The sequence below is a fragment of the Saimiri boliviensis genome, chromosome 2, assembly GCF_048565385.1.
Source record: "Saimiri boliviensis isolate mSaiBol1 chromosome 2, mSaiBol1.pri, whole genome shotgun sequence".
In the NCBI taxonomy this organism is placed as follows: Eukaryota; Metazoa; Chordata; class Mammalia; order Primates; family Cebidae; genus Saimiri; species Saimiri boliviensis.
This window is the reverse complement of record NC_133450.1, coordinates 185,415,026-185,548,690: the sequence shown is the minus strand read 5'-3', so window position 1 is coordinate 185,548,690 and position 133,665 is coordinate 185,415,026. Positions and strand designations below refer to the sequence as shown.

At 42.6% G+C, this 133,665-nt stretch overlaps 3 protein-coding genes across 10 annotated transcripts; 2 read left to right on the top strand and 1 right to left on the bottom strand.

Annotated features, from left to right (window-relative positions):
- The first annotated feature begins 23,342 nt into the window (after nt 1–23,342).
- On the top strand, nt 23,343–60,914 carry SMU1 (SMU1 DNA replication regulator and spliceosomal factor). The gene is made up of 12 exons (XM_003939739.4): nt 23,343–23,455; nt 27,060–27,270; nt 28,955–29,107; nt 33,495–33,605; nt 43,504–43,632; nt 45,044–45,163; nt 48,212–48,328; nt 49,288–49,415; nt 49,990–50,116; nt 53,928–54,095; nt 59,038–59,190; nt 60,203–60,914. The coding sequence occupies exons 1-12, from the start codon at nt 23,430–23,432 to the stop codon at nt 60,299–60,301; spliced, it is 1,542 nt and encodes a 513-aa protein (XP_003939788.1). The 5' UTR covers nt 23,343–23,429; the 3' UTR covers nt 60,302–60,914.
- Nucleotides 60,915–68,949: 8,035 nt separating this feature from the next.
- Nucleotides 68,950–83,527, bottom strand: DNAJA1 (DnaJ heat shock protein family (Hsp40) member A1). Its single transcript, XM_039474701.2, has 9 exons — nt 83,370–83,527; nt 82,139–82,280; nt 81,751–81,928; nt 78,844–78,948; nt 77,893–78,120; nt 74,023–74,137; nt 71,556–71,671; nt 71,134–71,234; nt 68,950–69,575 (listed from the first exon to the last, which is right to left on the bottom strand). Exons 2-9 carry the CDS (start codon nt 82,268–82,270, stop codon nt 69,357–69,359), a joined length of 1,194 nt encoding a protein of 397 aa, XP_039330635.1. The 5' UTR covers nt 82,271–82,280; nt 83,370–83,527; the 3' UTR covers nt 68,950–69,356.
- A 97-nt stretch (nt 83,528–83,624) lies between these two features.
- On the top strand, nt 83,625–122,623 carry APTX (aprataxin). Of its 8 annotated transcripts, none has more exons than XM_074394963.1 (9): nt 83,626–83,952; nt 103,693–103,783; nt 111,223–111,359; nt 112,939–112,989; nt 113,535–113,833; nt 115,010–115,069; nt 115,893–116,119; nt 121,460–121,563; nt 122,347–122,623. In XM_074394963.1, the coding sequence occupies exons 3-9, from the start codon at nt 111,224–111,226 to the stop codon at nt 122,499–122,501; spliced, it is 1,032 nt and encodes a 343-aa protein (XP_074251064.1). In that variant the 5' UTR covers nt 83,626–83,952; nt 103,693–103,783; nt 111,223; the 3' UTR covers nt 122,502–122,623. The 8 variants fall into 8 exon arrangements, with proteins under 8 accessions (XP_074251069.1, XP_074251064.1, XP_074251066.1 ...); XM_074394964.1 differs by lacking the exon at nt 83,626–83,952 and adding an exon at nt 92,990–93,114; XM_074394962.1 differs by lacking the exon at nt 83,626–83,952 and adding an exon at nt 99,071–100,728.
- Nucleotides 122,624–133,665: the final 11,042 nt, after the last annotated feature.

Sequence of the window (133,665 nt, the reverse complement as noted above, 5' to 3'; positions counted from 1 at the left end):
CAAAGTAGAATTTTTTTCCCCTAGCAGTTCTCTGGCCACATTCTGCTGTTTTCAACAGATACCAAGATCGTTCAGATGTAGATCTCAGGAACATTTGCACCAGGTGCTCACAGTGTAACTTGAATGGAATTATCCAAAAGGAGGTTTCTTGTCAGTCTCAGGAAATATAACCAGAAGCTCTAAAGGGTCTTAGTTATTACCCAGGTGCTTGAGACAGTAAATGCCTCAGACGCCTCCCCCTTGGTAACCCTGGGTCGGGTTGGTTGGATTGAATCAGCACTCGTGAAGAAGGGGGCCACAGGAAACTAGTGTGCAAGAGAGCCACCCCTGCCCTCCACGGTGAGGGAGGTGCAGGCTCTGCCAGGATAAAGCTGTGAAGGTGGGGCATCAGCTGGGCAACAGGAGCAGGAAGGGCAGCCTCTTCTAGCCACTCCAGGGCTATCTGGCTGTCTCCATCTATCCATGTCACTGCTGGAGGGATCCCTGGTGACCTCATTGCTGTGCAAAGGTGGCCTGGAGTTCAGATCTGGCCTTCAAACATGATGACTCTGGTCCTTTGGACAAAATGCTGCCTTAAAGGATCTGACAAGGGCCAGGCGTGGTGGCTCAAGCTTGTAATCCCAGCACTTTGGGAGGCCGAGGCGGGTGGATCATGAGGTCAAGAGATCGAGACCATCCTGGTCAACATGGTGAAACCCCGTCTCTACTAAAAATACAAAAAATTAGCTGGGCATGGTGGCGCGTGCCTGTAATCCCAGCTACTCAGGAGGCTGAAGCAGGAGAATTGCCTGAACCCAGGAGGCGGAGGTTGCAGTGAGCCGAGATCGCACCATTGCACTCCAGCCTGGGTAACAAGAGCAAAAACTCCGTCTCAAAAAAAAAAAAAAAACTGACAAAATTAAAAAACAAAAAACTTATTCCCTTCTCACTCACACACTCAACACTTCACTTCTGACCCCAGATATGTAGGGATTTCTCCCCACCAACAAGCAGTTTTCCAGTGGACACTAGCTGGGTGTCCTACAATTTGACTCAATTCTGACACTGTCTGCCTGGAGATAGCATCAGATACCACAGGTGGAGGGCTCAGTCTCGCAAGACTGCCTCCACTGCAGATGCCAGTCATAAGTAGTTGGTTGTGGCCTGTACTTAAATTTCTTTGGCTGGGGGATACAGGGCCTTCTTGTGTCTCCCAGGCTGGCCTCAAACTCCTGGGCTTGAGCAATCCTCCCGCCACAGCTTCCCGAGTAGAAGTAACTGGGCTGCAGGCTTATACCACTCACCCAGCTATAGTTGTGACATATAGTTCTGACCAACCAACTATAAGTTGGGGTTCCCATGAGCCCCTTCTTGGGTTTGATTAATTTGCTAGGACAGCTTACAGAACTCAAATGTTAAGTGTGACACTTAACATTTACTGGTCTTATTATAAGTGATACTAGGATACAGATGAAGAACCGGATGGAGAGATGCATAGGGCAAGGCATGGGGGAGGGGAGAGAAGCTTCCATGCCCTCTCCAGGGGCTCCACCCTCCAGACACCTCCACATGTTCAGCTATCTGGAAACTCATCTGGACTCTGTCCTTTAGGTTTTTATGGAAGCTTCATCACATAGGCCTGATGGATTACATCATTGGTCATTGCCAGTCAGCTCAACCTTCAGCCCCTCTCCCCTTCCTGGAGGATGGGAGTGAGGCTGAAAGTGCCAAGCTGCTCATCATGGCTTGGTCCTACTGGTGACCAATCCCCATCCAGGAGCTCACCAAGCGTCATTTCATTAGAACAAAAGATGTTTCTGTCACCCAGGAAATTCCAAGGGAATATATATATTTGGCCTCTGCCTATTCCAGGGCCTATTTCACTGGTGTGCTCCACTTCACCGAGACACATATCCACACAGACACATACAGACAGGTCCACAGAGACACACACATCTACCCAGACATACACATCCACCCGGACACACACCTCCACACATGCATATACACTAACATGGATAACATACCTGACATGCTTATGAGAGGTCAAAATTCAAATCCTGCCACTACCTCTTACTAATTCTATGACCTTGAGCAAATGACCCTGCCTCTCTGTGCCTCAGTTTCTTTGTTTGTCACAAAATGCCTTTCAGAAATTTTTCTTTGTTTAGAGACAAGAGTTTCATTATGTTGACCAGGCTGGTATTGAACTCCCGGCCTCAAGCAATCCTCTTGCTTCAGTTTCCCTAAGTCCTGAGACTGCAGGTGTGAGCCACTGCACCTGGCCCCTAGTTTTTCTATTATTTGTTTTTTAGAGACAGGGGTCTCACTATGTTGCCCAGGCCTGATTCAAACTCCTAAGCTTTAAACGATCATCTTGCCTCAGTTTCTTGATCTGTGTAATGGAAGTTATAACAGAACCTATTTCATAGGGCTGTTAGGAAGATTAAGTGAGTTAATACCATACTTATGAAGCATTTAGAACATGCCTGGCTCATAATAAGCATCAAAAGTGTGAATGCTTGTTTCATTGTTTAAAATGCACATGGGCACATGTGTTGACATATACATACAGAATGCCACGTACATGTTGCACAGATACATGTATGCACACTCTTAAGTGCTGGGGATCTTCTCTTTTCCTCTTCTAGGACACACACCGTGAACTTTGCTATGTGGCAGCTGGGTGGGTAAACCTCAGGGCGAGTGACTGCTCCTATTTTGGAGACACCCAGACACCTCACCAACAGTGTTTCCCCCATCCTTCCACACCACACCTGAGTGAAGGTGTTTAGGATGGCAGCCTTGGGGAGGGAAAGAGGTTGACCCCCCTCCCCATGGGCTCCAAGGGACCAGGGAGGGAGGGAGGAGGAGGAAGGAAACCAAGGACAGGCTTCTGAGCTTGGCCATTTCCTTGAGAAGTGCTGTTCCTAGTCTCACACAGGACCTGGAAGAACCAAATCTAAGCAAAGCAGAGCCCCGTAGTCATGAGAGTCATCACCAGATCCCCCACATACCACCTCTTTTCCATGGGAGAATATGGCCCGGGTGCCAAATCACCGCCTACAGCTGTTCTTTAGAGGCAGGGCCGAGGGACCCAAAGAGGTGCCTGCCCTTGGGGGTGAATGAGTGGAGCTTCCACAGGCTGGACGTGTTTGCTTCTCTCAGCAGAGGCCAGCTGTGTGGAGACGTTGGGGAAGAGGGGAGGGATAAGGATGACCACATTGACCACATCATGGGGGTTACCGAGTTTCTGTCACATATCCAGACTCCTCCCTTCTTGTTTCTTCCAGGTGGTGGGATTTCAGGCATTCCTAGGGGCTGATTTCTTCTTAGAACTGGAACTTCTTACCATGTCAGAAAGGAAATGAGGTTTGTCTGGCTGAGCCAGTCATGGCAGGCAAGCCTCATTTCCGTCTTTGGCAATGTCCCCGGGCAGGGAATGTGGCTATTGCCTTTGTCTGGGCTTCGTGATCTGTACCCAGGGTGTGAGACAGAGGAACCCCAGGTGCAGGGGATGGTTGTTATGAGTGTTAGGGTCAATAGACTGGAAACTACAGGAATGTGGCACTCCAAGGACATTTGCACTGCAGTGAGATGTGTGCCATGGTCACCAAGAGTAGAGACGGTGCAGTGAGGTCACGGTATATTTGGAGAGAGTGAGTGCCTGGTCACCAGGCAGGGATCCTGGAAAGACAAGCCAGGAGGAAGCCATACAATGACCATTCTGTCTGGCTGTCTCTTGACTCCCCACTTGCTGCGTGACTCTAGGCAAATTGGTTCCCTTCTCTGGGTCTCTGTTTGCTCTTTGTTTTATGACTTGCTCTCAGAATCCACCCTTGGTCTCCCCATAGTTCTGCTCCTCCTCCAGTTGGAAGTGCCCTGGTCTTGGCTTTTTCTCTTGCCCTGAGACTAACCTTCTCTGACTTCTTGAGGGAAGTCCATTTATTTATTTCTAGGTATCATTTGTAAAAACAGCAGGTTCACCCCTCCCTGCTCTTCTCCCTCTTTTCCTCCCTCCCTCCCCCCCAGGGCTTCCTGGAGCATCCCATGGTAAGCTGTTAAAGTTCTACCTGGTGAGGGAGAGCTGGCATAGTGTTGGAGACGTCTCCCTCTTCTGCCCGATGTCCTCCACGCTCCATTACTGTCCCTCAGAAGTGCTTCTTTGCCTCCATCCTTCCTCTCACCTGCTCTTCCTTAAGTTTCCAAAACTCAGGATTCTTGATCATCCCCTACCAAGCTCAGCAGGCTCAAGAGTACCCAAGAACCTGAGGGAGAAGCGCAGGGATGTGGATGGGGCGGCAGAGTGTCTGCTCAGCTCCCGGGAGTAAGGGATAGGGTTAAGAGGAGTGTTGGAGCCACCTCCCTACCCAGGCTCCTTTCAGCTAGGCCATCTGTCCTTTGACAAAGAGATCTAGGATTTCCTGACCGTAAAAAGGCTCCCTAGTGGAAATGCTAATAAAAACCACAAAGAGATACACCCATTTGGATGGTTATTATTTTAAAAACCACAAACACAAAATAAGTGTTGGCAAAGATATGCAGAAATTGGAATGTTAGCCATTGTTGATTCAGGGTAAAAGGGAAAATAAAAAGAAATTGAAATACTTGTGCGTTGCTGGTAGGAATGTAAAATGGTGCAACCCCTATGGAAAATGGTGTGGCAATTTGTCCAAAAATTAAACCTAGAATTACCATAGAATCCAACAAGTCCATTTTTTTTTTTTTTTTTTTTTTTTTTGAGATGGAGTTTCGCTCTTGTTACCCAGGCTGGAGTGCAATGGTGCAATCTCGGCTCACCGCAACCTCCGCCTCCTGGGTTCAGGCAATTCTCCTGCCTCAGCCTCCTGAGTAGCTGGGATTACAGGCACACGCCACCATGCCCAGCTAATGTTTTGTATTTTTTTAGTAGAGACGAGGTTTCACCATGTTGACCAGGATGATCTTGATCTCTTGACCTCGTGATCCACCCGCCTTGGCCTCCCAAAGTGCTGGGATTACAGGCTTGAGCCACTGTGCCCGGCCAACAAGTCCATTTTTAGTTATATACCCAAAAGAAATGAAAACAGGAACCTGAGCAGATACTAGTTCCTATCCCTGATATTCACAGTAGCCACAAGTAAACAACCCACGGCTGGGCGTGGTGGCTCACGCCTATAATCCCAGCACTTTAGGAGGCTGAGGCAGGTGGATCATGACGTCAAGAGATCGAGACCATCCTGGTCAATCAACATGGTGAAACCCCGTCTCTACTAAAAATACAAAAAATTAGCTGGGCATGGTGGCGCATGCCTGTAATCCCAGCTACTCAGGAGGCTGAGGCAGGAGAATTGCTTGAACCCAGGAGGCGAAGGTTGCGGTGAGCCGAGATTGCTCCTTTGCACTCCAGCCTGGGTAACAAGAGCAAAACTCTGTCTCAAAAAAAAAAAAAAAAAAAAAAAGTAAACAACCCACGTATCCAATGATGGATGAATGGATAAACAAAAGGCGGTACATACAGACAATGGAATATTGTTCAGCCTTCAAAGGGAAGGAAATTCTGACATATACTACAACTGAGATGAACCTTGAAAATATGCTAACTGGAATAAGTCACAAAAGGACAAATATCCTATGATTGCACTTAGATGTGTTAGCTAGAATAGTCAAATTCACAGAGACAGAGGCAGAAGGGAGGGAGAATGGGAGTTATTGTTTAATGAGTATAGTTTTAGTTGGGGAAGATTAAAAAGTTCTGGAAATGGATGGTGGTAGTGCAACAATATGAATGAACTTAATGCCACAGAACTTTACACTGGCACTCTGCCCCCGATGACTGGCTTTTCAGTTGCTACCTGTTTCCATTTAAAAATGGTTAAAATGAGGCCGGGCGCGGTGGCTCAAGCCTGTAATCCCAGCACTTTGGGAGGCCAAGGCAGGTGGATCACGAGGTCAAGAGATCGAGACCATCCTGGTCAACATGGTGAAACCCCGTCTCTACTAAAAATACAAAAAATTAGCTGGGCATGGTGGTGCGTGCCTGTAATCTCAGCTACTCAGGAGGCTGAGGCAGGAGAATTGCCTGAACTCAGGAGGCGGAGGTTGCGGTGAGCCAAGGTCGTGCCATTGCACTCCAGCCTGGGTAACAAGAGCGAAACTCCGTCACCAAAAAAAAAATCGTTAAAATGAAAAGCCAGGTGCAGTGGCTCATGCCTGTAATCCCAGCACTTCGGGGGCTGAGGCAGACAGATCACCTGAGATCGGGAGTTCAAGATCAGCCTGACCAACATGGAGAAACCCTGTCTCTACTAAAAATATAAAACTAACTGGGTGTGGAGAAACCCTGTCTCTACTAAAAATATAAAATTACAGGCTCATGCCTGTAATCCCAGGTACTCAGGAGGCTGAAGTAGGAAAATTGCTTGAACCCGGGAGTCAGAGGCTATGGTGAGCTGAGATCACGCCATTGCACTCCAGCCTGGGCAACAAGAGTGAAACTCCATCTCCAAAAAAAATTGGTTAAAATATAGAGAGGCTGGGCGCAGTGGCTCACACCTGTAATGCCAACACTGGGAGGCCAAGGCAGGCAGATCACCTGAGGGCAGGAGTCTGAGACCAGCCTGCTGTCAACATGGTAAAACCCCATCTCTATTAAAAATACAAAAACTAGCTGGGCGTGGTGGCACATACCTTCAATCCCAGCCACTTGGCAGGAAGGAGAATCGCTTGAACCCGAGAGGTGGAAGTTGCAGTGAGTAAACTGAGATCACGCCACTGTACTCCAGCCTGGGCAACAGAGTGAGACTGTGTCTCAAAAACAAACAAACAAAACAAAACAAAACAAAACAAAACAAAACAAAAAACGGTTAAAATGATGGATTTTATGTTATGTGTAGTTTATCACAGTTTGAAAAAATAAGAAGGCTCCCTGTAGTGAAGGCTTCAGCTGGTCTTTTGTACTCTTTGTACTCTGGAGATGGCAGAGCATGGTGGTTAGTCCCAGCATCCTCCTGGAGATTTGAGTGTGTGACATGCTGGCCGTGCCACCTGAGGAGGATTGGCCAGTCATGGGGACTCAGGCTGTTTGCTGAATCCAGCTGGGGACACTTCCCCCAGTGACTGGCTTTTCAGTGGCTATCTGCTCCCAGGACAAATGGTGTCCTCCCCCAGGGAGTCTAGGCTGCAGCAAAGCTATGACATACATACAACCATCCCTTTGTCAGGTGGGGCTTAGGTGGAGAAGCTGAAGCTGGACTCAGTCAAGATCTCAGGACTGAGAGCAAGGAGCCCCTTACTCCCACGGTGCCCACTTGGTTCCCACTGACTCTTGGTGGAAACTAGGGGCTGATACGAAGGCTTTTTAAAGGAAGAAATGACAAGCTGGGGGCTGGATTATCCCTGGAGATGGAAACGAGTCAGCTAGATAGGTTATGTCTAGAGGGAGAGGAGGGTCCTCTGGTGTCAGGAAGGAGGGCCTGAGCTCCATGTTAGACCCTGGATTGGAGGGTGGGCAAGACACTCGGGAGAGACAGGACTTGGTACTGGTGAGGTACTACCACACCCTTTCTGGGAGGGGACTATAGAGAAATAAATCTTAAAAGTGGACCTATCTTTTCACCTCACAAGTCAGCTTCTAGGAATTTATCCTAAGAAAACAAAGTTGCACCCCAAGATGTATGCATATGCAGCAGTGTTTGCCCTAGTGCTGCTTGTAGCCCTGGAAAAGGAGAAGCCACCATCAACAGAGGACTGTGCTAAGTTCAGTGAAGTACATCCAAACAAGCAAGTACTGTGCCACCATTGAGAATGGTGAAGTGGATCTATATTTATCGATTTAAAAGAGGTCCAAGGAAAAAAAGGAAACTACAGAATGGCCTTTCCATAAGAGCCAGGGAAATGTATGAATAATTTAGTGTAGAAATTACTCTGTAATTGTTTGTGGGAGCAGATGCACGAGCAAAAAATTAAAGATGATTTTCCTTTTTTACACAGCCTGGGGCCAGGCCTCTGTTCCTAGCATCCCCACCCCACCCTGGGCTGAGGTCTTTGTTCAGAGTGTTGGCCCTGTTGAGAGGACATGCTGGGTTGTCCTCTGGGAGGAGTTGCATCTCCCACAAGTCCTCCAGCCTTGGAAGGGAGGTGATGGGTTCCTCCCTTGGGGGAATGGTGGAGGCCTGAACCCCGTTCATAGGTGGTGGGATATGGCATGGCTGCAGGAAGGTCTGAGAAGGCAGAACAGGAGCTCAACACAGGCTGAGGGAGTGGGACTTCTGACAATTCTCTCAGGTTTAGAAAAATAGTTACGACATTTCTTGCCACTCTTTTGTGAGTGCAATGGAACTGTCATGCCTCTTACACTTACATACTAAAGACACTACAGAACAGGAAGAATGAGGTAGGAGAAGAACACTGTGCCCTGGCTCTGGAGGGGTAAGATTGGCCTCAGGCACCTAATCAGGGCCCTGTGGGAAGCCCAGGAAGACATGAGGGGGACCCCTTTTCTAGTAGATCTTTGACTCCAGAATCCAAGAACCCTGTTGCAGAGGGAGGCCCTGACATCTGGATTTTGACACAGACCTGAGCCTGGAGCTGTTGGAGACTCATATCCGGGACAGATGTGGAATGCTGGACAATCAAGCACTGCTGGGGCCTTTGGAGTGCTCCCTTCCTGTGAAGGTGTCCTGTTGTGATGGCTGCAGTGACTTTGGTCTCCCCTGATGACAGAAGCACAGCAGACAGGCCAGCTCCACGACCCAGCTCTTAGTTCCTACCTTCCCCCAAGGTGGGCCTGTGTGGCAGGGAAGGTGCAGGTGGACTCGTGAACCCCTCACCCGCATTCACCCGCCATGAGTACACTCAGCGCTTTCCCACGTGCTGTGTGTTGCTCCTTATAATAATCCCAGCATGCGAAACTTAGGCTCAGGGAGCTCACATGACTTGCACAAGGTCACACAGAGTAGTCCCAGGCCAGGGCTCTGGCCACTGGACCATGACCCAGCTCCTCATCTATGCAGTGTGAGAGCCGGGGGATGGAGGCTGAGAGGTGCTTCTGCGTTGAGAAGTACAGCCTGGATCCAGGGCTGGACCCAAGAACACCTCTGGGATGAGATTGTTTGTGTTTTGTTTTGTTTTCCCTTTATTGTTTTAGAGAACTTAGGAACCTAGTAAACTTGACAGCGACAGTTCTGTATACCAGGGACATCAGTGTTGCCACCATCTGGGAGACATATGGGAATGGTTAACACTGAAATGATCCATGGGGGTGCAAGGAGGCCTGAGGCATGGGGAAGAGGAAGGAAGGGAAGCACCCCCTGGGGGCTGGGGATGCAAGTGGACCTGAAGGCATGGGCCTTTCTGCCTCTGAAGCATCACTCGGGCAGCAACAACCAGTTCCTGGTTCATAGACAACACAGCTTCTTAATCCTCCTGGGCCTGCCCTGCCTGGGCAACACCTGGTGCTCAGGAAGGCTCAGCACAGTATCTGTCTCAAGATTGCAGGGACCCAGAAGTGAGAGATAGAATTCCCTGATAAGGCCTAGATACCTGCTCAGTTCTCCCTTTCCCTTTGGGGCAACTTTCCTCCCTGACTGTACACCCTCTTGCCAAAGGAGGGCAATTGCCACATCATTCCAAGACCCCCTGTAAGTTCTCAGCCAAAGGCATTTTCCTAAGCAAAGCCAGGGGCTATGGTTTGTTTGGATGACTCGTGATTTTTAGACAAGCTGAATCAAGAGTGCTAAAAAGCAGGCTATTGGGTTTTAACTTCATCAACTCCAAACATCAGTGATTTGTTTCATGTGGTTTGCTCTGGATAGATGCTGACCTAGCGACAATGAGACTATGGACTAGGGAGAGAATTGCATGCTGAGGACAGGAGAAATCTCCCCCATGACCAATTTGTCTGTTGAGCAAGACATCTCAGATGCCAGCTTGAGCCAGTCCTACCAACTCGGAATGCTCTGTGTCTGACTTGGATGCTGTGTGTCTCTTAAGGGCACTGGGCTTGGCGGCCTCTGTGAGTTTGACTGGTGGAGCTTGGCCCTGCTGGCTCCCGGGGTCCAAGGGCACTCTTCCTGTCTTGGGTCTACCCTATCGTGCAGGTTCACTGCCCACAACCTCCAGAAGACTGTTCCAAGGCTTTTCTTCATGGGAGACAAGGCATGCCAGGCCTTTCCCTGGCCCCTTTCCAACCCTGAGGTCAGTACACATCCTAGCATACTGCTGGGAAAGCCTCAATGTGGGGGAATGCAATTAGCTGAGGGAACTGAGGAAGTGCTGGACTGGGAGACTAGAGTTGACTCCTGGGTGATCAAGGCCAGAATGTCAGAGGTGTTTGAACCAGAGTGACTCCATCTTGAATTGGGCCTGAGTAAAATAAAGCTGAAACCTGCTGGGATGCATTCCCAGGAGGTTAGGCATTCTTAGTCACAGGATGAGATTGAAGGTTGGCAGAAGATACAGGTCACAGGCCAGGCGTGATGGCTCACATCTGTAATCCCAGCACTTTGGGGGACTGAGGAGGGCAGATCGTCTGAGATCAGGAATTTGAGACCAGCCTGGCCAACATGGTGAAACCCTGTCTCTACCAAAAATACAAAAATTAGCTGGGTGTGGTGGCGGGTGCCTGTAATCCCAGCTACTCAGGAGGCTGAGACAGGAGAATCACTTGAACCTGGAAGGCGGAGGTTGCAGTGAGCCGAGATTACACCATTGCACTCCAGCCTGGGCAACAAGAGTGAAACTGTCTCAAAAAAAAAAAAAGATACAGGTCACAAAGACCCTGCTGATAAAACAGAATGCTGTAAAAAAGCCAGCCAAAACCCAAACCCACCAAAACCAAGACGGCAATGAAAGTGACCTCTGGTGTCCTCATTGCTCACTAGATACTAATTAGAATACATTAGCATGCTAAAAGACACTCCCATCAGTGCCATGACAGTTTTAAAATGCTGCCATTTTATATTTCTAAGAAAACTCTTCAGCCTAATTAAGGTTGCTGCTAGAGTGCCAATGACAGGACTCTCATCCTCCCCAATGGTGGCAAAGCCAGAAGCAAAAAAAGGTCTACTTTGTCAATCCAGGAAACCAGTGAAGGGAGGGAGGAAGAAGAGCAGCCCCTGGCAGTTCCCAGGGACCCCCCCAGAGCTTGGCCCAGAGGCTAAAGGGAACTAGGCCTGGGACACAAGTTTTCCTGGAAGGCTCAACTGCTTTTCCTTTTTCAGCTGGCCTCAACCGCTGGACCTAAGCCATGAAAACAAAGTTCAGCTTAAAACGTGAAACACAAAACTTATCCCAAGGGTCTCTGGTGACCTACTTCTGGCTTCCTCTCAAACATGGCCTGAGGCAGACCCCGAAGGAACCTCAGAGGATCAGCCTTTCACAGCACCCTGAGGGTGTTCAGTCCTGAGCACCATGGCTATAAGGCCATTCCCCTGCTCAAGTCCCCCTGCCCAGAGTCAACCAGAGGGCCACTCTTTTTCAAGGGGACTTGATGCTCAGGCATCAAGTCCTCCTTTACCAGAGAGGAGGGGGACCCAGCAGGAGCTTTAGGGCTATGGGCCAAGGCAACCCTACTTACCTGGAAGGCAGTAATTATCTTCTCCGCAGATATTCACAGCATTTTCTGGGTCACAAAACACCTCCATAACTTGGTAGGCCTGTTGCTCACGACAGCTTTGGGAGGTGACAAGGTGGTTGGCAGAATGTAGAGAGTATGGATTTTAGAGCCAGTTACATTTGGGTTTTAAGACTTGGCTTCAGGCTGGGCATGATGGCTCATGATTGTAATCCTAGCAATTTGGGAGGATGAGGCAGGCAGATCACTTGAGGTCAGAAGTTCAAGACCAGCCTTGACAACATGATAAAACCCTGTCTCTACTAAAAATACAAAAATTAGCTGAGCGTGAAGGCTTCTGCCTGTAATCCCAGCTACTCAGGAGGCTGAGGCAAGAGTATCATTTCAACTCAGGAAGTGGAGCTTGCAGTGAGCCAAGATAGCGCTGCAGCACTACGTCCTGGGCGACAGAGCAAGACTCTGTCTCAAGACAGATAAAAAAATAGAAAAAAAAATAAAGACTTGGCTTTATCACATAGCCATTGGGGAACTGGAGGCAAATTGTTTTTTTGTGGACAGTTATCCAATTATCCCAGTGCTGTTTATTGAAAAGCTGTTGTCCTTTCCCCACTGTACTACAATGCCACCTTGGTCATAAAGCAAGTGTCCATTCCTGTGAGGGTCTGTCCCTGGACTCTATTCTAGTTCATTGCTGCCTTTATCTGTCCTTGTGCCACTACCATACTGTATTAATTAGTATACCTTTTTCATGAATCTTCTTCATTTTCTAAGTGTCTTAGCTCTTGCATTTTCATATGAACTTTCTAATCATCCTGTCAAGAGCCACCAAAAAAACCCACCATAATCACCCCACTTTTTGAGATATTGATTGAAATGCTGGTGAGTCTATGGATCACTCTGAGAGACCTGATCTCTTTAAAACATTGAGCATTCACTCTATAAACAAGATAGAATCCTTTTTTGTTTTAGGTCTTCTTTCATTTTTTCACAGGGATCTTACACATTTTTATTATTTTTTTCCTAGATAATATATTTTTACTATTTTTTATTTTTTGAGACAGAGTCTTGCTCTGTCGTCCAGCGGGGAGTGCGGTGGCACCATCTCGGCTCACTGCAACCTCCACCTCCCAGGCGCAAGTGACTCTCCCACCTCAGCCTCCTGAGTAGCTGGGACTGCAGGCACATGCAGCCATACTATATTCTTCTATTTTCTGTGGAGACAGGGTTTTACCATGTTGCCCAGGCTGGTCTCGAACTCCTGGGCTTAAGTGATCCACCTGCCTTAGCCTCCCAAAGTGCTGGAATTATAGGTGTGAGTGATTGTGCCCAGCACATTTTTACTATTTTCTTTCTTTCTTTTGCCCCCTACCCCCTACTATTTTAAAATAAATAATAGCTTCTTGAAATATATTTTTCTGGCCAAGCTCGGTGGCTCACGCCTGTAATCCCAGCACTTTGGGAGGCCAAGGCGGGTGGATCATGAGGTCTGGAGTTCAAGACCAGCCTGGCCAACATGGTAAAACCTTGTCTCTACTAAAAATATAAAAAAATTAGCCAGGCTTGGTGGTGGGCTCCTGTAATCTCAGCTACTCTGGAGGCTGATGGAGGAGAATTACTTGAACCCGGTAGGTGGAGGTTGCAGTGAGCTGAGATAGTGCCACTGCACTCCAGCCTGCATGACAGTCAGAAAAAAAAAAAAAATATATATATATAATATATGATATATGTATTTATATTTGTATATATAAAAAATATATTTTTTTCTTTTGTTGCTTGTATATGTAAACAAAATTTTCTTATATTGATGTATTCCATAATCTTTATAATTAATCCTAATAATTTTCTCCACATTCATTTGGATTTTCTTTTTTTTTTTTTGAGACGGAGTTTTGCTCTTGTCACCCAGGCTGGAGTGCAATGGTGCGATCTTGGCTCACCGCAACCTCCGCCTCCTGGGTTCAGGCAATTCTCCTGCCTCAGCCTCCTGAGTAGCTGGGATTACAGGCATGCGCCACCATGCCCAGCTAATTTTTTTTTGTATTTTTAGTAGACACGGGGTTTCACCACGTTGACCATGATGGTCTCGATCTCTTGACCTCGTGATCCACCAGCCTCGGCCTCCCAAAGTGCTGGGATTACAGGCTTGAGCCACCACGCCCGGCCTTCATTTGGATTTTCTAAGTATCTTCTATGAAGATTTTCTCTCATTTAAAAATGATGTTTCTTCCTTTCCAGTCTCAAAGCTTTTATTTCTTACCTTCCTGTGCTGTATGGGACTTCCATTACAATGTTGAATAGTAGTACTAGAGAGAGGTATTTTCATTTATTCTAAATCTAGATCTCTAAAGGAAAACTAAAGTTTCTCCATTAAGAAAGATATTTGGGGCCTGGTGCGGTGGCTCACGCCTATAATCCCAGCACTTTGAGAGGCCGAGGCAGGTGGATCACGAGGTCAAGAGATCAAGATCATCCTGGTCAACATGGTGAAACCCAGTCTCTACTAAAAATACAAAAATTAGCTGGGCATGGTGGTGTGCACCTGTAGTCCCAGCTACTCGGGAGGCTGAGGCAGGAGAATTGCTTGAACCCAGGAGGCAGAGGTTGCAGTGAGCTGAGATCGTGCCATTGCACTCCAGTCTGGGTAACAACAGCGAAACTCCGTCTCAAAAAAAAAAAAAAAAAAAAAAAAAAAAAAAAAAAAAAGAATGATATCTGGGCCAGGCACAGTGGTTCATGACTGTAATCCCAGCACTTTGAGAGGCAGAGGCAGGTGGATCAGGAGGTCAGGAGTTCAAGACCAGCCTAGTAAAGATGGTGAACCCTGGCCCCCAACTCCTGCCCCCCACCCCGTGTCTCTACTAAAAATATAAAAATTAGCAAGGTGTGGTGGCAGGCGCCTGTAATCCCAGCTACTCCAGAGGCTAAGGCAGGAGAAATGCTTGAACCCAGGTGGCAGAGGTTGCAGTGAACCAAGATTGTACCACTGCACTCCAGCCTGGGTGACAGAGTGAAACTCTGTCAAAAAAAAAAGATAAGAAAATGATATTTGATGTAGTTTTATGTAGATCTTCTTACTATACTATTCCTTGTTTGCTAATAATTGAGTTTTTTGTTTTGCATTATTTTGTTGTAATCATGAATGGATGTTGATTTTATTAAATGCTTTTTGGCATCTATTAAAATGATCGTATGATTTTTCTCCCTTATTCTTTTAATAGGGTAAATTTCTTGGATTGGTTTTCAAGTGTTAAGCCAAACTTGCATTCCTAGAATAGAAACAATTTACTCATTATGTATAGCAAGATTTGACTGGTTAATCTGCTATTTAGGATTTTTTTTTTTGAGACGAAGTTTTGCTCTTGTTACCCAGGCTGGAGTGCAATGGCGCGATCTCAGCTCACCACAACCTCCGCCTCCTGGGTTCAAGCAATTCTCCTGCCTCGGTCTCCTGAGTAGTGGGGACTACAGGCGCACGCCACCATGCCCAGCTAATTTTTGTATTTTTAGTAGAGACGGGGTTTCACCTTGTTGATCAGGATGGTCTCAATCTCTTGATCTCGTGATCCACCCGCTTCGGCCTCCCAAAAGTGCTGGGATTATAGGCGTGAGCCACTGTGCCCGGCCTTATTTAGGATTTTTAAAATTTTTATTTTTGAGACAGAGTCTCACTCTGTGGCCTAGGCTGGTGTGCAGTGGTGCGAACTCAGCTCACCACAACCTCTGGCTCCTGGGTTCAAGTAATTCTCCTGCCTTAGCCTCCTGAGTAGCTGGGACTACAGGCATGTACCACCACACTCGGCTAATTTTTTGTATTTTTAGTAGAGACAGCATTTCACCATTTTAGCCAGGATGGTCTCAATCTCCTGACCTCGTGATCTGCCCACCTCGCCCTCCCAAAGTGCTGGATTACAGGCGTGAGCCACTATGCCCGGCCAAGGATTTTTACATCTATGTGCGTGAATGAAATTAGTAGGTAATTTTCCTTACTCATAATATCCTTCTTAGATTTTTATATCTCTGAAGGAGCCTTCTTCCTTTTTATTTCAATCTCATAAGTCTGTTCAAAGAAAAAAATTTTGTTGCCAAGCACACTGGCTCATGTCTATAATCCCAGCATTTTGGAAGGCTGAGGCAGGAGGATTATTTGAGCCCAGGAATTTGAGGCTATAATGAGCCATGATCACATCACTGCATTCCAGCCCAGGTGACAGAATGAGAAGACCCTGTCTAAAAACAACAACAAAAAGGCCTGGCATGGGCTGGGCGCGGTGGCTCAAGCCTGTAATCCCAGCACTTTGGGAGGCCGAGGCGGGTGGATCACAAGGTCAAGAGATCGAGACTATCCTGGTCAACATGGTGAAACCCTGTCTCTACTAAAAATACAAAAAATTAGCTGGGCATGGTGGCACGTGCCTGTAATCCCAGCTACTCAGGAGGCTGAGGCAGGAGAATTGCCTGAACCCAGGAGGTGGAGGTTGAGGTGAGCCGAGATTGCGCCATTGCACTCCAGCCTGGGTAACAAGAGCGAAACTCCGTCTCAAAAAAAAAAAAAAAAAAAAAACCCAAAAAGGCCTGGCATGGTGGCTCAGGCCTGTAATTCCAGCACTTCGGGAGGTCAAGGTGAGCATATCACTTGTGGTCAGGAGTTCAGACGAGCCTGGCCAACATGGTGAAACTCCATCTCTACTAAAAATACCTCTGTCAAATACTATGCTCATTCATGCTGTATTATCTTTTCATGGGCCAGAAACTGTATGTGCAAAATGCAATGCAAAAAATTGCTCATAGCAATAACTTGAGGTCTGTGATGTCTTCCTCCAGAAAGGCGTTAAATCTGCTTCTGCCAGGTTCTTTGGAGTCACTGGCATTTCCCCAGTTGTAGGGATTAAGATGATTTGAAGCTGATTCCAATTTGTCTACTTCTAATTCACCCTTACTTCCAAGGTTCAGCTGTTCCACATCTCAACTTGAGAAGGTTCATTAGGGCCTCTTTTTTAATTTTTTGAGATGGAGTTTTGTTCTTGTAGCCCAGGCTGGAGTGCAATGGTGTGATCTTGGCTCACTGCAACCTCTGCCTCCTGGGTTCAAGTGATTCTCCTGCCTCAGCCTCCTGAGTAGCTGAATTACAGGCACTTGCCATGATGCCTGGCTAATTTTGTATTTTTTTTTTTTTTTTTTTTTTGAGACGGAGTTTCTCTCTTGTTGCCCAGGCTGGAGTGCAATGGCGCGATCTCGGCTCACCGCAACCTCCGCCTCCTGGGTTCAGGCAATTCTCCTGCCTCAGCCTCCTGAGTAGCTGGGATTACAGGCACACGCCACCATGCCCAGCTAATTTTTAGTATTTTTAGTAGAGACGGGGTTTCACCATGTTGACCAGGATGGTCTCGATCTCTTGACCTCGTGATCCACCCGCCTCGGCCTCCCAAAGTGCTGGTATTACAGGCTTGAGCCACCGCGCCCGGCCCTCATAATTTTGTATTTTTTTTAGTAGAGACTGGGTTTCTTCATGTTGTCCAGGCTGGTCTCAAACTCCAGACCTCAGGTGATCCACCCACCTTGGCCTCCCAAAGTGCTGGGATTATAGTCATGAGGCACCACCCCTGGCCAGGGCTTCTTATTTTGCCTATCCCTAAACTTCAATCACTGCCCTCCTCTTTAAAAAAACCCAGGGAAAAAGTAGTCCCAAACACCAATTTATTATCTCTTCTATGGCTATAAGCAAATTTCTTTTATTTCCAGTTGTCCTCATGAGGGGGCTGGACCAAATCGCAAGAATGAAACTCTACTTAACCTTCTGAGCCTCAATTTTCTCTAGATGAAGACCTAGGTATGCCTGTTGGATTTGGCAACAGGAAAATCATCAGTGACTTTGACATGAGAAGACTTTGTGGAATGGTAGAGATGAAAGTCATATTGGAATAGGGTGGTGGGAATGAACAGAGTGAGGGAGTGAAAATAGCATTTTTGGGGCAACTCTTTCAAAAAGTTTGGCTATGGAGGAAAGCAGAGAAATGAAGTGGAGTAAGAAGAGAAATGTTATAGGTCAAGGAAGGATTTTAAGAGGAAGAGATAGCAGAGCATATCTGTTTGCTGATGGGAACGCCTATGCTGATGTATACATTTCCCATCCCCACGACAGGTATATTTCTCACAGTAAATTAGCAAGATGGCTTCTCTGTCTGTGTTAGTACTGTTTTAATTAGCATGAGTCAGAGCCCAGGGGCTCAGCTCTAACCAGCATTTTTTTTTTTTTTTTTTTTTTTTTGCGATGGAGTCCCACCGTCACCTAGGCTGGAGTGTAGTGGCATGATCTCAGCTTGCTGCATCCTCTGCCTCCTGGGTTCAAGCAATTCTCCTGCCTCAGCCTCCTGAGTATCTGGGATTACAAGCATCTACCACCACACTGGGCTGATTTTTGTATTTTTAGTAGAGATGGGGTTTCATTATGTTGGCCAGGCTGGTCTCAAACTCCTGATCTCAGGTGATCCACCCACCTCGGCCTCCCAAAGTGCTGGGATTACAGACGTGAACCACTACGCCTGGTCTGACCAGCCTTTCTTATCACATCCACAGTCACTGCCATTTCTTTCTCTTTTCACTCCTATATCATCCTTAAACATGTCACCCTCCACTTAGTAACACCTCTTCTCCCCCAAGCTCCATTTACTAACCTATCTCTCCAACCTCACCCTCCTCACCCTTGGTTTCACCCCCTACAGCAGGCTGCTACATGAGGTAAGGCTGGCCTGTCTGGGAAAGAGATGCTTTGGTTGCAGGCGGTGGGGGCTCTAAGCATCAGAGCTTGAATGTTTGGTCTGGGCCAGCTGTCCCAGTGGGATTCGGTGCCTGGGAAGGCTCTGTTTTCCTTGGCTGAGATCCCCTGGGGCAGCATTTTAGCCAGAACTACAGTTCCAGGGAGACGAAGGTAGGACAGACATCCTGGACTGGTGAGCCAGGGCTGGGCTGTGCCAGGGCCTTTGTTTCTAACTTGGGAAAGGCTTCATGTTTCTGCCCTTTTTCTAAGAACTGTGGATGTGCCACGTGGGCACCACAGTGACCGTCAACAAGAAAAACAATACCTGGGGGAAAAGCTTACTCCTTAAGTCACAGAACTGTGTGTGTGTGTGTCTTTGTGTGTGTGTGTGTCAAAGTTTCCATGTCTATCACATTATTTTACGTGTTTCTGTATATGCATTTGTTACCTGTGTATGTACCTATATGTGTATTTCTTACCTGTTTCTGTATGTGTATCTCTGGTGACCCCAAGATGGTGTCACCAACAGCCACATCTTATCGAAGTACTTCTCCCACTATACATGATAGGAAGGAAGAAAGGGGAATTGTGAGCTTGCCAGACACCCCAAAAACTGTCCATTGCAATTAGAGAATAGGGAATCCCAGGCTGCTCCAAGGGTAGGAATAATATGGGGAATGAGGCTAGAACCCTCCACTCTGTCTAATGAAAGAAAGACCAAGCATCCCAGGCATACAAGTTTAGGATTTATTCTGTGCCCTAGCGTCCCTGGAAAGTAGAAAAGCGGTCGGGGTAAGGAGGTGAGAGATGCCATTTTAAAAAAAGGACAACAGTGGGAAAGTACTTTCCCTGGAAGCTGCTGGGGCTCTTGTGGCCTGGCCCTGTGGATTCTGTCTGTACAGATCCCAGATCAAAGGTGTGCTAAGGGAAGCCTCTAGAACCACAAGTGCTAACAAGTCATGATGTGGGAAACAGGCCTCCCATTTGAGCTCCAGCCTTGAGGGAAGATCCCTTTCTGTGTAAATAAAGGAGGTGCTGGCTACACACTCCATCGTGGCTTTGTGTAACAGAGGCTGAACTGGCCAGTGAGACACAAACAGGGATTTCAGAGGTCAAGACAAAGTGGACTGCTGGAGACCAGCCAGCTTCCAGCTGGTGGAGCATGAGCAGGGTACAAGCCCATCTGTGAGAGCAGTATCACACTAAAGAGAAGAGTTCCTCATTCCAAAACGGACCAATTTTAGACTTTATTTTGACTTAGAGTATTTCTTTTCTTTCTTTTTTTTTTTTTTGAGACGGAGTTTCGCTCTTGTTACCCAGGCTGGAGTGCAATGGCACGATCTCGGCTCACCGCAACCTCCGCCTCCTGGGTTCAGGCAATTCTCCTGCCTCAGCCTCCTGAGTAGCTGGGATTACAGGCACGCGCCACCATGCCCAGCTAATTTTTTTGTATTTTAGTAGAGACGGGGTTTCACCATGTTGACCAGGATGGTCTCGATCTCTTGACCTCATGATCCACCCGCCTCGGCCTCCCAAAGTGCTGGGATTACAGGTTTGAGCCACCGCGCCCTGCCAGAGTATTTATTTTCTTATTGTGGTAAGAAAGAGAAATAATAGAAGGGCTCTGAAATCTTAATATATAATAATAGGCCAGGCACAATGGCTCACACTTGGAATCCCAGCACTTTGGGAAGCCCAGGAGGGAGGATAGCTTGAGGCCAGAAGTTCCAGACCAGCCTGGGCAACATAGCAAGAAAACATCTCTACAATAACAACAACAACAACAACCACCACCACCACAACCATCTCTTACTCAGTGCTCACCACATGCCAGGCACTGTTGTGTTTTGTACGTATTAACTCATTTAACCCTCGTAACTTTCAACTCATATTCTGCAAAGAGCAGACAGAATTATGTGATTTTTTTCTCAACTTTGCCTTATTATATCATGTTAGATAAAACTGGTCTAGTTTAATAGGAAATAAAGCCAACCTTTTGTCCCATTTTGGCACTCAAATATTGACTTTCCCTTCTACAATACAGGATCAAGAATCTCTCTCCCTCCCACCTCGTTTCCGTAATCACCAGTTAGATGTTCGGAGGCCAGGTTTACAATGGTAGTTTTTCCTGTGGCTGTCCTGCCCTCTGCTGGATTCAAGAGATAGATTGCAGATACGTGGGCTTACAGGAGTGTGTCTATTTACCGGAAAGTGGGGCAGATCATGAAACTGGATTTCCCTCTGGGTTACTTTTGTTCACTAGAAATCTGGTCTGGGAGGTTGTGATCCAGCCTCTGACTATGCAGTAAAGCTTCTTGGTGAATACAATTGCCTGGTTTACAGTTTAGAAGTTGTCTCTGTGTGTGCCTGCTTGTTTATTTATATATGGATGGAGAGATGTGAGAGACCTCATTTATCTAGGGTTAAAAACAAAATTTCCTATGCGAATTGATCTTTAGGAATTGGCAACATTTATCAACTTATGAACAAAAGATCAGCAAGGTGAAGAAAGCTATACTTTTGGGTATGGAAAAAGCATGGAAATGGATGGATTATTGGAATACTTACATGAGTAGCCAGTTCAGGGAAGGGAAACTTGGTATAGATTGTAATTTCATGATACATAGTAACAAAAATGTCATATTCCACTTTGTTATTATAGAATAAACATTAATGAGGAGGGTTTGTGATGCCAGGAGCATTGACTGTCAATCAGGGGTTAAAAATCCAATATATCGCCGGGCGTGGTGGCTCAAACCTGTAATCCCAGCACTTTGGGAGGCCGAGGCGGGTGGATCACGAGGTCGAGAGATCGAGACCATCCTGGTCAACATGGTGAAACTCCGTCTCTACTAAAAATACAAAAAATTAGCTGGGCATAGCGGTGCGTGCCTGTAATCCCAGCTCCTCAGGAGGCTGAGGCAGGAGAATTGCCTGAACCCAGGAGGTGGAGGTTGCGCCATTGCACTCCAGCCTGGGTAACGAGAGCGAAAACTCCGTCTCAAAAAAACAAAAACAAAAACAAAAACAAAAACAAATCCAATATATCGAAGAAGCAAAGGATAGATATACATCTGTGGCTGCTTGCTAGTCATAATAAAGTTTCATTTCTCAAGAATGGTGCCCATAATCACATTGACATGCATGCATAAACTACAGGCAAAGCAGCAAATAAGTTCTGACTTGAAACAGGCCACTTGGCGCCAGGGATTATCTCAAGCAGCATGTGATGCAGATAGAGTATAATTCACACTCCCTACCCTCCGCTGCCCCACCTTTTCTTTTTTAGTTAGTTTTTTTTTTTTTTAATTAAATTTCCTTTTATTCTTCTTTTTTTTTTCTTTTTCTTTCTTTCTTTCTTTCTTTTTTTTTGAGATGGAATCTCACTCTGTCGCCCAGGCTAGAGTGCAGTGGTGTGATCTCGGCTGACAGGTTCAAGCTATTCTCCTGCCTCAGCCCCCTGAGTAGCTGGGATTACATATGCATGCCATCATGCCCAGCACATTTTTGTATTTTTAGTAGAGACAGGGTTTCACCATGTTGGCCAGGCTGGTGTTGAACTCCTGACCTCAGGTAATCCACCCACCTCAGACTCTCAGAGTGCTGGGATTACAGGCGCGAGCCACGGTGCCCAGCCAGATTTATTATTATTCTGCTATAAATAATTTTTAAAATTTATATACATTGGCAATGAAACATTTAAAAATAGGTTTTATGTATGAACTTCACTGATATCTCTACATTTCATTTGTCACTACAAATGTACAGTAATAATGTGTGTGATCTAAGGTCCGGTGAGGGGCGCGGTGGCTCACGCCTGTAATCCCATTATTATTTTTTTTTTTTTTTTGAGACGGAGTTTCGCTCTTGTTACCCAGGCTGGAGTGCAATGGCGCGATCTCGGCTCACCGCAACCTCCGCCTCCTGGGTTCAGGCAATTCTCCTGCCTCAGCGTCCCGAATAGCTGGGATTACAGGCATGCACCACCGTGCCCAGCTAATTTTTTGTATTTTTAGTAGAGACGGGGTTTCACCATGTTGACCAGGATGGTCTCGATCTCTCGACCTTGTGATCCACCCGCCTCGGCCTCCCAAAGTGCTGGGATTACAGGCTTGAGCCACCGCGCCCGGCCCTAATCCCATTATTTTGAATGGCTGAGGTGGGAAGATGGCTTGAGTCCGAGGCGTCGAGGCTGCAGTGTGCCATGATCGCGCCACCGCACTCCAGCCTGGGCACCAAAGCAAGTCCCTGATTCAAAAAAATCCAAAACTAACCAATCAACCAACCAACCCCCACAAAACCTTCAATTAACTCTAAAAATTTTGTTACCTTGCTTTCGGATATATTAATATCCCAATCAAGCAGTGCATATTCAGCCTTATCTTAAATCTAATCAACTAATTACATCAAATGACAACAAACCCTCCTCTTCCTCTTCTTCCCTCCCCTTTCCTCCCCTGCCCTCCCCTGCCCTCCCCTCCCTTCCCCTGCCCTGCCCTGCCCTCCTTTCCTAGTCCAGCCTAAATCTTTTTTTGTTTTGTTTTATTTTTTTTTGAGACGGAGTCTCACTCTGTCGCCCAGGCTGGAAGTGCAGTGGGGCGATCTCGGCTCACTGCAATCTCCGCCTCCTGGGTTCAAGCGATTCTCCTGTTTCAGCCTCCCGAGTAGCTGGAATTACAAGCGTGTGCCACGATGCCCGGCTAATTTTTGTATTTTTAGTAGAGAAGGGGTTTCACCATGTTGGCCAGGCTGGTCTCCAACTCCTGACCTCAGGTGATCCCCCCGCCTCGACCTCCCAAAGCGCTGGAAGTACAGTTGTGAGCCACCGCGCCCAGCCCCAGTGCTTTTGTTTTTCACTGCATTTGTGAGCTGTATGGCGCCCAGTGCTTTTAAACAGTCCTTCTCCTGGAGCTTATTTCTCTAGGGCAGGGGCATAAGCTCCACCCTCTGACAGTCCCTCAAGGCCCCGCCCTTGCGCGCACAGCGCCCCTCTTTTTGTTCACTCCGTCTGAAGGGCAGGCGCCGGACTCCGAACGCCAGCCCAAGCGGAAGTGACGTAAGGCGGCCGCCGGAGGTGTCGTTGCTGTGCTGCGCGACTGGCCTTGAGGGAGAACCGGGGCCTGCTCGCTGAGAGATACAGCTATGTCGATCGAAATCGAATCCTCGGAGTGAGTCCTGCGGTGGGGATGTTCCTGCCGTGCCGGGCACCCGGAGGTTAAGGGTGTGGGGTGGAGGGTACTCGGGAGAAGGCATCGGAGAGGCCAGGGAGTGGATGCTTCTTTGGGCCCATTTCCTTGGGCCCAAAGAAGCATCTTGGATCTGGCTACCTCAGAGGTGGGCCGGCAAGAAAGTAGCCACTCTCAGACGTGAAGCCCAAAGTCTCGAGGGAGGTGGCACGGGGTGGGGAAAACACCCTGCAGACCTGAGTTCTGTCCTTGGCCGACGGTGCTGTGATTGACCAAATTAAGGATCCACTCTGGACTCCAGTCTAATGATCGCACAGGGGGCTTGGTCTCTTTAAACCTTGCTTCTCTCCCTGCCCAACTTATGGGAAGTGATTCGTTTCTTCCTCTGTGCTATACAGTCTCTTTGCTTTCCTCTGCCTAGCGTTTATCACTCAATATTGTCACTGTTTGATAACCTCACCCCAAACTAGCTTTGACGGTGCCTAGGGGCTCCTTTTCCTTGTGGTTTCAGTGTCTAGCATACCTTAGAGGAAGAGTTAATTGCTTTTGGAATGAATGAACAACTAGCTATTTTATCAGGCCCTGAATTTTGGTTTGTCTGTAAGCTCTCTGTAGCCGTAAAGGAGAGACAGTCTCTGGAGACTGGGCTAGAAAGAAGAATTTTCAGGGAATAGAGGAGAGAAGTAGTGACTAACGAATACCTCTAGTGTGCTTTTCCAGAATTCCATCCTCCACCTGTCCTTACCAACACTTAATAATGATTAAATTAACAGATATAATTGTGAGAGAGGACCTTTTTTGGAGACTTTGTTTGTGTGTGTGTGTGTGAGACGGAGTCTCACTCTGTCACCCAGGCTGGAGTGCAGTGGCGTGATCTCGGCTCACTGCAACCTCCACCTTCCGGGTTCACGCATTCTCCTGCCTCAGTCTCCCAAGTGGCTAAAACTACAGGTGCCCGCCACCATGCCTGGCTACTTTTTTGGTGTATTTTTAGTAGAGACGGGGTTTCACTATGTTGGCCAGGCTGGTCTCGAACTCCTGACCTCTTGATCCACCCACTTCAGCCTCCCAAAGTGCTGGGATTACAGGTGTGAGCCACTGCACCTGGCCCATTTTTGGAGACTCTTCATAGGAGGAAGGGAAGTTTATGCATTCTGCAAATACTGAAATCTATGTGTTGTTATAGACGCTGGAAATAAGTAGTGAACAAAACAGACAAAAATCCTTCCTCTCATAGAACATACATTGTGACTGGGGAAGGCAAGCAATAGATAAAAACGATAAATAAAATATGAAATGTAACAGAGGGAGGTAAATGCTTTGGACAAAAATGAAACAAAGGAGAATGATAGGGAGTGCTGGAGATTACGACAACTAGGTCAAGAAGGAGTTGGAAAGGATTCCATGCTTTGGGGCCTGAGTGGTGCCTGTGATGACCATTCTCCCAGTCTTGACCTCGGCTGTAGCAGTAATGGCTATTGCATGTTTTGTTTTGTTTTTAATTAATAAAAGTTACTATCAGGCCGGGCATGGAAGCTCACACCTGTAATCTCAGCATTTTGGGAGGCCGTGGCGGACAGATCACGAAATCAGGAGTTTGAAAACAGCCTCGCCAACATGGTGAAACCCTGTCTCTACTAAAAATTCAAAAATTAGCCTGGCATGGTGGCAGTCACCTGTAATCCCATCTACTCCAGAGGCTGAGGCAGAGTTGCTTGAACCCGGGAGGCAGAGGTTGCAGTTAGCCGAGATCACCCCGTTGCTCTCCAACCTGGGCAACAGAATGAGACTCAAAATAATAATAATAGTAGTTACTATATACTAAGTACTTTCTATGCTAACTATGCTGTAAGTAGTATAATCAACCTTTTTTATCAACCCTACAGGATAGGTATTTTTCTTAACAGATAAGGAAGCAGGCACAGAGATATTAACTGGCTTGTCCCAGGTCACATAATTTTGATTCAAATCCCAGATTGTCTTCAAAGCTTTTAGTTCTTTATGTATTCATTTGTGTTTGAAGGTAGAGAATTTGATTTTGGCTATGTCAAATGTGAGGTGTTTGAGGAGAGAGATGTCTTATTTTGGGAGTGCAAAATGAAAGTCACTGGAAATGTGCTAAGGAGGATAGTACTATACCAGAATAGTAGGGGGTCTAAGCTTGGATACCTGCATACCTCAGAAAGGGGCCATGAGAGAAAAAGGCTACTGCAAGTAGCAGCAATCAGTTCTCTTTTATAGTTGTTTTAAAGAAGAGGGGCCAGGCATGGTGGCTCACACCTATAATCCCAGTGCTTTGGGAAGCTGAGGTGGATGGATCACTTGAGCTCAGGATATTGAGACCAGTCTGGTCAACATGGCAAAACACCGTCTCTACAAAAAACACAAAAATTAGCTGGTGTGATGGTGCATACTTGTGGTCTCAGCTACTCAGGAGGCTGAGGTGAGAGGATTGCCTGATCCAAGGAAGTTGAGGCTGCAAAGAGCTGTGAGCACAACACTATTCTCCAGCCTGCGTGATGGGAGTGAGAACCTGTCTTTAAAAAAAAAAAAAGAAAAAAAGAAAAAAAGAAGAGAGTGTTTGCTTTCTCCTCAGGAATATATGTTCAAGAGCCGCACTGCCAGTTTGAGTCCTGATTTTTCTACTTATTATCTCTATTAGTTGGTTACATCTGCTGTAATTTGGGGATAATAGTAAACTTTTTTTTTTTTTTAATTTTTTTAACAGGACCACCACTGTCAGATAGTAGTAAACTTACCTCATAGATTTTATTTTATTTATTATTTTGAGACAGGCTCTTGCTGTCTTACCCAGGCTGAAGTGCAGTGGTGTGATCATGGCTCACTGCAGCCTCAACCTTAAGGGGCACGAGCAATCCTTCCACCCCAGCTTCCCAAGTAGCTGGGACCACAAGCACACACTACCATGCCTAGCTAATTTTTTTTTTTTTTTTTTTTTTGGTAGAGAAGGGGTCTCCTTATGTTGCCCATGCTGGTCTTGAACTCTTGGGCTCAAAGGATCCTCCTAAATCAGCATAGGAAGTAGCTGGGACTACAGACAAGTGCCACCATGTTTGGCTAATTTTTAAAAGTTTTTGTAGAGATGGAGTCTCATAGCTGCCTGGTCTGGTCTCAAACTCCTGGTTTCCAGCAGTCCTCCTGCCTCAGCCTCCCAAAGTGCTGAGATTACAGTTAGGAGCCAACGTGCCCAGCCTCACTGAGATTATTTTGTATCAATGGCTAGACTAGTCTAATTTAAAGTATTTCAGTGAAGTGTGCTATAATATAATCATAAGAATGAACAAGAAACTAGGCTCTAGATTAGGAAATAAGATAGCCACCTCGATACCAACTCCCTTTCTAGCTGGCTGAGACATTAGGCAAATGATTTCCCTTCTCTGAACCCCAGTTCTGACTCTAGGGTGGGGAGGTCACCTTGTAATTTAGATTCTGTGACTTTGGAAAGTTTTACTCACATGATAAAGAAATGGTGGTGAAAGGAAATGATGAGTAGGAGCTGGGTAGGCTTTATTTTTGGCCTTTGGCGAGTGGGAATCCCTGAACTGAATGATTTGTTTTCTTTCAGTGTGATCCGCCTTATCATGCAGTACTTGAAGGAGAACAGTTTACATCGGGCATTAGCCACCTTGCAGGAGGAGACTACTGTGTCTCTGAATACTGTGGACAGCATTGAGAGTTTTGTGGCTGACATTAACAGTGGCCATTGGGATACTGTGTTGCAGGCTATACAGTCTCTGAAATTGCCAGACAAAACCCTCATTGACCTCTATGAACAGGTAAGAGTGGTGGTGATGCCGATCCCCATGGGTTGGTTTGTTGTGGGGCCAGCTCCCTGACTGGAAAGCATCAGTGAGCATTCCTTTAAGCACTGTAGGGCTGCATCAGCCCATAAAACTTACACTGGTTTGCTTTTGATTTAAAAAAGAAAAAAAAATTAAAATAAAAAACAAAAACTTACACTGGTAAGGTTTGACATTGTTACTTTTTCTCTCTTCTTGCAAATCCAAGATTTCCCAAGTTAAAATTCTTCCTTTTTTTTTTTTCTTTTTTAGACCGAGTCTTGTTCTGTTACCCACTGTGGAGTGCAGTGGCGAGATCACAGCTTGCTGCATCCTCCATTTCTAGGATCAATCCTTCCTCCTGCCTCACCCTCCTGAGTAGCTAGGACCACAGGCATGTGCCACCGTGCCTGCCTAATTTTTGCATTTTTTTTTTGTAGAGACAGGGTCTCATCGTAATACCCAGGGCGATCTCAAACTCCTGGGCTCAAGCAGTTTGCCAGCCTTGACCTCACAAAGTGCTGGCATTATTTAGGCATGAGAGAGCCTCAACTTTCTAATCACATAGTTAGTCTTTCTGTAACTAGCTCCTATCCTTTGCACAAGTCCAGGTGTGCTTCAAGGGACCCAGGAGTAACAAAGATACTTGTATCACTGGTCAAATTCCAAGGGTTTTAGAAGCTCCAAGTCAAAAACCTAGGACAAAGATCAGACAAATTACTGATTATAAGACAACACAGTAGGCTTTCTGGAAATAAGATTGTAATTTGAAGTAAAAGTGGTGCGATCTCTGCTTACTGCAACCTCCGCCACCCGGGTTCAAGTGATTCTTCTGCCTTAGCCTCCTCGGTAGCTGGGATTACAGATGTGCACCACCATGCCTGGCTAATTTTTATATTTTTAGTAGAGATGGGGTTTCATCACATTGGACAGGCTAGTCTCAAACTCCTGACCTCAAGTGATCCACCTACTTTGGCCTCCCAAAGTGCTGGGATTACAGGTGTGGACTGCTGCGCCCGGGCAGTTTGTTTCTTTACATCCGTATGAGTTCAATAATTCCCAAATTTTGGTAATTGGAGAAAGGTTTCTCTGGAGCCCATGGGGATGTTCCCATCTTTAGCTTTCTTTAACATCTATGTTCTGAGCAAGAAACCTGAGAGGAGGGGAGATTGGTAGTTAAAAATGAAGGATGGAGTTTGAAGGATTGAAGTTATTATTTGTTTATTTTTTGAGAAAGAGTCTCTCTGTTGCCCAGGTTTGAGTGCAGTGGTGTAATCTTGGCTCACTGCAACCTCTGCCTCCTGGGTTCAAGCAATTCTCCTGCCTCAGCCTCTTTAGTAGCTGGAATTACAGATGTGCCACCACGCCCAGCTAATTTTTTTGTATTTTTAGTAAAGAGTGAGTTTCACCACATTGGCCAGGCTGGTTTCGAACTCCTGACCTCAATTAGTCCGCCCATCTTGGCCTCTTGAAGTGCTAGGATTACAGGCATGAGCCACTGTGGCTGGCTGAAGTTATTATGATTACTTCAGTTGTCCACCTGAAATTGCTAGTGAAAAGGGAAAGGGGCACTTCCTGGTATTGGAAATCACTTTGACAGGACATATCTGTGTTAGATATTTTACTGAAAAATATTAACAAGAGAATGTATTGAAACATCTAATTTTTTTTAATTGTCCAGGTTGTTCTGGAATTGATAGAGCTCCGTGAATTGGGTGCTGCCAGGTCACTTTTGAGACAGACTGATCCCATGATAATGTTAAAACAAACACAGCCAGAGCGATATATTCATCTGGAGAACCTCTTGGCCAGGTCTTATTTTGATCCTCGTGAGGTATGACTGTGGTAATGAAAAGAAACTTTTTGTTAACTTTGGAAATGAAATAACATGATTTTTTTTTTTAACCATTTTATTGGATACTTTTTGTGATTTTGATTTAATTTTTGAGAATGATGCTTCTCTGTTTATATATGTTGGCTGAAATTTGCATATGATAAGGACAATAATTTTGTTCAGTTTTCTGATTATTTGAGTCTTCTACATACCTCATTTTAGAGGATTGTGTGTTGATTAGTAAAAAAAGAAAATTTTATTCTGATGTCATTTCCACATTAGCCCTCCCTGAGATGCTGCCTGACTGCTGGTATGTTCACTGCTCATTCCTGTCTCTTGCTCCTAACAATTGCAGTTTCCTTCCAGCCTTTTCCGTCCCTGGAAGCTTGTGCTTTTGTTTCTTAGCTGATTATGCTTACTAGTAGAGCATGATGATGGATGGTCTTTTATTCTTCCAAAACTTTATTATCTATATAGTTTCATTTTTCCTGCCCACCGCCCCCCAGCTTTTCACTAGAGGTTTGTCAAAATAGGAGGAAAAAGAATTTAAAAAAATTTTTTTATGGGTATATAGTAAGTACATATATTTATGGGGTACATGAGATTTTTTTTTTTTTTTTTTTTTGAGACAGAGTTTTGCTCTTGTTACCCAGGCTGGAGTGCAATGGCGCGATCTCAGCTCACCGCAACCTCTGCCTCCTGGGTTCAGGCAATTCTCCTGCCTCAGCCTCCTGGGTACATGAGATATTTTGATATAGGCATGCAATGCATAATGAGGGTAAGTGGGGTAGGTATCCATCATCCCAAGCATTTATCCTTTGTGTTATAAACAATTCAGTTCTTTTTTTTTTTGAGACGGAGTCTGACTCTGTTGCCCAGGCTGGAGTGCAGTGGCATGATCTTGGCTCACTGCAACCTCTGCCTCCTGGCCATTCTCTTGCTTCAGCCTCCTGAGTAGCTGGGATTACAGGCACATGCCATCACTCCAGCTCATTTTTGTATTTGCAGTAGAGATGGGGTTTCACTATGTTGGTCAGGCTGGTCTCAAACTCCTGACCTCGTGATCTGCCCGCCTTGGCCTCCCAAAGTGCTGGGATTACAGGTGTGAGCCACTGTGCCCGGCACAAACAATTCAGTTCTTTGAGTTATTTTTAAATGTATAATTAAATTATTATTATTATTTTTTCTTTTTCTTTTTTTTTTTTTTTTTGAGACTGAGGTTCACTCTTGTTACCCAGGCTGGAGTGCAATGGCGTGATCTCAGCTCACCGCAACCTCCGCCTCCTGGGTTCAGGCAATTCTCCTGCCTCAGCCTCCTGAGTAGCTGGGATTACAGGCACACGCCACCATGCCCAGCTAATTTTTTGTATTTTTAGTAGAGACGGGGTTTCACTATGTTGACCGGGATGGTCTCGATCTCTTGACCTTGTGATCCACCCGCCTCGGCCTCCCAAAGTGCTGGGATTACAGGCTTGAGCCACCGCGCCCGGCCCTATTTTTTCTTTTTTTTTTGGTCAGCATTTTCACAATTATTATTATGTTTTGAGATGGAGTCTTGCTTTGTCGCCAGGCTGGATTGCAGTGGCACGATCTTGGCTCACTGCAACTTCTACTTCCTGGCTTCAAGTGATTTCTACTGCCCCAGCCTCCCGAGTAGCTGGGACTACAGGCGCATGCCACCATGCCCAGCTGATTTTTATATTTTTAGTAGAGGCAGAGTTTCATCCTGTTGGCCAGGATGGTCTTGATCTCTTAATCTCGTGATCCACCCGCCTTGGCCTCCCAAAGTGGGATTACAGGTGTGAGCCACTGGCCAATTAAATTATTATTGACTATAGTCACCCTGTTGTGCAATCAAATACTATTAAAAAAAATTTTTTTTAATTAATTTTTTTAAAGGCTAGTCAAGTGAAGCAGTGGGAGTGGAGAAGGAACAAAGAAATCTGTAACTGGTTGTGATCAATTAGTTGTAAACACCACTGCACTCAGACCAGCCTAAATTCTATTTCTTATTCATTCATTTTTTATGTCTTTTATATTCATTAACTATCACCACTTTCCTTCTTACCCCTCCACCTCTACCCTTCCCAGCCTCTGGTAACCATCCTTCTACTTTTCTATCTCCATGTTTTAGTTTTTAGCTCCCGCAAATAAATGCAAAGTTTGTGTTTCTGTGCCTGGCTTATTTCACTTACCATAATGACTCCACTTCCATCCGTGTTGTTGCAAATGACTGGATCACATTCCTTTTTATGGCTAAATGGTACTCCATTGTGTGTATGTACCACATTTTCTTTATCCATTTATCTGTTTTTATTTTATTTTATTTTTTTATTTTTTTGAGATGGAGTTTTGCTCTTTGTTACCCAGGCTGGAGTGCAATGGCGCGATCTCGGCTCACCGCAACCTCTGCCTCCTGGGTTCAGGCAATTCTCCTGCCTCAGCCTCCTGAGTAGCTGGGATTACAGGCATGAGCCACCATGCCCAGCTAATTTTTTGTATTTTTAGTAGAGACGGGGTTTCACCATGTTGACTAGGATGGTCTCGATCTCTTGACCTCGTGATCCACCCGCCTCGGCCTCCCAAAGTTGCTGGGATTACAGGCTTGAGCCACCGTGCCCGGCCCCATTTATCTGTTAATGGTCACTTACGTTGCTTCCCAATCTTGGTTATTGTGAACACTGCTGTAATAAACATGGGAGTGCAGACGTCTCTTTGATATACTGATTTCCTTTTGGGTGAATACCTGGCAGTGGGATTGCTGGATCATATAGTACCTCCATTTTTAGTGTTTTGAGCAACCTCCAAACTGTTCTCCATAGTGGTTATACTTATTTACCTTCCCACCAATAGTGTACAAGGGTTCTTTTTTCTCCATTTACTTACCAGCATTTGTTATTTGTTATTTCCTGTCTTTTTGTATAAAAGCCATTTTAACTGGAGTGAGATGATATCTCATTATAGTTTGATTTGGATTTCTCTAATGATCAGTTATGCTGCACACCTTTAAATAAACCTGTTTGCCTTGTGTATGTCTTTTTTTGAGAAATGTCTATTCAGATCCTTTGCCCATTTTAAAAACTGGATTATCAGATTTTTTTCCTATAGAGTTGTTTGAGCTCCTTATATATTGTTCTTTGTCGTTGTTATTTGTTTGTTTGTTTTGAGACAAGAGTCTCTCACTCTGTTACCCAGGCTGGAGTGCAGTGATGTGATCTTGGCTTACTGCAACTTCCGCCTCCTGGGTTCAAGTGATTCTCATGCCTCAGCCACCGAGTAGCAGGGATTACAGGTGTGTGCCACCACACTCAGCTAATTTTTGTATTTTCAGTAGAGATGAGGTTTCACCATGTTGGCCAAGTTGGTCTTGAACTACTGGCTTCAAGTGATCCACCTGCCTCGGCCTCCCCGGCTGAGATTACAAGTGTGAGCCACCACACCTGGCTCTGTATTCTAGTTATTTATTTATTTATTCGAGACGGAGTTTTGCTGTTTATGCCCAGGCTGGAGTGTAATGGTGTGATCTTGGCTCACTGCAACCTCCGCCTACTGGTTTCCAAGAATTCTCCTGCCTCAGTCTCCTGAGTAGCTGAGATTACAGGCACCCACCACCATCCCCGGCAATTTTTGTATTTTTATTAGAGACGGGGTTTCACCATGTTGGCCAGGCTGGTCACAAACTCCTGACCTTAGGTGATCCATCCGGCTTGGCCTCCCAAAGTGCTGGGGTTACAGACATGAGCCACTGTGCCCAGTCATACTGTGGTTATTAATCCGTTGTCAGATGGGTAGTTTGCAAATATTTTCTCAGGAGGAAGAACTTAGTAGGCACTGGATAGTAGAATGTTAAAGTAAATCTACAAAAACTATGAGGATAAAGGAAAGGAGTTTAGATTACCAGAACAGGATTTAAGTTAGAGGTGGTGAAACACTTCAGTGCTGGGAGTCATTTAAGAAATTACTAAAGAATATACTTCTCCACTCCCACTGCTTCACTTGACTAGCCTTTAAAAAAAAAAGGAATATAAAATAATTCTTGGTTCTGCAAATTTTTCGAAAACTGGAAAAACAACTCTGGCTTTAATATGGTTTACTTGGACTCTTTTCAGAAAAAATAGCAGTGTGTCCTTTGGCCAGGAACTCACTGAAAAAAATAATATTAATGTGGCTTGGCTGACCTCAGTTTTCTCCCAAGTCATGCTTTTGCAATGCAAGTGGTCAGAATTGGGAAGTCATTTTCAAAAACTAAATTGTTTTAACTAATCCCCTCTTTAAATGGATAATTTCTTTTCACATTTTCCTCTGTGTATGCTTCTGCTTGTTTTAAATAAGCACATTCATATCTTACTGCTTCTTGAAAATGATGCTACATCTTCTCGTTTTTCAGGCATACCCAGATGGAAGTAGCAAAGAAAAGAGAAGAGCAGCAATTGCCCAGGCCTTAGCTGGTGAAGTCAGTGTGGTGCCTCCATCTCGTCTCATGGCATTGCTGGGACAGGTAATTACATTCCTCTAGAGGCCAAGTGTGGTGGTTCACACCTGTCATCCTTACACTTTGATAGGCTGAGTCAGGAGGATCACTTGAGCCTAGAAGTTTGAGACCAGTCTGGATGACACTGTGAGACCCTGTCTCTTCAAAAAGTAAAAAAGTTAGTGGGATATGATGGTGTGTGCCTGTGGTCTCAGTTACTTGGGAGGCTGAGGTGGGAGGATCACTGGAGCCCAGAAGGTTGAGATTGACAGTGAGCTATGATCATGCCGTTGTACTCCAGCTTGGGCAACAGAGTGAGACCCTGCCTCCAAAAAGAAAAAGAAACTTAACAGTGAACTCCTGGTAAAATTTCCTAATTTCCCATACATAAACTGTGTCTTAGCTGAGGAAATTGTATACCCTAAGAATTGGGGACTACCTAGAGAGTTGCTTATACCAATAACTGCTGTTCCACTCTCCCTCTTTTCTGGGAGAGGCAACATAGATTAGTGGTTAAGAGCATAAGCTCTGGGGTCAGTTAGAATTAGGGTTTCCATAGAATTTATCATTCTGTCTGGGATATCATTGAGAGTACGTTGATCACTATGCCAGGACACCAAGTACAAATATTAACTGTCCTGGAAAGGTTGAAACAAATACCCACCCTAGTTAGAATCCAGGCTCTCTCATTTACCAGCTATATAGTCTTGGCAAATTGCTTTTCTGGTCCCATTTACTCATCATGGTATTGATGAGTAAGGATTAAGAGAAATAATGTCCATAAGCACTTTATGCATTTCTTGGTACCTTGTAAATAGTAAATGGTAGCTGCTGTTAATGATTTTTTAAAAATTACTAATAGTGGCCGGGTGTGGTGGCTCATGCCTGTAATCCAAGCACTTTGGAGGCCAAGGCGGGCGGATCACCTGAGGTTGGGAGTTCATGATCAGCCTGACCAACATGGTGAAACCCCTTCTTTAAAAAAAAAAAAAATACCAATATTGTTGCTACCATTGTTGTTGTTATTATAAAGCTACCTAGAGTAACAGATATTTTATAAACAACAAAGGACATAAGTAACTAATAGGGATGTTAATAGCCTTTTTGCACTAAATCTGCATTTAGAAAAGGACCAAAAAGCTATTTGTTGCAGACCTGCAGTGATTCTGAGATTCAAAACTAAGCTGCTTTTTAATTTTTTTTTTTTTTTTTTGACATGGAGTCTTGCTTTGTCACCAGGCTGGAGTGCAATGGCGCAATCTCGGCTCACTGCAACCTCCACCTCCTGGGTCAAGCGATTCTTCTGCCTCAGCCTCCTGAGTAGCTGGGACCTCAGGTGCGTGCCACCACCCAGCTAATTTTTGTATTTTTAGTAGAGACGGGGTTTCACCCTGTTGGCCAGAATGCTCTCATCTCTTGACCTCATGATCTGCCCGCCTCGGCCTCCCAAAGTGCTGGGATTACAAGTGTGAGCCGCCACGGCCGGCCTGCTTTTTAATTTTTTAATCAAACAGATAGATGATAGGAATAGTTTAAGTAGTACTTCAGGGCTTACAGTGAAAGATAATCCCAGGTTCCCTTCTCCACCTCTGATTCTTAACTTTCCTGACCTATCACCCCCATAGCCGAATACCATGTTTATATTGTTATTAACTGACTTTTTTTTTTTTTTTTTTTTTTAGTCTTTAGCAACTAACTTTCTTCACTGAAAAATGATTTATCTCATACCCACTCTCCACAACACAAACTTATTCTTTCAGATTTTCAGTAGAGTTACATTATAACTTTTGGTTCAGTCTTATTCAATGTTTATGTAATTATTTTTACATAGATATTGTTCACAGCTAAAAAATAATTACGTGTGATGTCTTACATAAATTTTTATGATTTTTTTTTTTTTTTTGCTTTATTTTTTCTTTTGCCTAGTTTTCTATGTACTTCTACTAGTCCAGCCTGAATCTTTCTGGTAGAATTGTCAAAAGTCCTTTTTTCCCCCTTGCTGATATGTTTTCTGAGGCCCTCTCTTTTTGTTCTCATCAGGACTAGTTCTCTTATACTGCTGTACAATTAGGACTTCTCTCATCTTCATAACAGGAATTTTTGGCCTCTTAGGTTTTTTGTAGGTCTTATTTATAGATTCCTTATTATTTTTCTTTCTTTCATAGTTAGACCTCTTTTTTTTTTTTTTTTTTTTTTTTTGGAGACGGAGTTTCACTCTTGTTACACAGGCTGGAGTGCAATGGCGCGATCTCGGCTCACCGCAACCTCCGCCTCCTGGGTTCAGGCAATTCTCCTGCCTCAACCTCCTGAGTAGCTGGGATTACAGGCACGCACCACCATGCCCAGCTAATTTTTTGTATTTTTTTTAGTAGAGACGGGGTTTCACCATGTTGACCAGGATGGTCTCAATCTTTTGACCTCGTGATCCACCCGCCTCGGCCTCCCAAAGTGCTGGGATTATAGGCGTGAGCCACCGCGCCCGGCCTAGACCTCATTTTTTAAAAAAAATAGAGAACAGAGTCTTGCTGTGTTGCCCGGGCTGGTCTTGAATTCCTTTTCTCAGGCTATCCTGCCTCTGCCTCCCTAAGTGCTGAGATTACAGGTATGAGCCACTGAGCCCAGCCTAAACCCTCATTTTGTGGGAGTACTAAGCCCAGTAACTTCCTGAGAAAGGGTGCATAGGAATGCATTTTTGAGATGTTACTTGTGTTTGTAATGTCTTGTGTCTATCTTTCTCTCTAAATTCTTTTTTTTTTTTTTTTTTTTTTTGAGACGGAGTTTTGCTCTTGTTACCCAGGCTGGAGTGCAATGGTGCGATCTCAGCTCACCGCAACCTCCGCCTCCTGGGTTCAGGCAATTCTCCTGCCTCAGCCTCCTGAGTAGCTGGGATTACAGGCCACCATGCCCAGCTAATTTTTTGTATTTTTAGTAGAGACGGGGTTTCACCATGTTGACCAGGATGGTCTCGATCTCTTGACCTTGTGATCCACCTGCCTCAGCCTCCCAAAGTGCTGGGATTTACTGACTTGAGCCACTGCGCCTGGCCTCTCTAAATTCTTAGTTTTATTTTCCTCCCTGCATTGTCCCTGTAATTGTTCCTATTTTTTTTTCTCTGAGTTCTCACCTTCCCTGTTTGTTTTGCTGACCATATGTGGGAGTTTTCCTCAGATATTTAGAGATCACTGGCTACTTTTTATATTTAAAAATACTAAACATTAGAGTGAAACACTAAATAACTGGGAAATATATGCTAGGTTGGTTAGTTGGAAGAAGGAGTTTGAGAACTGATAGAATTCATCCTGGGATGACAGGGTCAGGATCTTCATTTGTCATTCTCTGCAGAAATATTCTCTTCGAGTGGTCAGTTTTTCCAGAGAGTAGTTTCTGCCTGGAGAGTAGTTCCTGCCTAAACCATCTCTTGGAGCCAGAGCTGAGAGGATGCTGGTTGGAATAGAAGATAGAGAAATCTCTCTCTTCAGCATACCAGTGTAAACTGAACCCTCCAGTTTTCATTACGGCTTTTCACCTCACCCTGTCCTCAGCTCTACCGAGATTTCCACAAGCACAGGTCTTCAACCTTTCCAGAGTATACATCACCTGACTTCTCTTGAGGCTGGGGTGAGCTAGTTGCACAGGGTTGGGAGAAATTGTGGTAGCTAAATGCTCCTTATACAGACTTTAATATTGCCCCTGTTTTCAGCCCGCGTCATGCCTTATCCTTCAAGGGCATATGATTCCTCCAGTTCCTAAGCCTTTTTGTAGTTTTTCAAGGTAGTTTGGCTTGCTTCTTGTGGCTTCCCCTTTTTTACCTCGTTTCAGTTTTTCTTTTTTCTTTTTTTTTTTTTTTTTGAGACGGAGTTTTGCTCTTGTTACCCAGGCTGGAGTGCAATGGCGCGATCTCGGCTCACCGCAACCTCCGCCTCCTGGGTTCAGGCAATTCTCCCGCCTCAGCCTCCTGAGTAGCTGGGATTATAGGCACGCGCCACCATGCCCAGCTAATTTTTTGTATTTTTTTAGTAGAGACGGGGTTTCACCATGTTGACCAGGTTGGTCTCGATCTCTCGACCTTGTGATCCACCCGCCTCGGCCTCCCAAAGTGCTAGGATTACAGGCTTGAGCCACCGCGCCCGGCTCGTTTCAGTTTTTCTGTTCTTCTTGGTTCCCACTAGTCCATTCACTTTTCACCTGATGAAATTTAACTAACATTTTTTCTTGCTGTTCTCTTCTGTCATTCTGTTTGTCTTTTGGGGCATGTACCTTTTTTATTCCTTAATTACCATCACTTTAGTGGATTTTCTAGAGAGAGTGAAAATAAACTCATGTGTTCTACATTTAATTGGGTTAGATGTGAAGAGCAAGTGAGGTTTTAGTTCTAGGTTTCCCTTTAGTTTCTGGCTTGAGTGACTTGGTGGAAAATATAAGAAGGACAGATTTGTTGGGGGCTGAGGCTGGAAACTAGGAATAGGGCAAATGATCCATTTTTAGACGTGCTAATTTTGAAGTTCCTGTGGGACATACAACTGGAAACTTGCAGTATAGGCACTTGGATCTGTGAATCTGGACCTTAACCTAGAGGTTTTAGCTAAAATTATAGATTTGGGAATTGTAGTAGTATTTGAAGCTGTAAATGTAATTACCCAGGGAAAGCATGTAGACTAAGAAAAGTACAAATTTGGCTGGGTGTGGTGATTCACGCCTGTAATCCCAGCACTTTGGGATGTCGAGGCAGGTGGATCACCTGAAGTCAGGGGTTTGAGACCAATCTGGCCAACGTGTTAAAATCCTGTTTCTACTAAAAATACAAAAAAAAAAGAAAAAAAGAAAAAAAAAATTAGCAGAGTCAGTGGCTTGCTCTTATAATCCTAACTACTCAGGAGGCTGAGGCAGGAGAATTGCTTGAACCTGGGAGGTGGAGGTTGCAGTGAGTTGAGATTGTGCCATTGCACTCCAGCCTAACAAGAACAAAACTCTGTCTCCAAAAAAAAAAAAAAAATAAATAAATAAATAAATAAATAAAGTAAAAATTTGAGAAGGAAATCATAAGAAACACTTAAAGTCAACAGAGCAAACAGAGAAAAGAGCCTCCAGAGCAGGTGTGGGCCCGTGGGCCACATGCGGCCCCCTGAGGCCATTTATTCCCCCCCCCCACACACTTCAGGAAGGGGCACCTCTTTCATTGGTGGTCAGTGAGAGAAGCACAGTATGTGGCGGCCCTCCAACGGTCTGAGGGACAGTGAACTGACCCCCTGTGTAAAAAGTTTGGGGACACCTGCTCCAGGGAGATAAAAAGGAAACTCAAGAGAATGGATTTAGAGAAGCCAAGAGAGAATTGGAAGTAGAAGAGTGGTCATTAAGGTCAAGAGCAACAGAGAACATGATGAAGGTCAGAAAGGAGTCTAGTTTGGCTGCTGGGATATTTGAGATGCACTGCCAGTGGAAATGTGGGGACAGAGTGATACTGCAGTGAGTTAAGGAATGAATTTAACTGAGAAGTGAAGGTAGTGAATGTAGATGGCTCATGAACCTTGGTGGTTAAGGCAAGGAGATGAAGGTGGTAAGGAGGACAATAGCAGCTGAAAAAGAACACAGAGCAAGACCAGGTTTTTTTGTTTTTTTTAATATGGAAATGGTTAGAAACTGTTAGAGGCCAGTAGAGAGTACAAATTGATTGGAGAGAGGTCCAAGGAGACACAGTTCCCTCCGGTCATTGCAGGAAAACATGAAAAGTAAGATTTTGGAAAAAAATAAATTAATATATTTAGAAACATAAATATTTCAACTATAGTAATCTTAGAATTAATTTAAAAGTTTGGAAAGTTGCCAGATACAAAATATGTAAGTTGATTGCACTCCTGTTTATCAGCAGCAGCCAGTTAGAAAACTCAGTGGAAAAGTGTTCTGTTTATAGCATAAATATGCAATATAAAACTTAGCACTACATGGGAAATAGATGATTTCCATATTTTAAAAGGCAAAAAAAAAAATCCTTCAAAACTTACAAGAGAAGACTTGAGTAAATGGTGAAACTGATTTTCTTGGATAATACTTACATTTGATGTCAATTCTCAGGCTTAAAGCAATTATAATAAAGATGACAATAGGATTAGAACTACTTTATAAAGGAATTTAGCATTCATTTGGAATAATAAACTTGAAAATATCAGGCCAGGTGTGGTGGTTCACGCCTGTAATCCCAGCACTTTGGGAGGCCAAGGTAGTGGATCATTTGAGGTCAGGAGTTTGAGACCAGCTTGGCCAACATGGCAAAACCTCGTCTCTACTAAAAATACGAAAATTAGCTGGCCGTCATGGTGTGCACCTGTAATCTCAGCTACTCAGGAGGTTGGGGCAGGAGAATTGCTTGAACCCGGGAGGTGGAGGTTGCAGTAAGCTGAGATTGCACCACTGCACTCCAGTCTGAGTAACAGAGTGAGGCTCTGTCTCAATTCCAAAAAAAAAGAAAAAGAAAAAATATATTTAGCAAGGAAACTTTGGAAAGGAAGAATGTTGAAAGCATACTAGGCTTAGAAATACTGCATTTACCGGGCGCGGTGGCTCAAGCCTGTAATCCCAGCACTTTGGGAGGCTGAGGCGGGTGGATCACAAGGTCAAGAGATCAAGACCATCCTGGTCAACATGGTGAAACCCCGTCTCTACTAAAAATACAAAAAATTAGCTGGGCATGGTGGCGCGTGCCTGTAATCCCAGCTACTCAGGAGGTTGAGGCAGGAGAATTGCCTGAACCCAGGAGGCGGAGGTAGCGGTGAGCTGACATTGTGCCATGGCACTCTAGCCTGGGTAACGAGCGAAACTCCATTTCAAAAAAAAAAGAAAGAAAAAAGAAATATTGCATTAATAAGGACTCATAATTTGCATCATTTTGGTAGTGGGCACAAGAATATCTATTGCAACCAGTGCAACAACAGTGCAGAAACCCAATCATGTTATTTATAATAATTCAGTAGATGACTATGAAGAATATCATAAAACCTAGAAATAACAGAAAAATATATTTAGTATATGATATTGGGACACTGAGTTTAGAATTGGTGGGGAGAAGTCAGATCAGAGCCTGCTCTCATTTTATGCAGCATAATTTAAGATAGAAAGTTAGATATTTTGGGCCAGGCACGGTGGCTCACGCTTGTAATCCCAGCACTTTGGGAGGATGAGGCAGGCAGATCACAAGTTCAGGAGTTCGAGACCAGCCTTTCCAACATGGTGAAACCACGTCTCTACTAAAAACTATAAAAATTAGCCGGGCATGGTGGCAGGTGCCTGTAATCCCAGCTACTCAGTAGGCCGAGGCAGGAGAATCCCTTGAACCTGGGAGGCAGAGGTTGCAGTGAGCCGAGACTGTGCCATTGCATGCCAGCCTGGGTAACAGAGTGAGACTTCATCTCAAAAAAAGTTAAGTATTTTAAGAAAATAGAAAAACACTGGGAGATAATATAATCTATCAAACCTATAGTCTTCCCAAACTTAGAGATTAAACACCAAGGAAAAGATCAATAGATTTTTTCACTTGAGAATGGAACTTAAGAGAAAAGAAACCTATAAAGCTATAATCAAGAATAGACATAGTCCCAGCTACTTGGAAGGCTGAAGTAGAAGAATTGCTTGAGCCCAGGAGTGTGAGGCTGCAGTGGGTCATCATCATGCCACTGGACTTCCAACCTGACAGAGTGAGAAGAACCCTTCTTTTTTTAAAAAAAAAAAAAAAAAGGCCGGGCGCGGTGGCTCATGCCTGTAATCCCAGCACTTTGGGAGGCCGAGGCGGGTGGATCACGAGGTCGAGAGATCGAGACCATCCTCATCAACATGGTGAAACCCCGTCTCTACCAAAAATACAAAGAATTAGCTGGGCATGGTGGTGCGTGCCTGTAATCCCAGCTACTCAGGAGGCTGAGGCAGGAGAATTGCCTGAACCTGGGAGGTGGAGGTTGCGGTGAGCCGAGATCACGCCATTACACTCCAGCCTGGGTAACAAGAGCGAAACTCCGTCTCAAAAAAAAAAAAAAAAAAAAAATTGGTAAAAGAATTCTTTGCAGCAAACATAGACAACAAATACCTTTAATACATTAAATAAAGCTCACTAATTGGTAAGAATGGTAAGAGTATGATAGATAAGTGAGCAAATAACATGAGTAAACAGTTAACAAAAGAGGAAATATATCTAGTTAATACAGAGAAAAGTTTAAACTTATTAGAGAACTGACTAAAGTAGGGTATTATATTTCTACTTATTTTTAAATCAGTAGTCCCCAACCTTTTTGGCACCAGAAACTGGTTTCGTGGAAGACAGTTTTTCCACACATGGTGATGGGGGTGTCAGGGTCATGGGTTTCAGTATGAAACTCTTCCACCTCAGATCATCAGGCATTAGATTCTCATAATAAGTATGCATCCTAGGTCCCTTGCATGCGCAGTTCACAATAAGGTTCATGCTCCTATAAGACTCTGATGCTGCACAGATCTGACAGGAGGTGGCGCTCAGACCATAATACTCTGGCTCCCTGGCTGCTTACCTCCTGCTGTACAGCTGGGTTCCTAACAGGCCATGGATTTGTATTGGTCCACAATTCGGAGGTTGGGGACCTGTTTTAAATGATATCCAAAAATTATTGAGTTTTCTTGTTATAACAAAAGGAAAAGGGAATAAACATTGATTGTGGGTTATTATGTGAACATGTGCCTATTATATAGGCTTTACATATATTATTTTGTTTTATCCTCTAGGAATTAGGCTTTTTTTCCTGACTTTTTCAGTTGGCAAAACTGGGAGTCAAAATGACATAGCTGATGAATAATTTAGCCTAGAACCACCTGTCTCCAAAGTTAGTTGTGAACATTGTTGCAACTGTAACATTTTTTGGAAAGCAGCCCTTTTGGAAAGGAGTTTGGCAGTATATATCAAATATATCAAGAACCTTAACCATTCATGTTCTTTTTTGGATTTAGTAATTTCTCTTCCAGGAATATACCCTAACAGGGGAATATCCCCAAAATAGAAAAAGCCTTATATCCAGAGATGTTTATTGAAGCATTATTTAGGTGATTGAAAAATTGGAAGCAGTGTAAATGTCCACTAATATATTGATTAAGTTAACTGTGAGACATCTAATCAATGGGATATATTTTACAGCCATTAAAATGATAGCTGTGGCCGGGCGCGGTGGCTCAAGCCTGTAATCCCAGCACTTTGGGAGGCCGAGGCGGGTGGATCACGAGGTCAAGAGATCGAGACCATCCTGGTCAACATGGTGAAACCCCGTCTCTACTAAAAATACTAAAAATTAGCTGGGCATGGTGGCGTGTGCCTGTAATCCCAGCTACTCAGGAGGCTGAGGCAGGAGAATTGCCTGAACCCAGGAGGCGGAGGTTGCGGTGAGCCGAGATCGCGCCATTGCACTCCAGCCTGGGCAACAAGAGCGAAACTCCGTCTCAAAAAAAAAAAAAAAAAAATGATAGCTGTGACTAGTATGATCTATTGATAGTGAAGAGAGGAGAAAATAAAATTTTACATATAATATAATTACAGCTAGGTTAATGAAACATATGTAGTGGGGGAAAGGATTGGAAGGTAGCATATAAAATGTTAACAGTGGGTGTGTTTGAGTGTTAGAACTATAGGAGATTTCTGTTTTCCAAATTTTGTTTATAACAAAAGAGCCACACCTCTAAGAAAATAGGTGAATGATAGACTTGTTGGCTCTCAGAGTCCCCGTCCACCCTGAGTTCTTGGACACGCAGAGGAGCACAGATTATGTTGTGTTTGTTGTGTTTGGATGGCCAAAAATTGTTGGGGTCCTGATGGCTCACAGCTTTTCCTGAACCTCATCTTTTCGGGCTTGGTTTCTGAGCATTTATAACCAGATCTTAAAAGCACCTGAACAGATTGCTCTCCTTTATTTTTTCCTCATAGGCACTGAAGTGGCAGCAGCATCAGGGATTACTTCCTCCTGGTATGACCATAGATTTGTTTAGAGGCAAAGCAGCTGTCAAAGATGTGGAAGAAGAAAAGTTTCCTACACAACTGAGCAGGCATATTAAGGTAGGAACCTAAGACAGTCAACCAGTCAGTAATCATTTGTTGAGGACTTGTCATGGGCTCAGCTAGGCCCTATGCCTGGAGATTGGATACTAGATGGGGAGAACTCCTTCTCTAGCTCTGACAGTATTCAGGGTTGCTTCAGGTGTCCACTGGGATACTGCTGTGGCCTGGCAGTGGTACAACTCAGATTTGTAATCTAATGGATGAACATCTAGCTTGACATCTAGCCCATCATCTGCCCTTGCATTTCCTCCCAAGAAACCTGCATTTGGAAGAATGGTTAGTTCTTTGGTTAAGTCGGGGACTAACTATGAACTTTCTGTGTACTTCTCCTCTTCAACATTTTTGCTTTGCCTGCTATGTGTCCGGCAGAGTGCCAGTCAGGGATTACAAAGTAGACTTACGTGATGTTTGAGGAAAATGATTTTATTATCTTATATTTTTTTAAAATCTGAGTTTCCTAGGAAAAAGTTTTCTAGGTAATTCTCAGAACTACAAGTATATTTGCTACTTTAGCATCTCTATATTATAGTTTCTCTGGATTTGTGCTCTAAATTCCTGGATTTTAGACTATTTCATATTCCTCAAATCTTGGACTTTGGCTTAACATTTTGAATTTGCCTTTTCTGGGTTATATGTTCTAACTTGCAGATAAAGATATTTTTGAGCAGCACCTTCATTTACTCTGCCTGAAACCTTGAGACAAATAGAAATCCATCATTATTATGCTGCTGGGCTAAAATTTTCTGTTATAAACACTTTCCTTTGTTGGCATTTAAAGTGAAAGCCACATTTGAACTTTTCTCTCTTCTTTTTCCACCTAATTTTCTATAGTTTTCAACTGTTACTGAGATTGCCGTCACTAGCAAATGCTCAGGATGCATATACCAGACAGTATATTAGCTTTAATTAGTTCTAAGTTTGGTCAATTATACATTATCACTTGATTATATGAAGGTTGTGAAACACTGATAGAAAGTTTATTTACAAAATAGTATAGGGAAGCATATATTTACTTTGAAAAAATCAGTTTTTCCCCCTGAGATATACAACAAGAACATATTAGGACATATTGAGTATGAAAGTCATGCTAACAGTGTCTATTTCTAGCAAAACATTATACTCTGAGCTAACGGGATTATTTATTCTAAGTCTCATGTGCTTTTCTTTGGAAATATCAATCTCACATCCAAAAAACTAGGTTCGACTTAGTGCCCAGATGTAAAACTAGTCAGAGAAAATACATCCACCAGGTCCCTGTGTCTATGTACAGAAATATTCCTCTAATACTCTATAATATGGGCCAGCTATGACTTTAAGCTAGGGCAGGGATTCTCAAAAGGTTAAAACAGAAATTGTTTTAAATATACTAGATAAAAATGCATCTGTTTCATTATTTCATTTGAAACAGTTTGGTCAGAAATCACATGTGGAGTGTGCTCGATTTTCTCCAGATGGTCAGTATTTGGTCACGGGGTCTGTTGATGGATTCATTGAAGTATGGAACTTTACTACTGGAAAAATCAGAAAGGTAAAGTATTTTAAATATATTAACCTTCCTAGTGTGAAAATTACTGACTTTGAATTACTTATCTGTGCCCTCACTCTAAGTCAGATTAGTTGAAAAAGGATCTATATGTAATGAACATATATTACTTTTAAAAAACTCATTTAAGGGCAGGCACAGTGGTGCACACCCATAGTCCTAACTACTCAGGAGGCTGAGGCAGGAGGATCACTTAGTTGAAAACCCAGTAGTTCAACCTAGCCTGGACAGCATAGTGAGACCATGTCTCTACAAAAAAAATTTTTTTTTAAATTAACCATGCATGCTTGTGTGCACCTATAGTTTTAGCTGCCTGGGAGGCTGAAGTGGGAGGATCCCTGAAGCCCAGGAGTTTGAGGTTGCAGTCAGCCATGATTGTGCTACTGCACTCCAACCTGGGCAATGACGCTGTCTCCAAAAAAAAAAAAAAAAAAGCTAATTTAAAATTCTTTTTAATTAAATTCTAATTTTATTATTAATCAAGGGAGGACCTTTATCATCTATAATTGTTTTATTATCTATTGTTTTTACAAGTAAAAAAAATTTTTTCAGCCCAGGCGTGGTGGCTCACACCTATAATCCCAGTACTTTACGAGACTGAGGCAGGTAGATCACCTGAGGTCAGGAGTTCAAGACCAGCCTGGCCAACATGGTGAAACCCCGTCTCTACTAAAAATACCCCCCCCAAAAAAAATGTAGCTAGGTGTTGGTGGTAGGCATCTGTAATCCCAGCTACTCAGGAGGCTGAGGCAGGAGAATTGTTTGAACCTGGGAGGCGGAGGTTGCAGTGAGCGGAGATCCTGCCACTGCAGTCCAGCCTGGGCTACAGAGCAAGACAACTCCTCAGAGAAAGCAAAAAAATTTTTTTTAGGCAGTTTCACTCTTGTTGCCCAGGTTGGAGTGCAGTAGCAGGATCTCAGCTCACTGCAACCTCTGCCTCCTGGGTTCAAACAACTCTCCTGCCTCAGCCTTTGGAGTAGCTGGGATTACAGGCATGCAAAAAATTTTTTTTTCTTTGAGTGGGTTATATGTACAACTGATACAACATTCAAAAAACAAAAAGTTACTCAAGTAGCATTTTGCTCCTACACTTGTACCTCAGCTAGTCAGTTGCCTTCCTTGGGCCAGCCAAGATTACTAGTTTCTTATGGAACTTTCCTGGAATATCCTGTGTGTGTTACTTATATATCTTATTCAAAAAATTTTAATACAGATGATAGCATACTGTATACCCTGTTACATTCTTGCTTTTCTCTTTATAGCATATTTTGGGGATTATTGCTGTATTATATTACATTGGATGGATTGAACCATGATGTATTTAACCAGCCATTTTATTTAAGATCATTTCCAGTCTAACCTAATTGTAGTACTAGTTACATTTTTCTTATGAATGAAGTTAAAACATCTTTTTATATGTGAAAAGCCACCAATATTTTTTTTATTTTAATGAAGCCACTAATATTTCTTATTATGAGGTCTGTTAATATCGTTTGCCCATTTTTCTGTTCAATTGTTCTTTATTGATTTGTAGGAGCTCTTTATATTTTAAGGAAATGAAGTTTTATAATATACATTACAAATATTTTTAAAGTTTGACTTTTAACTTTCGATTTTGCTTGTTTTGTTTTACAGACTTAAATTTTTCTATATCATCAAATTTATTCATCTTTTATTCTACAATTTCTTTTAGTATTTTAATCTTTTATGTTTAATTTTTTTTTTTTTTTTTTGAGACGGAGTTTTGCTCTTGTTACCCAGGCTGGAGTGCAATGGCGCGATCTCAGCTCACCGCAACCTCCTCCTCCTGGGTTCAAGCAATTCTCCTGCCTCAGCCTCCTGAGTAGCTGGGATTACAGGCATGCACCACCGTGCCCAGCTAATTTTTTTGTATTTTTTAGTAGAGATGGGGTTTCACCATATTGACCAGGATGGTCTCGATCTCTTGACCTTGTGATCTGCCCGCCTCGGCCTCCCAAGTGCTGGGATTACAGGCTTGAGCCACCGCGCCCGGCTTATGTTTAATTTTTGACCCTTTTAGAATTTGTTTAGGAGAATAAAGTTGGTATAGATCCAACTTAGTTTTTTCCCCAAATGGCTATTTACTAACTTGTATCCACTGATTTAAAATGTTATTTTTGGGTGGGCGCATGGCTCATGCCTGTAATCCCAGCACTTTGAGAGGCTGAAGTGGGTAGATCACTTGAGGTCAGGAGTTCAAAGCCAGATGTGGTGAAACCCTGTCTTTACTAAAAATAAAAAAAATTAGCTGGGTGTGGTGGTGTGCACCTGTAATCCCAGCTACTTGGGAAAATGATGCAGGAGAATTTCTTGAACCTGGGAGGCAGAGGTTGCAGTAAGCCAAGATCATGTTATTGCACTGCAGCCTGGGCAACAGAGCAATACTGTGTCTTAAAACAAATAAGTAAATAAAATAAATAAAATGTAATTTTTATTGTAGATTATCAAATTCCGCTCTGTGGGTAGTGGATTTATGAGTGATTTTCATTTCCTACTGTATATATTTCAGTATAGTTTGCTTTTATTTTTTAGACCAGGAAGTAGTCTTACTTTGTAATTAGAAAAAAATAAGAAAGACACTCTATTTGAACAATAATGGATGATAAAAGAAGCATCACAAATAAATAGTAAACTGTTTCAGGAAAGGTAGCTGATGATTTGGAAAAAATTATTAGTTTCTCACATCATACAAAAATAGGTAAATTCAGAGTTATTAAAGATGTAAAATATGACACTAGAGAAATTTTGCCTAGAAAAAATCAGTAAGAAAAAGATCTAGAATAGTATGTTGGTATTTTTTATAATACTAATTTGAATTGTATAAAATTATTTATCTCCAGCAATATCACTAGGAACTAGTTATTTACTAGGAACATGTATGCATGGCACTTCTGTTTACTTTGTGGGTTTAGAGTAGGTATGATCTATTGCCCTGCTTTTTTTGAGTTTCTAGAGACCTGGGGCCTTGGCTTTTGCATTATTTTGATAAACTGCTAACCATTGTTTCTTTAGGATCTTAAGTACCAGGCCCAGGATAACTTTATGATGATGGATGATGCTGTCCTCTGCATGTGTTTCAGCAGAGATACAGAAATGTTAGCAACTGGGGCTCAAGATGGAAAAATCAAGGTATGGATTAGTGCCACAACCTCTCATATGTAGACACTTTGAATGTTCTGCTATGGGGTAGTGTCCTACATATAATATTCAGCATAATAATGGCTACTGTTTATTGAGCATTAGCTTTATTGTAATCACTTTACTTTTTCTTGTGTAATTCTAATAATAACTCTGCCTGGGTGGTCCAGTAACATGTTTATGGTCACATACTTGGTAAGTGATGGATCTGGGACTTTAGTTCACATGTGTTTATTCCCTTTCTATTGTACCACCCTGGCTGGCTGTATAAAAAATTAGAATCACTTTGACTTTTTTTTTTTTTTGGAAGATGGTCTAATAGCCAGTTTGCTGTGGTTCATATTTAATGCTAGAAGTACATCCTGGCCTACAGAAAATATGGAAATGGTTTCTGCTGAGTGAACTTAAAATCTCTATTTTTGTTTTAATAATTTACAAGGAAACAGTTTTAAGTTTCAAAGGATTTAGTTACCATTGTACTACATGAACCAGACACATCATATTCAGCTGTTAGCATGCATTTTTTTTTTTTTTTTTTTTTTTTTGAGACGGAGTTTCGCTCTTGTTACCCAGGCTGGAGTGCAATGGCGCGATCTTGGCTAACCGCAACCTCCGCCTCCTGGGTTCAAGCAATTCTCCTGCCTCAGCCTCCTGAGTAGCTGGGATTACAGGCAAGCGCCACCATGCCCAGCTACTTTTTTGTGTGTTTTTAGTAGAGACGGGGTTTCACCATGTTGACCAGGATGGTCTCGATCTCTCTACCTCGTGATCCACCCACCTCGGCCTCCCAAAATGCTGGGATTACAGGCTTGAGCCACCGTGCCCGGCCCAAGCATGCATTTTTAATGCTGTTTCAGTACATTAGTGAGCATTTCATCTTGCTTGGCTCTGTGGGCTGTAGTAGGACACTTTATGAGTTTTTTTTTAATTCTTTTTTTTTTTCCCAAAAGGTATGGAAGATTCAGAGTGGACAATGTTTAAGGAGATTTGAGAGGGCACACAGTAAGGGTGTCACCTGTCTAAGCTTTTCTAAGGATAGCAGTCAGATCCTTAGTGCTTCTTTTGACCAGACAATTAGGTAAGTAAAAATCCCACAACTGCCCTCACTTGTTTGATATAATGAGGGCATGGAGGGAGGTACTAGTGATTCCTTATGCTTTTACCATGATGGTATGATATAGAGTGAAGGTATGTGAGACCGTATGTCCCCAGAGTACAATTGACACAATGCTGTTGTTTTGTACATTTATCCAGAAGAGAGATTTTAGAGGGGATAGCAGTGATTCATGGTTCTCAGAGCATCATCTTATGGACCCATCTGCATCATAATCACCTTAGAGAGTCTGTTATCCTGGGACCCAGCTGAGAGCCATTGATCTCAACCTCTTGTTAATCTGTTTTTTAGAGGTCCATCCTGAACAGAAGCTTGTGGTATTAATGGCATATTTTCTTCCAGTCTCTTTCTTTGCAAAGCTTTTTTTTTTCATTGTTTGATATAATGGAAATTATACGTATACACAATCACATAGCCCTCTTCACTTAATATTATAACATGAACTTCTGTAATTTATCTAAAATGCATTCAATCATTGGTCACAACCATAAGATATTAAATATTTATTGTTCTTTTCATTTGCTTTCATTTGTGGTAGAATTCATGGTTTGAAATCTGGGAAAACCCTGAAGGAATTTCGTGGCCATTCCTCCTTTGTTAATGAAGCAACATTTACACAAGATGGACATTATATTATTAGTGCATCCTCTGATGGCACTGTTAAGGTTAAGTATTTGCTACTGGTTTATTTTGGGATGTCTACTTCATCCTTTTCCTTTGAGGAGTTTTCAGTGGTGATAATGGGGATGATTGTGGTGGAATAAACCTCTTTAATGACTATTTTAGCAATAACTGAGGTGACAGTGTTCTGTGGACAACAGTAACAGTGTTCTGTGGGTAATTCCCATTGGCTTTGGGACCCCAATCTCAAAACTTTTCAATTCAAACAAACTTTATCATGTGTAGAAAAAGAGGAAGGGTTAGGAGTTCTAAACTTAAGCCATCCCCCATTCACAGATACACATGGTGGTTAAATCTGTTTTTCATAGGTATGGTCCACCTGCTAACAGTCAAATTCATGAAAGGCTCAGTGGCCTATAAACAGATCTCTTTTTTGTTGCACAGTCTCACTGCACTCCTGGCCCCCAAATTTAGGGCCTTTATAGTAGCATTTATAGAGGAATAGGAGAGGTGAGTAAAACTAAGCCGCCTCCTGGATACTTATTTAATAAGTTATTTGCTGAAAGTAATGGATCTTTATTACCTTTAAAGATTTAGTTATTTGAAGAGAGGGTCTCATTTCCTAGAAAAGATAGGAGACACCCAAATAGAAAATTATTAGAGATCTTTGAGACACTCTAACTTATGTTCTGGACCTAATCTTTTTAAGTTGCCTTATATGAGTGAGTACTTTGTGGCAGAGGATCTAGACATTTTAACAAAACATTTTAACACAAATACTTAGACATTTTAGATACATACTTAAGTATCTAAAATTCAGACAGCCAGGTGTGGTGGCGTACAGGTGTAGTCCTAGCTACTTGGGAGGCTGAAGTGAAAGGATCACTTGAACCCAGGAGTTCGAGGCTGCATTGAGTAATTATCGCACTACTATATGTCAGCCTGGGCAACAGAGCAAGAACCTGTCTCAGTCAGTCAATAAATGTATGTATATATGTATGTATGCATATATGCATGTCAGACCAATCTCTGACATTGCTTGTTCATAATTGGAAATTGAAGTGGAAACCTGAAGGCAGGAGCTGTAATGCTCCCTTGGGATGGATAGGGAACCACATAGAGCTCTTAGTACTTTAGTCGTGGGTTTTGCTCTCATGCTATGTCTATAGGCCTCACAACTTGTAAATGCCATTTGGAGATGGCTTGTTGAGGCTTCTTTATTTGTGGTCTTTCCCCCTTAGTTCTGCAGTGAGTGGGGCAAAAGATGTCACAGACCTTTTGAATGGAAAACACTGGAAGCCTTAGCATTCTTAATTCCTGAAATGTTCATTTTTTTCTTCTAATTAACGGGGCTTCAGAGGAGATTAGGTAGGCAATAACAGTGTTGACTCTACGGCAACTGTTTTCTTCTATTTATGGGTCTTTATTAAACATCTGCTTTGAGGCCGGGCACGGTGGCTCAAGCCTGTAATCCCAGCACTTTGGGAGGCCGAGGCGGGTGGATCACGAGGTCGAGAGATCGAGACCATCCTGGTCAACCTGGTGAAAACCCGTCTCTACTAAAAATACAAAAAATTAGCTGGGCATGGTGGCACGTGCCTGTAATCCCAGCTACTCAGGAGGCTGAGGCAGGAGAATTGCCTGAACCCAGGAGGCGGAGGTTGCGGTGAGCCAAGATCGCGCCATTGCACTCCAGCCTGGGTAACAAGAGCGAAACTCCGTCTCAAAAAAAAAAAAAAAAAAAAAAAAAAACATCTGCTTTGTGCCAAGCTCTGTGGAAGGCACAGAGGAAACACAGCAGAGTCCATGCCTTAGAGACTTTGTACCTGATGAATTGAGTGGTATCTGGACAATGCTATTTCATGTTTGGTTCATCCCTTCTCTAAGCACATCTCAATATTTCTGTGCTACCTGATTTAACCCCTTCAGTTCATAAGAGCTCAGAAGGGCAAGGTGAAAAGATAGACTGGGAAAGTAATACAAGTGGCCAAGAGTAGCTTCCACTTCATAGATCCTTATGTGTGTATGTGCTAACATTGTGACTTCCATTCAGTTATTGTCAGTATAAATGGTGCATTGGAATCATTTGTAGCTTTTTAAAAAATGCCTGTGCCTCACCCTAGACCTACGAAATCAAAATCTCAGGATAGAGTCTCAAGCTAAAAAGCCTCTATTTGAACCAGGCTCAGTGGCACCTGCCTGTAGTCCCAGCTACTCAGGAGGCTGAAGTGAGAGGATCATTTGAATCCAGGAATTTAATGCCAGTGGGGGCAATAGGGTAATATAGTGAGACCCCCATCTCTTTTTTTTTTTTTTTTTTTGAGACGGAGTTTCGCTCTTGTTACCCAGGCTGGAGTGCAATGGCGCGATCTCGGCTCACCGCAACCTCCGCCTCCTGGGTTCAGGCAATTCTCCTGCCTCAGCCTCCTGAGTAGCTGGGATTACAGGCACGCACCACCATGCCCAGCTGATTTTTTTGTATTTTTAGTAGAGACGGGGTTTCACCATGTTGACCAGGATGGTCTCGATCTCTTGACCTTGTGATCCACCCACCTCGGCCTCCCAAAGTGCTGGGATTACAGGCTTGAGCCACCGTGCCCGGCCCCCCATCTCTTAAAAAGAAAAAAAGCCCTGTTTTTGTTTTGTTCTATTTGTATTTTAAGTATTGTAAATAGCAACAAGGTCTCACTATATTGCGCAGGCTGGTCTTGAACTCCTGACCTCAAGTGATCCACCTGCCTTGGCTTCCCAAAGTGCTGAAATTACAAGTGTGAGCCACTGTGCCTGACCCCCTGTTTGGTTTTGATGTCCAGACAAGGGTAGCTTTCTGGTTGTTTCTGACAGTAGCAGTGTTGGCACGCAACTAAGTTTAAAGAGAGAGCTCTATTGGCTAAGGGAATATATATGAGCAAAGATCATAGATTTTTTTTTTTTTTTTTGAGACGGAGTTTCGCTCTTGTTACCCAGGCTGGAGTGCAATGGCGTGATCTCGGCTCACCGCAACCTCTGCCTCCCGGGTTTAGGCAATTCTCCTGCCTCAGCCTCCTGAGTAGCTGGGATTACAGGCACGCGCCACCATGCCCAGCTAATTTTTTGTATTTTTAATAGAGACTGGGTTTCACCATGTTGACCAGGATGGTCTCGATCTCTTGACCTCGTGATCCACCCGCCTCGGCCTCCCAAAGTGCTGGGATTACAGGCTTGAGCCACTGCGCCCGGCCACGTCATAGATTTTTTAAAGTTTTTAAAATTTAGTTTGTGACTTGTTTTTCCCAGTTAATCAACAAATATATGATGAATGCTTACTCTATACAGTTGGTCCTCTGTATCTGGAACATGTATTCAACCAACCACAAATTGAAAATATTTGGGGAAAAGAAAATTCCGCAAAGTTCCAAAAAGCAAAACTTGAATCTGCCCCATGCCAAGTACTACATTAAATCCATGCAAAGGAAGTGGTGTGTAGGGATAGTATTGGTATTATAAGTAATCTAGAGATGATTTAAAGCATACAGGAGGATGTCCATAGGTTATATGCAAATACTACATCATTTTATATATGGGACTTGAGTATCCTTGGATTTTGGTATCTAAAGGGGATCCTAGAGCCAATTCCCACAGATACCGAGGGACCACTGTATATGACAGTGCTGGATATTTGATTGGACCTAAAATCAAGTAAGAAACTGTTTTCCCCTGAGTCATTTCTATTCTTTTTTAGTAACCTATTAATGTTTTAAACCCTAAAACTTTAGAAATATTTAAAAAAAAATTTCTTGCAGGTGATTGGACTGAAAACTTTAGAAATTTTAATACCTTAAAAAGGTTTATAACTTAAAATTTTTTTTGTGGTAGATCTGGAATATGAAGACCACAGAATGTTCAAATACCTTTAAATCCCTGGGCAGCACTGCAGGGACAGACATTACCGTCAACAGTGTGATCCTACTTCCTAAAAACCCTGAGCACTTTGTGGTGTGCAACAGATCAAACACGGTGGTCATCATGAACATGCAGGGGCAGGTGAGTGCTCAGAAAGTACATTTGCACAGGACCTGTGGGACATTCCCAAATCAGGACATCCTGGTCCAGGTCCGCCCTCCCAATAACCAAATTTGGGTTCACTTCTCTGTAAACCTATAAACCATATTTGTTTTTCAGATTCATTTATAGCTCTGTAAAACATCTCTTTGCTGTTTCAAAAGTGATATCCTTTCCCCTGGTATATATTATGCTTTTTCATCCTTTGGATTAATGAAGCTCCTGTCCATCTTTAAGCCTCCTTCAGAAGCTCACTGAAGATTTTAAGATTAAAAACCTTAGTCTGACTTAGGGAGATGTAGTGTAGTATGGATTACCAAAAAACTCAGGACATCTAGCTACCACGGTCTAAAGTGGAACACTAATAGGAGAAAGGAAGCAGTGTCCTCATTGTATTTTTAATCAGAACACCTGCAGGGTTCCCAAGGAATCTCACTTTTGTGGACTGTGAGGTAGCACTGGGGGTGTCCGAAGCCTCAAGTTTGAGGACTGAAACCCTGGATATGTATGCTAGTGCTACTGGATTATTGGCCTGGACACTTGGGGATCTTGCTGAGCATAGTGAAGAACCAGGGGCTGGTGTGTAGTACTCTCTTTCCATTCTTTGTGTTCTATAACTGATGGAGTAGTAGTTCAGAACCCATAGCTGAGATGGCTCATCTGCAGTATCTTTTGGGCCACTGCATATGGCCACTGCATAATAGCTACAGCTGCCCAGTACATCTGCTAAGCACACTACTTCATAGTTCTGTGCTTGACTTTTTTTTTTTTTGAGACAGAGTTTCGCTCCTGTTACCCAGGCTGGAGTGCAATGGCACGATCTCGGCTCACCGCAACCTCCGCCTCCTGGGTTCAGGCAATTCTCCTGCCTCAGCCTCCTGAGTAGCTGGGATTACAGGCACGTGCCACCATGCCCAGCTAATTTTTTGCACTTTTAGTAGAGACGGGGTTTCACCACGTTGACCAGGATGGTCTCGATCTCTCGACCTCGTGATCCACCCGCCTCGGCCTCCCAAAGTGCTGGGATTACAGGCTTGAGCCACCGCGCCTGGCTGTGCTTGACTTTTTAAAAGACTTTATTTTGAAAAAATAATTTTAGATTCACATAGAAATTGCAAAAATAGCATGGAAGAGTTCCAAATTCTTCTAGTGACAACATCTTATATAGCCATAGTACAATGATCAGAACTAGGAAATTGACATTGGTACAGTTATTAACTCTATTACAGATCTTATTTAGATTTCACCAGCTTTTACATGGTTCTTCTATCAGTTCTTATATGCATTTTTTAAAAATTTTAAGGCAGGGGTATAATCGTTCTGTAAAGTTTCATTACATGTATAGAGTCATATAACCATCATTACAGTCAAGATACAGAACTGTTTTATCATTCCCAAAGAAACTCTCATGCTACATCTTTATAGTCACATCCTCTCCATACCCTTAGCCCCTGGCAACTACTGATCAGTTTCAATTGTTATAATTTGTTGTTTTTTAAAAAAATAGACTAGAGTGCTTTTAGGTTCACAGCAAAATTGAACAGAAAATATGAAGGGTTCTCATATTTCCTTTGTCCCTTCCACCGGCACAGCCCTCCCCACTATTAGTATCTTGTACCAGAGTGGTATGTTTGTTACAACTGATGAACCTGCATTTGCTACATCATTAACACACAAAGGCCATAGTTTACATTAGGGTTCACTCTTGGTGTTGTATGTTCTGTAGGTTTGGACAAATGTATAATGGCAGGTGCCTACCATTAGAGAATTGTACAGAGTAGTTTCACTTCCCGGAAATTCCCTTGCTATTCTTCCAGAAATAGCCCTTGCTATTCTTCCCTCCCTCCCTACTAACTCTGGCAACCACTAATCTTTTTACTGTCTCCATAGTTTTGCCTTTTCTAGGAAGTTATGTAGTTGGAAACATAAAGTATATAACTTTTTCATTTTGGCTTCTTAATAATATGCATTTTTCTCCTTGTTTTTTCATGGTTTGATAGCTTTTTTTTTTAAAGTGCTAAATAACATTTATTTATCCACTCATCTACTGAAGGACATCTTGGTTGCTTCCAAGTTTTGGCAATTATGAGTAAAGCTGCTATAAACATCCATGTGCAGATTTTTGTGTGAAGATGTTTTCTATTCCTTTCAATAAATGCTGGGTAGTGTGATTGTTGGATTGTATGGTAAAGTATGTTTAGTTGTAAGAAACTATCAAACTGTTGCGAAGTGGCTGTATCATTTTGGATTCCCACCCTTCGTGAATGAGAGTTCCAGTTACTCCACATCCTCACTAGCATTGGGTGTGGTCAGTGTTGTGGATTTCAGCCATTCTAATAGGTATAGTGGTATCTCATTTAATTTGCATTTCCCTAATGAAATGTGGAACATCTTTTCATACGCTCATTTGTCATCTCTGTACTTCTGGTGAGGTGTCTGTTTATGATATTTGACCCATTTTTCAATTGGGTTGTTTTCTTACTGTTGAGTTTTAAGAGTTCTTTGTACATTTTGGATAATAGTTCTTTATTTTCTCCCAGTCTATGGCTTGTCCTCTCTCTCTCTCTCTCTCTCTTTTTTTTTTTTTTTTTTTTTTTGAGGCAGGGTCTTGCTTCATTGCCTAGGCTGGAGTGGCATGATCATAGCTCACTGTATCTTTGAGCTCCTGGGATCAAGAAATCTTCCTGCCTCAGCCTTCTAAGTGGCTGGGATTACAGGCATGTGCCACCATGCCCGACTATTTTTTTCTATTTTTTAATTTTTTAAATTTTTTGTAGAAATGGGGTCTTGCTGTATTGCTGAGGCTGGTCTCAAACTCCTGGCCTCAGGGGATCCTCTTGCTTTAGCCTCCCAAAGTGCTGGGATTATAGGCATGAGCCACTGCATCTGGCCTCATTTTCTTTTTTCTTTTTCTTTTTTTGGAAACGGAGTCCATTCTGTTGTCCAGGCTAGAGTGCAATGGTGAGATCTTGGCTCACTGCAACCTCTGCCTCCCAAGTTCAAGTGATTCTCCTGCCTCAGCCTCCTGAGTAGCTGGGATTACAGGTACGCGCCACCATGCCTGGCTAATTTTTGTATTTTTATTAGAGACGGGGTTTCACCAGGTTAGTCAGACTGGTCTTGAACTCCTGACCTCGTGATCTACCTGCCTCGGCCTCCCAAAGTGCTGGGATTATAGGTGGGAGCCACCATGCCTGGCCCAGCCTCAGTTTCTTGACAGTGGCTTTTACAGAGCAGAAAATTTTGATTTTAATGAAATCTAGCTTATCAGTTCTTTCATGGATCATGTCTTTGGAGTTGTATCTAAAAAGTCATCATCAAACTCAAGTTCATCTAGATTTTCTTTTTTGTTACCCTCTAAGAGTTTTATATATAGTTTTGAGTTTTACATTTAGGTCTGTGATCCATTTCGAGTTAATTTTTATGAAGAATATAAGGTCTTTATTGTGTCTAGATTCATTATCTTGCATATAAGTGTCCAGTTATGGCATCCCTTGTTGAAAAGACTATCTTCATTATATTGCTTTTACTTCTTTGTCAAAAATCAGTTGAGTGTATTTCTGGGCTTTCTATTCTGTTCCATGGATCTATTTCTTTGTTCTTTTGCCAGTACCACACTGTCTTGATCACTGTAGCTTTATAGTAAATTTTGAAGGTGGGTATTGTGAGCCCTCCAACTTTGCCCTTCTCTTTCAATATTGAGTTTGCTATTCTGGGTCTTTTGCCTTTTTGTGTAAGCTTTAGAATTGGGTTGTCAATATCCACAAAATAATTTGTTGGGATTTTGATTGGGATTGTATGAAATCCATAGAGTAAGTTGGGAAGAACTGACATCTTTACCATATTGAGTCTTCCTGTTCATGAACATAGACTATCTCTGTTTAGTTCTTTGATATCCTTCATCAGAGTTTTGTAGTTTTTCTCATTTAAATCTTGTATGTAGTTTGTTAGATTTATACCTAAGTATTTTCATTTGGGGGTATGCTAGTGTAAATGATATGTTTTAAATTTCAAGTTAATTAATTCCAAGACTTAACCCTTGGCAACCACTGATCTGTTTTCCAGTATTATAATTTTGTCATTTTGAAAATGGTATAGAAATGGAAGCATATGGTATGTAAACTTCTAACCTTTTCAGATTGGTTTCTCGCCAGCTTGATTTATGATGATTTTAATGTTGTGTCAATAGAGCAAGAAAAGTCTTAGAGACAGTGTCATCTTGCGTGGGGAAAGCTGCTCATTCTGTTAGAGGAAGCTGGGGAGCAGACTTCCAGAAAGCTTTGAGAGCTACTGGTGTATTGATTTAGAAATTGTTGTATGGGCTGGGAGCGGTGGCTTCAAGCCTGTAATCCCAGCACTTTGGGATATTCAGATGGGTGGATCATGAAGTCAGGAGTTTGAGACTAGCCTGACCAACATGGTGAAACCCTGTCTCTACTAAAAATAGAAAAATTAGCCACGCATGGTAGCAGGCGCCTGTGATCCCAGCTACTTGGGAGGCCGAGGTAGGAGAACTGCGTGAACCCGGGAGGTGGAGGTTGCAGTGAGGCGAGACCATGCCATTGCACTCTAGCCTGGGCGACAGAGCGAGACTCCATCTCAAAAAAAAAAAAAAAGAAAAGAAATTGTTGTATATATGGCAATAAAATTTGCTTACGGGTATTATATCTCTTTAGGGCATGATTGGTGACTTGGGATGTATGAATTATAGGTTTTTGTCTGCCACTTAGTTTAGATTGCTTATCTATTGAATATTTTCCAGGCGAGGGAGTTAGTACGTGATGAACAGGATTGGAGATTTAATTACAAATGATAGTAAACCAAAGTGCAAAATAACAGTGTAAAAATGTCAGTTGAAAATGCTTCACATGGTTGAGCTGCTACTAATCCTGATGTTTTTGTCTTGGGGTGTGGTGTGATCTAGATTGTCAGAAGCTTCAGTTCTGGTAAAAGAGAAGGTGGGGACTTTGTTTGCTGTGCCCTCTCTCCCCGTGGCGAATGGATCTACTGTGTAGGGGAGGACTTTGTGCTCTACTGTTTCAGTACAGTCACTGGCAAACTGGAGAGAACTTTGACAGTGAGTATTACTTACTAAGTTCATCTAAAGAAATATGGTAAGACGGCTGGGCACAGTGGCTCAAGCCTGTAATCCCAGCACTTTGGGAGGCTGAGGCGGGTGGATCACGAGGTCGAGAGATCGAGACCATCCTGGTCAACATGGTGAAACCCCGTCTCTACTAAAAATACAAAAAATTAGCTGGGCATGGTGGTGCATGCCTGTAATCCCAGCTACTCAGGAGGCTGAGACAGGAGAATTGCCTGAACCCAGGAGGCGGAGGTTGCGGTGAGCCGAGATCGCGCCATTGCACTCCAGCCTGGGTAACTAGAGTGAAACTCCGTCTCAAAAAAAAAAAAAAAGAAATATGGTAAGACTTCTGTCTTTCTGAACTCTAAAGTATGTACCTTTTCCAGACTGCTATCATTGTGACCCTCCGCATAAAAAAAATGTTATCTTTTAAAACATTTAGTTCCATGTTAAATTCAAGAAATAAAATTAATGCCAGCTGCTGTGATGATCCCCAAATTTCAGTGGCTTAACACTATACAAGTTTTTATTTATTTATTTTTTTGAGATGGATTCTTACTGTCACCCAGGCTGGAGTGCAGTGGTGTGATCTTGGCTCACTACAACCTCCGCCTCCTGGGTTCAAGTGATTCTCCTGCCTCAGCCTTCCAAGTAACTGGGATTACAGGCATGTGCCACCACTCCTGGCTAATTTTTTGTATCTTTAGTGGAGATGGGGTTTCACCATGTTGGCCAGGCTGGTCTTGAACCCTTGACCTCAAGTGATCCACCCACTTCGGCCTCCCAAAGTATAGACATGAGCCACTGCCCAGTCTAAAAGTTTATTTCTTACTGTGTCACAGTGTGATGTGAGTTGGAAAACCCTCTTCCATCTTTCTTCTATGTCATTTGGAGTATGTGGCCTTCCATGATCTCTTCTTCCCTCCCACCCAGCTCTAGAAGCCTCGTCAGAGTGATTTGTTGCAGATCTGTATAGCCTAACCCTGTGCTTTACGTGTTCCAGGTGCATGAGAAGGATGTGATTGGTATTGCACATCACCCTCATCAGAACCTGATTGCTACCTACAGTGAAGATGGACTCCTAAAGCTCTGGAAACCATAATTCAGCTTTTCTTTTTAAATCAGCTTGAAAGCACGTACTTAAATGTGCTCTTTTTTTGTTTTGTTTTGTTTTTAAAGGCCAGCTTTTCTAAGCAAATAGATTGTCTGAATTAGTCACAAGAGTAATTTTGTGAAACTTCATGTTTAACTAGCAGGTACCGTTCCCTTTTTTATATATTTTTAAGGTATTAGAATTGGTGCAGTCACTTAATGTTTTCATTAATCTTCTACCTGAAGAGTGAAATACTGATATTTCTGGAAAAAAATTCTACTCCTTTGATTATTTGAAATGCTGATTAAAATGTGCCTATCATAGTAAAACTTGTAAATAAGGAACTAAACCGTATTCAGTAGTTGTGTTCTGTTCCATCTTTTTTTTTTTTTTTTTTTTTTTGGTTGGAGTTTTGCTCATCGCCTGGCTTATATTTTTGTGTTTTTAGTAGAGATGGGGTTTCACCATGTTGACCAGGCTGGTCTTGAACTCCTGACCTCAAGTGATTTGCCCGCCTTGGCCTCCTAAAGTGCTGGGTTTATAGGCAGGAGCCACTGTGCCCGGCCCATCTTATTATTTTTTTTTCTTTTTAAGATGTTAATAAACTTTATACCTTTCTGGAGACTTTGTTCTAAAATGTAAATCAGTGCTCATCTAGTTAACATATTTACTTAGAATGTGGGGGTGGGGTGGGGGGAGGAGGAGTAACATTATTATCCCTGAATCTCAAGTACAGCAGAAGTGAATTCCTGGGATAGTAGGATAGACTAACATGTAAAAAGGCCAGGTGATGATTAGGCTCTCATTTCACTACCCTGAACCCTTCCTCTCCTTCTGAGCTGTGCCTTCTCACATGTTCAGTCAACTCCAAGGAATATGTCTCCATCTTCTGGACAGATCTAGTTGCAGGATCTGTTACAAGAATTCAGAGTTTTGGCATCTCCTGCTTTGTATGTTGTAGGGTACAGTTTGACATTGAAAATGTGCTGTTGTTCCAAAGAAAAATTAGCAAAGGACTTGAGATTTTAAAAACTCTCCTTTGTAATGTGCATCATTACCAGTTATTTAAAGAAAAACATGTCAAAGCCAACAAAACCCTTGGAAATATTTTCCTCATGGATGTCTGTTTCATGTTTCAGCTGAAGATGTATAGCACACCTCTGATGATGAGGGAGGTACTGTGCTAAGCACTACTTTCAAGAATGTGAGTTCTTGTTTCTACAGGCCTTTTGTGCTCCCTTTTAAATGTTAGCATTTATTAGATACAAATTAGTGGGGAAGGTTTTTTTTTTTTTTTTTTTTTTGAGACAGAGTTTCGCTCTTGTTACCCAGGCTGGAGTGCAATGGCGTGATCTCGGCTCACCGCAACCTCCGCCTCCTGGGTTCAGGCAATTCTCCTGCCTCAGCCTCCCGAGTAGCTGGGATTACAGGCACGTGCCACCATGTCCAGCTAATGTTCTTTATTTTTAGTAGAGACGGGGTTTCACTATGTTGACCGGGATGGTCTCGATCTCTTGACCTCGTGATCCACCCACCTCGGCCTCCCAAAGTGCTGGGATTACAGGCTTGAGCCACCGCGCCCGGCCAGTGGGGAAGGTTTTTTAAAGAAGTTTTAGCAGTCTTGTAATTCACCTTTTTTAAAAATTTATTTTATTTTACTGAGACGGAGTCTTGCTCTGTTGCCCAGGCTGGAGTGCAGTGGTGCCATCTCAGCTCACTGAAACCTTCACCTCCTTGGTTCAAGTGATTCTCCTGCCTCAAGCCTCCCGAGTAGCTGGGAGTACAGGCACATGCTACCACGGCTGGCTAAATTTTGTATTTTTAGTAGAGATGGGGTTTTGCCATGTTGGCCAGGCTGGTCTTGAGCTCCTGACCTCAGGTGATCTGCCTGCCTCGGCCTCCCAAAGTACTGGGATTACAGGTGTGAGCCACCGTGCCCAGCCTTGTAATTTACCTTTGATTGTGACCTGAAGTACAGTATGAGCCTGTGCCTGGGACGTAGTAATGCTCAGTGTTGGCTGAATTAATTCTGAGCAGCGCTAAGAAATCCCTCTTTCCCAGTCATATTCTATAACATATTTCCCATTTGCCACAAAACCTGCAGCTTTTTGGCCCAGGTAATGTCATTTGCTGCCATTTTGATGATTTTAAAATGGTTGTGGGAGTTGAACATAGTCGTTAAGTTCAGGATTCCTGAGAATGTAGACAGCCATCCCAGTGGAAAGAAAGACATTTTCACTTAAGTAAGATAAGTTTGTTAGAAAGAGGAAACAGTTTTTGCGAAAAATTTTTAGAAAAATCTTTAAGAAGAATTTTTGATTTAGCCTTGACCTTATGAAACTGGTAGTTTTAATATGCATAATTTGCACCACAGCTTATAAAGATGGAGAATGTACTCAGCATGTGTTGGTTTATTAGGAATTTTTGTGGAATACTTCTGTTGTGGCATCAAGTGCTGAGTATGGTTAAAAAAGACTATTTTCTTTCTGCCTTAACATAGGGAAGAAGAGCAAATTAAAAGGAGTAACTGAAACTCATGAAAACTCAAGTCACTTTTGTTTTTTTGGTAGGGACGGGGTTTCACCACGTTGACCAGGATGGTCTCGATCTTTTGACTTAGTGATCAACCCCCCCCACCCCACCCTCCCAAAGTGCTGGGATTATAGGCCTGAGCCACCGTGCTTTGCCCAAGTCACCTTTCTGTGATGGGAGGAGGGGCACCGAGAAAGGGTTAGGAAAGGCTTCCTGGAGGGACTAGGGGGCAAGCTAAGCAGAGGGAACCTTCCCGGGGACTGCAGTGTGGCATAACGGCAAGGTATGTGCTGGGCAAATGATAGGTGTCTTGGGAGACCAGGCAAAGAGAGCTGGATTAGGAGCCGTTAAGTATGTATTTTTCGTCTTTTTAAATAATGCACTGGGTGAACATGTAAACACTAAGTTGAAAGTCTGCCTTTCCCAGGTTGTTAATCTTTCTATAACTTCATTTCGTACAAACCTGAAAAACAGTGTTTCTGTCTTTAAATGGGGGCACGTTCCTCACACTGCTCGGCGCCTAGCCTTTCTGAAGCCCCACGCGGCAGTCCCTCCAGCACTGTAGGCGGGGTCGGCCCAGTTCCCCTCCAGTGCGGGCACAGCCAGACTGCGGCGGGGATGGGCCGCGCACGCGTGGGGCCGATGGCCGGCTCTGCGGCGCCGCTGCCTGAGATCTCGTGGGCACGAGGCAGTAGTCCCATCTTGGGTCCGGGGCCGGAAGAGCCCCTAAGGAGACTGCGCACCCGCCGAAGCCAACCGTCAGGGGCTGCAGACATCAGGTGACGCTATTGTTATAAAATTGGCTATCACATTGTGTTAAGCGCCGGTGGCAGTGCCTACGCGAACGGGAGTTGGCTGCAGGGAATCAGTGCGCACTTCCTTCTGAAATTGGGCGTGTGCTCTCTGCTGCAGCCACCAGATTTAACGGATACTGCTCTCTAGCACTTAAAATAGAAGCTAAACTAACTGTTGTTAAAATTAATTCCACGAGAATAAGGACGTTTGTCCTATCCCCCGTTCAGCTGTTGAATTAGTGACTGGAAAACATTGTGCGGAGGTATTTCAGAGTAATCTGGTGTATTTATTTTTTACACAATCTGTTGAGTGTCTTCTAATCGGATTTATTTTTAAATAAATTTCAGGTACAATTCAGTATCTTCACCAGTTGGGGTTCCCCCCCCCCCCCAGCTTTATTATTACTAACACTGACAAGTCTCTGTTGAGCCCTTTACTGCTGTGTAAGCAGCCGTATTTCTCAGAACAACCTAATGAGGGAGCGCCTGGGATTCCCACAAATTTACATGAAGAAACAGGTTTCCAGACCTAAGACACCTAACTCAGACCAACTTGCAAGAAGCGCGCATTGAAAATCAAATGTGACTCCAAAGCTAGGTTTCTTTTCTCTCTTGCCTCTCTCAATATTGCTGTCAGTTTCTCCTCAATCTTTATGTTTGGACAGAAGCAAAGAATCCATTCTGTCAAAAACATTTACTTAAGCAGAGGACAGGTAGTGAGATGAGTAGAAAGAGAACTGAATTACAGGATTCTGGATGTCAGTCTTTGCTGTCACTTCTTTTGGCTTGGGCTGGAACAAAAGTCACCTGGCAAATTGAAAGACACATTCTAAGGTCCTATCCCAGACCTACAGAATCAGAGATTGGTGGTGGGGCCCAGCAAGCATGCTCAAATTTGAGAACAGGTAGACTACGGGATAGTTTCTGCATATAGAAAAGGTGTTTTAATTCTTGCTGTCAGTCTCAGAAGGTTCATGCTGAGATAACCAAATTTAAATGATAAAAGTGCAAGACTGACTCTTGAAATAAAATCACATTTTTTCAAATTGCAGTAGCTTGGTAGTATTTCTCATTCACTGTGCTTTTAGAGCTTCATTTTCCACTATTTTAAGAGAAGAAATTGCTATGAAGTCTATGTCCAAGTTAGGAAGTTCCCTGGTCTGAGCTTGTTTAAAACTTGCAATAGTGGCCAGGCGCGGTGGCTCGCGCCTATAATCCCAGCACTTTGGGAGGCCGAGGCGGGTGAATCACGAGGTCAAGAGATCGAGACCATCTTGGTTAACATGGTGAAACCCCGTCTCTACTAAAAATACAAAAATTAGCTGGGCATGGTGGTGAGAGCCTGTAGTCCCAACTACATGGGAGGCTGAGGCAGGAGAATTGCTTGAACCCAGGGGGCGTAGGTTGCAGTGAGCCGAGATCCCGCCATTGCACTCCAGCCTGGGTAACAACAGCGAAACTCCGTCTCAAAAAAACCAAAAATCCAAAAAACCTCAAAAAACCTTGCAATAGCAAGGGCTACCCATTATTTAACCTTCCACAGCAATTTTAACGGTGGTATCATTCTGTCCTAGGTGGTTAATGTTAAATCTATGTGTCAGTGTTGGTAGTTTTCAATCTTGGCCGCACACAATCATTTGGATGCTTAGACTATACCCAGCCTAATTAATCAGAATCCCTGGAGCGTGGGACCTGATCAATGTTTTATGTTTCCCAGGTAATTCCAATGGTAGCCAAAGAACCAGTACCGTATGTACAAAAAAGTTGAGAAGCTAATTTCACATACAGAAAATTTGCCACTGTTCTAAGAACACTCTCAAGGGACATAATTGACCTCTACTATTCCCTACAAGTATGAATGGGTAGAAGCATCACAGAAAAAGCTGGAACTCGTATTTTTGTGGATGATGCCCTTGGTTAATGTTTTAAAGGCTTTGTTTTTTCACAGGCTCCCCCTCATTACATTGTTCTGAGAATTAAATCTGGCTGCTTACATAATGAAGTGCTCAACAGAGGCTGTTAATGGTAGCAATAATACAAGCTAAAAAAACTACATAGACAAACCTATCAGTTTCTGCCTCTTCAGGATATAACTATGAGGTGCAAAAGTAATGTGCCATTACTTTTAATGGTAAAAACCGCAATTACTTTTGCACCAACCAACCTAGTATGATTTTCTTTTAGTGTTCTTAGGATTTATTGTAAAACATATATAACAAAATTTCCTACTTAAACCATTGTGCAATTCAGTGGCATTAATTATTTATAATGTCATGCAACCAGTTATATTTCCAAAACATCACCCCCCAAAGAGAAGCCCTGTAACATTGTCAATTAACTCCCCTTTCCACCTCCCGCAGCTTTTGGTATTGTTTCTGCCTCAATGCATTTGCTTAGTTTAGTTCATGTAAGTGAAATTATACAATATCTGTCCTTTTGTTTATTTCATTTAGCATGTTTTAAAGGTTCATCCATGTTATCAGAACAGTAATGTGCTTCATATTTTGGGGAAGTGTAAAAAGTATTCCTTTTAATGGCTGTATATTTCACAGTATGTGTACACATGTATATTGAAAATTGAGATTTATATGTACACATTAACTATTTGTTGGTGGACACTCAGGTTTCCACTACACTGACATACTTTTTTTTTTTTTGAGACAGTGTCTTGTTCTTGTCACCCAGGTTGTAGTGCAATAATGTAATCTTGGCTCACTGCAGCCTCCACCTCCTGGGTTCATGTGATTCTTCTGCCTTAGCCTCCTGAGTAGCTGAGATTACAGGCGTACGCCACCATGCTCAGCTAATTTTTGTGTTTTTAGTAGAGACAGGGCTTTACCATATTGGCCAGGCTGGTCTTCAACACTTGACCTTAGGTGATCTGCCCTCAGCCGTCTAAAGTGCTGGGATTACAAATGCGAGTCACTGCATCCTCCCTGAGTTCCTGCTTTTTGTTGTGTAGTCATCCCTCAGTATCTATGGGGGACTGGTTCCAGGATTTTCCATGGATACCAGAATCTGAAGATACTCAAGTCCCCAATGTAAAACGGCATGGTATTTGCATATAACCTACATGTCCTGCATAATTTAGCCATCTATCTCTATGTTACTTGTAATACCTAATACAATACAAATACAATGTAAATAGCTGTTATATTGTGTGCTTTAGGGAATAAGTCTGTACATGGTCAGGAAACAATTTTTTCCCAGTTGTTTTTGACCCAAAGTTGATTAAATCCGTGTATGTGAAACCCAAAAAGGAGGGTCAGCTCTGGTAATTCCATTTAGTCTTTTTGAGTAACTGCCAGACTTTTTTTTTTTTTTTTTTTTGAGACGGAGTTTCGCCCTTGTTACCCAGGCTGGAGTGCAATGGCGCGATCTTGGCTCACCGCAACCTCCGCCTCCTGGGCTCAGGCAATTCTCCTGCCTCAGCCTCCTGAGTAGCTGGGATTACAGGCACGTGCCACCATGCCCAGCTAATTTTTTGCACTTTTAGTAGAGACGGGGTTTCACCATGTTGACCAGGATGGTCTCGATCTCTCGACCTCGTGATCCACCCGCCTCGGCCTCCCAAAGTGCTGGGATTACAGGCTTGAGCCACCGCGCCCGGCTACTGCCAGACTTTTTTAGACAGTTTCGTTCTTGTTGCTCAGGCTACCACCTCCCAGGTTCAAGCAATTTTCCTGCCTCAGGCTCCAGAGTGACTGGGATCACAGGCACGCACCACCATGCCAGGGCAATTTTTTTTTCTATTTTTAGCAGACGGGGTTTTTCCATGTTCGTCAGGCTGATCAAACTCCTGCCCAAGTGATACATCTGCCTTGGCCTCCCAAAGTGTTGGGGATTTATAGGTGTGAGCCACCATGCCCAGCCTCCATATTATTTCCCATCTTTTGGATTAGAGCTATCCTAGTAGGTGTGAAGTAGTATCTGGTTTTTATGTGTGTTTCCCTTAAGACTGACAAATAATGCTTTTTCAGACAGTCTTGCTGTCGCCGAGGCTAGAGTGCAATGGCATGATCCTGGCTCACTGCAATCTCTGCCCCCTGGGTTTGAGCAATTCTCCTGCCTCACCCTCCAGAGTAGCTGGGACTGCAGGCACGCACCACCACACCCAGCTAATTTTTGTACTTTTAGTAGACAGGGGTTTCACCGTGTTGGCCAGGCTGGTAACTCCTGATCTCAGGTGATCTACCTGCCTTAGCCTCCCAAAATGCTGGGATTACAGGCGTGAGCCACCGTGCCTGGCCCTAACAGTGCTCTTAAATATATTAATATAGAGGTTACAGTTTAGAAATTTTTATAATTTGTATGTAAGCTCAGCGAAAGGGTCACAAGTGCTTTTTTCAACACTGATCAAATTATACTTTCCTGAACATCTGCTTCACAACATCTCTCAAACTTTAGGGTAGCTGTGGCTGTCTGGCACAGACGAAAAGGAAATTGACAAACACTGATGGCTTGGGAAACATTTTTTAAAGTTTTTCTCCTTTTTAAACTTGTGTTCTTTATAAGAACTTATTTTCTCATACTCCAATGTTTGCAAAGTTTTCTAAGCCCCCTTCTTCTTGGCTCATTACTCAGTCCTCCACTTTAATCTCCATCCTATTTAATATTATAGTTCAATAGTATTTTTGTATTACTCATTTAGACTAGCTAAAATCAAGTTATGTATCTTAGTTAAAAGCCAAAACTCTGATGATCTGGGGAAAAAAAAGCCTGTAGTGACACACATTGGAGATGCTTTGTAATTAGTATATTAAGGAGACAATACATTTCAAGAATTAGCTTAAATTCTGATACCCAGATTTAAGCATGTGAACATATGAGACTTTTAAACATACAATTAAAGCTGTTCATCATAATTTGCTATACTACCAACATTAGTTACTTTGGAGCGTAAGTCAAATGGTTTAAAGTAATCCTGTAACATACCTAAAGAACACCTTCCTATATTACGCATGCAAATTACTTCTCCATGTAAAGGTCTTTTCACTTTAATTTCTACGTTATCCAGCTCTGAAGTCACTACTCCGGCTTATCATGGTCCACAGACAAGGAGGGGGGCAAATAACCAGGACTGGTCAAGATATATATGGATTTATATATATATGGATGGCATAGCAGAAGGAAACAATTTTGGAAGTGCAAGCCTTCAAGAAGCAGCATATTATGATAAACCCCTCCTACAGAAAGGTATCATTTTTATCACTGATACCAGAGTATAAATTATGTATTACGCCATCTTCAAGTAACAGTTCAGGCAACAGAATAAATGCAGAGGCATTATAATGAACCCCACTTAATACAAAGAACTATACAGACCAACACTTCTCTACAATTTTTTTTTCTTATTGCCAGTTAAATACAGTTTTACTTTCATAGCTTAACAATGAAGGGTCATACACTGAAGCCAATACATATACCTAGCATTTCAGTCTAAGCTTGTCCATGTACATAGCTGAAGTCAATTACAAGGTTTGGCCTAGCAATGCTAGGGGAACTGCTTTGTAGTTTTTACAGGTATTAAACTTCATTTTGCACACTTAAGTCATCATACATACAGGGCAAAGTCAGAGCTTTTATATTTGCCTTTATTCTTCATTTAACTTTTTAAAACACTACTATAGATGATTAAAACAAAAACAAGAGCAAGTAGTGAGCATATTATGATTACAGTCCTTACTCATTCACTACTGCACATAAAATGCCAGCAGTGAGTGTTATGCACTGGCCCATTAAGAGGTCTGACACTGAACACCACCTCTGGGATGATGTTCATCATCCTCATATGCTTCTCCATTGTAATGGCGCCGTCTTTCCTGGTTTGGATCAAAGTCCACCAGTTCTACTTGATCCATCTCATCAGTCTCTTCCACTTCCTTCCTCTCCGGTAGGAGTTTTTCCAGCAAAGACAGTTTATCAGGAGAAAGAAAGCCATTCTCAGGAAAGTTTACCTTCAAAAGAAATTTTTACTTTTAAGTTCAATCTGTTTTCATCATTAGCTCCTTAGAATATCATGGATTCACTTTCCACAGAAAAACACATGTAAACACATGACATTTAGGTGAATCTGCCAATCTCAGGTTAAGGTTCTAAAAAGGCACAGTGCATAGTGCACTCTCAACTAGAGTTCAAGGATTACGACCAAAAGTCAGGCTTCATTAAAAAAAGATTGTATTAAATAAAACTGTACTTTAACCACTGTTATTCTATCTAGCACTGACTTTTAATACCAAAACCCATCCTGAAACAGTCTAATTCTTCTCATGAGGTATTTAAACAAAGCTACTCTTACTCTCAAAAGGGTAGTTCTTTCTTATCCAAAGATGTTTTTAGGCCAGGTGCAATAGCTCATGTGTGTAATCCCAACACTTTGGGAGGCCGAGTGGGCAGGTCACCTGAGGCCATGAGTTCGAGATCAGCCTGGCTAACATGGTGAGACCCGTCTCTACTAAAAACACAAAAATGAGCCAGGTGTGGTGGCAGGTGCCTCTCCTACTCAGGAGGCTGAGGCAGGACAATTGCTTGAACCCAGCAGACTAGATTGCGGTGATCCAGGATCTTACCACTGCACTCCAGCCTGGGCAACAGAGCAAAGCTCCCTCTCAATAATGGGGGAGAAAAAGATGTTTTAATTAATACCTTTTGTGATATTAATTAAAGAGAGGCCAATTTAAGACTGAGGGAAATGACTAGATTGCTTTATACGTATTAACAATCAAGCATTACACTGTTTTGCCAAGATTATAAAGGGCTTCTGAACTTTAAGATGACAGTTACAACCTATAATTAGTAAAACAGCCACTTGTCTGGCATACCCTTCCCACAGTCTATCTTTAAGTATCTGATTAATGATGCAAAAACCCCATCCTCAACCTGGTTAACAAAGAATGCTCACTCAACATGACAAGAATTAGTAGTATTAGATACAATTGTTTTGAGATAGGGTCTTATTTTGCCACCCAGGTTGAAGTACAGTGATACAATCTTGGTTCACTGCAGCCTTGACCTCCTAGGCTCAAGGAATCCTCCCACCTCAGCCTTCCAAGTAGCTGGGACTACAGGTGCATGCCACCATGCCGGGCTAAGTTTTGTACTTTTTGTAGAGATGGAGTTTTGCCATGTTGCCCAGGCTGCTCTTGAACTCTTGAGCTCAAGTGAACCAACTCTCTAGGCCTCCCAAAGCACTGGGATCATAGGCGTGTGCTAGAGACACGCAGCCAGATCAGTGTATTAATTGCCGGGTAAGGAAAAATATAAACTTCAGGTTGCTTGGCATTCAGAAATTTTAATTCTCTTTTTTTAAAAAAAAGACAGGGTTTCACTATGTTGCCCAGGCTATTCTCAAACTCCCGGGCTCAAGGGATCTTCCTGCCTCAGCCTCCCAAAATGCAGGGATTACAGGCATGAGCTACCACACCTGGCTGAAATTTTACATTTTTTATTTTAAAAATCAGAGTTTAGTAAGCCAATTGTTCTTCTCAAATATACTTAAAGTACTTTACAGCTTACCTTAAATTCGATGATTAGGCGACCCTTTTCATATGGTCTACGATAAATTGGCATGCCTTCATTTAGCACACACTTGATATCTCCATGCTTGACAATCTGACCTAAAAACATTGAAGCCAAGTTCTTCCTTAAGTATGGTCACATTTTTATGAGGCAGAGAAAATAAAGAACAGAGAGCATCGTCCTAGCTCACTGGCAGAAGTAAAACTTATGTGGCAATACAATCCTGTTACCTTTCATGTATGGGTTTTTCAAGGGCAGACAAGAGAGCCAAAACCTTGTAACTTCATCTCAGCCAAGGGAATGGTATGTAACCAAGGAAGAAAAACAATGTGTTTCCTTCTGCCTATAATACTGTTATCAGGATACAAGGAAAATACTAGAATACAAAAGAGAAACTTAAGCTTGCCTAGTTACCATACCTGGATGAGAGGTGATGACTATGGTTCGGTTGTCAAGAGTAGATATCGGCTTTTGGAAGCCACACAGTGCTTCAACCAGCTGTATGTCCATACACATGAAAAGGTCTTCTCCTCGTCTGCATAAAATATGACACATATTTACATTTTTCAAATCACCAATCAGATGTACCAAAGCAGGCTATTGTTTATTGGTTTAATAAAAGCAAGGGTGTCTTTTCTAAAGACTCTCTTTTCTTCCCCCATTGTAAAAAACAGAGCAGAGATACAGGAATAACACACATGTAGAACCTGCCAGCCCCGTTTCCTAGATAAGGATTGAAAGTCATTCCACACACTCTAGGCAGCCTTTACCATTTACCATCCCTGAACTGTTTCATTACCTAATTTTTAATCTGGTTTCTCAGAGGGGAAAAAACAATAACAAAACTCACAAGAGTGAGGCTTAGGTTGGGCGGTGTAGTTCACACCTGTCATCTCAGCACTTTGGGAGGCTGAGGCTAGTGAATCACCTAAGGTTGGGAGTTCAAGACCAGCCTAGATGACATGCTGAAACCCCGTTTCTACTAAAAATACAAAAAAAATTAGCCATGTGTGGTGGCACACAAATGTGATCTCAGCTACTCGGGAGGCTGAGGCAGGAGAATCACTTCAACCTGGAGGCAGAGCTTGCAGTGAGCTGAGATTGTGCCACTGCACTCCAGCCTGGGCAGGGCCCTAGATAATTTAGGCTCCATGAAATTAAACAAGGGGGATATATGACCAATTTATTTTATTTTATTTTATTTTTGAGACGGAGTTTCACTCTTATTACCCAGGCTGGAGCGCAATGGCGCGATCTCGGCTCCCTGCAACCTCCGCCTCCTGGGTTCAGGCAATTCTCCTGCCTCAGCCTCCTGAGTAGCTGGGATTACAGGCACGTGCCGCCATGCCCAGCTAATTTTTTGTATTTTTTTTTTAGTAGAGACGGGGTTTCACCATGTTGACCAGGATGGTCTCGATCTCTTGACCTCGTGATCCACCCGCCTCGGCCTCCCAAAATGCTGAGATTACAGACTTTAGCCACCGCGCCTGGCCTGACCAATTTATTTTTAATTGACTATAAGAATTTCCTCATTGATGTACCTAAAATACAGTTCCTGGCACATTGTGAGTGAATACAGCCTTTCGTATTTAACAGCCCACTTCCTCCTCATGCTTAGACTTTCTTTTCCAGCCCACATTAATAAAACATCTTTAATCTTTAATACATTCTCTTCTCAAATGACAACATAAAAATCCTGAGCCTGACAACCCTTCCCATTATCTTCAGACATGTGTGAAATACTTTGTTTTTTGAGACCAAGTTTCGCTCTTGTTGCCCAGGCTGGAGATGGCAGTGGTGCAATCTGGACTCACTGCAACCTCTGCCTTCCTGGTTTGAGTGATTCTCCTGCCTCAACCTCCCAAGTAGCTGGGCTTATAGGTGCCCACCATCACGCCTGGCTAATTTCTGTATTTTTAATAGAGATGGCATTTCACAATGTTGGCCAGGCTGGTCTCGAACTCCCAACCTCAGGTGATCCACCTGCCTTGGCCTCCCAAAGTGTTGAGATTACAGGTGTGAGCCACCAGCAGCCAAAACAGTAATAATTCTAAACCAGTTTCTTTAAGATGTTCCCAATTTCATGTCCAGTCCACTTAAAAAAGATGGGCTCTGTAACCCAAGCTATAATGCAGTGGCATGATCATAACCTTCAACTCCTGAGTTCAAGCCACTCTCCTGCCCTGGCCTCCCAATAGCTAGAACTCCTGGCCTCAAGTGATCTTCCCACCTCGGCCTCCCAAATTGCTGGGAATATAGCATACACAGAGGGTCTGTTATGTTTTGATAATAGCCATGGATATATTTAACACAAACATTTGCTATTAACCATCAATCTTTCTTGTGCTTCAGTGTTAAGTTCATCATAAACTTGGTATTATTTAGTTCACAATGATAGACCTGAATTTATACTTAATATTGAGTTCTAATGTAAGTTTCTTACAGAGATGCTTTTGGGTATTTACAATTAAAAGCAATTCAGTTTATCTTAAACTTAGGATTGAAAATTGGTGAAAGCTTTAAGGCATTTACTTTAAATTGTTTTTACAAAAACTGGGGCAAACTTTTGTCCAAGGATGTTTCCCCCAGCCACCTGGTGTTTAGGTTCACACAAAACATCTAACTGAAACACATTTTCAATGTTCCATACTCAAGAAACAAAAAGCTAAAAATCTGATCCTATGTATTTAACCTCTCATGATTCAAACAATGGTTAACAATCTATTACAAGATACAGTATACACAGTATAACTGTCTTGCTATATTTTCCCAGCATATCTCCAGGAAATATGTTGTAAGAGTAATGGAAAACACATTATAAAAAACCAAAACCAACAACCCAAATATGTAAAGATGTCAATTTGAATGGTTTATAAGATTCTTTACCGAGTAAAAACAGCATGGTCCTTCTGATCTAACACAATGATTATATCTCCTGGCTCCAGTCCTGGTTCTTGGTCTCCTTCACCATGGAATGTTATCTTCTGGCCATCTTTCATGCCTTAAAACATTAATTTTATACTCTTAAGGTCAGAATCATAAAATCTATACATAGATGTTTGTTTATGCATAAAAATCACAGAAATGACTAAGAAAGCCCACTTTCTTAGTAGTTCAGTCCAATTTGTGCCTAAAGAAAGGCATCACAGTGGGGAACAAACTCGAGAAGCAAGGACCAGCCTTCAAATCTCAGGGCTGCTATTCACTGGCTGGAATACTCTGGGAAAGTAAGCTGCATATCCTACCCAAGTTTCAACTTTCCCACACCTATACCTCATTATGATTGTCAAGTGTATTAACTATCAAGTTATAAGATGGTACTAAACCAGTGACTGGCAAACACTGGTTATAACCAAAAAATGTTAATTAACTATTTCATTACTTATAAGAACGTATCAAATTACTTAAGTCTAACAGCAATGTAAATCAAGACCCTTCTCACTACTGTAGTATTTATATATATGAAACAAGAAATACTTAAAATCTATAATCTTAATTCTTGAGATAGGCTATTGCTCTGTTGCCTAGGCTGGAGTGTAGTGGCACAAACATGGCTCACTGCAGCCCTGATCTCCTGGGCTCAAGTGATCCTCCCACTTCAGCCTCCTGAATAGATAGCTAATTTTTTATTTTTATTTTTGAGACGGAGTTTTGCTCGTTACCCAGGCTGGAGTGCAATGGTGCAATCTCGGCTCACTACAACCTCCGCCACCTGGGTTCAGGCAATTCTCCTGCCTCAACCTCCTGAGTAGCCGGAACTACAGGCATGTGCCACCATGCCCAGCTAATTTTTTGTATTTTTAGTAGAGACGGAGTTTCACCATGTTGACCAGAATGGTCTCGATCTCTTGACCTCGTGATCCACCCGTCTCAGCCTCCGAAAGTGCTGGGATTACAGGCTTGAGCCACCGCGCCCGGCTTGATTTTTTTTTTTTTTTTTTTAAATAGAGATGGAGATTCTCATTATGTTGCTCAGGCTGGTGTTGAACTCCTGGGCTCAAGGGATCCTCCTGCATTGGCCTCCTATAGAGTTAGGATTATAGGTGTGAGCCACTGTGCCTGCCAAAAGTTCGTATTTGTGTGTAAGAACTATTCAGTTTGGCCAAGCACAGTGACCCACGCCTGTAATCCAAGCACTTTGGGAGGCAGAGGTGGGCGGACTGCCTGAGCTCCAGAGTTTAAGACCAGCCTGGGCAATACGGTGAAACCCCGTCTCTACTAAAAAAAAAAATTAGATGGGCGTGGCAGCATGCGCCTGTAGTCCCACCTACTTGGGAGGCCAAGGCAGGAGAATTGCAGAACCTGGGAGGCAGAGGTTGCAGTGAGCTGAGACTGTGCCACTGCACTCCAGCCTGGGCAACAGAGCAAGACTGCATCTCAAAAAAACCAAAAAAAACAAAAAAAGAAACAAAAAACTTCAGTTTGTTTCCCTTAAAATTACACTTTCAGGAGGCCAAGTCAGGAGGCTAGCCTGAGAATAATAGCACACTGGAGCACAGGAGTTCGAGAACCTGTCTCATTTAAACTAAAAACAATAAAATAAAATAAAAGTAAAAAAAAAAGAAATCAGCACTAGACACTCCCTTAGCTCATGTGGTCCATAAAATACAAGGAGAGTACTTTCTAACAGGGCAGGAAATTTTTAAACAGGTTTTTTAAAACTAAGATTTCCCCAGCCCTCACCTCTGACCCACATATTTTAGTTCAGTAAGGGTTTGGACAACATTTCTTAAAACATAACTGGTGTAAGAAAACCTGTGTTTGTACAGTATTACACCGAAGCAGTTATCTCCTGATTATTTCCTGAGATCACTCTGGTTACCTAACAGAGCAATCTTGTTTCACCTTTTAGTATGGAAACTATTAATCCTGTAGAAACAGAGCCAACAGCACAATGAATTCCTACATATCCATTCTATCTGGCTTCAGCAGTTATTAACTCGTGTTTAATATTTCATGTATTATACCCCTACCCATGCCCCCTACATATACTTTCAAGTAAACCCCAACCATATCCATTAACCCAAATACTTCACTGTGTACCTCTTATAAAGACTTAAAGCAGTATCAGTATCATACACTGACAAAATAAAACAATCTGTCTTTAATCATCTATCCATGCAAAATAACTTGTTATGCTAGTGAAGCAATTAAACTCAGCTAGGTTTTCCTGAATAAAGAGGAAGGATAGGCATAGCACAAATGTCTTCACTTGCTACATAGTTAGGGTATTAATTTCAAGTCCTCGCTTAGTGTCCATCATTGATAGGTTCTCGGAAATTGCTTCGAATGAAACGACACATAACAAGACCATTTTTTCCCCCTCAGCTGTGTTATAGGGACATGACATTGAGATCATTTTGCTAAGTCCCAGTTTCCAAGAACCTATCAACAACATTAAGTGAAGATTTACTCTACATGCTGTTGGTATCAAGAACACCTCAAAATATAAACCCTAGGCATGGGCCCATTAAGGGGAAAACAGATTAAGTTCAACAACTGGCCAAGGAAACTTATTTTTACCTTTCAATGTACTACATTCTTAGGTGGAAAACCCTGGGGGATCAGAGGGGCCAGTATCATGAGTCGCATGATAGAATCCTATTGCAGCCACTTAATGTAGATTTGTATATTAATATGGAAATATGTTCAAATATTAACAGTTCCAGATTGGTATCATACCATAGTACATTATAACAGAAGTTCCATTTAAAAATAGCAAAATCTGAAAAGAGATTACTATGATGTTAAGTTTCCTCTGGGGTTACAGACATTTCTAAGACCAGAATGTGCACGTATTGCTGTAATACATTTTAAAGTATTTTCTTAGGTTGACAAAAGTAAAATTTAAAAACTGACAAATCAATCAACTCCCAAGAATACAAAAAGAAAAAGATTATATAGTTACTTCTAAATTTGGAGCCCAATAGGTAGGGAAGTGTCAAGTCTAAAAAAAGGAAAAGTAATTTAAATTCTTTCAAATCAAGTAATTGAACATTTAAATACGACAGATGGGCAAGTAAGCCAATTACGTGGGCCAAAACGCTTATACAACTCCAGGCCCCACATGGTGGCTCACATCTGTAATCCCCACGTTTTGGGAGGTCGAGGCAGGCAGATCATTTGCGGTAAGGAGTTCAAGATCACCTGACCAATATGGTGAAACCCAATCTCTACTAAAAATACAAAAATTAGCCAGGCGTGGTGGAACGCTCCTGTAGTCCCAGCTACTCAGGAGGCGGAGGCAGGAGAATCCCTTGAACGTAAGAGATGGAGGCTGCATGAGCCAAGATCGCACCAGTGCACTCAGCCTGGGCAACAGAGAAAGACTCTGTCTCAAAAACAAAAAGAACATGTTCATTAGTTTAAAAAAATCAACGTGAAGCTAGGTGCTGTGGCTCACACCTGTAATCCCAGCACTTAGGGAGGCTGAGGCAGGTTGATCACCTGAAGTCAGGCACTGGAGACCAGCCTAGCCAATATGGTGAGACCTGGTCTGTACTACATTTATGGCACCAGTGATGTCAAAAGATGACCCTGTTATATTAAATAAGGACTTCCTAATATATTCTCTATTACTAATATACCAATGTGCAAAATTATGTCTGAATGGAAGAACATTATTTACCTAATGTTGCCAAGAGCTATTCCTGATAGGGTATGTAACCTAATTAAGAATGGTTTTTAAACAATTATAATATGTTAATAAACCTGCTACAGCATTCAACGCTTCAGAATGAGTAGCCCAGAACTCACCTTTGTCAATATGAACTTCTAGAATCTTCTTCTCTCGAACTATCTTCCTTCCATTGCAGCTTTTACATCTATCTTTAGGACTGATCCGCTCCCCATGGCCCTGGCACTCCATGCACACAGACTGAATTTGCTGAACCATTCCAGGTCCTATCTGGTGAATTCTTATTTGCATTCCAGTACCTCGGCAATTGGGACAGCACTCTACTGCTCCTTTCTTACCTCCTCTACCTAAATTTAAAAGAAAATGAAATAACATATGAATTAGTAGTGTATATAGTAATAAGTGTTTTAGGAAGACAATGCCTAAATGCTATACTTTTAATATTTTCAAGGTCTGATGGAATGCTACCCTCTGAATCTACAACTGATAAGATCATTTTAATGAGATCTGTTCTCCAGTAAGTAACTTTTACTTATTAGAAAAAAGACACCAGGCCGGGCGCGGTGGCTCAAGCCTGTAATCCCAGCACTTTGGGAGGCCGAGGCGGGTGGATCACGAGGTCAAGAGATCGAGACCATACTGGTCAACATGGTGAAACCCCATCTCTACTAAAAATACAAAAAATTAGCTGGGCATGATGGCACGTGCCTGTAATCCCAGCTACTCAGGAGGCTGAGGCAGGAGAATTGCCTGAACCCAGGAGGCGGAGGTTGTAGTGAGCCGAGATCGCGCCACTGCACTCCAGCCTGGGTAACGAGCGAAACTCCGTCTCAAAAAAAAAAAAGAAAAAGACACCAAACTAGCTTGATCCCAGCTGTATTTAAAATATACACAGAAAAAAGTGCTGATATTTCTTTAGGTAGCAGGCTCAGTTCAGGTAGTTTTCTTCATATCTGCACTGCCCGAAAATCTAGACAGTGTATACGTGTCAATTTTACATATCCAGGAAGTCTTAGCTCCTCTTTGAGGTGTCACATTAAAGATGTTAAAAAAAAAAGAACACATCATACCTTCACATTTGTCACAAATCACATTCTTTTGCAGAGCCAGTTTTCTTGTTGCACCATTATATAAGTCTTCTAGGGTTACTGAGAGCTGATGTACAACATTTTTACCTAAAACAAAATATTTCTCATTATAAATCTGTTTAAGATGCTGGATATTATTTATTTGTGCTAAAGGCACTATAAAGAATGGGTCAAAGGATAATAAAAGATGAGCCTCACAGGGTACATCTGTTGACTACCAACTACATACACAGAATGTTCACATTATCACAGATGATCCTCAAACGTGATGCAATCATAGATGAGGAAAATCAGGTCAGAGATTAAGTATCTGCCTAAGGGCATAGACATGGCCATCTTGGAAATATGGTAAGCAAAACATTACCTTCAAAATCACTTGAGAAAAACCAATGTTATTTAAAAGGGCACATTTCACAATAATCCAAACATTCATTTCTGTCACTATATATTCTTTGAAGCTTTCACTTAGTACTGTATTAAGCAACATGGCCAATTACTTCATCCAAAAATTCTTTAGCACAGTAAGTTCTCATTAATCAAGAGTGGTCAGGGAAGCTGATGTATTTATTGAGCCACCACAGAAGAGTATCAATTTCTACTTCTTCCTCATTTAGTAGAAAACAGTCCATTTACTGCTAGGCCAGCACTGGTTGTTCTAAAGGCCAAATTTCTCATGCCTTTTTATAATAGCATTGTCGAACAGAACTTTCTGCAGTGATAAAAATGTTTTATATCTGTTCTGTCCAACATAGCAGCCACCAATCACATGTGCTTATTGAGCATGTAAATGTGGCTGTTTAAGAGACTGTATTTTTGTTTTTGTCTTAATGAAGTCACACATGGCCAATGGCTACTAAGGAGTACCTTACTTCACTTAAATCAGAATGGGAAGTGGAAGGATGAGATCACATAAGGACACTGAGGCTACAATTGCTAGTAGGTTACAAGTTCCTAGCTAGTGATTCTTCCCCACAGGGACTTATTTGCAACAATATCACTGCTTTTCCATCTACTGAAAAAAATTCTCAAACTCCTTTCTGTACAACATGCCTAATGAACATTTTAACTTTCTAATCAAGCATGAAATACCATTTATTATGTCCTCCTGCTTATAGCTCCACCTTTAGTTCTGGCATGCTAAAATTTTGCTGCCCTTATTTTGTATAGTGTTTAGAGTATATGGAAGGAAAAATAAAGCTTCTAGAGCTTGATGAAGCACATTCCCCCCAAAATAACCTCTCAGTATGATCTAAAGCCACATAAAAGAGCTTGCCAATGTTAACTTGCAGGCCAGTTCCTTGTAAGGTAAGTGGAAAACCACCACTACTTTTTTGTGGACAAATTCTAATGATTTATTAACCAAGTGATTTAGATTGTGGACTTTTTAAGGAATTTAAATATCTTAAAAATAATAACAGAGGCTGGGCGCGGTGGTTCAAGCCTGTAATCACAGCACTTTGGGAGGCCGAGGTGGGTATATCACGGAGTCAAGAGATTGAGACCACCCTAGCCAACAAGGTGAAACCCCATCTCTAACAACAAACAACGAAACAAAAACAGAATCCTTTCTCGAAGATCTTTAAAGAAGAACTGAATAAACAGTTTCCCAAATCTTTCCAAACCTTAAGCTCAAAGTGAAACTTAATGGCTTGCCCATTCATTCTAAAACTGGGTCTGCTCATCAGCCCTTGTTTGTATACGCTATACTGGGAATAAAGTGAGACCAATTTCTCTTGAACACTTTATTCCTACCTATGAGCAGTATTTCTAGAGCCCATAGACCCCTTTCCTGATAAATATATTAAATACATTTATTTTGACACAATAAAGCTGAAGCAAGATTAGATAGGGTGGCAGGCAATGAATCAGTTTTTAGCCCTGTTCTGTTGGCTTGCCATATGAGCTTGAAGTTGTTTTAGGTTTCTGAACTTTAACTCACTTTCATTTGAAAAAGATCACTGTATCTACCATCAGATTCCTTTGGGGCATGATGGAACATCAAATAAGATCTGTAAAAAGGGCTCTGAAAATTATATTGCTATACTCTTGTTCTCATAATTCGCTTTTTTTTGAGATGGACTCTGTGCTGCCCAGGCTGGAGTGCAATGATACAATCCCAGCTCACTGCAACCTCTGCCTCACAGGTTCAAGTGATTCTCCTGCCTCAGCCTCCCAAGTAACTGGGATCACAGGCCTGTGCCATGACGCTCGGCTAATTTTAGCAATTTTTTTCTGAGACAGAGTTTCACTCTTGTTGTGCAGGCTAGAGTGCAGTGGCACAATCTTGGCTCACTTCAACCTCCACCTCCTGGATTCAAGAGATTCTCCTGTCTCAGCCTCCCAAGTAGCTGGGATTACAGGTGCCTGCTTAATTTTGTATTTTTAGTAGAGATGGGGTTTCACCATGTTGGTCAGGCTGGTCTCGAACCCCTGAACTCATGTGATCCACCCACCTCAGCCTCCCAAAGTTCTGAGATTACAGGCATGAGCCACAGCACCCGGCCATTAATTATTGTATTTTCAGTAGAGACAGGTTTTCATCACCTTGGCCAGGCTGCTCTCAAACTCCTGACCTCAGGTGATTTACCTGCCTCGGCCCCCCAAAGTGCTAGGATTACAGGTGTGAGCCACCGTACCCGGCCTGTTCTAATAATTTATGTTTGATAATATCTAAGATTTTTGGAAGCAGTCATTTGCTACCACTCGATTGGCTTTTTTTATATCCGTTAAATCTCATTTTTAAAAGACACCATAAATCAGAGGCAGCTTATGGTCAGTTTGCAACACTATACCATGTAAACAAGCATTTAAAATGGGTGATTTCTCAAAAGACCTGCTGTGACCAACAGCTACTTTTAATTAGCTGCATAAGGACTAGATTCTTCTTACCTCTCCTTTCTCTCTGCATCCTTCCTCCTCCTCCAAAAAACATATCAAAGATGTCCATGGGGGAGCCAAAACCGCCACCTGCTCCACCCTCTTTAATTGCCTGCTCTCCTCCTTTGTCATATAATTCCCTTTTCTTTGCATCAGAGAGAACTTCGTAAGCTTGAGAAATCTGTTTAAACTGTTTGAGAAAAGAGGAGTGAATTTCATTTTTTTTTTTTTTTTTTTTAAAAACAAGTGTTACCTAGCCACTATATTATACTTGATCTTAGCTAAAAAGGCAGAGAAACGATCATCGTTACTATTAGACACTCAATTTCAGGCTGTAATAGAAATACTACACATCTGACAAGGAACTATTCAGGTATGTTTAAGAGTATGTACTACTTGCCTTCTCTCCTTCATTTGGATTCTTATCAGGATGGTACTTCAAGGCCAGTTTCCTATAAGCCTTTTTCAATTCTTCCTGAGTAGCATTGGGTTTTACTCCCAAAACATCGTAGTAAGTGGTTTCTTTCACCATCTTCTACTGCCTGAAATAAGAAAATGCAACTTTAACTGGCAGTTTTAATTAGTAAAAATGAGAGCTAAGGCCGAGCAATCTGCTCTTTGCCAAATCCGATTATAAGAACACCCCCTTCCCTAAATTTCACCAATTTTTAACAATTCCTGCGATTCAGCTATAAATTTGAACAGACAAAACAAACTAATAATCATTATCAGAAAATAATTCAGAGCCGTGTTCTAGCAGCTGGTTCCCACTCTCCCACACCAAAGCTTCCATACTAATTTCCATACAACTATTATCTGGATTCTTCCCGTTTGCCCTACAGTTGGTGACAGCTGTAACCAAAAGGAGCACTAATAGGTCCAGTCTACTGGTCATTACAGTGTCATTACACCATCACCGACTTCGGTAAATCTGATAAACTCCATATACTCCCCAGAAAAAGACAACTATCTGGGCACACAGGGGTCGGGGGAGTGGTTCATAAAACCGGTTACCTGCTCCACACAGCAAGCCCTCTACCGCCCACGGCTTACAGCTTCTCCATGTTCACGGCCGAACCCCTCTCGCCTCTCAGGCCGACAGCAGTTTACCTACCAGCTTTCCCCCTGCACTTGGCGCCGACCGTTAAGGTTTCCTTCCTTTCTCCCTCCCACTGGAGATCCAAGTGGCGGAGGGGAAAGCCCAGCCCTCAACAAAGAAAGGGAGGGGAAACAGGAAAAGCGAAAGCCGCAGCCTCCGCCCGGCTCCCCCCGCAGCCCCTCGCCCCTGCCTCCCAGTGCGCGTGCGCAGGGTCGTCAACACCTCCCCCCGCCCCGCGCCGGGAGTGCGGACCCGGAGGGGGGCCGCGGGAGCGCGCACGGAGGGGCAGCCGAAGGCAACAGCTTCTTCGAGATCCCACGCTGGGTAGGGAGGGAGGTCTAGGAAAGGTCTTGAACCCATTAACTGTGGGTGCCGGGGAACACTAGCCCTCCAAAAGGGAAATCATGGGACCAGGAACCGATAACGCTCCTGCCCACGCGGCCAACGGCCTCTCGACCGCGGCTCCATCCGGTTTCCTGGCGCCAATGGCGCCAGCCAAGGGACTGGGGGAAGCACGAGGGCTCAAACTCACCGGTGAGCGGGCTGAGGTCAGTGTGTGAGGGAGCGGGAAGGAGCGCGGAGCTGTACACAGCTCGGGCAGCTACCGCTCCTCCGCCTCTCACCGAGCGTTCTGGAAAGTTCCTGCCGACGCGCCGCAGCCGTCGTCTTTTGTAGCCGAACCCTGGCGCGTCACCCGCCGGAAGTCCCTCCCTTCTCGGCCGCTGCCACCGCCCCGCGGTTACCTGGGCAACGGCGCGGGGGCGCACGGGTCGGGAGGAGCTGCGCCGAAAGGCCTTGTGGGGGGTGGGTGGTAGCCCGGCTTCCCGACGCTCGTGGAATTTTCTGGAGCCCTTTCTTCCACTCAGCGAGCTCGAGAGTGCGGAAGCCTCCAGCTTTTGGGCCGTGGCTCAGAAGCAGTGCAAGTCCTAGGGTTCTCAAATCAGTGGGGCGGCCGCCTCCGCCCGTGAGGGCGGGAAGGGCTCGAATACAGTGAGCCATCGGGAGTTTTATGTGATTGGGGAAGCTCTTGGAACAAAGCCTTGCCCGGCTCCCACCCTTCTACTGGCGCCTTTTCCTCTTTCAGGAAACCCGCTGAGCAACAAATGCTGAGCCAGGTGGGTCTATTCCCCAGGCCAATAGCATAGGCCTTGGGTCTTGATGTTTTTCACGCGCGGTCCAAGACGGCGTAATTCACCAAAGTGCTAACTTATTAGGGCTTTTTGTACAAGTCCAGACCCCTGGACACACGTTATCTGCCCTGGACCTCTCTGACTCCTGCAGATTGAGCGCAGAGAGTCTGGGACTGAGCTGAGCAGTGAAACCTTTGGACCACCTTTGATGCACGGAGGGCCGTGGACTCCACTGGTCAGGCTTTCACTCTCACTCAGGCTACAGAGTAGCAGCAAGATGGCTAAAACAATTTAATTATTTGACCTAACTTTCACAATCCAGGGGTCAGTGAACCTGAATGTACAATCTGCAACGTGAGCCCTTGGACTTTAAAGTGCTACCACGGGTGCTTAATGGGAATTGGGATCCGCCTTTTTATCTAGGAACACAACAGATACATCAGTATCTAGCACCAAAAATGGTGGCGTTTGCCAGGCGCGGTGGCTCACGCGTGTAAGCCCAGCACTTTGGGAGGTGGAAGCGGGCTGATTGCTTGGATTCAAGTTTGAGAAGGCCGGAGCAGCAAAACACCCTTTCTATTTAAAACAAAAACAAAACTGGAGATGGCAGAGTTGAAAAGCTGCAGTTAGATTTTAGTGAGAAGCCAAACAAGTCAACAAGCTACCAGGGAAGCCGTAAGTTAGAAGTCAGCAGGGGATGGGCTCCTATATTAATCTGATCAGGGAGAGTTTCAGTGGGAAAATAGCAATTGAGCTGAGTTTTGAAAATTGGAGAAGAGCCATGGACAAAGCACGGGGGAAGGCTAGATTATGGTGTGGAATATGTTGTTTTTAGGAAATTGTAACTAACTGGTTGTAGCCAGAGCCAAGGGAGCTAGAATGGCCGAGGTGAGGCTTCAAAGGTAGTTAGGGCATGCCTTTCTTGGTATATATGCTACGCCAAGGATTTTGAACTTCATTCTTGGAAGCATCCTCGTGCTACCTCTTCAGCCTTTTCTCTTTCATTAATTTTAACTGCATTCCAGTCACAGAACTGTCTGCAGTTTCCCGTATGCACCTTTTCACTTTTGTGTGCTTTTGCCTTGGCTAACAGATGACTGATTTTTTTCAGTCTTAGGTGTTGCCTTCTTTTTTTTTTTTTTTTGAGACGGAGTTTCGCTCTTGTTACCCAGGCTGGAGTGCAATGGCGCGATCTCGGCTCACCACAACCTCCGCCTCCTGGGCTCAGGCAATTCTCCTGCCTCAGCCTCCTAAGTAGCTGGGATTACAGGCACACGCCACCATGCCCAGCTAATTTTTTGCACCTTTAGTAGAGACGGGGTTTCACCATGTTGACCAGGATGGTCTCGATCTCTCGACCTCGTGATCCACCCGCCTCGGCCTCCCAAAGTGCTGGGATTACAGGCTTGAGCCACCGCGCCCGGCCTGTTGCCTTCTTAAGTATCACCTCTGGTGTAACTTTTTTCGTTTAAACCAACACTTAGTAAACGTCTAATATTGCCAGGTAGTGTACTAGGGCTTTGTAATATAAAAATCACTTAAGTCAGGCTGGGCTCAGTGGCTCACGCTTGTAATCCCAATACTTTGGGAGGCCGAGGTGGGTGGATCATCTGAGGTCAGGAGTTCTAGACCAGCCTAACCAACATGGTGAAACACCATTTCTATTAAAAATACAAAAAATTAGCCAGGTGTGGTGGCACATCCTTGTAGTCCCAGCTACTCGGGAGGCTGTGGCAGGAGAATTGCTTGAACCTGGGAGGCAGAGGTTGTCAGGAGCCAAGATCGCAGCACTGCCCTCCAGCGTGGGTGACAACCAAACCAGACTCTGTCGAGTCTCAAAAAAAAAAAAAAAAAAAAAAAAAAAAATCAAGTGAGCCGTAGCCCTGCCTTCAAGGAGCTCACAACATAAGGAACCAGAAACATAACCATTTGAGTGATAAATGCTAATAAAGGAAGAGTAGGGGGTGCTGAGTATCGGAACCTTGCACCAATCAGATGAGTATCCCAGGCAGAGAGATTGATAAGTGTGAAAGCATGAACTGTTAATGGAGAACAATAAACAATAACTACATAAATATCATTCATGGGTCATAGTCCTGAAATTCCTATTTTACTGTAACGTAGACTGTGCCTTTGTGAATCTAATGTTGGTTAAGCATGGTATCAAATCACTTTAACCAAGAGTTTCAACAGTTAATGTTATCCTGTCTACCATGTTTAGTGTTTCTGCACCAGGAACCCAATTGAAATTCCCACAACTTTGAGAAAGCTGCAAATGTGTTACAAGCAAAAAATACCTCCTTGAGACCACCAACTTGATTATGAAATCTGATATTGAACATACTTTTAAAGTCTATAAGCTCATGTATTAAGTGAGCTAAATTCTTTTTGTTGTTGTTTTAGACGGAGTTTTCCTCTTGTTGCCCAGGCTGGAGTGCAATGGCGCGATCTTGGCTCACCGCAACCTCTGCCTCCTGGGTTCAAGTGATCTTCCCGAGTAGCTGGGATTACAGACATGCGCCACCAGTCCTGGCTAATTTTGTATTTTCAGTAGAAACGGGGTTTCCCCATGTTGGTCAGGCTAGTCTCAAACTTGTGACCTCAGGTGATCCTCTCACCTCAGCTTCCAAAAGTGCTGGGATTACAGGTGTGAGCTACTGCGCCTGACCCTAAATTATTTCAAAAAATTTTTTTGTAATTAGGTGGGGAGTAGTGGCTCACATCTGTAATCCCAGCACTTTGGGAGGCTGAGGAGGACAGTTCGCTTGAGCTGAGGATTTCGAGACCAGCCTGGGCAACATTGTGAAACCCCTGTCTCTATAAAAAATACAAAAACTAGCCTCTTGAGTGTGGCAGTGCACAGTAGTAGCCTGTAATGTTAGCTACTCCGGAACCTGAGGTGGGGGAATGGCTTGAGCTGGGGAGGTGGAGGTTGCAGTCAGCTGAAATTGCACCACTGTACTCCAGCCTGGGCAACAGACCTTGTCTGCAAAAACAAAAAACAAGAAACAAAAAAAATTTTTTTTTAAGTAGAGATGAGGTCTTCCTATGTTGCCTGATGGGACTGGTCTCAAACTCCTGTGCTCAGGTGGTCCTCCAGTCTTGGCCTCCCAAAGTGCTGTAATTACAGTCGTGAGCCATGCCCAGCTGAAATTCTTTTTTTTTTTCTTTTTGCATTTTAGTTTTGGAGAAATTATTAATAAAACAAGGGCCATAAAAGTTGGTTTTAAAAAAAGAAAAAGTATATATTTGCTTGTATATGCATAGAATATTTCTGAAGGACACATAGAAATGTGTAATATGGTTGGGTTGCCTGTGGGAAGAGGGAAGTGCTGGGTAGAAGTGGATGGGAGGAAGAATTTCATAATACACCCTTCTGTAACTTTTAAAATTTTAACTTCTGAATGTAGTGTTTAACTGAAAGGATTAAACTTAAGATACAGAATTCTCTCCTCTCTATTAAAGCTTTGAACTAGGAACTTGTCATTCCTAACAGCAAAGTTAGGTGATTCTTAGTTGCCTTAAAAATGATCATTACAGGCCCAGGCCTGGTGGGTCATGCCTCTAATCTCAGGACTTTGGAGGCTGAGGCAGGTGGATCCCTTGAGCCCAGGAGTTTGAGACCAGCCTGGGTAACAAGGCGAAACCCTGTCTCTACAAAAAAATACAAAAATTAGCTGGATGTGGTGGCACAAGCCTGTAGTCCCAGCTACTCGGGAGGCTGATGTAGGAGGCTTGCTTGAGCTGGGGAGGTGGAGGTTGCAGTGAGATCATGCCACTGCACTCCAGTCTGGCAACAGAGCCAGTGAGAATCCGTCCAAAAACAAAAACAAACCAAAAAAACAGGAAACATAATTACTTTAAGGATCTTGCAATAAAAAAGAAAAATCATCATTACATATCTTCTGTTTCACACTTTTCTCTTTGTAGAAACCTATTTCAGTGATGTTAAAAATATGTCCTGGGCCAGGTGCGGTGGCTCAAGCCTGTAATCCCAGCACTTTGGGAGGCCGAGGCGGATCACGAGGTCAAGAGATCGAGACCATCCTGGTCAACATGGTGAAACCCCGTCTCTACTAAAAATACAAAAAATTAGCTGGGCATGGTGGCACGTGCCTGTAATCCCAGCTACTCAGGAGGCTGAGGCAGGAGAATTGCCTGAACTCAGGAGGCGGAGGTTGCGGTGAGCCGAGATCGCGCCATTGCACTCCAGCCTGGGTAGCAAGAGCGATACTCCGTCTCAAAAAAAAAAAAAAAAAAAAAAAAAAAGTCCTGATGAATATTCTGGCTGGAAAGTAATTGAAGTTAACAGTTTTGGCAGGACATGATGGCTCAAGCCTGTAATCCCAGCACTTTGGAAGGCCTAGGTAGGTGGATCACTTGAGTCCCGGAGGTTGAGACCAGCCAGGGCAGCATAGTGAGGCCTCGACTCTGCAAAAAATTAAAGAGTTAGTGCGCCGGGCGCGGTGGCTCAAGCCTGTAATCCCAGCACTTTGGGAGGCCGAGGCGGGTGGATCACGAGGTCGAGAGATCGAGACCATCCTGGTCAACATGGTGAAACCCCGTCTCTACTAAAAGTGCAAAAAATTAGCTGGGCATGGTGGCACGTGCCTGTAATCCCAGCTACTCAGGAGGCTGAGGCAGGAGAATTCCCTGAGCCCAGGAGGCGGAGGTTGCGGTGAGCCGAGATCGCGCCATTGCACTCCAGCCTGGGTAACAAGGGCGAAACTCCATCTCAAAAAAAAAAAAAAAAAAAAAAAGAGTTAGTGTGGTGGTGTGGGCCTGCAGTCATAGCTACTTGAGAGGCTGAGGCAAGAGGTGGACCTGGGAGGTCAAGGCTGCAGTGAGTGGTGATTGCACCACTACACCTCAGCCTAGGCGATGGTTCATGACCCTGACTAAAAAGAATTTAAGTTTTTTTTTTTTTTTTTTGAGACGGAGTTTCACTCTTGTTGCCCAGGCTGGAGTGCAATGGCGCGATCTTGGCTCACCGCAACCTCCGCCTCCTGGGTTCAGGCAATTCTCCTGCCTCAGCCTCCTAAGTAGCTGGGATTATAGGCACGCGCCACCACACCCAGCTAGTTTTTTGTATTTTTAGTAGAGACGGGGTTTCACCATGTTGACTAGGATGGTCTCGATCTCTCGACCTCGTGATCCACCCGCCTCGGCCTCCCAAAGTGCTGGGATTACAGGCTTGAGCCACTGTGCCCGGCCCAAGAATTTAACAGTTTTAAGAAGCATTCTTAAATAAAAAAACAAAAACAAAAACAAAAAAACTAGCAATAATTTTGTATGTGATCTTCATTTGTATAGAAATGGGATCATTATACAAACTGTTTACAACTTGCCCTTTTCACTTTGTCATCTTACTGTGTCAGGATAAATATTAACCTACTTAGCAGGCACCATAATTTATTCCCGTATTGAACATTTCAGTAATTTCCAATGTTTTACAAACTGCTGAAGAGAAATTAGCAGATAAAGCTTTGAGTACTCATGCAAGTATTTCTGCTGGATATACAGCTAGAATTGAAATTGCTGAGTCAACATGAATGCAGATTTAGAATTGTTATGAATAAGTTTCCATATTGGTTTGTAACTGCTTCCAGCAGCGTGCGAGTGGGCCTTGCCAATATGAGGGATTCTGTCTTTTGTTGTTAAATCTTTGCTAAGCTTGGAGATAAAAAGTGATACCTTATTGTTTCAAGTTTCTTAGTAAGTTTAACCATGTTTTAAATGTTTGGTGACTCTCCTGTCACCTATTCATATTATTTTACTATTTTTCTATGGTATAATTCCACTATTTTAATAATAGGACTTTTAGGGATAGATATTCGTCTGTCATGTGTTACTATTATTGTCTTTAGTATATTGTTAGCTTTTTACTTAGTACCTATATGTATATTTTTGGCCATATAGAGATTTTAATTTTTATGTAGCTAAATTTTGACTCTTCCTTTGTGGCTTTTTTCTTCTCTCCATCTTCCCCCTCCTCCTTCTCCTTCACCAGTTCAGCTTTATCAATATAAATCTGTTGTCCCAGGTTTACAGGTTTATGTCTAGTTCTTTCATTGTTTCTCTTTTTCTTTTTAAACAGTCTTGGCCAGGTGTGGTGGCTTACGCCTGTAATCCTAGCACTTTGGGAGGCTGAGGCAGGTGGATCACGAGGTCAGGAGTTGAAGACCAGCCTGACCAATATGGTGAAACCTCATCTCTACTAAAAATACAACAATTAGCTGGGTGTGGTGGTACATGCCTGTAATCCCAGCTACTCAGGAGGCTGAGCCAGGAGAATCACTTGAGCCCAGGAGGTAGAGGTTGCAGTGAGCCAAGATCACACCACTGCACTTTCAGACTGGGCGACAGAGCAAAAACAAAAACAAATGTAACAGCCTTGATATGTTGCCCAGGCTGGCCTCGAACTCCTAGGCTCAAGTGATTCTCCTGCCTCAAGCTCTTCAGTAGCTGGGACTACAGACACCTGCCACTGCATCTGGAATCATTGTTCCATTTTAAACTTAAATTTTTTATTCAATCTAGAAGTTATTTTGGTGTAAGGACTGAGGATTATTTGTAAGTAACTGATCTTTATTTTTCTCCAAGTGGCAAGCTAGTTTATCTAACACTAATCTTATTTATCCTGAGTAATGCAAAATGCGCCGCCCAAGCTTTTTTTTTTTTTTTTTTTTTAGTAGAGAAAGGGTCTTCCTATGTTGCCCGGGTTGGTCTCAAATTCCTGGGCTCATGCAATCCTCCTGCCTTGGCCTCCCAAAGTGTTGGTATTACAGGCGTGAGCCATGACACCTGGCCACCACTTTTTTTTTTGAGAAGTCTCACTCAGTCACCCAGGCTGGAGTACAGTGGCATGATCTTGGCTCACTGCGACCTCTGCTTCCTGGGTCCAAGAGATTCTCCTGCCTCAGCCTCTAGAGTAGCTGGGACCACAGGCGTGTGCTACCACGCCTAGCTAATTTTTTGTATTTTCAGTAGAGGCAGGGTTTCACAGTGTTAGCCAGGATGGTCTTGATCTCCTGACCTCGTGATCCACCTGCCTCTGCTTCCCAAAGTGCTGAGATTACAGGCGTGAGCCACCGTGTCTGGCCTGCCACTTTTAATGTGTACTAAAGTTCCACTGAAATACATGGTACTACTTCCCTTCATTGTTCTTCCTTTTTACAATTTTCCTTGCATTTTTTAGTATGTTTATTCTTCTAGAAGAACTTAAGAATATTTCTGGCAGATTCCCTCAGAATCCCATTATGAGTTTTATTGTGATTACAGTGATTTTATATATCAGTTTGCAGAGAATTAGCATGTTTAAAATGTTGAATCTTCCTACTCATGAATATGTAACTCTATATTTACTTTCTTCATTGTGTTTTATGATTTTGTTTTTAAACTGGGTCCTGATCATTTCTGCTTAAATGTGTTACCCAGGCATTTTTTGTTGTTGCTGTCATGGATGGCCTCTTAACATTATATTTTATTTTAGTGGGATACTTCATAACTTTTAGTAACCGCATGGCCAGATTATAAGTGTTCATAGAGGTAGCTGGAGATGGCTGGAGGCCTAGCAGGAGCCAAGTAATAAGGGCTTGGGCATTATGCTAAAAAGTTTGAATTTTATTTTGAAGCCTCCTGAGAGACACTGGAGGATTTTAGGGATGGAGTGATATTACCTGTAACAGCTGACTTTTTCCTTCTTTTCTCTTTCCTCCATCTTTTCTTTCTTTTTTGAGGACCTGTCAGGCGCTGTGCTAAAGTCTCTACAAATGTTGCATTGTTGTAATCTTCATAGTTACCCTTGTTTTACAGCTGATTTGATTACATTTCCATTTTACAATAATCACTTGGATGCTAATGTGAAGGTTGGATTCTTAGCAGGTTTTTATGGTGAGCGATCAGATTGGAAGTGATGAGGCCTAAATAGAAGAAATGGAGAGGAAAATAAATATAATTATAAAAACGTAAAGATGGAGTCTTCAGATGGAGTCTTTGTGACTTGATGCAGAGGTGGGGAGGAGGAGGAATGACTTCCAGCTTTCTGGCTTGAGCAACAGGGTGGTTGGAGATGTCCTTCCTGTGGTGGGGAGCCCAGAAAAGAGGAAGAGGCCAGGGTAGGAGCAAAATTGGGTGAAGGAAAAGGTGAGTCCAGGTTTGAATGAGTAGAACTACAGCTATGCTTTTTTCTTTAGTTTAAAAAGAAAAGAATAATTTTATCCATACAAAGTGAAAAATAAATCCTAACTAAAATGCTATTCTTTGTGTTTATATAAATTAATTTAAATTTATTAGAATATTTAATTTTTAATTAACTGGGCCCAGACTATATTTTTTTGAGTAGCACCAATTCGTTCTGGTTTTTCTCTTAAACCTCTCTGACTACATACAATTTCATTCTTTTTTTATGAACTCCCTCCTCTATTCCTACCCCCACCTACTACCCTTCATTTTTTTTTTAAGTAAACTTTTTATTTTAGAATAGTTTTAAATTTACAGAAAAGTTGTCAGGATAGTATAGCGTTCCTGTTATTCCTCACTCAGTCTTCCCTATTGTTAAATTTACTCTAAAATGGTACAGTTCCCACAACTAATGAACCTACGCCGATACATTATTATTAATTAAAGTTTGTTCTTTATTTGGGTTTCCTTAGATTTTCCCTTTTCTGTTCCAGGATCCCACCCAGGACACCACATTACTTTGAGGTGTCATGTCTCCGTCTCATCTTGACTGGCAGTTTCTTAGACTTTCCTTATTTTTAAGGACCTTGACAGTTTTGAGGAGTAAATTTCTTTCAGTTTTGGATTTATCTAATGTTTTCCTCATGGTTAAACTGGATTTAGGAGTAAGGACCACAGAGGTAAAGTGCCATTTTCCTCATATCACATCCAGGGCATACTGTCAACGTGGCTTATGACTGTTGATGTTCACTTTGATCACCTGGTTGTGGTATTGTTTGTCAAGTTTCTCCACTTTGAAGTTACTCTTTTCCCTCTCTTTTCATACTGTCTCCTGTACAAGGAAGTCTTAAACATTTTGATAACATTGGCGTGGAGACAGGATCTGACACAGAAGACATTCTGTAAATGTTTGTTGAACTGAACTGAGTTGCTGTTATCTTGTGAGTCCTCACAAAAGCCTTGCAGGTAATTTTCTCCATTTTAGCCATGGGAAAAGAAAACAATTTGAATAACTTCAAGTGGATCACTTGAGGTCAGGAGTTTGGAGACAGCCTGGCCAACATGGTGAAACCTCATGTCTACTAAAAATACAAAAATTAGCCAGGCGTGATGGCGTGTGCCTGTAGTCCCGGCTACTCAGGAGACTGAGGCAGGAGAATCACTTAAACCTGGGAGGCGGAAGTTGCAGTGAGCCGAGATTGTGCCGCTGTACTCCATGCTGGGTGACAGAGTGAGATTTGGTCTCAAAAAAAAAAAAGAAAAAATCTTAATTAGAAGCTGTGTATGGTAGTCACACCTGTAATTCTAGCACTTTGGGAGGCTGAGGCTGGAGAACTGCTTGAGGTCAAGAGTTTGAGACCAGCCTGGGTAACATAGTGAGACCCTGTCTCCAAATTAAATTTTTTTTCCCCCACGTGGGTGCAGGTGGGCTAAGGCCAAAAAGGGCGTTAGCCTAAAAAAAATCTTAGTCAGAAATTGCATAGCTATTTTATCATGAAACCTTAATGTCATAAAGGTTATATTTACAGAAATATACTCAATTTCCTCATGAAAAAAAATCTAAAAATATTTTACTCAGATTTGTAGCCCAAATCAATATTTTCCCCAATACTTTGTTTTTTATTTTTATTATTATATATAATTATAAAGAAAACATAAGGAAGTTTTTTTCACCAAGCTCTTCATAGGTCTCCTCAAGTCCCCTCAAATTTCCCCCTGTATGTTCTGCAAATATTAGAATTTTACCTTTGTGGGCCGGGCGCGGTGGCTCAAACCTATAATCCCAGCACTTTGGGAGGCCGAGGTGGGGTGGATCACAAGGTCAAGAGATCGAGACCATCCTGGTCAACATGGTGAAACCCCGTCTCTACTAAAAATACAAAAAATTAGCTGGGCATGGTGGCGCATGCCTGTAATCCCAGCTACTCAGGAGGTTGAGGCAGGAGAATTGCCTGAACCCAGGAGGTGGAGGTTGTGGTGAGCCGAGATTGTGCCGTTGCACTCCAGCCTGGGTAACAGGAGCGAAACTCGGTCTCAAAAAAAAAAAAAAAAAAAAAAAGAGCGAAACTCCATCTCAAAAAAAAAAAAAAAAGAATTTTACCTTTGTGCCATGACATAAAGAAGCTGGAAAGCAGTAGAGGTTAACTTCCCTAAAAAGTAAATAAGCTGATATCATTAGAAAATAGAAGGAGTGCATTAGGTGGATTCCCCCAGAGCAGACACTGTCACAAGAATTTGGAATGCTAGTACTTTGTTTGGAGATGATCCCAAGAATTAGCAGTAGGGAGTGAAGAAGTGAGACAGGGATGGGAAGGAAGCCAGCAGAGTACGGGTGGATATGCTGGGTAACCCTCTGGGTAGCCTGGGCTTTCTCTTGCTGGGGAGACAGTGTAGTATACACATTAGTTGTTTCATTCCAGGGGTGAGAAAACGTGTTTACCTACTTTTTTTTTTTTTTTTTTAAACATCATTTTCATTACTCTCAGTGGCATAAATCTCACATTAGACCTATATATGGTCAGAGAAGGCAATGTTGCAGTTCTTGCGGTAAGAAGTTTTTGGATATATGAAACATGCAGCTAAATTTATGTTTCACTAGATTTTGATCCTGTCACCACTAAATAATGTTTACGATTTGGCATTGGACCTAGGATTGCCTACAGAGAAGAATATGTCTTGTCTTGTGCAGTTGATGCTGCCCCCAAATATCCCTTGAGTCAGTGCACTTCTGTCCCTTTGTTCAGGCTGCCAGCATCCTTTGCACTGCATCAGTAAAGTTCTAACTGCTTTCCACTTTTCTGCACTTGGCCCTCCCCACTAGTCCATTTTTGCTCACCACAGCCACAGTGACCTTCATAAAATGAACATCAAATATGTCACTCTCTAGCTAACTCTTCAGGGGTTTTTCATTGAATAATGAATCCACATATAGTTCTTGAATGGTTTACTATCATCCTTGCTCAGGCCTTTTTATCTTCCTTTCACTGACTCCATTGGCTTTTCACTTCCATTGGACTTCCAGCAACCCTGAAAACATAATCTAAAAGCCCTGCTATTGAGCCTTTGTATGTGCTCTTTCCTCAGTTTGGATCACAGACCTAGAATTTTCTTCAATCAAGTCTTCATGTGGTTGTTTCCTTTCTATCTTTTTTGACTCTATTTAATGTCCTTTCCTCATATAAGCCTTTCTTGACACCCTCCCAACTCTCTCCCACCCTACTGTTTCTCTGGAGAACCCTGACTAATATAACTCTCTCCAAATGCCAAAACAAAATGAGGTATCCCAGCTATACTCTCTCTCAGAACTTCCTATTTTTCCTTCTGAGGAAGTCTCTGGACCAGGCAACCACAGCCTCTGTCTTCATCTGCTTTTCCCTTATACCAGGTAGATAGTCTGCCTCCAACTGCTTTTCCCTTCCAGCAGGAGTCTCAAAGTCTTAAAGAAAGAAGGGCTTTCAGGGGGCCAGACAGGTTATAAAAGTGAGTGGCACACTGGAGAGCACATAACATCTATTCACAATTCTAGCTATTTGTTGTTTTCCCAAGAGACCAGGAATCCTGATTTTCTTTTTTTTAAAATTCTGTTTATTAATTATTATTATTTTTTTCATAAGAGACAGAGTCCTTGCTATGTTGGCCGGGCTGATCTTGAACTGCTGGCCTCAAGCAATCCTCCTGACTCATCTTCCCAAATGCTGGAATTATAGACATGAACCACTGAACCCAGCCAGAATCCGGATTTTCATGTGAGATCTCATTTCTAACTGTTGGAATTAAACAACAAAACCTTGAACAGAGTAGCCAAAAACAATGTTGAAAAAAAAAAAAGAATGAAATTCTCATCCTTCCTGATTTCAAAAAATATTACAGACCTATAGTAACCTAAACAGTGTAGTACTAGCATAAAGACAGACATACAGACTGATGGAATACAATAGAAATCCCAGAAATAAATCCTTGTATAAATGATTGATATTCAATAAGTATGTCACTACCATTCAGTGAGTAAAGGGCAGTCTTTTCAACAATGGTATTACTAAAATCTGGGTATCCACATGCAAAAAATTGAAGTTGGAGCCTTACCTTACATAGTACAGAAAATGAACTCAAGGCCAGGCACAGTGGCTTACACCTGTAATGCCAGCACTTTGAGAGGCTGAGGCAGGAGGATTGCTTGAGCCCAGGAGTTCAAGATCAGCCTGGGCTACATAGCAAGACCCCCATCTCTATTAAAAAAAATTATCCAGGCATGGTGGTGCATGCCTGTAGTCCCAGCTACTTGGGAGGCTGAGGTGGGAGTATTGTTTGAGTCTGGGTGGTCAAGGCTGCAGTAAGCTGAGATTGTACCGCTGCACTCCAGCCTGGGTGACAGAGCAAGACTCTTACCTCACAAAAAACCCACCACACCTCAAAATGGATCAAAGATCTAAGCATAACACCTAAAACTATAAAACTCTCAGAAGAAAACATAGAGAAAAAGCCTTCATGACAGATTTGGCAATGATTTCTTGGATATAACACCAAAAGACAGGCAGCAAATATAAAAAATAGGTAAATTGGACTACTTCAAAATTAAAAACTTCCGTGTACCCAGGAATACAGCCAGCAAGCAGAGTGAAAAGGCACCCTTGGAAATAGGAATTTATATTTGATCAAATATCAATATCTAGAATATATAAAGAACTACAACAACAAAACAAACAAACAAAAAAAACCTGATTAAAAAATGGTTGAAGTACCTGAATAGACATTTCTCCAAATACATACACATAGATAGGAAGCTTATGAAAAAGATCAACATCGGCTGGGCGCGGTGGCTCAAGCCTGTAATCCCAGCACTTTGGGAGGCCGAGGCGGGTGGATCACGAGGTCGAGAGATCGAGACCATCCTGGTCAACATGGTGAAACCCCGTCTCTACTAAAAATACAAAAAATTAGCTGGGCATGGTGGCTCGTGCCTGTAATCCCAGCTACTCAGGAGGCTGAGGCAGGAGAATTGCCTGAACCCAGGAGGCGGAGGTTGTGGTGAGCCGAGATCGTGCCATTGCACTCCAACCTGGGTAACAAGAGCAAAACTCCATCTCAAAAAAAAAAAAGATCAACATCGCTAATCATTAGGGAAATACAAAGCAAAACCACAATGAGATACCATCTCACACCCATTAGGATGGCTGCTACCAAAAAGTAACAAGCATTAGCAAGAATATGGAGAAATTGGAACTCTTGTGCACTGTTGGGAGAAGTGTAAAATCATCCAGCTGCTATGAAAAACAGTATGATAGTTCCTCAAAATATTAAAAATGGAATTATCATATAAGCCAGCAATTTTACTTCTGTGTATATATTACAAATAGTTGAAGAATTTAAAAAATATTGTTCCATGTTAAAAAAATTTCAGTGGCTTTAGAGAAGTACAAGTGGTTTTTGGTTTCATGGATGAATTCTATAGTGGTCAAGTCTGAAATTTTAGTGTACTCATCACCCGAGTAGTGTATATTGTACACAATACATAGTTTTAAAAAATCTCTTGCCTTCTTCCCCCCTCCCCACTTCTGAATCTCTGATGTTCATTATACCAGTCTGTATGCCTTTACATACCCAAAACTTAGTTATGAATGAGAACATGGGGTATTTGGTTTTCCTCTCCTGAGTTACTTCACTTAGAAAAATGGCCTCTGGTTCCATTCAAGTTGCTGCAAAAGACACTGTTTCATTCTTTTTTACGGCTGAGTAGTATACCATGGTATGTATGTACCACATTTTCTTTATCCACTCATCAGTTGATGGGCACATCAGTTGGTTCCATGTCTTTGCAAATGTGAATTGTGAGATCAGGATCTTGAAGAGTTATTTATACACTCATGTTCATAGCAGCATTATTCACAATAGCCCAAAGGTGGAATATCCACAGATGGATGACTGTATAATGTGTGGTATGTACTTGCAATGTAGTGTTATTCGGCTTTAAAAAGGAACTTTTTACACATGATACAACATGGATGAACCTTGAGGACGTTAAGTGAAATAAGCCAATCACAAAACGGCAAATACTGTCTTATTTTACTTATAGGAGGTATCTACAGTGATCAGACTCATGAAAACTGAAAGTAGAACGGTGGTTGCCAGGTATTAGAGGAGGGAAAATAGGGAACTATTTAATCAATACCGAGTTTTTTTGTTTTGTTTTTTGAGACAGAGTCATGCTCTGTCACCCAGGCTGGAGTGCAGTGGCATAATTTCAGCTCACTGCAGCCTCTGCCTCCCAGGTTCAAGCAATTCTCCTGCCTCAGTCTCCCGGGTAGCTGGGACTACAGGCAAGTGCTGCCACACCAGTCTGGTCTCGAACCCCTGACCTCAGGTGATCCACCTGCCTCGGCCTCCCAAAGTGCTGGGATTACAGGCGTGAGCCACTGCAGCCAGCCAAGTTTCAGTTTTTCAAGGTGAAAAAGTTCTAATGATTAGTTGCATGGCAATATGAAGTTCCTGAAAGTCTTCAGTGCCTTCCATACCTTTAGCTATGCATTGTGCCATGTGATCTTGCTTTTCTGGATGCTAATACACTGTAGACATGGACTAGGCCTAACAAGCAGGACATGGAAACTCAGCCCAATTTTGCACATTATATGGTGAATGTTGTAATTAGAATGATCCAATTCAACTTTTGGATGCAAGACACACAAAGGCAGGTCGAAGAAGTACCCTTAACCCAGAGGCTAAGGGATGCTTAATTCTGAGGGAATAAACAAAACTGGTCAGGTCACCAGAGTTGCTTCTTTTTTTTTTTTTTTTTTTTTGGAGACAGAGTTTCGCTCGTTACCCAGGCTGGAGTGCAATGGCGCGATCTCAGCTCACCGCAACCTCCACCTCCTGGGTTCAAGCAATTCTCCTGCCTCAGCCTCCTGAGTAGCTGGGATTACAGGCACACGCCACCATGTCCAGCTGATTTTTTGTATTTTTAGTAGAGACGGGGTTTCACCATGTTGACCAGGATGGTCTCGATCTCTCAACCTCGTGATCCACCCGCCTCGGCCTCCCAAAGTGCTGGGTTTATAGGCTTGAGCCACCGCGCCCGGCCGAGTTGCTTCTTTTTATCTTGAGCAGTTGGGAACAACATTCCTTAGCCATGAGGCCCGTGTGGCTGCTGAGATGCTGCTTGTATTTTCTCACTTCCTCATATGACTCTAATATAAACCTGCATCTTCTCTGCTAACAAAAGCAAGCCTGTCTTCTGTGTTTCTTGGAAGATCCTCCCACCTTCTGTCTTGAAAACTCGGATAGCTCCATCATACTCTTAAGTCTCTGCTTTTCCATGGAAGGAAACAGTGCTCCACCTTGATGAAGAATGTGACTCCTTAAGTCTCAATGTTGTTAAAGAAAAAATTATTCAATGATACTTGCTAAAGCATGGTAAGGAAGGCTTTATTCAGGAACTTCATGATAGGTATTTAGAGCTCATTGCAACAGAATTTTCTAGTGGAGGAGAGATTGGGCTCAACTCCGAATAACAGCATGGGCAAGTGGGAATTTATGGCTAAGGAGCTGTGTAGGGGTCAGTGGATGGAAAATGACTAAGAGGAAACATCAAGGATAAAGGAGATTCTGGCTAAATAGACCCAACAGGATTCTTGCTGGAGACAGGCCAAGGTGATCAGATATCACCTGGGATATAGTGGAGAATAATGAACCTGATCAGATATTGAGGATAATCACCTAAGAGGCAGGGGTGGTGATGGTTTTTGCTAAACTGACTTAGCAAGGGTCTGTGCTAAAACTGGATTTTATAGGGAAGTGCACAGATGAGCCTAGCAGCAAATTCAGAAACCTAATTCAACCAAAGAATCTTTGCCAGTGTTGTATTTGAGAAAAATGATAAACTGTACTTTCACCCCCGAGATAGGGATTGTTCCTTCTGCCAAAATGCCTTTGAATAATTGCAATATGATTCTTAAGGAACATCCTGGAATTGCTATTAAAAAATCAGTACACGCATCTATCCCTGCATCCTGCTTTTCTTCTCCCAGATTGCTTCACAGTTCATTTAGTGTAGACAGCACTACAAAAATCTTAAGTTTCTCCACTCCTTACCCCTCCATTCTTTCCTCCCCGCACAAGGGAGAAAGCGGATTGTAGTTTAAAAAGCAGGTGGCAGTGCTACAGCAGGTTGCCTGAAGCAAGAAAGATGGTCTTAAAGGTTGTGAATGTCTCCTTGTGGAGTATCGAGAAGCTGCACAGCCACCTAGAAACGTCCACAGAGGGATTGAGTCCGAAGTGTCACTAAATTCAGACCCTGTGAGGCAGTGATAGGCGAGTGGCCCTGAGGTAGAGAGATTCTGAGACAGCCGGTCCCCACTGGGATAACTGCCAGGAACCTCACTTGGACCACGGCCCCAGGAGAACCCAACTGGGGCGGACGCTATTTGATTTGGGAACTGGGAGGGGCTCTTTCAGCCAATCCGTGGAGGAGAGAGCTGGTGACGTCACCGGCCGTCCTCCAGTCGGTCTTATACGTCATCCCTCAGCGCCGGAAGCGATGAATTACCCCTAGAGTAACGTGATCTTGTACATCTCCGACGTTTGGAGGTAAGGCGGTCGTCAGCTTATTTACTCTGTTGGTTGGATTCAATGCCGAGGGTGTGAGCGTTAGGCCGAGGCTGCTCCTACCCTTGAGTGATGTGCCTTGTTCTCAACGGCTGCGTTCTCTGTCCTCCCCTCCTACTCTTTTGGGCTGAGCGAGCGCTCCCGTTGGTCTTCGACTCAATTTGCGATTGTTCACGTGTGCTCCCGACACCTGTACGTACCTTGGTAGCAACACATGCAGAAAAAGATTAGAGAGTGGGCCTTGTCCTACCAAGGAAGCGGCCTAGCTTGTTGGAAAGGACAGCGTTTCCGCCAGAAATGCTTCCTGAAAGGCAATTGAGGGACCTTCGCAGCATCCTCAATAGGCCTTGTAGGAATGCCAGAAGAAGCAGGCCTTTGTCCATACATACCAGTGATAGTGACTCAACAAAGCAGGGATGAAATTTCTTTTTGGGATTACTGTGGTCTATGTTTAGAACTTTTTGGGATTGTTCATATGCAGATTTGTGCTCGTTCTTAGTTACACAGTTGTTGCTTTCGAATGATCTTTTTCTATGTCCACAGCCCCTGCTTGCCCTACCTTCACTATGAACAAAAGTGATAATAGTGTTGAATACTTTTTATCAGACACTGAGCTTTACATACTTTGTCCTTTAGCTCTTGTGACAACCCCATGGTGTCTGCTTTACACTTGAGGGAATGAGGGCTTGGTGAGGTTAAACAATTTGCCTCAAGTCACACATCGAGTAGGTGGTAGAACCAATATTTGAATTCAAGCATTCTAACTTCGGAGGCCTTGATCTTCGCCACTATTCTATATATTTTTTGTCAACTGTCCATTAAGCTCCCAGACACCTACTCTTTGTTACCTATTATTTTATGGAGAAAATTAAGGTCATGAGATGTGCTTTCCCACACATTTCTGCCTCTGTTTTCCCTTTTAAAATCATGAAAATTTATACCCTTTACTTTTCCTTTTGTCTCAGAAGATGCATTGTCTCTGATGAATGCAAATTCCTTTATCTATGCTTTTGATATTTTATGCTGTCACTTATGAGACTTTGTTTTCGTTTGTCATTTCTGTCTCTTTCTGTCTGTGTTCCAATCATGTATAAACAAGGTCAGGTTTCTCAGATCTCTGACGCTTTCCCCTACCAACGAAAGAAAAAATCTTTGATGATCCATCTTAGTGGGTAGTCGTTTTCCTCCTACCCTAAAATGTTGGGTGTTTCTATTGCTTGTGACTTTGGCATAATGAACAATGAAAAACTGTTCTTTTCATTCTGTACACATTGCCTGAGCAAAGCCATTAGCTGGCTTGGTTTTAACTACCTCCTACGTGCTCCCAAATTGAAGTTGTCAGCTTAGACCTCTCTGAGTTTTACCATCACCTCTGACTATCCTGCTGGACAGCTCTGCCTGCAAGTCCAACAGACACTTCAAATTCAAATGAATGAAACTGAACTCATCGTCTTGCCTGAACTTAACTCTTATCACATTCATCACTAAGTTCTTATAGTTTTACCTGCTAAACATCTCTCAAATCTGTGCAGTCTTCTCCGTCTCTGTTGTCCTTTTACCTGCAATATCATGGCCTTCTAACTGATTTCTCTGCTTCTAGGCCTGTTCCCCCCCAAACCTCTTCTCCACATTACTCTCCTCCACCCCCAGATGGTCTTTGGAAACAAGTCTGTATCAAATTCCTGCTTAATCTTTAAAGATCTATCTGTGCATTCATCTTTTCTTTTCTCTAATTCATTCAGCAAACATTTGTTGTCTACTGGCTTGCAAAATCGATTGAAAACTCTAAAGTTAGAGCTTCTCAGCCAAGGCTCTGCTTTATCTGAACCCTGCCTGTATCTCCAGCCTCCTCTCTGCCTCATTCGTTAGGTTGCAGCAACACTGAATGGCATCTTCAGGGGTACTGTGCTATTTCTTTTTTGTATATTTGCCCTTGCTGTTCTCTTTGCTTGGAATCTTCTCCCTGATTCCTTTCTCCACCTCCTGCTCCTCACCTAATTAGGCTGCTCCTTTTCACCTAATTAACCCAGTTTACAAATGGGACTCATTTACAAAGTTTATGTCCACCTCCTCAAGGAAATTTTTTCCTGACACCTCTTTCCCCCTAGTCTCAGTTAGGTACTCCAGCATTGTGCTTTCATCATACCCTTTGCACAGAGCAGTCATCATACTTACCATACCCACTATTAATAAAATTGTTTCTGTGTTTCTCTCCTCTGCAAGATTTTTTTTTTTTTTTTTTTTTTTTTTGAGACGGAGTTTCACTCTAGTTACCCAGGCTGGAGTGCAATGGCGCGATCTCGGCTCACCGCAACCTCCGCCTCCTGGGTTCAGGCAATTCTCCTGCCTCAGCCTCCTGAGTAGCTGGGATTACAGGCACACACCACCATGCCCAGCTAATTTTTTGTATTTTTAGTAGAGACGGGGTTTCACCATGTTGACCAGGATGGTCTCGATCTCTTGACCTTGTGATCCACCCGCCTTGGCCTCCCAAAGTGCTGGGATTACAGGCTTGGGCCACCGCACCTGGCCGATTTTTTTTTTTTTTTTAACGGGTTTCTTGCTCTGTTGCTCAGGTTGGAGTACAGTGGTGAAATCTTGGCTCATTGCAACCTCTGCTCCCCGGGTTCAAGTGATTCTCCTGCCTCAGCCTCCCGAGGAGCTGGGATTACAGGTGCAGTTTTGGCTCACTGCAGCCTCCACTCCTGGGTTTAAGCAATTCTCCTGCCTCAGCCTCCTGAGTAGCTGGGACTACAGGCATGCACCACAATGCCTGGCTAATTTTTGTATTTTTAGTAAAGATGGGGTTTCATTGTGTTGGCCATGCTGGTCTCGAACTCCTGACCTCATGATTCGCCCGACTTGGCCTCCCAAAGTGCTAGGATTACAGGCGTGAGCCACCATGCCAAGCTAAGATTCGGGTTTATTTATTTTATTTTTTTGTAGATGAGGTCTTGTTGTGTTGCCCAAGCTGGACTTGAACCCCGAGGCTCAAGCGGTCCTTCCACCTCGGCCTCCCAAGAAGCAGGGACTACAGGTACGTGTCACTGTGCTTGGCTAAGACTGAATTTTTTGAAGGCTAGGCTCATATATTATCTCTTTATTCCCAGCTCTAGAATGGCACAAGGTATACAGAAGTGTATTAATTTTGATTGGATGATCAAATGAGTGAAGCCAAAAGTTATATGGTGTAGTGCTTAAGAACCCATTCTGTGGAATTAATTCAAATCGTATCTCTGGCACAAATTGGCTATGTGACTTGAACATGTTACTTATCTTCTTATCCTTAATTTTCTCTTGTTAGAATGGGGTTCTGAGTTTTAAAATGAGACCATGTAAGAAAGACATTTAGCATAGTACCTAGCACATAGTATGCACTTGATAAAGGTATGCTGAAAACCAGGGGATCCTGGAGTAAAGACAAGGCCTAGGACAGTGATCTCCAGAAACCTTCCTCAGTGTTTTTTGAATGGGTAGGCAGTGATGCAGTCTGTTACCAGGGAGATTATAATCTTGTTTTGAGAGTAGAATTATATCCACATTAAACGTTCAGAGAACTGTGAAGGTAGTTTGACCATATCCAATAATAAGATGTAGAGAAGAGAAGACAGCTCAGTGAAGGCCTTAGGGAGGAGGTGAGGCTTGAAAGTTAAATAGGACTTGGGTTTTAGATGAAAGGAAAGAATATAAACTAATGCCAGGAGACCATATTAAGAATGACTTTGGCTGAGCATGGCTCACACCTGTAATCCCTGCACTTTGGAAGGTCAAGTTAGGAGGATTGCTTGCGACCGGGAGTTTTAGACCAGCCTAGGCAACATAGTGAGACCCCATCTCTATAAAAAATAAATTAGGAAGTCATGGTGGTGTGTGTCTGTAGTTCCAGCTAAGGAAGTTGAGGCTGCAGTGAGCTGTGAGGATGCCCTGCACCCAGCCTGAGCAACAAAATGAGCCCATGTCTCAGAAAAAAAAAAAAAAAAAAAAAAAAAAAGAATGGTTTATTTGGGAGACATTGTTCATTATGTTATACCTGAAGGGTATACAGGCATACCTCGGACACATTATGGGTTTGGTTCTAGACAACTGCAATAAAGTGAGTCACATGAATGTTTTGTTTTTTTAGTGCATATAAAAGTTATGTTTAGACTATAGTGTGTTAAGTGTGTAGTAGCATTATGTTTGAACAATGTACATACCTTAATTAACAATACTTTGCTAAAAATGCTAACAATCACCTGAACCTTCAGTGAGTTGCGATCTTGCTGATTGAAGGTGGGTCTTGCCTTGTTGTTGGTGGCTCCTGGCTCATCAGGGTCATCATTGCTGAAGGTTTAGATATCTGTGGTAATTTCTTAAAATAAGACAATAAAGTTTGCTGCATTGATTGGTTTTCACAAAATATTTTTCTGTAGCAAGTAAGTGATGCTGTTTAATAGCATTTATTTTGTTTTCTTTTTATTTCATGTATTTTTTGAGTCCAGTTTATGGATGTTTTATAGCATTTTACCCACAGTATAACTTCTTTCAAAATTGGAATCAGTCCTTTCAAACCCTGCTGCTACTTTATCAGCTAAATTTATGTCCTTTGTTGACTTTTTTTTTTTTTTTTTAGGGGCAGAGTTGCTCTCTGTCATTCAGGCTGGAGTACAGTGGCACAATCTCGGCTCATGGCAACCTCTGCCTCCTGGGTTCAAGTGATTCTTGTGCCTCAGACTCCTGAGTAGCTGGGATTACAGGTGCATGCCACCATGCCTGGCTAATTTTTGTATTTTTAGTAGAGACAGAGTTTCATCATGTTGGCCATGCTGGTCTTGAACTCCTGACCTGAAGTGATCTGCCCACCTTGGCCTCCCAGAGTGTTGGGATTAGAGGCATGAGCCACCACACCTAGCCCTTTATTGGCATTTCAGTAATGTTTACTACATCTTCACCAGGAAATTTCATCTCAAGAAACTATTTTCTTTGCACATCCATAAGAAGCAACTCCTCATCCATTAAAGTTTGATCATGAGATTGCAGCCTTTCAGTCACATTTACAGGCTCTACTTCTAATTCTAGTTCTTTTATTTCTGCTACACTGGCAGTGACTTCCTTCACTGAAGTCTTGAACCCCTAAAAGTCATCCATAAGGGTTGGAATCAACTTCTTCCAGACTCCTGTTTATGTTAATATTTTGACCTCCCATAAGTCACAGATGTTCTTAAGGGCATCTAGAATGGTTGAATCCTTTTCAGAAGGTTTTCAATTAACTTTGCCCAGGTCCATCAGGGGAATCATGGTCTATAGTAGCTATAGCCTTATGAAATGTATTTTTATTTTATTTTTTTAAGATGGGGTTTCACCATGATGGCCAGGCTGGTCTTGAACTCCTGATCTCAGGTGATCCACCCACCTTAGCCTCCCAAAGTGCTAGGATTACAGGTGTGAGCCACTGCACCTGGCTGAAATGTATTTCTTAATTATTAAGACTTGAAAGTCAAAATTACTTCTTGATCCATGGGCTGCAGAATGGATGTTGTTTTATCAGGCATGAAGACAATATTTATCTCCTTGTATAATACATCTCCATCAGAGATCTTGGGTGCGTTGTCAGTGAGCAGTAATACTTTGAAAGGAATCTTTATGAGCAGTAGTTCTTTTTTTTTTTGAGACGGAGTTTCGCTCTTGTTATCCAGGCTGGAGTGCAATGGAGTGATCTCGGCTCACCGCAACCTCCGCCTTCTGGGTTCAGGCAATTCTCCTGCCTCAGCCTCCCGAGTAGCTGGGATTACAGGCATGTGCCACCATGCCCAGCTAATTTTTTGTATTTTTAGTAGAGACGGGGTTTCACCATGTTGACCAGGATGGTCTCGATCTCTTGACCTCGTGATCCACCTGCCTCGGCCTCCCAAAGTGCTGGGATTACAGGCTTGAGCCACCGCACCCGGCCAGATGAGCAGTAGTTCTTAACAGAGATCTTAAAATATTCAGTCAGTCATGCTGTAAACAAATGTGCTGTCATCTAGGCTTTGTTGTTCCATTTATAGAGGACAGGAAGAATGGACTGAGTATAATTCTTAAGGGCCTTAGGATTTCCAAAATGGCAAATGAGCATTGGCTTCAATTTAAAGTCTCCAGCTGCATCACTCCCTAGTAAGACAGTCATCCTGTCCTTTGAAGCTTTGAAGTCAGGCATTGACTTCTCTCTACCCGTGAAAGTCCTAGAAAGCATTTTCTTCCAGTAGCATCAAAGATCAAAGATCACTGATTACAGATGATAACAGATAATAATGAAAACATTTGAAATGTTGTGAGAATTACTAAAATTTGACACAGAGACATGAAGTGAGCACTTGCTATTGGAAAAATGGCACCAATAGACTTGCTTGACACAGATTTGCCACAAACTGTCAATTTGTAAAAAAAAAAAAGAAAAAAAAATGCAGTATCTGCAAAATGTAATCGAGTAGAGCACAAAGCAGGTATGCCAGTAGGTATGTGTTTCTAGAGGAAAAGAGGAGAGACAGGGATGGGCAAGTGGGACTAGTTCTGTGAAGAGGAATGGGAGGTAAAATTCGTACCACTGTGGGATTATGGTATGGTGAGTTTAACTTCAGGCCTGAGGGACTTGAGATGGAACAGGGTTGGGCAAGTTTCCAGGACTGGTGGATATTGTGGTACCCCCTAGCCACATGGAGTTATTTAACTTCAAGTTACATTTTTAAAATTTAAGTAAAAAATGTAGTTCCTCTGTTGTACTAGGTACGTTTTAGATGCTTGATTGTCATGTGGTGGGTAGTTTATTGGACAGCTCAGGTTTAGAACATTTCCATCATTGCAGAAAATTCTACTGGACAGTACTATTTGAGATTAACTGATTTCTGGCCTTGTGTGGTCTATCAGATCACTTGAGTTCTTTAAGGAATAGTCAGAATTTCTTTCTAACTAATCCCCTCAACTCTAGAATGAAAGATAGAGAGCTGGACCAGGTGTGGTGTCTCATGCCTGTAATCCCAGTACTTTGGGAGGCTGAGGCGGGTGGATTACCTGAGATCAGGAGTTCCAGAACAGCCTGGCCAACATGGTGAAACACCATCTCTACTAAAAATACAAAAAGTAGCCAGGCATAGTAGTGCATGCCTGTAACCCCAGCTGCTGGGGAGTCTGAGGCAGGAGAATCACTTGAACCTGTGAGGTGGAGTTTGCAGTGAGTTGAGATTGCGCTACTGCACTCCCAGCCTGGACAACAGAGCAAAACTCCATCTCAAAAAAAAAAAAAAAAAAAAGGTTTTGGGCTGAAAAATAGAGAATTGGGATCCATCTAGATGTGAGAATGGATGGGATTGCCCAAAGGGAGGAACAGAGCATTCCATCCTAAGAAGAGCCATAGAAGGAAGGGAGAGAGAAGGAAGGAAAGAAAACTGGGATAACTCTTATTATTACTCTCATGTAGAGAGTAAATACCATTTGATCATTCACTTAAATATTTATTGCATGCTTGCTGTATGCCAAGTATTAGATTAGGTGCTAGGGATATATTGATAAGCAAAAATGGGCATGACCTCTACTGTCATAGAGTTTTCAGTTTATGGAGTTTTACTGGAGGGACTGGATTGAAGATTCAGGAAGTCTCAGCCTTCTGGCACTTGGCATATTCTAAAACACTCCATTCCTCGAAGTTGGAATTGGAGGCTGAAATGGGCAAAGATATGATTTAAGGTTAGTTACATAACTGTTGTGCAGCCACTGCTTCTGCTTCTCAGGAATTAGTAAATAGGAACACCGTAACTTGAGAACTTTGGGGAATAAAGTATGTGTATTGGTGGAGGGCAGGAAGGGTAGTTCCTATTATCCTGCATCTGTCAGCCATGCTCTCTATTGCCTATTGGATTCCTCCCTGTCCCTTCTCAAAATCTGTTCTCTTCCTGCTTCTCTATTGTCAGTGTGAGTAGTCATTCACCACATGACATATTTCCCAATGCCTAGTGAAGACATACTTTACTTCTCAGCCTATTACCTACTCATTTATCAGTTTCCAGCAAGTGCAAACAGATGCCCCTTGGATGCATAGCATTTAAAAGTGGGACCTGCCCGTAGCACCATCAACATTTGAGGCTCCAGGTTTAGGATTTTAGATTTATAGCTGACTCTTGATGCACTTGTATCACCTCCTTCACAGAGACTTGCTGAACTGCCTTTTTGACCTCTCTGGCCCACATTATATTAACAGCCTCCTCACTAATCTCTGACTCTAGATTTCTCCATGCTAGACTGCCTACACACAGCTGTTAAGTGTTCTTTGGATTCTGTTGTTTTATCTCAGTGTGAAGCTCAAAACTTAGCAGTTGTCTCCTCTTGATTATGTTAAATCTAGACTTTTCAGCCTGGTATTCTTTCAACACCTCTTTCGTTTTCTTGTGACTCTCTGAGGCAGCTCCTCTGGTTAAGCCAACTAAGTCTGCTTTTTACCCTAACGTATGGCTTGCCATTGCTGAAATCTGTGCTGTCACTTGTGCTTTTTAAAATGGAATGGCCCCTCCCACTGTATGTCTTTTTTATCAGTCCCCTTGGCTCCTAGCCACCTCTAAACCAGGAGGTTTCTGGAAGCCTGTACTGGCTAATACAGGACTTTTAACCTCTTTATACTCACACTAATCTAATTTGAATTTGCATCTCCTCACCTGTCATTTGCTCACTTTGCCTTGCATTGTCTTGTCTTTGCAGATGGTTAATAAAACTGATTTTTAAAAATTGGGTTTCTTTTTTCATTGCTTATGGACACAAAACTTGTGCAGAGGGCGTAAGTACTGCCTTGACTGTAGGCAGCGTTTCCAGGAGAGGGGTGTTAGAGGCTTAAGCACTGATAAAGTCTGGAGTCTAGAGAGGCATCCGAAAGAGCTAGTTCTTTCTCTGCCCATAATTCCCTATTTCACCGCATTGGGTGATCTCATCCTGTCTTTTGCCTCAGCCTTTATGACATGTTGATGCCTCTCAAGTATATGCATTTAATCCATTCCCCTCTCCTGAGCTTCATACCCATATATCACAGCTTGACTCTTGGATCTTCCACAGGCAACTTAAACTTAAGTTCCACAGGCAACTTAATTACATTTCGATATGACATTGGTCCTTCTTCACCTTCCTTTTCATCCTCAAATTATGTCTCCTTGTGTATTTTTCATCTTGGTTAATGGGCATCTTCCAAATTAGAAGTCTTTGGTCAGTGTCTTCTTTTATTCCTTTGTCATTCCCCAAATGCCATCAGTGATTAAGTATATCTTCCAGATTACTCCTGGCTTTTCTTGCTCTCCATCCCCTTTGCTTTGGCCATTGTTGAGGCTTCATATCTCTTCTGAATTTCTTGTCTCTTTCTCTTTTACTGATAGTCTACATGGCCATAGGGTTGTTTTTCAAAAGAACATTAGTACTTCTGTTATTTTGCAGGTTGTGTATTGCACAAAATTGCCATGTTCACACTTTAGAAATTGTAGATTTGCATATTTATTATGACTGTCTCCTGGCAGATGGGAGTAAAATATGTTCTGACATCAGTATGTTATGACAATTAAGGAAGGAAAATCTAAGACACATAAAGACACCTAAGCATTAGAGAACATCTTTTTTATGTCCTTAGATCTCTGGCAGACAAACTCCTCATCCTTTAAAAGCCCACATAAATATCCCTTCCTCATGAAGCCTTTTAAAATATTCTCCACAAGTTAGTCAGTCCTTTTACTGGGCTAATGCCATATTAGGTTACTCTCTTCTTGTAGTGTTTATCACATTACATTGTAAATATTGGTATATGAATCTGTCTGTCCTATTGCACTCCAAGCTCCTCAAGGACTGGGACAATGTCTCTGTTTTATTCACCCTTTGACTTTCAATATGTAGTCTAAAGTCCAGCACATATCAATAAATGTGTAACAGGCCAGGTTTGATAGCTCATGCTTGTAATCCTTGCACTTTGGGAGGCCAAGGCAGGTGGATCACTGGAGGTCAGAAGTTTGAGACCATCCTGGCCAACATGGTGAAACCCCATCTCCACTAAAAATACAAAAATTATCCAGGTGTGGCAGGCACCTGTAATCCCAGCCTCTCGGGAGGCTGAGGCAGGAGAATCACTTGAAGCTGGGAGGCAGTGGTTGCAGTGAGATTTTGCCACTGCCCTCCAGCCTGGGGGACAGATTGAGACTCTGTCTCAAAAAAAAAAAAAAAAATTAAAAATATGTGTAACAAATATTTGATTGCTTAGCATGATTCAGGCAGGGAGGTAAAAATACTTACCCATATCATCTCATTTAATCTTCACAACAGCCTCCTGAGTCCCGTCATTACCATGGTTTGTAGGTGAGGAAATTGAGACCAGGGTGGTGAAGTCACTTGCCTTAAGACAAACAGCTGGTAAATCACATGTGTGGTGGCACTGGATGTGGCCCTGGAGGACTTGTGCTAGTGGATCTGTTTTTCTAGTTATTCTCTTGTTTTGTCCCTCAGAATGATGATGCGGGTGTGCTGGTTGGTGAGACAGGACAGCCGGCACCATCGAATCAGACTTCCACATTTGGAAGCAGTTGTGATCGGGCGTGGCCCAGAGACCAAGATCACTGATAAGAAATGTTCTCGACAGCAAGGTAACTGGTCACAGAAATGTGGAGATTCCTATTATATGGGATAGCGATAACCAAAGATGCATATTTTCTGGGTGCTCTTGATGGAAAATCTATCATCTGCCAAAAGTATAGCTCTGGAACTGGGCTCTTTGAGCCAACACCAAGGCCCTATTTATTCCTGATTCTACCTTCCCAGTGTGCTAATGTTCAAGGAAGGGCAGGTGAAGGTTGGGAGCAGCCAAGTTCATCCTGCTCCCATGGGACGGTGGAATTGAGTCCTGCCCTGCTTTCCCCAGGGACATTGCTCAATGGGCAGCAAGATGTAAAGTCTGGAGTCTACAGGTGAAACCATGTCTCTCTGAGGAGTGATAGGGTAGTGCCATCGTTTACATATTACCTCACGCAGAGAGTAACATCTTTATGAGACGATGGCATCTAGCACTTGTCTTAGAGTTTAATAACGTGAAAGTCCTTGCCTTCAAAAAAAAAAACCATATCATGTACCTTATTTTTCCTGTAAACATGTTCACTGCTGCCTGGAGTGTGATCCTCCACAGCAAAGTTTCCCTGCATCGGTAGCACTGATTATGATATTTCCTATATAAGGTAATCTAAGTGGAGGGATAAAAAGCCATGCTTGAGCTGGGTAGGCCCAAGATACAGAGGCAGCAGCTGCTTCTCTCTCTGTTCCCTTCCTCACAATAGCAACTGAAGGGGCATGTGTGTGGGGGGCACCCTGTCCTCTCTGGTGAACAGCTATAGTATCTCTTCTTTCCTCCCCATCAACTGCAGATACCTGTTCATTTATCAAAACAGGAATGCTTAATGTTACCACTTCTCACACATGCTCAGATTGTTCTGCCTCTACAATCATCTTTCTAGAACATTCTTACCACTCCTTCCACCCAAAATCAACTGAAGTTTTGTTTTCCAGGAATGTGTATTTTACTGCTTTTTCTTTTAAAGGCATCTAATAGTTGTTGTTGTTATTTTTCCAAAATAACTGTGGAAGCCTGATTTAATCCTTGGCCAAGAGCTTGTGTGAGAAATGGGTCTTTGTTTTTTCCTGAGACAGGGTCTCACTCTGTTGCCCAGGCTGGAGTGTGGTGGTGTGATCTTAATTTACTGCAACCTCTGATCCTCCCACCTCAGCCTTCCAAGTAGCTGGAACTACAGGTCCGTGGCACCACACCTAACTAATTTTTGTATTTTTTGTAGAGATGGTGTTTTGCCATGCTGCCCAGGCTGGAAGAAATGTGTCTTCTTTTCTGGCTGCAGAGTCTGTGATCCTGAGCAGGCCAGGGGTTCTGAAATAGGAAAACTTGTGGGGATTAATTGAAGCTGCCTCATAGGGATCTTGACAATAGCTAAGGGAGTATGTACACTGTTGGACATTTTATGGAAGGCTTTGAACCCTTAGAAATTGGTGGGATTTGGAGCTCCAGCCACCTGCATAACAAGTGATTACTAATAGGTCTTTAAGGAAACATCTGTTCAGCTGCCTCTTGTAGTGAAGCTTCATTGTTTTCCTTAGGGAAAATAGGAACAAGTGCCTGGTTCTTTGTTGCATTTGTGTTTAACTTTTTCCAATCTCTTTCAGTTCAGTTGAAAGCAGAGTGTAACAAGGGATATGTCAAGGTAAAGCAGGTAGGTGTATTTATAACTTGGATTTTCATTTTATACTTGATAATTTTCTTTTTTTTTTCGAGACGGAGTTTCACTCTTGTTACCCAGGCTGGAGTGCAATGGCGCGAACTCGGCTCACCGCAACCTCCGCCTCCTGGGTTCAAGCAATTCTCCTGCCTCAGCCTCCTAAGTAGCTGGGATTACAGGCACGCGCCACCATGCCCAGCTAATTTTTTGTATTTTTAGTAGAGATGGGGTTTCACCATGTTGACCAGGATGGTCTCGATCTCTCGACCTCGGGACCCACCCGCCTTGGCCTCCCAAAGTGCTGGGATTACAGGCTTGAGCCACCGCACCCGGCCTGATAATTTTCTTATACTGTTGACTTTAGAGTGTCTGTGCCAGCCAGTGAAGGCTTCTCTGTCATGTTTGGAAGTGATGGAAAAATATAGGTGAACATTAGGCAGGGTGCCTGGCATATAGTAAGTGGTTAACATAGCAGTGGCTATCTTACTACTGGTGCTATTGCTATTATTATAATCATTTTCTGATTGTTTATTCCACAGGTAGGAGTCAATCCCACCAGCATTGACTCAGTCATAATTGGGAAGGACCAAGAGGTGAAGCTGCAGCCTGGCCAGGTTCTCCACATGGTGAATGAACTTTATCCATATATCGTAGAGTTTGAGGAAGAGGCAAAGAACCCTGGCCTGGAAACACACAGGAAGAGAAAGAGATCAGGCAGCAGTGATTCTATGGAAAGGGATGCGGCCCCGGAAGCTGAGCCTAGTACAGGGATGGATCATGGGAGCAACCCTAGCCAATGCTCGGTGCCCCCAAAGAAAGGAAAAGATTTACCTGTCAAAAAGGTGAGGGTAGTGTGATTGGTAGATGATGTGGAGATGAAATGAAATATAATGACTGCTTAATTGTTTTGTACACTGTAAAGTTCAGAAATGCGGGAGGGGTTATTAACCATGACGAAAGAGTCACTTGTTTGTTGTTTGGATGAATTTTCCTTTATGTGCTTTTCTTTTAAATTCCTGGGGTAAGCCACTTGAAGATAGAGCAATAATGGCAGTGTGTACTTAACACTAATCAACTAAAATGGGTCAGTTGTTTGTGCATCTATAGAAGGTTTTCATAGATCATGTAATCCATATGCTGATGTCAAAGTGGAAAATTACTCAGGCTGTAGTTGGAATGAGAGAGGGCAAAGAAGGTATGACTCAGACTCTGACATTTCTGGCCTTCATCTAGAAAGCCAGCTGTAAATATAGGAAGGCTGGCTGGGTGCAGTGGTTCATACCTATAATCCCAGTGTTTTGGGAGGCCAAGGTGGGTGGATCACCTGAGGTCAGGAGTTTGAGACCAGCCTGGCCAACATGGTGAAATCCCATCTCTATTAAAAATACAAAAATTAGCTTGGTGTGGTGGTGCATGCTTGTAATTCCAGCTACTCAGGAGGCTGAGGTGGGAGAATTGATTGAACCTGGGAGGTGGAGGTTACAGTGGGCTGAGATCGTGCCATTGTACTCCAGCCTGGGCAACAAGAGAAAAAAAAAAAAAAGAATATAGGGTCAGATGCTCACACCTGTAATCCTAGCACTTTGGGAGGTGGAGGTGGGTGGATTACTTGAGGTCAGGAGTTCAAGACCAGCCTGGCCAACCCAGTGAAACTCCATCTCTACTAAAAAATACAAAAATGCCAGCTGGGCATGGTGGCAGGCACCTGTAATCTCAGCTACTTGGGAGGCTGAGGTGGGAGAATCACTTGAACACTGGAGGTGGAGGTTGCAATGAGCTAAGATGGTGCCACTGCACTCTAGCCTGGGTGACAGAGCAAGATTCCATCTCAAAAAAAAAACAAAAAAAAGAGAATATAGGAAGGCAGTGGAGTGACATAAAGGCAAGTGAACCTTGTTTAATTTTCAAAAACTAAGCTTATTTCCAAGTTTAGTTGGACTTTGCTATCACACAGTATTAACTATTGCCAAATTGAATTATTGGCATTTGCAATTTACATTGCTTTCTTTTTTTTTAAGGAATCACTGGGCCATTGGAGTCAAGGTTTGAAGATTTCTATGCAGGACCCCAAAATGCAGGTCAGAATACAATTTTGGAATTTCAGTACATTTCATATTGTAAATGACCACTCCACAGAGGTCTTAATTACAAATGAAATCAAAGGATATCAGTCATTCTGAATGAGATTCATTTTATTCGGCTATTCTGTGAGAACAAGAGGCTTTTCCCATTGGTAGTAAGGTAGCAACTGGAATTGTTTGGAGAAGTAGCTAAGTTCTTCAAATGAATATCCCCTCTGCCTGTCCCTTTTAAACTTCTGGGTACTTTAAGGGATGTTGCGTTAACCTTAGTGTGATTCTTTTCAGGGGAGCATCAGAGATAATATACCGTGACAGCAGTACTGTGCTGCCCTAGCATTAGCAGTCAGGCATCATCCTTGAGGAGCCCTTGAGTTCTGCTTCAGTTACATTCCTGGTTGACAAGGGGCAGGTCTAATAGAGCTCACTGGAATCCATGTGTGTGTGTCACATAGTCTGTCATGTTGGATTGGAGAAGGATGCTTTTGAATTTATGTATGCCTACAGAGATTTTACATCAAATCTTTGGGAACTATTTTGTACTGTGCATCTTCTGTGTTTTCTGGGTGGTGTGGTGGTTGAAAACAGACTCTGGAGTCAACTAGATCTGAGTTGGAATCCTAGATTTCTCTCTTAGGAACTATGTGACTTGTGCAAGACACTCAACCTATCTGAGTCTCAGTGCTCTCATCTCTTCAAAACTGGGCTACTAAAACCATTTGCCCAAGACTATGGGAATTAAGTGACTTAGTGAATGTGACAACCAGACCCACAGAAGATTCTTAGTAGATGTCTGTTTCCTTCTCTTGTGTCCCTCTGCTAGGTTTACAAAGATGAGCAGGTGGTGGTGATAAAGGATAAATACCCGAAGGCCCGTTACCATTGGCTGGTCTTACCATGGACCTCCATTTCCAGTCTGAAGGCTGTGACCAGGGAACACCTTGAACTCCTCAAGCATATGCACACTGTCGGGGAAAAGGTGATTGTAGATATTGCTGGGTCTAGCAAACTCCGCTTCCGACTGGGCTACCACGCCATTCCGAGTATGAGGTAAGCCATGTGGGTAGTGCTGGTGGCTCCTGGTTCTGTGCAGGTGGGCAGATAGATTCAGCCTGCGCTTGCTCAGGGTGCTGATGGCACTGAGGCCCAGGGAAGTGGGATGGAGTTTTTCCAAAGCAGGTGGGCTGAAGCTTCCATCTCTCTGCCTGACTTGCATGCAAGCTTTGAGTTCCCACTTCTGCATATAATTCAGTTAGATTTGGTTCTTTGTTTCTCTCAAAATATAAACCTTTGAGAGCCTAAAATATGAACTAGATGAAGCAGCTTAATTATCTTCAGATGAAGAATTGTGGTCAGTGGCTTTTATCAGATTCTTCAAAAGCATCTGTAACCCCGGAATGACTAAGGACCATTACTCTGAAGGAAACAAACATCATAGACTTCTGTAATGACAGCTTAGTATATCCCGGATTTGAAAATAAAACAAGAGAAAAGTGTAGAGTCTGTTTTCCTGTGGCTTATGCCCAGAAGGATTCAGAAAGGAATGATTGATTTTTTTTTTTTCAAAGAATACAAGCAAGATGGATCTCCATGATTCCTTTGATTTAAACAATAAGATGATGAGTCCAGATTTTAGAGTTTTTATTTTGTTTTTTAAAAACTGTGATAGAATATACATAACAAAATTCACATGTTAGCCAAGTAAAATGATTTTTCCTGTTGTAAGTGTACAATTCATTGGCATTACTATATGCATATTACTATGCAACCGTTAGGACCATCCATCTCTCGAACTGTTTTCTCTTTCCAAACTGAAACTCTGTACCTTAAATAATAACTTTACATTTCCCCTCCAACTCCTGGCAGCCACTATTCTTCTTTCCTTCTCTATGATTTTGACTACTCTAGATACCTCATATTAGTGGAATCGTACAATATTTATCCTTTTGTGACTGGCTTATTTTACTTAGCATAATGTCTTCAAGGCTCATCATGTTGTAACATGTGACAGGATTTTCTCTGCTTATTTTTTTTTTAACTACCAACACTCACTTTTCATTTAGGTGAATAATTATAACTTAGGTTACTGGCTACTTGACACAAATGAAATCTTTGTGCCAGACTTTCCCCTAGTCAATACTGATTCTTTTAAATTGAGGCATAGTTTACATGTGATATGGTACATAAGATGTATGGTTTGGTCAGTTTTCATAAGTGCATACAATCTTGCCACTATCATTCTGATTAAGATACAGGAGATGTCTATCCTCTCATCCCAGAAAGTTCCCTTGTACCTCTTTCTAGTCAATCCTCCTTCAAGGATTGCTCTTATTTCCTTCAGCATAGATAGTTTTTGTCTCTTCTAGAGCTACCATATATAAATGGAATCATACAGTGCATACTCTTTTTTGGTCCGCCTTTTTTGGGTCTGCATAATTTTGAGATTCATGTGTTATTATTGTGTATATCATGGACATATGTACTTTATTTTTTTTCCCCTTGAGTAAATGTTTAGGGATCCCAGCCTGGGCAAACATGGCAAAACCCTGTCTCTACAAAAAATAAAAAAAATTAGCCAGAGGAAGTGGAGCATGCCTGTATTCCCAGCTACTTGGGAGGTTGAGGTGAGAGGATCACTTGAGCCCAGGAGGTTGAGGCTGCAGTGAGCTGTGATAGTGCCACTATACTCCAGCCTGGGCAACAGAGTGAGACCCTGTCTCAAAAAAGAAGAAAAAAAAGAATCAGTGTTTGCAGATGGAATGGTTAGGTGGTAGGGTGGGTGTATATTGTGCCTTACTTTAAAAATATAAATATATTTTTATTGTTAAAGCCTTATTTGAAAATTTAGGAGTGAAGGTCACCCATAATCCTATTCCCTATTGCAGAGCCCCTGGCTAACATAGCCCTTAGCCACTAAGCCCTTTTCACATAGTGATTGATCATGGTGCTCATACCTTTTTCATACGATGAATGTTGCTGTGCTAAGGAGAATGCTCACAGCAAGAGCTGTGGTAGGCTGTGCCTCTCTATGTGAGGCAAAAGGAGCCAGTAAGCAAAGTTGTTACTCATATACCCTTTTCTATCACTCTCTATGATGTAATTTTGAATAAACATGTTAGAAAGGAAAAGGTGATAAGTAAAATAATTTTTCCTATTGTAAAAGTAATGTTTTCAATTAAGAAAATATAAAAAATTAAGTTTGAAGCAGAACAAAGAACTTCCATATACTACTGCTAACTAAACTATAGACCTTATTTGAACTTAACCCATTTTTCCTGTGTTGTTCTTTTTCTACTCCAGAATCTAATCTCACATTTCATTAATTTGTTCTTCCTTCTTAATCTCCCTCAATCTGTGACAATTCCTACTTTCCTGACTTTCATGACTTTGAACTTTTGATGCATACTGGTTAATTGTTTTTAAGATGTCTTAATTCGGGTTTGTCTAATTTTTTTCATGATTAGATTTTTAAAAAAATCACTGAAGTGATATTTCTGATTGTGTCTTTTTCAGTGTATCGGGGTGCATGATGTTGAGTTGGTTTATTACTGGTGATGTTAACTGTGATGATTTTGTTAAGGTGGTGTCTGCCAGGTTTCCATTTTCAAAGTTACTGTTTTTCTTTTTTTTTAAGTTGAATATTTTGGGGGAGATATTTTCAGACTGTGCTACTGTTTCTCCTCAAGCTTGCACCAGATGATTTTAGCATCTATTGGTGCATCTTGCCTGAAATAGTTACTGTATTGTATTTACTCTTTGGTGACTTTGTACTTCCTTCATCTAACTTATTAGTTGAAATTATTCTGTGTGAAAGAGCTGTTGTGTCTTTCTCATTAGTTATTTATTCAATTGCTTAATAGTATGGACTCATGGATTTTATTCTGTAGGTTATAATTCAGTACTGTAATTATTTTGTTTCTCAAATTGTTCAGCTTTGGTTATTGAAAGTCCCTTTAGGTCAACTCTTGTGTCACTTTGATATACTTCCAGCATCTTTTGGGCAATTCTTGATTTTCTGGCCCCACCAGATGTTCCAGGTTTATCTGGAATGAATCACTTCTCTAAAGAGACCTAGGTTTTTTTTTTTGTTTTTTTTTTTTTTGAGAATAGTATTTATAAACCAAGACTGGGCTCTAGGTTTCTGTGAGAGAAGTGGTTGATTCCAGGGTGCCCTTACTTCTAGGTCCTCTCAGCCAGTAGAGACAGAAATACATGTATGAGTCCTAACCCATACATGCAGACAGACAGACACACACACACACACACACACACCCCCTATAATTCTGTGTTTATCTACCTTTGTTTTTATGTGGAAAACCATGAGTTCATACTGATACCTCTGATGCCAGTCCAACTCTGTGAGTTTCATTCTTGTTTCCCTTTTTCCTTTTTTGTAACTGCTTTCCAGCAGTGAGAAACCTGGCTCTCATTAGTTACAATAAATTCATTTGCTTGTTCAGTCCTAGTGTACCCATGAAATAGTTACAGGATTCCCATACCACTGTGAGAAAGACACTTACTAACTAGAGTACAGTACTTGCCTGTAGTTCTTTTTGTCTTTAGCCTTTTGGTATCTAGTCAAAACACTGTTCTCCAAAGCTAGATTAGTTATTATATTTTCTTCCTCACTCCCTTTGTGTGGTTTCCTCATTCATTTGTAATACAGCTGTGCTTATTTATTACTGCCTATATTTCATTTTGGGTTCTGCATACGTATTGACTGATTTTGATTGTTTATTGGGAGAATGTGACATATTACTGATTTTAAGAGTGAAAGCTGTTATACAAAAAGGCATTTTACTTGGCTTAACAAGTCCAAAAGAGCACTCTTGATTTTCTTCCACAAACCTGCTTTTTCACCTAACCTTTTTTATCTCAGTAAGTAACACTGTCCCAAAACATGCAGCCCATTAATAAGTTCTGTGGGTTCTATTCCAAAATGTATTCAAAATAGGATTGCTCCTTGCCATCTCAGGTGCTACAGCTCAGCTTTAGTGTAAGCTGTGATTTTCTGGTCTAGACTGCTGTAGCAGCCGCCCTAACTGGTCTCTCCATGTCCCTCCCTACTCTTCCTACAGTCCTTTCTTCACACAACAGGCAGAGTGATCTTTTAAACGTATAAATCAGGTTGCCCCTCTGTGCTTGCTTGGTTTGTGAGGAAGGGCGCAGCACAGCCTGTCAGGAGCACTGAAGCTTGCTTCTTGCCATCCTGTCCATCTCAGCTTTACTTACTTCTCACCTCCAGCTGGCTAGGTGTGGGGAAGACCTGCCAGAGCCACAGAGGATGAGGTGGTTCCCATAGCCAAGAAGATGGACAAGATGGTTGCAGAAGAATGTAGCTGGAGCATTGGATTTGCCAAAGGAGCTTAAAAATATTCAGCCTCTTGAGTAGCTGGGATTACAGGCGCCTGCCACCACGCCTGGTTAGTTTTTTGTATTTTTAGTAGAGACAGGGTTTCACCATGTTGGTCAGGCTGGTCTCGAACTCCTGACCTCAAGTGATCCACCTGTCTCAGCCTCCCAGAGTGCTGGGATTACAGGTGTGAGCCACCCGACTCGGCCACATTTTCAAAAGAATGAATTTAACGATAATAAAATAGGCCCACTTTTTGTGGTCTATTTTAAAATTTGTAATTCAAGGTTTTTGTTGTTTTTTAAGAAAGTGTAAATTAGATAATAGCACTCTTTGGTTGAAAATTCTTCAGTGGCTTCCCGGTAGATTCAGAATAGAATATAAACCCCTTGTTGGCCTTTAAGGCCCTTTATGATCTGGCTCTTGCCATGTCTCTGCTGCTTGGCACCAACAATTCAGGCCATACATTTGGGCTGTATTACCTTCTTTCTGTTTCTTGGTTGCACTGAGCTGTTCCTCATCTCAGAGCCCTTGCTCTTGGCCTCCTCACTTTCTGAGACACTTTTCCCACAGACCTTGCTTGCCTGGCTGCAGTCTCAGTTCAAGTCACTTCCTGGGAGATGCTTTCCCTGAACGCTTTTAACTATTAAAAGAGGCAACTTCTACCCCCCAGTACTCTATCCCGTTTTCCTTATTTTTCTTAGCAATGTTAACTCTTTGAAAGTTTTTTTCTGTTTATTTAACTGCTTACTTACTATTTGTGTTTCCTCATTAACATACAATTTCTATAAGGGGAGAGGCTTTTCCCATTTTGTTTCTTGATAAAGTCTCAGTGCCTGGAACAGTGCTTGGCCCTAGTACATACTTATTGAGCATTAAATATGCTTAAGTAAATGAATGATTCAGTTGAATTAAATGGACACACTATCAATACAAAGAGTGTGAATACAATATATGAATTGAGTATGACTTAATTATTTTGATTAAGTCATAGTTGTTAAAGAGTTTAATGCCCAGTTTTTTTTTCTTTCAACTAGCCATGTACACCTTCATGTGATCAGTCAGGATTTTGACTCTCCTTGCCTTAAAAACAAAAAACATTGGAATTCTTTCAATACAGAATACTTCCTAGAATCACAAGGTAAACAGTGTTCTTTGGTTGTCACATTTGTTTCATTTTCATTTTCTGAGCTGTTCTTATATTTGATTCGATTGTTTCCCTGAATAACAACCTGACCTAAAAAACCTATGTACAACTTTGTGTTCCCTATAAAGGGAGCCGTATGAAAAGAAACTGGATGATTTGGATTGTAGTATTATTGCCACTTTGCTGTGAGTTGCCTTCTTGGGGGACCTCGAAAGTTATTTTGTCAGGGTCAGTGTTTTATTGTGACAACAGGGGGCTTAAAGGCTGTTGTGAGAATTATTGGAGTTCATGGATAAGAAAGCTGTGGACCGTTCTTTATCTCTTCTGCCATCAGTTGGGTGGGAGATTTGGGGTTCCCTCATATCAGGAATGGTGAAATAGCAGGGGGAAGGCTTCGCATATGTAGAAGAAAGCATTTCCTGGTATGTATACTGTGGAGCTTAAGCATTGCTGGGGTGTTCACAATGGCAGCTGTCGTTTTATCAGGGGCCAACCAGAGGTAAAGCACTGTGATAAGCTCTTGCCAGAGTAACATGGATTGCCTAGAGTGTGTCCTGAAGGAGTATATTATTTCAAAGGTAGGTTTCTCGTATTTATAATCTGATCAAGCTCATTTTGCCTGAGGTAAGTCTAAACTCAAGCTTATGAGCTTTAGAGTACCTGGCCTAGCATACTGATTGGAGTCATTGTTTTGATTTCTTTCTTTCTTTTTTTTTTGGGTAACTCATGTTGGTTTTCCAGAGTAGCTGGGACTTGACTTTTCTTCCTTGCTTGCAGCTGTGATCGAGATGGTACAAGAGGCTGGTAGAGTGACTGTCCGAGATGGGATGCCTGAGCTCTTGAGGCTGCCCCTTCGTTGTCATGAGTGCCAGCAGATGCTGCCTTCCATTCCTCAGCTGAAAGAACATCTCAGGAAGCACTGGACACAGTGACTCTGCAGAGTCTGAACTGCTGCTGCGAGCGTGGCTGATTGGAGCAAACTGCTGGCACCCATTCTGGGTTGCTTGTGAACTTCTACTCACTTCCTAAATTAAAACATGCAGCTGTTTCTCAATGTTTTTTCTATTATTGAGTGGTCACAATGTAGAATGGCTCAAAGTAGTTCAGGAGTTAGGAATTTGGGTTTGTCGTAGATGTGTTCTTTAGTGAGGGTGGATGGAATATACCTGACCCACCATCTTCAGGACCCATGAGAAGTCTGACCAGTGGGAGCAAAGCCATGTTCACATTGATCTAATGCATAGTATGGACGCAGTGGGCTGGTTATATATTTCTGTTTCTTAGATTTATCCTCTACCTCTGTAGGCATAGACACCTTTTAAGCAGAGCAGCTAGAGTGGCCTCTTGTTTATCCTGAAGATAATGATGGGTCTTGTTTTCTGTTAGTCTTTTGTGATTCTTTCCCCTTCCTTCCTGGGGAGGCTTAGTTTGTCCAGCCTTTCCATGCCCTTCTATCCCAGATCACCTAAATACTCCCTTCTCAGGAATTCTGTCTCATCAGTTCTTCACTGTGAGCAAAGAAGCCAGATGAGGGTGTGGGGGGTGGAGTTTTCTTCTAAATCAGGGGTTCCTGGATGGTGAGGAAACACTCAGCCACATGTTCATTATGATTCAGCTATGAAGTCGTCTTGGACCTGTTGTCTAAAAATAAAGTTAATTTGTTTGAGGCTCTCTCTTAAGTAGGTGACAACTGTGGAAGTTCCGCTGACAATCACAGCGGACATTCCAATGCATGAAAAGGTTGTTGGTGAATGAAAAAGTTGCACAGAGCCACTACTTTATTTTTCCCTGAGAACAAGTTTGGGTGAAACAGTTGTATTTAGTTGTTTTTTGGGATAATATTTGAACTAAAGGAGAAGGGAAAACTAAAACGTTGTTTTTAATCAAATTGTGGATATATTTGGGGATGTGACTTTTCACTCAAATTTTAGGAAAAAGAAAACACCCTTAACAAAAGCTTCTTCTGGAGAGAAAAAGCCTCAGTCCATAGAAACATTTGACCTCAATGTGTTTTACAAGCAAGTTGCCCCAGTGGTGACTTAGTGAGCATGGGTATAGTAATAATTACATAATTAATGATCATAGCATCTCACATTTGTCTCACTCCCATATGCCCTGCCTTATGCTAAACACTTTGCTCACATGATCTCATTGAATTCTCACTGTACACAACTCTATGAGGGTAGGTACTATTGTGATGCCCCTTTAATGGATGAGGATCTAATATTTCATAATGGGTCCTGGGCACCATCCAAAATTGGTATTGATTCTGATGCATCAAACTCATTATTTTTCCTATCGGTTGAACAGTATAAACGCAAGACTACAACAGAAGCCATAGAAGCCGGGGTCCTTGGATCTGTGCTGATCAAAAGCTTTCTGTGGTATTTCATTGATTTCCCTGAGGTCATCCAGTTCCTTTATCCCTTTTTGTCCATCTCTCACTACCCAACGTCTTTCTTCTCTTCACTCTGCTCCTTCTGCACCCCAGGAATGTAATCCTTAGCTCATTAGCCCATCCATCCATAGTTCCTTCCATCTGGCTTGATGCTGGGCCTTTGGGCCTGCTTGATTGCTTCCTCTCCTGCAGTCGTTGTCTACATACCCTGTGGCTTCTGGAGGTTCTTCTCCAACCCTGCTGCATTCATAGCCTTTTCTGTGCAGTCATTAGGTACCAGGCACAGAAACTCTTGAAAATCATGGGCGTATTAGTTAAGAATAGGCTCTGGATTCAGACCTGGGTCCCAATCCTGGCTCTGCTACTCAGAGCTGAGGGATCTTGGGCAAATTACTTATTTTCTCTGAACTTCAGAATTCACATATGTAAATGGGCATAACAGAGTTGGATTATAAGGATTAAATAATCTATGTAAAGGGTTTAGCACAGTGTCTGGCATGGAGAAGGACCCAATAAATGCTAACTGGAAGCCTCTGCTTTTATCTGAATGGAGGCTGGGAAGGAGGATTCACCTGATCCATGCCTCTCTCTGCATCTGAAGCCTTACCACCCCTAGAAACTTTCTAAATATGCACTCCCTGGACTCCTTAGATCAGATTTCCCTTTAAAAAATATAAGCACTTGGGCTTTACTCCAGAATTACTGAATCACAATCTTGAGGGCCCAGGAATCTTCATTTAAACCATCCAGGGTGAACTTTATCTTACTGAGGTTTGAGAACCACAATATAAATGAACTTTTGGCTTCAAAGCACCTTGCATTTCTGAAGCTTCCAGATTTGGCTGTGCCCTGCCAGGACACAAATAGCATTTTCTGATTAGCTGCCTGGGCTACCTTCCCTCTGCTGGCTCAAGGTTATTTCAGAGTCCAGGGAGACCTCTGGCATTAGGTGAAGGGGAGTCCATCGTTACAGGGATCAGCCCTTCCTTTCTTCAGGAGTTTGACAGAACCCCTTGGGCCCCTGGTCTTAGGAGCCAGGTCTGGAGATGACTTCCCCCTCAATGGCTCCCATTCCCTCTTCATGCCCAGAGGTCAGTCCAGTGGCTTGTCTAGGACCTGTAAGGGACACTACCAGCCTTAGGCTCAGGGCGTAAGTATTTTTCCTCCTCTGGGTCTGTCTTTGAGGTACCCAGGTACAAATGGTCTTTGTAAGGACCAGATCATACTTGAGGTGGTCGATACGGATGTCTTCTGATTTAGGGACATTTTCTAGAGCCTGGCATCTCATGGTCACACAGACTGGACATGGCTGGATATCAAGAGATTCAGGACTCATCTGTCAGTGCTGGCCTAACTGCTTCCCTCTTCTTCCAATAACTCCAACTTGGAGATAGACTTTTGCAGGGCTCTGAAGATTCTACCACAAATTGTTTCAAATGTGATGGAAATCATGAAACTTGCTCTTCAGTATAATGTATATTTACACATTTTGTATATGTCATCAGAGAGTTTATGGAGCCACTGAAGTGCTTCTGTAGGGTCTGTGGACCCTAGTTTAAGAATCTCAAGAGAGAAGGATCATCACCTGCATCTGGGATGTACAGGAGAGGGTGCCAGGTCACTGTGGAGGACTAGGCAGCCACCACCATGCCTGGCTAAATTTTGCATTTTTAGTAGAGACAGGGTTTCACCATGTTGGCTAGGCTGATCTCAAACTCCTTAGCTCAAGTGATCCACCCACCTTCGCCTCCCAAAGTGCTGGGATTACAGGTATGAGCCACTGCGCCTGGCTTTTTCCTTTTTTAAAAAAATATTTTAGCAACCAAAAAGCAGCATTGTAGTCCTGGCAGCTACAAATTGAAGTTTTGACACTGCCTCCACCCCCAACCTGTACTGTTTGACATTTATTGGAGAAAGTAACTATGATTCATTCACACTGAAGAATTAGTTGCTGGCCAAGGACCTTTTGTAGAAACTTCCCCAGAAACTGTAGGAGGTCCTCTTACAATGCTGGTTGGAGTTGCCAGGGTCCAGAGGCACCTTCATGTCCAGGGTCACCAGATCACCAGCCTTGCTGCTCTAAGAGGCTGGGCCCAGAGCACAGGAGGGGGCATCTGGGGATGTCTGAAGAGCCAGTTGAGCAGCTGGATTCTTATCTACTACTAATAACATTGCCACAATCACAAGCATTCCCTAGGTTACAAATAGCATTGCTCAGAGACTAGCAACTTTTTTCTGTTGCTTTCAAGAACCGGTAAAGTGGAAGATGTTCATGACAAAGCGAGAGAGTCAATAGGTCAAATGCTAAAATATGGTCCCTCCAGCTGGCCAGGCATTAGGAAAGAGACCCAAGTTGTGGGAGGGAGGCCCCAATAGATATCTGTATCCCCACAACCCCACAGTAGCTCAAACCTTCTTTGTCCCCTTTATGTGAATGAGAAAAGGCACCCCCTGGAGGCAGAAGCTTTTAGCTCACACTCACTTGAGACTGAGGGTGCGACTGTACAAGCTTACAGCATGGGATCCCTGTTTCTAATAAGGTTCTCTAGGAAAGATAGTTTTTTGGTTCTCCATCTTGTACCCAATGAAGTTAAAAGAATCTGGAATAAAACAGGCTTCCAATAAAATTTTGTTGTATGAATGACACCTGTGTCAATACATTTGGAATGGATGTAGAAGAAACTTTTTCTGTTACATCTGAATTTGTCAAACGTGTTGTCCAGTGAGTCTGTGTCTTTGCCCTTAGAAACAGTATTTTTTCTTTTTTTAAAAAATCCTTCTTTTCACAGGTGTTGACCTTTAATTTTTTTTATTTAAACATTTTTTCTTGCCTTCATTTTTTCTTCATATGACTTTGGAAACATTCTGATAAACATCTTGCTGCCAGTGTTTATGGGAAGAAGTATATCTTACAGGTTAGAATTAGTAGAGCATAAGCATGTTAATATTTCTCAACAGAATGTTCCAAATTATCAATCTTTGCTAACAAAGCAAATGATTAGGGAAATTGGGGTTTTCCGTACTTTTTCTATGAATTGTCTATTTTCGGGGCCTCCCATGTTTGGCCACCAGATGGCAGCATTTGAGCAATAAATTTTTAATTGTCTTTTACAAGACAAAGCTGTTTTTGAAGCCCTTTTATCTTATGTTTCCAAATCAATACTTCAAAATAAAATATATAAGGGGCTTTTAAAATAAGACTGATATGTGTTTAACAGATCTCCTAATTAAGATAGAAGTTTGAGGAAAAACCAGTGTGTGGGTAAAGATACGAAACATACACTATTGACCTGGAGGCTCTCTGTTGGACTGAGAGGTGAAATAGACTGTAAAGTTGGTTGGAAGTTGGGCTCCGTGGCTCATGCCTGTAATCCCAGCACTTTGGGAGGTTGGGGCTGGCAGATCACATGAGGTCAGGAGTTCGAGACCAGTCTAGCCAGCATGGCAAAACCCCGTCTCCACCAAAAATACAAAAATTAGCTGGGTGTGGAGGCATGTGCCTGTAATCCCAGCTACTTGGAAGGCTGAGGCATGAGAATTGCTTCAACCCAGGAGACAGAAATTGCTGTGAGCCGAGATTACACCATTGCACTCCAGCCTGGCGACAGAGTAAGACTCTGTCTCAAAAAACACACAAACCCAACAAAACATTCTTTCCATTAAAAAAAAATAATGATAAAGTTGGCTACAGCCAAGATTGAAGCCTGATTCTGGCACTTAAGAAATGGGTCTTGGGGCATGTCAAATGCATGGTAGTTGTTGAAAATATTTTCTTAATTTGGCAAATTTTCTTAATTTGACCCCAAGTTAGTAACTGTTGTTCTCACTGCAAGAGGACCTGGGAGTCACACTGGAAGCAGACATGTCTTTTGGGCATATTCTTCAAAAATGGCATCATTTTTACGTTGGTAATTGTTAAGTCGCTGGTGGTCAGATATTAGAGCAGGCATCCCCGAACTGCAGCCCCCTGAGGCCATTCATCCGGCCCCGCCTCCCCCGCCGCACTTCAGGAAGGGGCAACTCTTTCATTGGTGGTCAGTGAGAGGAGCACAGTATGTGGCGGCTCTCCAACGGTCTGAGGGACAGTGAACTGGCCCCCTGTGTAAAAAGTTTGGGGACGCCTGTATTAGAGGAAGCACTGTCAAAGCAGGATGGTCAATACACAGAGGTATTAGGTAAAGTAAAGGCTGTGTCTGCATTTTCCATGGGTCAGCTTCCCCGCAAACCTTCTTTTGTTAGAAGAACCTAGCTTCATCTATTTTCCAGCTCTGCCAAGCCTTCTGTCTTTTAAGGAGGCAGAATAAAAGCCCCAATGCCAAATAGTACAGAATATTCAAACTGAAAAGGACTTTATATACCAGGGCTCCTGACGTTTTGAGGGAGTTGTAGATCCAGAATTTGGTGAAGACAATATCCCCCTTCCCATATGTTTTGCATGTAATTTCAAGAGAGGCACTCCAAAAATCAATAATCTATGGATTAGGTAGGGCAGATCTTCTTAGCTGGGGTGTGTGTGTGTGTGTGTGTGTGTGTATGCCCTAGACTCTAATTATTTTGAACCAACTGGCAGACCTTTTTTCAAAACTACATACAGAAAGTAGCTCTGCTACCACTGGGCATCTAATTTCTCCAGTGCTTTGGGACAGACAAACTTTAATCTTTTGCCTGGAGAATCTGTCAAAACTCTTTTTTTTTTTGAGATGGAGTTTCGCTTTTGTTACCCAGGCTGGAGTGCAATGGCACGATCTCAGCTCACCGCAACCCCTGCCTCCTGGGTTCAGGCAATTCTCCTGCCTCAGCCTCCTGAGTAGCTCAGATTACAGGCATGTGCCGCCATGCCCAGCTACTTTTTTGTATTTTTAGTAGAGACGGGGTTTCACCATGTTGACCAGGAAGGTCTCGATCTCTTGACCTCGTGATCCACCCGCCTTGGCATCCCAAAGTGCTGGGATTATAGGCTTGAGCCACCGCGCCCGGCCTCAAAACTCTTTATTCTAGTAGCCTCTGATGTTCCATTGAGGGATCTGAAACATAGAAGTGATTGTTATAATACCAGCAAACAACTTATGTCCTAATTAAACATCAAGAGTGCTTGCATTCCCAAATTCATGCTAGGAGAGAATACACTAAAACGTTAATTAGCGATCCTCTCTTGGTGGTAAGAATGTGGGTAATTTAAATTGTGTTATATTGTTGTGCATGCTTCTAAATTAGCTACAGTGAATACATATTTGGGAGTGTGAAAAAAGCCACAAATTTTATTTAAAAAAGTGGTAGGTCACAAAGGAATGTAATCAACATTCAATTATTTATATTAATAGCTGATAAAACAAAAAATGTCTAATAGTTTTTTTTTTAATACAAATAATGCCAGTTTCATTAGAGTATTCTATGGCTCTCCAGAGACAGGCATCCTGCAAGGCCAGATTTCAAGGCCAGATTTGCTTGAGTCTGAGAATGACACACGTGAAGGTAATTCATGTCCTGGATCTGATGTTCCTAGCAGTGGATCTAGAAAAGCAGTGGCTTTTTCTCTGTTTGCCCCAACCTCAATGTCTGCAAGACACCAGCTACATTTTAGTTATTCAAAATTGTTCATAGCAACTTTCTGTTTGTACTTACAAATGCGTTTCACCACCCATTGAGATCCCATGACTTCCCTTGTAAGTTATCTTGATATGAAATGTTATACTGGGTTTCCAAATATTGAACCACCCTTGAATTCTGAGAGTGAATCCTCTTGGTTCCCTAGGGCTTCTCTTTCAGGGCTGGCTTTGACTCTGAAACATTTATGATAGGGTGGGTTTGGGGAATAAGATTTATAGATTGATTTATGTATTTGGCCTGGTCCCCAGATTTTGACAAAAGTATCAGGAAAAGGGGAAGAAAAGATGGAACTTGAAAATGAGAAGGATGGTTTGTGTTGTTGAATCAGTTCCCAGAACATCCTTTGCAGTAGAGAAATCAAGGAATGGGAGGAGTGGAAAGAAAACAAAAAAATCAGTGAAGCTAAACCAAGCTACATAGTGAAGAGAGAAAGGGGAGAAAGACTTAAAAACTATATATGAGGTAAATATTTGAGGCAAACTCTGAGGCATCTGGGAAGTGGGAGCTTTAGAGTGGTCTGAGAGATTTGGGGAAGAGAAGAAGGGGATTTGAGGAAGGATTGGTCTCTCTGGGTATAAACGAATCCCTTTTAATATATTTTTGAGAGATGCAAGCAAAGATTATATACTGGATTTAATGTTTTTTTTTTTTTTTTTGTTTGTTTTTGGTAGAGTCAGGGTCTCCCCATGTTCCCAGGCTGGTCTTGAACTCCTGGCCTCAGGTGAGCTTCTCATCAGCCTCCTAAAGTGTTGAGATTATAGGGATGAGCCACTGCACTGGACTTCCGGCCAAATTTTGACTTCTGTTTTTCCTATTCCACTTTCTCATATCTTGCATTTTGTGATTCTTCTTTTTTTTATTGATTACATTTGCTAGATGTTTGCTTATAAGATGGTGTTTTTAAAATTTTTATTTTAGAAAAGTCGTTCTTCTTTATAACGATTTTATTTTTGCCTTTATTTCTTTTCCTTTGATTTCTTTTTCTTTTAATAAAACTTTTGAGTCAAATACAAAGTTCACATACTTTAATATTAAGAATTTTCTATGGCTGGGCATGGTGGCTCACGCCTGTAATCCCAGCACTTTGGGACGCTTAGGCAGGTGGATTGCCTGAGGTCAGGAGTTCAAGACTACCCTGACCAACATAGTGAAACCCCGTCTCTACTAAAAATTAGCTGGGCATGGTGGCAGAGGCCTGTAATCCCAGCTACTCGGGAGGCTGAGGCAGGAGAATCACTTAAACCTGGGAGTTGGAGGTTGCAGTGAGCCAAGATCAAGCCATTGCACTCCAGTCTGGGCAACAAGAGCAAGACTCTGTCTCAAAAAAAAAAAAAAAAAGAAAAGAAAAAGAATTTTCTTTTGTCTGGGTGTGGTGGCTTACACCTGTAATACCAGCACTTTGGGAGGCTGAAGTAGGCAGATTGCTTGAGCCCAGGAGGGAGTTCAAGATCAACCTGGGCAACATGGTGAGATTGTCTCTACAAAAAATTTAAAAAATGAGCTGGGTGTGGTGGCACACACCTGTAGTCCCAACTGCTCAGGAGGCCAAGGTGAGGATTGCTTGAGTCTGAGAGGTCAAGGCTGCAGTGAGCTGTGGTCATGCCACTGCGCTCCAGCTTGAGTGGCAGAGTGAGAACTTGTCTCAAAAAGAAAAAAAAGAAGAATTTTATTTTTATTACAAATTACATTTTTAAAAATAATGAAAATATTTATGGTTACAAATTGAATGCTGGGTTGGACCTGAGATTTACAGAGACTATCTTGGCTGTTGATAACAAGAAAATAGTTACTCTAGTTTCAAGACCTGAACCATCAGGTGTTCTTGTTTCCTTCAGAGAAGTCACATTTCAGGATGCTAAAGTGTAACTGTAGGATAAGGCTTTGTTCCTTTATATTTCACAATTTCTAGTTTTTGAGATGGGTTCTCACTCTGTCACCTAGGCTGGAGTGCAGTGGCATGATTATAGCTCACTGCAGCCTTAAACTCCTGGGTTCGAGCCATCCTTCCACCTTAGCCCACTATTGTTTCTTCCTATTTTCTTTTTCTTTCTTTTTTCTTTTTTTTAGTCTGATTTTTGCTCTTGTTGCCTAGGCTGGAGTGCAATGGCATGATCTCAGCTCACTGCAACCTCCACCTCCTGGGTTCAAGTGATTCTCCTGCCTCAGCCTCCCAGGTAGCTATACAGTAGCTGGTATTACAGGCATGTGCCACCACGCCTGGCTAATTTTGTATTTTTAGTACAGACAGGATTTCTCCTTGTTGGTCAGGCTGGTCTCAAACTCCTGACCTCAGGTTGCCTTATGGTGAAATATCTGCGCCTCTTCCATCCTCATTAACCAGTACTGATTTTCCTTAGTGTCTCCTATTAGCTAAAGCGACCCACAACCTAGATGACAGCCTCACTAGAAGCTTTGGGATCACTGGGTTCGAATCCCACACCTACCACTTGGCAGCTGTGCAACACTTGGTAAATTGTCTTTCTGTTCCTTGGATTTCTCACTTGTAAAACAGACACTGTAATACCATCTACTTTGTAGGCTGAATGTCAATATTAAATGAAATCATGAGAGTAAAGCACTTGGTAGATAGTCACTCCATGAATGTGATGATTATGGCAAGGAGTTGTTTTTCAAGGGAAACTTTGCTGTGAAGTTGGTTTAATACATTTATTCATCTGCATTCTTTGTTTTTTTTTTCTGTTCTAAGGAACTACACAACAATGAGCAGGCTAAAGAAAATAGCAACTTTGGTAGATGCTAAATACGGTTTAGGACCAAGTTAGGCATCCTTGATGAGACAAGTCCCTTTTAATTCAAAATAATTTTGAGAAAGAAAATGATTTAGCCCCGCTTCCAAAGATAAGAACTAACAGTAGTAATTTCTATATTAGTTAGTAAACCTATGTTTTTAAAGTGGAAAAAACGTTCTGACAGATGACAGGTTTAGGGGAGTTCATTTCATAAGCATCTGGAGCAACAGTTAACTTCAAGATTAACCCCATCATTTGGCCAGGAACAGAATCACTTCCCACTCATTTGCTGTGCCAGTGTGGAGAGTAAACATGCTGAAAAATTGTCAACACCTGTTGTTAGAGTAATATTCACCCTCTGTGTCCTTTCCTACTGTTTTCCACAGGCCCTATCCCCCAGGCCTGTAAGCTCTAAGCCAATATGACTCATATCAAAGGGGGTCATGAGGGCATTTTCCCTCCTGTGACTCATTTCTTTCTGTGTGAGACGACTCCGTAGACACAACACAATTGAGTCTTCCGTATTATCTACTCCTTCATTTAAAACCCAAAGAGGACTTGTCAAAAAGAAAAGAAATCCTCTTTAAAGGTGAACAATGCAGTCAAGTTAACTTGCTCATAATCACATTTATAGGCTAGCTTAAGAGGACTTTGCATTATAATAAAAAACTGTTTCTGAATTGCTTTTTAGTTCCTCATCACTATTCATTATAGTTCTGTTTCTTGAGAGAAAAGCCTAATATACTTTTTTTAAAAAAATGGAATTATATAATTGCATAGTCATTTTCAGCCATATAAAAGCCAATATTAAAAGTAAGCAAAGGGAAATAATTGCCACTTGCAGGCTGGAAGAGGTAAATCATCTGATATGTAGTTCGTTTGCTTGAGGGATTTAATTTGACATCAACAGAAAAAGAATTTTTTTTTCTGAAGAGAAAATATCTTATAATTTAATCCACAATGTATTTAGCTATAGAAAGTTTTATTGACAGAATTCCTTTAATGTTTTTCTGATTCACTTGGTGCTTAACAAACGGATTACTTTAGCTCTTGCTTCTGGATTGGTTGTTGTATGATTCTTTAATCTTAACTTTCATCAACTAGTGAAAAAAACAAAATAATTATAGTGAGAGATTCTAACATGTGCATATCAAACTTGGACATCTCTGTTAGGGCCCAGGAGCCTAGAGGAGCCAGAATGACACCATTTTAAAATCAACTCCATCTTAAAACTAGCAAGGCACATTCCTCGCCAGTCATGACCCATGGTCCTAAGATGTTTACAGCTAAAGAAGCAGCTTGTTAATGCCCACAAGGACACACTCCTACAATAACAGAAAG

Excerpts from the sequence above, each read along its gene's own strand:
- SMU1 (XM_003939739.4), top strand. The coding sequence starts at position 23,430 with ATGTCGATCGAAATCGAATCCTCGGA. Across the intron at positions 27,271-28,954 it reads TCATTGACCTCTATGAACAG|GTTGTTCTGGAATTGATAGA; the intron begins GTAAGAGTGGTG and ends TTAATTGTCCAG. Across the intron at positions 45,164-48,211 it reads CTACTGGAAAAATCAGAAAG|GATCTTAAGTACCAGGCCCA; the intron begins GTAAAGTATTTT and ends TTGTTTCTTTAG.
- DNAJA1 (XM_039474701.2), bottom strand. The coding sequence starts at position 82,270 with ATGGTGAAAGAAACCACTTACTACGATGTTTTGGGAGTAAAACCCAAT. Across the intron at positions 78,949-81,750 it reads GATGCAGAGAGAAAGGAGAG|GTAAAAATGTTGTACATCAG; the intron begins GTAAGAAGAATC and ends ATTTTGTTTTAG. Across the intron at positions 71,672-74,022 it reads GACCATGCTGTTTTTACTCG|ACGAGGAGAAGACCTTTTCA; the intron begins GTAAAGAATCTT and ends TATTTTATGCAG.
- APTX (XM_074394965.1), top strand. The coding sequence starts at position 111,224 with ATGATGATGCGGGTGTGCTGGTTGGTGAGACAGGACAGCCGGCACCAT. Across the intron at positions 112,990-113,534 it reads TGTCAAGGTAAAGCAGGTAG|GAGTCAATCCCACCAGCATT; the intron begins GTGTATTTATAA and ends TTCCACAGGTAG. Across the intron at positions 115,070-115,892 it reads TGCAGGACCCCAAAATGCAG|GTTTACAAAGATGAGCAGGT; the intron begins GTCAGAATACAA and ends TCCCTCTGCTAG.